The sequence below is a fragment of the Corvus moneduloides genome, chromosome Z (genome assembly GCF_009650955.1).
Source record: "Corvus moneduloides isolate bCorMon1 chromosome Z, bCorMon1.pri, whole genome shotgun sequence".
Taxonomy (NCBI): domain Eukaryota; kingdom Metazoa; phylum Chordata; class Aves; order Passeriformes; family Corvidae; genus Corvus; species Corvus moneduloides.
The window spans coordinates 1,144,020-1,248,554 of record NC_045511.1 but is presented as its reverse complement, the minus strand read 5'-3'; the positions used below and the strand labels follow the sequence as shown (position 1 = coordinate 1,248,554).

At 53.4% G+C, this 104,535-nt stretch overlaps 3 protein-coding genes across 10 annotated transcripts; all 3 read left to right on the top strand.

Annotated features, from left to right (window-relative positions):
• Positions 1-14,627: 14,627 nt before the first annotated feature.
• Positions 14,628-50,459, top strand: ME2 (malic enzyme 2). Its single transcript, XM_032096104.1, has 16 exons — positions 14,628-14,777; positions 21,905-22,031; positions 30,879-31,012; positions 32,389-32,538; positions 35,619-35,694; positions 36,054-36,215; positions 36,750-36,853; positions 37,174-37,283; positions 37,393-37,490; positions 38,476-38,589; positions 38,681-38,795; positions 39,723-39,865; positions 43,311-43,413; positions 44,111-44,181; positions 44,843-44,941; positions 45,293-50,459. The coding sequence occupies exons 2-16, from the start codon at positions 21,924-21,926 to the stop codon at positions 45,440-45,442; spliced, it is 1,737 nt and encodes a 578-aa protein (XP_031951995.1). The 5' UTR covers positions 14,628-14,777; positions 21,905-21,923; the 3' UTR covers positions 45,443-50,459.
• Positions 50,460-51,418: 959 nt separating this feature from the next.
• ELAC1 (elaC ribonuclease Z 1) lies at positions 51,419-58,909 on the top strand. Of its 5 annotated transcripts, none has more exons than XM_032096804.1 (4): positions 51,419-51,460; positions 53,523-53,698; positions 55,068-55,535; positions 56,240-58,909. In XM_032096804.1, exons 2-4 carry the CDS (start codon positions 53,542-53,544, stop codon positions 56,701-56,703), a joined length of 1,089 nt encoding a protein of 362 aa, XP_031952695.1. In that variant the 5' UTR covers positions 51,419-51,460; positions 53,523-53,541; the 3' UTR covers positions 56,704-58,909. The 5 variants fall into 5 exon arrangements, with proteins under 5 accessions (XP_031952695.1, XP_031952693.1, XP_031952691.1 ...); XM_032096802.1 differs by having other exon boundaries at positions 51,424-51,460; positions 53,510-53,698; XM_032096800.1 differs by lacking the exon at positions 51,419-51,460 and adding an exon at positions 52,337-52,552.
• Positions 58,910-63,512: 4,603 nt separating this feature from the next.
• SMAD4 (SMAD family member 4) lies at positions 63,513-92,564 on the top strand. 4 transcript variants are annotated; one of them, XM_032095228.1, is made up of 13 exons: positions 63,521-63,596; positions 71,696-71,897; positions 73,895-74,260; positions 75,173-75,347; positions 75,750-75,779; positions 77,335-77,550; positions 79,249-79,368; positions 79,499-79,609; positions 81,078-81,128; positions 83,331-83,514; positions 84,425-84,593; positions 85,726-85,864; positions 87,935-92,564. In XM_032095228.1, exons 3-13 carry the CDS (start codon positions 74,012-74,014, stop codon positions 88,144-88,146), a joined length of 1,656 nt encoding a protein of 551 aa, XP_031951119.1. In that variant the 5' UTR covers positions 63,521-63,596; positions 71,696-71,897; positions 73,895-74,011; the 3' UTR covers positions 88,147-92,564. The 4 variants fall into 4 exon arrangements, with proteins under 4 accessions (XP_031951120.1, XP_031951119.1, XP_031951121.1 ...); XM_032095229.1 differs by lacking the exon at positions 71,696-71,897 and having other exon boundaries at positions 63,513-63,596; XM_032095230.1 differs by lacking the exon at positions 79,249-79,368 and having other exon boundaries at positions 63,528-63,596.
• The last annotated feature ends 11,971 nt before the right edge of the window (positions 92,565-104,535 follow it).

Sequence of the window (104,535 nt, the reverse complement as noted above, 5' to 3'; positions counted from 1 at the left end):
AGTCAGCAGCTGTTACACCATCACAGAGCTGCACTAACCAGATCCTCAGAGCTTTACCATTGCAGTAATAAAAATACCAGCTTCAGCTGGCTTTTCAAAGGGGCTTTGGGGACATCCCGGGAAGATTTTCCTGGGCAAATCCCACCCAGATCCCAGAGTAAAACCACAACATAGTGTCAGTGAATTTTACAAGTGGACTTTTTGGAGCCTGGACTGCAGATGATCAGTGCTGTCCCTCTGAGCAATTCCACGCCACCATCTACAGCTTTTGAGAGCTTGCAGTGAGAACACTGTACAGTGTGGCATGCAGGCATTTCAGCTCTGAAATGTTCTTTTTTTTCAGCTGGTTCTGAGAGGCATTGGAGAGAACAAATGCTCCATATGGTGTTTGCTTGTGAATTGTTGCCTTTGACGTTCTGAAAGGCAGGGTTAGATTTTAAAGCAGTTCAATATTCGGGCGAATGGAGTTCTCTGAAAGTGCATCTCCACTTTCTGAAGCCACGCTCACCACGGTATTTTAACCTGCCATCTGGGCACTGGTGAAGCTGGTTTATAACAATCATATTGCTAAATTCAGAGTAGGCTTTTTTTTAAATTTAGGAAAAAGAAAAGATTCTGTCTTTAAAAATACAACCTTTTCACGCAGGGTCTCACTCTGTCTGGTCTTGGGTTGTGGCGGGATAAAGTGTACCGAAAGGATCTCGGCATGGTTGCTTTGATTAATGCTGCAGTGAAAATTAGGTGTTTGAGGAAGTTTATATGAATTTTTATGAAGCTTTGTGGAGAATATAGCCAAGGACATCTTTGACAGCACAGGCTGTTGTGAAAAACAGGAGTTAATTCCTGTGTATGCCGGTGTTGCATGAAGTGTTCGTGTGTACCAGAGTACATTGATACAAGTTTCAGCAGCGTGTGACATTCCTGGCAGAAGATGTAAAGGTAAAGGTGCTGCAGGGCGTGGGCTGAGCTCTGCTCCCCCTCTGTGCTCCCATGTCCGAGGGTGAGAGCTGCCCAGAGCCCAGCTGTGGCCACTCAGTGAGGGCTTGGGCACTGCCCTGTCCGCACATCCTGCGAATTCCTGCGTAGGTCACACTGGTGGTGCTGTACATACCTTGGGCAAAACCTGGGGTGATTAAATGAAACTTTGGTAGTCCAGTCTGCAGGATGGAGCAGGTAAAGATAACCAGTGTGTGATCAAAGGTAACAGCTTTCCAGTGCCAGACAGATGGGATATTGGGAAGGAATTGTTCTCTGGGAGGGTGGGCAGGCCCTGGCACAGGGTGCCCAGAGCAGCTGGGGCTGCCCCTGGATCCCTGCCAGTGTCCAAGGCCAGGCTGGAGCACTCTGGGATAGTGGAAGGTGTCCCTGCCCATGGCAGGGGTGGAACAAGGTAAGTTTTAAGGTCCCTTCCCTCCCAAACCGTTCAGTGATCCTATGTTTCCTTCTCTTTCCCCCACTGCCACCTCTCCTGTGCTGCACGCTGACATTCCAGTGCGGGGAGAGCGTTCCCAGGTCAGCCAGCTCCCTGGGAATGCCATGCCTCCCTGTGTGAGCTGTGCGGCTCCGGGATGGAGGGGGCAGTGCCAGGCAGGCTGCTTCTCCACTCTTACTGCAGTAACGACTTAAAATCCTGGGACATTTCTGCTGGTCCGTCTGGCGTTTCAGGAGGGAAGTGGAGGTCAGTGGAACAGCCTGAACTTGGGCAGGTCCCTGGTGAGGGGAGTTTCAGCCCCAGGATGAGTAACCATCTGCCTGTGGACGGGGCCAGGGGTTGGAGCGGGCAGTGTCCCCGTGTTTCCGTGTGCTCAGCCCGCTGCTCTCGGAGCAACAGGGTGGGTTGGTGTTGTATGGGTGGGGTGAAATAGGTGACAGGATGACGACTGAATGAAGAAATACTCCCTTTGAAGTCTGTCCCTGAATCCTGCTGGCCACTGCTGACTGCGCCAGTGCCAGCAGGAGTGTTCAGTGAGAAGCCTCCCATCACACACCTTCAGTGCTGCATCTCCTGGTGGCTCCCCACGTCAGTATCCAGAAGGGACAACATTTCCCCAGTAACCTGAAGTAAGGGAAGAAAATGCTTCCAGCCCGAAGCATTCTTCCTGTGCTCTGCAAAGCCCTGTGCCCACGAGCAGCTGGATGCCGGGAAGCCACCAGTCACCCAGGTAAGTCCTTCCCTGAAACACTCCGCAGTGGTTAGGAGGGGAAAGGTGGAAGGAAATCTGCCACGTGCATGACCTGGGCTCAGCCAGGCACAGCAGAACGTACTCTGTGTGTGCGCATGAACACAACGTGTTCCATGGGCTGAACACCTGCCCGGCCTCCGGATCAGGATTCCGGACTGGGAAGGTTTGTTTCCAACCTCACAGTTCCGTCCTTCCATCTCATCACAAAGCTCAGCCACATCTCCTCACCCTCCTTCACCTGTGGAGATGAGAATTCCTGCATTAGGAGAGCTTCTCTGTGCTGTTGTAGGAATAAAACCCCCAGGAGGGCAGCAGGCCACAAGTGAAATGCGCAGAGGATCCAGGCTGTCCTCATACAAACCATCTGCTTCTCCAGCTTGCTGGAGGGGGTTGGTACTCGAGTTGTTCCATCCCTGAGCAAGAAGCCCACACTTTTATAGGAGTTTGATGCGCTCTGATGTTTGTGGGTGTGCAGCATTCACATCCTACCTACCACAGAAGACTCATCAGTCCCCAAAGCAGTCCGTGCAGGGGGACAGAAGAGCCTCACCTGAGAATGTCTCCTCAGGCTCCAGAGTCAATCCTTCGGCACAGCTGGCTGTGAGGAGGGCTGGGCAAGGCAAGAGGGACACGTGTACTGCTGCTGTGTGTCCACCGTAGGCAAACAGTGCTCAGGGAGGTCCATAAACGAGAGAATCCTCCTGGACACAGTTAAATAGGAATTGGAGGGGGGGACCCCAGATCTTCCTTGTGTAATCCCCTGCAAGTGTCAGCGGTGAAAGGAAGGAAGAAGAAAAGCCTCTCTCTCCAGAGAAGATGGTGTATGATGTTTATTCATGGCAGGCTGAAAAATCTGTCACTGCAGCAAAACAAGGCCTCACATTCGAGTGCTGCTGCCTCTAACTCAGCCTGCTGAGCAGCTCTGTGTCCCACAGCCCTGAGAGCTCATAACTCTCTTCCTACATCCTAAAAGGATGCAGAGAAATCAGCTTTTCTGGCCAAAATTAGCAGCGAATCAGGGGCTCCTGTTACCCATGCATGGCCTGTGCTGTTTCTGAGCCATGTACATCTCATCCCACTGTCTGCTTCCAGAGCTGCACCCCAACACCTCCTGAGTGCCACCGGAGCCTGGGGGAGCTTCTCCACCCTCCCATGACAGCGGGAGAGGCCTGTCTGGGGACAGAGATGTTGCTGGCACGCAGTGGTGTCTCTGCAGAGACCTCGGTGGCAGTTTGTGTGTCAGCCCTTAATCCTCAGCCAGGCTGTGCTGTCCCCCAGTCTCTGATGGACAAACAAACAGGGAACCGAAGGCAACGGTGGCAAAAATGTCAGCCTGTGAGCTGCTGAGCAACAAACTGAAATATTTAATCAGAGAGGCACTGACAGAGGGGCTGAGCAGCAGGAGCCCCGGTGTCTTCCTTTGGCTGTGACTCCTGTGTCCCCAGAGGCACCGACTGACATTTCACACCGGCTGAACTTGGCTCATTAAAAGCCAGACATGGGCAGACCTGTTTGTCATCTCTCCACCGGGCGAGGGGTCTGTTCTCACAGAGCAGGTACTTTATCGCTCCAAATTATGTCCCTGGAACACAGGAGCCGTCAGTAAATGCTAAGCTGTTCCATCCTCTCGTCTGCCACTGGGAGCTGCTCCCCCGGGAGCGATATGGTCTCCCCCTGCGCTGCTGGATCTTCGCATGAGCATCACTGTGCTCACACGCAGCTCCCGTCAGGCAGCCCTGGTGTTCCAGGTGTGTGTGCAGGAGCGAGGCAGAGCTGCTCTGGGACTGGCTCTGCAGCCTGCTCCTCCCTGAGCTCTGCCGAGCTCTGTGTGCTCAGCCTCACCTGTAAAATGGGGGGGGGGGGGGTGTGAAACAAAATGCCTTGAGGCTGGCTGATGAAAAGCGTGAGGTGCGCTCTGGTTTCCTTTCCCAGCTGTGAAGCTTTTATAGAACCGTGGAATGGTTTGGGTGAGAAGGTACCTTTAAAGGTCACCTAGCTCAGGGCGCTGAAGTGACAGTGAGTGGCAGCCTGCAGGGAACCCAGCTCCTGCAGCAGCTGATCCAGGGAACGGCAGACACGGAGCCCACAGGTCCCAGCTGCTCTGGCTCCGCTTCTGGCTGAGGCTCCTGCTGGACCCGCCAAGCTCTCTGCCCAGCAACAACCACAAAAGAGCCAGGATCTGCTCTCTGAGGACGTGGGTAGACAAAAGAGGGTGTGAAGGGAGAAGGAAGCCATGGAAGAAGCGCAGCTGAGTGGAGGATTCAGGGGCGCCCCGCAGGAGCCGGCTTCCATCTGAAGTGTCTGGGGCGCAGAGCTCAGCCAGACAAAGGTCTCCTTTCGGAGGATGCCCTCAAGCCGGGGCTGGTTCTCTGCAAGGCAGCTCTTCCGCAGCCGCTGCCAGGTGGGAACAGTTGTGTTTCCTGCCTAGAACTGATTCCAGAGTCGTGCAGCTCTTGAGGCTGCGAGCCGTCTTAGGCAAGGACAGGCCGCCCTCTGCAGGGAAATTCATCGAAGTTGGGCGCCGCCTTTCCCCATCCAGTGCCCGGATCAAGCTGCACAGATCCACCCCGCAGGGGACCCACACTGATGGCCAGAGCCCTGCTCTCACCTTCCTTCCTCCAGCAGACTCCCATTTTCAGTGCCTGTGATGCACAGAAGGTTTTCAGGAAGGTGCGCCAGCGGTCGGTGATTTGACACCAAGCTTTTCCCCCTGCTGGGAAAAATAATGGGATCACACCTGCTTGGATATGCGTAAGCTGTGAGGAGTGATGCCTTAGGTCTTAACTTTTATACTTTTCAAATCCCGCACTGCCTGGTGTGTAACTCTGAAGTTCCTTGGAGCCTGTTCACTTCTGCTCTCTGGTGCCGGGCAGACATAACAAAGCCTCTCCGGGCTGCTCTTCAAAGACACCCAGACCGTCCTAGGCCCAAAAAGTATAAACCAAAAGCCTCTACAGGGGGGCAAGTGGAGGGGAACTTACATCATTAAACTGAATCTTTAATTGAAGAATTAACCCTGCTATGCAAATGAACCCAACCTATAAAAGTGTGAAGGACCCGTGCCCTGCCGTCCACCTTGGGGTCCATCTGGGCAGTGGCCTCTGGCTCCCCAGGGGGGTACCTTTGAAGGCCTTTCAAATAAATACCTACCTTATTCCCTTACTCCTGTCTAGTGTCTGTTTCTAGGAGGCCTCTTCAGGCATCAGGAGCAGCTGTAGGTCTGGCTTTGCAGGGTGGTTGGTGGTCCCTGCTCCTGTGGAGAAAGCCAGGAGGTGTTTGTCTTGCTGAATTGTGTCTGGCAGGTTTTCTGCAGCAAAGTATTTCAGCACATCGTCATCAGGCAGGTCAGCAAAGCCATTTAAGTCAACTTTGTTGCCTGCGTGTGTGTGGCTATGCGCTTTGTTGGCTTGGGTTGGTATTTTGGCAGCCGATGTTAGAACAGAAAAGGAAATTTTGCTGTTTCTGGAGACCTGAGTCTGCACTGGCCAGGTGTCCTGGGTTGTACCAGTGTGGATGAAAAATACAAGTTCCCCTCTTCAGCTCTGGCAGCACATTCACTGTCGCCCCTGACAGCGATGGCAGAAGGCAGGAACCGCGTTCCTCTCCCCAGGTGGGACTGAGCTGATAGGTGTGCCTGCTAAGCTAAGTGGCTTTTAAAACCCAAGAGGCTCATCATTTGTAACAATATTTAAAAATTTGTGTTGCGAGCTGCTTTTGGTCTTACAGAGAGAAACATATGTTCTCTTGGAGGAGCTCAAAATGAGAAGTTGAAATCTTTCTGAACGGTAACCTGGTGCTGTAGCTCTTGTAACTCCGCATCCCTCATACTTGGGACAGGCACGATGGACAGAGCTGGCTCACACGAGTTTATCAGAAGCTGGAAAAGTGCAGTGTCTTGTTGTTCGGGCCTTTGTGAGCACTTCTGTACAGCGAGTATCCCGAAAGCAGCGCGCACAGCTGCTGTTGCTGCGGGCGTTCTCTGAGGGCTGCGCCCTGCAGGAGCTGTGGGAAGGGCTGAGGCTGAGGAGCAGTCATGGACTGGCTCTCCGGGGCTCAGTCACGCAGGAAATACTCACAGGCTGCGGTGCTGCTCCGGGCCTGGCCACGCCGGGGCCTCGGGGCTGCTGCGGTGGGGGCTGCGGCGGTTCGATGCTGACAGCCCCCAGCTGCTGCTGCTGGCGGTGTCCTGATGAGAGACCTCTTCAGCTGATGCCGGGAGCGGGGAGGAGCATCCCTGGGAGTGCATTAAATGAGAGCATTAAATCACAGCACGGGGTGCCAAGCGTCCCCAAAACGCACCTGAGGACACAAGGGCTTGATATCAGGAGCCTGCGGGTCACCCACCCTCAGCTGAGGTCCTGCGGAGAAAAGGGAGCAGCACATCTTCCTGGAAGCCACTTTGGGGAGCCTGGAGTGGATAATGGTGGTCAGGACCAGACGTGGGGAGGGTAAATTGTTCCCGATAGCTCGGCTGTCTGCTGGCTTTCTTCCTTCAGCACACTGCCTTTAGAGTGTCAGGGCTGTGGCTCCTGCAGCTCTGTCCTGCCACCTTTAATCCTCACGTGCCTTTTGGCGTTGATTCCCTTCAGCCTCAGCCCACCTGATCCCTGCATTGAGGAAAACAAGCTTAAACCAGGAAAGAAAAAAGAAACAAAACATGTTAGCTAAATAGGTCTGGATTTTTAAGAGTCTCAAGTTCCCTTGCTCTCAGAAAAGAGAAAAATCCTCTTTGTGAAGTTGTCGAGAATTAGAGACTTCCTTTCACAACATTGTTGATGAAATCTTGACTGAGCTAGTTTCTCTGTAATTTAAACCACAGAAGAGGTTCTGAAGAGGTGCCAAAGCTTGCTTTTTAGCAGAGGTTTTGTAGCTGGCTCATAACTCCCTATCCAGATGTCTCACAACCCCCTCTCCAGATATGTCAGAACTGAGACATCTGACACTGTCCCAAACCCAGATATCTGTGCATTCTGTAAAGTGATAAAACGCACAGTTGATGTAACTATTTATGGCCTTTACTTCTTGTGTGAGATGTAAAAACTCATTGTGTCACCTGTATTTTCCTACCTGAGTGTTTCTGTGGTTTAATATCAGCCTTTCCTGCAGGAGGAGTTGGATTTTGCGATTCAGCTAGCACCATGTGTCCAGTGAGAGTACATGCAGGGCGAAATGCCGAGGAGTCCAAGCGGGACACAGAGGGAATGCTGTGGGTCAGCAGCTGAGACGCTGCTTTAGCAGAGTCCCATGGATTGCCTTGCCTTCAGCACCACTCAGCACGGGAATGATGACTCAAACAGCACAAGCTGTTTCTCCTTACTGCCAGGATGCAGCTCTGCTTATCAGCTCTCTTCTCACTTTGTAGGAAACTGGGTAGTTTTGCTCTGATTAGGATGACATCCTTCGCTAGGCACAGAAACATCAGGGCTGAGACAACACCACTGCGCTAAGTACAGAAAATGTGTTTGACAGCATTTCAAGCCAGAGCAATCTGAGACCTGTGAAGGTTAATGTGTCTTTTCTGGCAGGTTTCTCTAGTATTTCCGTCGGTTGCTGCCACATGGCGACCAAAGCAGAGTGTTCTCAGCAGAGAGATTGTCCAGCCTGAGGTACCCGTGTGGTTGCCTGGGAGCCCCGGCTGAGAGTGAGGTGTCTGTCAGTTTAAAGGCAGAAACAAGAGTGTGCATAGGCTGATGGGACTCATCTTTTCACCTCTCGGGCTCATTCTGGCTCTGATCAGTCTCTGCAAGGTCCATTCTCATCCTGCAGCACACATGCACAGCCTGTGAGGTGAGAGAGAACAAAAAGCACTGATTTCAAGCTCTTAAACCCGAGTCCAGTGTCACCAAGCCCTGCCGATGGGGTTAGACTCTCTCCCGAGGAGTGTGAGCGATACCTCTTTCCAGCTTAACTGAGGTCAGTGACACTTGTAAACTCATGGTGAATTTAGCGGGTTTGGTGCTTTTTATCGCCGCTCCGGTCGAACAAAGGCTGACAGTCGCAGTTTGGTATCCCGTGAGCGGTCAGGAGAGGGCAGTCCTCCCCCTCCGTGCGTGCTCTGCTGCTGCTCGAGTCTCAGAGACACGGGCGGATGCCGCAGAGCTGCGCGGGCACGGCGGCACCGACCCGGGATGCGGATGGATGCAGCCCCGAATGCCCCTCTCTCCTCCCGTCAGCACAGCACGGGCTCAGCCACTCGAGGCGAAATAAAGAAACACGATGTCAAGGGTGCGGAGGGCAGAGCTGGGTTGCAGCTGGGTGATTTCTGGGAGAAAGATCCCGGTTATGAGGATGGTGCAGGAAACGGTGTGTGTGTGTGTGTGTGTGTGTGTGTGTGCACCAGAGCTGAGAGTGGTGGCACGGCAGATGTAAATAAATAGACCTGGTTTCAATGCAGCAGACACGGCCAGCAGCAGTGGGCAGGAAGGGGGTTGCCGTGATTCCCAGCAGAAATGCAGTTTATTAGGGGATGAAAGCATTAAAATGGCTGCTGCCTCCCCCTGGGAGATCCACTCGGTGTGATACCTGTGGTCTCCACCAGACCAGGATGCTCAGAGCCCCATCCGAGCTGGCCCAGAATGTTTCCAGGGACCATCCCAGGTTTCCAGGCCATCTATCACCTCTCTCTGCAACCTGGCCCAACGTCATTAGAAAATTTGCTACCCTCATTATAATTTACCTCGCTAAATTTACCACCCTCACCATAAAAAGCTTCTTCCTTCTATCTAGTCTGAATATCACCTGGTCAGCCCATCTCAGGTTTTCTCACTGTGTGCCTGGCTGTGCAGGAGTTCAGCAGAGTAGAGCCACGGCATGACCTGAGCTCAAACCGGCCTAAACAGAGACTGCAGATCACAAGAAGAGAAAGTAAAACGTAAATTAAAAAGCAGCAAAAGACCAACCCGATAACCTACAGTGAGAGTCACTGACAAAGGAATTTGTCGGAGCTGAGGAGGGGCTGGCATCCCTGCAGGCCAGGGAGGCTCACAGACACGTTTGGGTGGTGTCCAAGCGGTGCCATCCCCAGTCAGGGCAGAATTAACAGTGCCACAAAGTGCTCCCAGGAGCTGGAGCTTTGCCACCTACACCGTGAGGCACAATCCCGGCCACAGCTCTGGAGAAGCATTCCCCAGCCAATCCCCAGAGACAGAGCGGGAATAAGCACGTTATTCCCAAAACACAGCCTGCGTGTGGACATTGGCTTGGACGGTGAAGCACCAAACAGCACCGGTGTGGGCTGTTCCCATGTGAGCTGGCCTCAGGGTTAGAGACTCTTCTGGATACACGAGTCCAAAAAGACTAAAAGAGAAATTTTACACGGAATTGCTTTAAAGCATAGCATAAAATTACCAGTCAGAAATTGGATGCAAAAAATGGAAACAGTGTGAACATATTTAGCTCTGTTGTTGCTCTAAAGAAGTACAGGGGGCAAGGCTTGTGGAGAGAAGTAATATCTTTCAGTGGAATTGGTGTAATAAAAGACATAATTTTTCTTCCCAAACCTTGCCTCAGGGTAACCATTATCTTTACTGCCTAGTGCCTGCTACAGCCTCATGTAAATGTGAGGAGTCAGTCGGGTCATCTCTCTACATCAGGCTTGGTCTGACCATGTCAGAGTTAACAGAAATAAAGAGCAGCAGGCGAAGAGGCCAGTTCTTATCCAGCTACAGAAACTGCCTTCTGAGGGACGGCTGCTCCTGCTAATCTGTGCTGCAAAAGCTTCTGAGATGAAATAATTATTAAATAAGTGTTTGTTCTGTGTTAGCTGTATACACACAGCGGCGTTATCAGTGTATTTATGGCGGTGACAGTGTAGCACTATGGCAGGAATGAAAGGACAGGTCTAGGCAACTAGAACAGAGATTATTTTTATCTATTTATTTGCATCAAGGATCAGTGATAGAAAAAAACAAGAACACAGGGTCCAGTGCTGGTGACATTACTTTAAGTAAGGTATTTGAAAAACTGAAAATGTTACAGAAAGGAGAGTCACAACTATCTCAAGGATGGGGAACAAAAGCCTTCTGTGTACTTTATCAGGCATAAGTGGTCACAACCAGTATGATTTATCATGAGAAGAACAGAGCAGGAAGGAAGTTCTCTTTAGTAAAAAGACAAAAGCCAAGCAGAAAATGACCAGAAGTCTAGGAAAACTCTAAAGAGAAACAGAACACAGTTTTAGGGTGGTGGAAGTGACTTGAGAAGCCACCTTTATGTGATTTAAGAAAACTACCTTCAAACAGAGATGATTTTTGGGAGATGCAATTTTAATTTAGCACAAACCACTGGCTCCCTCTGGAAAGGAGCTCTGGTAGAATGCAGCGGCCTGTGCACGCAGGAAATAGGGAGTGATCGTGAAACAGTCATCGGCTGCACTGAAAGTTTCTGAATGAATTCTCACCCTGCAGTGGGCGAGCTCTGGCACTTGTGGAGGCTGCTCCAGCGCAGTCAAGAGGGATAGCAGATCGCTGCTGGCTGGCTCCACAGCGACGAGGAACTCCGAGGGCTCGCGGTTGTTCTCTTGGCAACAGCAAGGCAGCAACATTCTGTGTGCCAGAAGAAACTCTTCTGAGCTGAGCACCAAATATGGTGATAAAAGCCCTGGGGAGGAGGGAGAAACAATTGCTCTGCTTGTTCTGTAGCACAGGCAGTGGCATAGAGGCTCACAATGAGAGACATGGAGGGGCTGGAGCGTGTCCAGGGCAGGGAACGGAGCTGGGAAGAGGCTGGAGCCCCAGGAGCGGCTGAGGGAGCTGGGAAAGGGGCTCAGGCTGGAGCAAAGGAGGCTCAGGGGGGACCTTGTGGCTCTGCACAAGTCCCTGACAGGAGGGGGCAGCCGGGGGGGTCGGGCTCTGCTGGCAGGGAACAGGGACAGGAGGAGAGGGAACGGCCTCAGGCTGGGCCAGGGGAGCCTCAGGGTCGATAATGGGGAAAATTCCTTCATGGAAAGGGCTGTCCAGCCCTGGCACAGCTGCCCAGGGCAGGGGTGGAGTCCCCATCCCTTGAGCCGTGTGGTTGTGGCACCTGGGGACATGGGTTGGTGGTGGCCTTGGACATGCGGGGGGAATGGTTGGACTTGAGTGTCTGAGGGCTGTTCCAACCCAAACAATTCTGTGATTCCATGATCCTGCTGCCTCCTGTGCCAGCTGGGGCTGTGTTAGGGCACAAAGCATGGAGGAGGCCTGCTCTCCACAGAACTTGTCCCTTGGGAAAGGTTTGGAGCCTGGATTTGAGAACCAACAAAACTGATACCACGGGGCTGCTGGGAGGGCTCGAAAGCAGTGGGTGCTGTCTGGAAATGACAGCTCCCCCTCCCATCAAAACCCTGCGGGGAGCTTCAGCCCCGCAGCCCTGCCAGATTGCAGCCCCTGGGGTGCAGGTTTTCCTCTGCTGTGACTAATTACGGCGCAGCTTTCCAGACAGCCATTCTTCCACAACAAAGTGTTGCACAGTGTGCTCCAGCAAGGCCTCAGCTGGTCATTAGGTGATACTGGGGAATATCCTCCACCGGTCTGAAGCGACACGGGTTTACAGCAGAAGTGATTTATGCCGTTTGGGTACAAAGCCAGGCGTTTTTAAATGCCTTCAATTTGGGCTATTTTTAGCCTGGCACGATGTCATGACCTTGCAGGTTATTTACGCTATGTCCTTTGTTTATAGGTGCAGAGCAGCATTGTTCAGAAAGGTTTCAAAGCCGCCATGGTCACGCTGACGGGGGGGGAAAGCAGCTGAACGTGCTCTTCATGACAGGCCTCAAAATCATAATTAGGAGAGGAGGTTTTGATTAAGTAGGCTTACATATTTGATACTGTTACTATAGTGACTCCACTTCTTTTAACTGCGCAGTGCTCCTTCATACGTCCAACTATTTAAACCGTGTTCAGTGCCAGCAGAGAGTTAAAATTCTTACTTAATAGAAGGTCCTGTTAAAATAAAAACTTCATTTTTTATCTGCCAGAGGGCAGGGCTAGATGGATTTTGGGAAGGAATTGCTGTCTGAGAGGGTGGGCAGGCCCTGGCACAGGGTGCCCAGAGCAGCTGTGGCTGCCCCTGGATCCCTGGCAGTGTCCAAGGCCAGGCTGGATGGGACTTGGAGCACTCTGGGATAGTGGAAGGTGTCCCTGCCCATGGATGAGCTTTAAGGTCCTTTCCAACCCAAGCCGTTCCAGGATTCTGTGATTAGCAGCCTCGAAGTTTGCAGCATTGGAAAACATCTGAGTTTGGGCTGGGGAGGAGGCGGATGAAGGCTGGGATGGGCTGAGCTGTCAGGATTCACACCCCTGTACTTTCCCTCTCTAAACACTGTGGAGGCTGAGCTGGGGACAGGTATCACTGCTACGGAGGTGAGACCGTGGTTAGGACAAACAGCCTGGTGTTACTGTGAAAAGTGATGGTTTTCCTCTTTTCTTCTGCAGTATTAGTGCTGACCTGCAGAATTATCTGCCTTGATGACTCCTGACAAGCCTTCTGTTTGAGCCCAGGGCTATTCCAGCCCTCCAGGCTCTGTATGGCAGCAGACGAGGCAGGGGTTAGCTCAGCACTGTGGCTCTGCATGTTTTGAGGAGCCCTGTTCCATGCAGGGCATGCAGCACAGTGGCCCTGGCCACTGGCAGCAGCTTCTGTGTCGCTTCAAGGAACTCTGTGTGGAGTGACCCCGTTTCCCTGCCACCGCTCCTTGCTGCCCTCCTCCTGCTTTGCCTTTCGCCCTCAGCCTCCTGCCCAGCGGGATGCCCCTCAGGAGCCACCGTCCCCAACCATCCTGGGTGCCACGCGGCACTCGCAGCCCTGTCCCCTCATGGACCCAGACTCCTTATGGACCCCAACTCCTCACAGCCCCATCCCCTCACAGCCCCAGACTCCTTATGGACCCCATCCCCTCACAGCCCCATCCGCTCACAGCCCCAGACTCCTTATGGACCCCATCCCCTCACAGCCCCATCCCCTCACAGCCCCATCCCCTCACGTTCCCCCATCCCCTCACGTTCCCCATCCCCTCACGTTCCCATCCCCTCACAGCCCCATCCCCTCACGTTCCCCATCCCCTCACGCCCCCGTCCCCTCACGTTCCCCATCCCCTCACGTTCCCGTCCCCTCACAGCCCCATCCCCTCACAGCCCCATCCCCTCACGTTCCCCATCCCCTCACAGCCCCATCCCCTCACGTTCCCCATCCCCTCACAGCCCCATCCCCTCACGCCCCCATCCCCTCACAGCCCCATCCCCTCACGTTCCCCATCCCCTCACAGCCCCATCCCCTCACGTTCCCCATCCCCTCACGTTCCCCATCCCCTCACAGCCCCATCCCCTCACGTTCCCATCCCCTCACGTTCCCCATCCCCTCACGTTCCCCATCCCCTCACGTTCCCCATCCCCTCACAGCCCCATCCCCTCACAGCCCCATCCCCTCACGTTCCCCATCCCCTCACAGCCCCATCCCCTCACGTTCCCCATCCCCTCACAGCCCCATCCCCTCACGCCCCCATCCCCTCACAGCCCCATCCCCTCACGTTCCCCATCCCCTCACAGCCCCATCCCCTCACGTTCCCCATCCCCTCACGTTCCCCATCCCCTCACAGCCCCATCCCCTCACGTTCCCATCCCCTCACGTTCCCCATCCCCTCACGTTCCCCATCCCCTCACGTTCCCCATCCCCTCACAGCCCCATCCCCTCACAGCCCCATCCCCTCACGTTCCCCATCCCCTCACGTTCCCCATCCCCTCACGTTCCCCATCCCCTCACAGCCCCATCCCCTCACGCCCCCATCCCCTCACAGCCCCATCCCCTCACGTTCCCCATCCCCTCACAGCCCCATCCCCTCACGTTCCCCATCCCCTCACAGCCCCATCCCCTCACAGCCCCATCCCCTCACAGCCCCATCCCCTCACAGCCCCATCCCCTCACAGCCCCATCCCCTCACGTTCCCCATCCCCTCACGTTCCCCATCCCCTCACGTTCCCATCCCCTCACAGCCCCATCCCCTCACGTTCCCATCCCCTCACGTTCCCGTCCCCTCACAGCCCCATCCCCTCACAGCCCCATCCCCTCACGTTCCCCATCTCCTCACGTTCCCATCCCCTCACAGCCCCATCCCCTCACGTTCCCATCCCCTCACAGCCCCATCCCCTCACGTTCCCATCCCCTCACAGCCCCATCCCCTCACAGCCCCATCCCCTCACGTTCCCATCCCCTCACAGCCCCATCCCCTCACGTTCCCGTCCCCGCGCATGCCCCAGCCCCGCCCCCCTCCCCGCCCCCAACGCTGATTCGCTGTCGCGCCCTACCTAATTAACATACGGGCGGCCCCGCCCCGCCGCGCCTGTCCCGCTTTCCCCTCTGCGGGGGCGGGATAAAACGTTCATTGGCCAAACGCCGCCGTCGCCTGCGAGCTCTCGTCCCTTCGATTGGCTGTTCGAGCTGTCAGTCACGGCCCACACCCGCCCCCCCCGGGGTGTCCCTCCCCGGCGCCTCGGTGTTGGCTCCATTCAGTGGCGGGTTCTGCAGCGGACGCGGTTCCGGCGGGCGGGTGGGTGCTGCTCTCCCTCACTAGGAACAGGTCCTCGGCCGGCATCGCTCAGCGGGCAGCAGCCGCAGGAGGAGGTAGATCCCGTTCTGGTAACAATTATACGACTGCGGCGGCGCACCACAGGCCTCTATCTCTTTGTAAACCCGTGTCTGCGGGGCATCCTGAGGCGCTGGAGGCCGCCCGGGTGCGGGGAGGGGATGGAGCCCACCTGGGATGCTCCGTGTCCCCGGTCCGGCCCCGCGGGGGGTAGTGCCGAAGCAGCAGCACGGTGGTGCGAGGCCCCGAGGCTCGGCCTGCGGCGGGGGCAGCCCTGGGCCCTGCGGCAGGTGCGGAGGTGCCTGCGAGGAGCCGGGGAAGCAGCCCCGGCTGTGCCTGTGCGTGTTTGCCCCTGTCAGAACGGCGACGAATGGAGCTGCCAGCCCGCCGGGAGCCGCACAAGGCCGCGGGGAGCCCCCCCAGCGGGCTCAGCTGCTGCCGCGGGCCCCCCGCGCCGGGCCCGACCCGCTGTGAACTTCCGAGGCCCTGGAGAGTCAAAGTTGGGAAGGAGCGGAGCGGCTGGCGCGGCCTTGGAGCAGGAAGCGCCGCCCGGTGCTTTAGAGTTAGTGTTTGGGTTTGGCCTCTCGGCTGCTTGTTCAAAGAAGTGGCCGTGGCTGACACGACGCCGTCGCTGGCCCCACGCTCCTCGTGGCCTCGCTGCACCGAAACACGAAAAAATACTAAATGAGTGGTGGTGTCAGAGCAACCCGGGGTGTTGTGTCATGGCAAGTGTCCCATAGTTAATAGCAAAAAAACCAAATCAAACTTACAGCACATTGATAAAGGGTTGATGGAAAAGGACAACTTTGCAGCCAAGCAAGATCAGAACCACCAAATGTTGATTATTTGGTGTCTTTGTGTTGGTGATTCCAAAAAGTAGTGAACATCAAAGGGAGGTTTTATTGTGCCTGTATTTACATATGGGCAAATGAAAGAGCAGGGCAGAATATGCAGCTCTGCAAGTGGCCCGTGTGTGTGCAGCCACCAGTGTCTAATGCCTTATTAGACACGATAAGATCTGTAGAAATTTAGCCCGAGTCTGTATTTTAAAAGAAACTGTGTGTTACAGCCACAGGAGGAAAGTTCTGATAATGCTGTGCGGTGGCTTGTGAGTCAGCAGCTTGAATGCAGGCAAGATTTGGAGCTTTTTCTTCTGCAAGCTGAGGCAGAAGCTGTCAAAGTGCGTGGTAGTGCGCCGTGGTTGAGTGAGTACTAATTGAATGTTCATCTCTACGAGTGGTGCCAGCACCTTCTCTGCAGGAGAAGGAGCACTGGTAGCTCAGGCTGCTTGGATAGTTTCTCACGTTCTCCTGTAATTTAAGTGGGGTATTCCTTTTTTAAGCCCTAACCAGTGCACACCAAGGCTTGTAAGTGATTGGCAGGCTTAGACTTCACCTGGCTGGCACTGAGCTAGCAGCAGCTCCGTTTCCTGTGCTCAGTGCTGAGGTGTTTTCCCAGGAAGAACTCCCATTTGTGAGTGCAGCAGTTGTTGAGAACATCCTTGTCCACCTCTCTACTTGTATCCAGAAAAACCTGTATTTCTGAGCTGAACAGCTCCAACACAAGGGTGTACCAGTTCTCCAGAATAGAGCATGAGTACCTTGCTGCTTATTCCCGCGGTTTCTGAGGGGTTTTCAGGGTAGGGCCTTTGTCCTTACCTTTACCACCAGTAGCCCTCCCAGTTACACGAATGAAAATAAATCAAGAATGTGAATACATCTTCTTGTCAGACTGGGCCAAAAATACTGCTGCTGCAGTTTCCACGGTAAAAGATAATGGACTTTCTGATGCTTAGGAATCAGAATATTTGGGTCAGGTTCATTAAGGGATGAAAATACAGCTCTCTGATGTTGTCTGGTAAGAGCTGCTACAAACCAAGACTCCAGTACCAAACAATTCAGCCCTGCTTTCTGCTTGTGCCGCAAGAAGTCTTCTGTAAATTACAGTAATTCACAAATACTCTTTTTAGGAGGGGATTCTGGAATTATTCTCATTTGAGTTCACCCGAGTGTGCTTTGTTTAGTGAACGTTGCCAGCCTCAAGTGGTGAGCTTACTTACTCTGCTGAAGTGCTCCACACGTACCTTTCCTCCCTGTTGAACTGGCTGCCTCAGAACAAAAGGGAAGAAAAGTAATTTCAATATGCTAAAGATCTGCTTCCAAAACAACCCGCCTGCCTCTGCCAAACACTTCATTAGTAATTTCTCCCCATGACTGTTCCTTTTAATCTTCAGATCTCAAGGTGCCTTAGAAATGTCCTTTAAAGTGGTGGCTCAGGACTTTGCTGGTGGGAACCTGAGACAGTTTTTCCTCTGTTTCCTACTAACTTCCCTCAGCAGTAGCATCTGGTGAGCTCAGGGAGCCAGAGGTGCCAAGCTGCTGTGCAGAACCATGTCCCCCATCCTCGGCTCTCTGCTCCTTCCTGCTGGGATGCTCCTGTTCTAAATGAAAGTGACTCCTTGGCCTGCTGAAGGGCGGTGGGTGCCGGGAAAGCTGCTTTCTTTAGGTGAAAGTCTCGTGGGGAGACACCCTTATAGCTGGTGCTTGCCTAATGTAATAATTTTAGACTGCTTTATCATTACTGAAGTGATGAAGCCAGCTAGTGTGTGCCTGGTTTGTGTCATGCTTGGGTGGGCCAGGCTGGTGCGTTTATTACTGAAAGAAAAAGGGAGTAGAGTGCATGGTGCATGCACACCAGACCTGGGGTAGTGCAGGCTCACTGGCTGGATTGCTGTGGGTGCACAGGAGAAAATGTCTGTTGGCTTAAAACTGGCTGAGGCCTAGAAGATTGGAAACTCTGTGAGGCCTCCGTGGCCTTGAATTAATGATTTCAGCTCATTAATGAAAAAAGCTCCTCCACACACAGGTCAGTTTCTGTACTTGAAAGAAAGGCTGGAACTAATCACTGACACAGGATTCAGGAGGTCTTGGATGCATTTCTGTTTAGCCACCCTTCAGACTGAAGGCAGACTGCAGAGTCATGCAGCACAAGGTGCTGTGACCTGACAGGACACACACCAGCCACGGGTCAGGCAGCCTGGGCACTAATTGAAGCTGGCCTTGCTTTAATTGACTCCGAGCTTCCCGGCTCTCTGACCAGCCTAATCCTGCCTTTCAAGAGTGTGATGAACCTTTCCCTTAAAAGTAACTTTTGCCATTTAACAGATCCATAATTAGAGGAGCAGAACATTTGCTCCCAGATAAGGGCACTTGTGCATATTGGTAATTAGTTTGACCTGGCCAGATGCCTCCTGATAAGGCACAGCAGGGAGCTTAATCCCCTTAAATTGTGACACAGCAAGTCAGAAATTACCAGCTGTATTGGGCTCGGCCTAGAGGTGCTCCAGAGCCTTGTTCAGTTCTCACCATTGTCAAGCACTGAAAGGAGAAGGGAGATCCTGGTTGTGCTGACACATGTTTGGGCAGGAGTTTGTTCCTCATTCAGTTCTGCTGCTTTCTTCCTACTTCCTCCTCACAGGACATTGCACAGCCCCGGTCCTCTGTTTGTGTTTTCACATCACTGCAAGTGCTGCTCTTTCCCTCGGTTCACATCCCTTCCCCGTGGAGCTGCTCCAGGACTGGAGCCCCTCTGCTCTGCAGCCAGCCTGGGACAGCTGGGGGTGTTCAGCTGCACAAGAGAAGGCTCCAGGGAGAGCTCAGAGCCCCTGGCAGGGCCTAAAGGGGCTCCAGGAGAGCTGCAGAGGGACTGGGGACAAGGCATGGAGGGACAGGACACAGGGAATGGCTTCCCAGTGCCAGAGGGCAGGGCTGGATGGGATATTGGGAAGGAATTGCTGTCTGTGAGGGTGGGCAGGCCCTGGCCCAGGGTGCCCAGAGCAGCTGTGGCTGCCCCTGGATCCCTGGCAGTGTCCAAGGCCAGGCTGGACAGGGCTTGGAGCAGCCTGGGACAGTGGAAGGTGTCCCTGCCCATGGCAGGGGTGGGACTGGTGATCTTTGGGATCTCTTTCCACCCACTCTGGGATTCTGTCAGCCTCTACTGCCAAAATTACCTCTCCTTTTTCTTGTGTTTGAACTACCACCCTCTCAAGCCTGGTGTCTCTCCTACAAAACCATCACAAACCATTTTAGCGCCTCCCCAGACAGCAGCAGGATCAGCCCTTTCATCTCCTTGAAACCAGGTGGTGGTTTGGGGACCTTTCTCCCAGACCTGTCCTTGCAGCTCCCCAGCGAATGTGAGCCACAGAGCATGAGGCTTCGTGTCCCTTTGTCCTTCCCCAAAGTCCAAGGGACAAGGCTGGTGGCCAGCAGAGCTGGGGTGGGTCACAGAGGGCCATGGCCACATAGGCAGAGCTCCTGGTACCCTACAGAGCAGTGTGGACAGGGCATGGGGAAGGATTTGTGGCATCAGGTATTTTGGGTTTTGGAGGCAAGTTCTTGCTAAGCCACATTTGAAAGTCTGTGATAGAAGGAGTTGTAGGAGATGTGCAAGATGGGAGAGAGACGGAACAGAAACAAGGAACAACTAGAAGAGCAGAGGAGGGAGAGCTCAGGACTGAGCAACCAGTCAGGCTTTATGCTGGATATAAATTAATTGGGATCATATCTTTTGGATCTAAACACAGGCCTCAGTGGAAAGTGAAACTTGATTCTCACCTTTTATGAATCTGAGATACCTCCGTCAAGAGAATTACTTTAGGTGCTGGTGTGACACCTCAGAGAGGAGCAAGTCTCCTCTCTGACACATCAGAGAAAAAAACAAGATTTGTACCACACCTCTGAAACCTTGCTCTGAAGAAAGCAAGATTTGTACCACACTTTTCCCCTCTGCCTCGTTGATTAGAGTTAATTGATCACGGTAGGGTGAATCTGGGCCACAATCTTGTTTGGTTCTTAAATGCTCGTTAATTGCAACGAAGTAATTTAAATTTAATTAGAGTTAGGTGAGGTGAGGTGTTTGTCCTACTTTTTAATTCCTTATTTGAGGTATTTGCTGGTGACAGATTGAAGCCACCCTGGCACCAGGCTGGTGGGACTGTGGAAAGAGGGTTGCTGTGGCACTGGAATCAGGGACCCTTTTTAGCCTCCCCTGCACAAGGAGGTGGGCCTGCAACCACGTGATGATGGCAAATGAGCAATCAGAACTAAAACCAGTTAAAACTGAGTTTGGTCTTCCTAAAGGCAGCGCAGAATTAATGTGTTTTGCAGCACAGAATTAATTTCCCTTGTCTGATAGTGATTTTCAGTGCCCTGAGTGCTGGCAGACCAGCTGTGCTGACTCCACTGCCAGCAGGTTTGGGGAGGAACGAGCACGTTAAAGGCAACGTTTGTTTGCAGTGCTGGCAGGGCTTCCATGCCTCCCATCCCACTCCACGCAGTAAATTTATGGTCTTTACCCCAAAACAAATAAACACTGGGGTTTTGAGTGGAACTTTTGTCAACTGTAGGCCCAAACAAACAAGTAAAGGCGGAGAGAAAGAGATGCTTCTGAATTCAGAGCAGCTTCCCTCTACGCTTCATGGTGGGTAGAAGAGAAACTCAGGCATAACTGATGATGAAAAATATTAAATGTTTCCATGGTTTTTTAATGCTTGGAAAGATTTTCAAGAAAATCCTGAGACTGTAACTTGTAAGACCAGTCTGCCGTCTTAAAAGCTGATTCCGTGCAAATTTGATTATAGAAAGGTCTTCTGAAGTATTCAGGCCATATTTAAGATAATGAAGTTTTGTTCCTTAATTCAATTTTGTCTCCCATCTGGAAGAAATTAAAAATCCACGCCATGCATCATTTCATTCCTTGAAAACGTCTGATAGCCTGCTTTGGTGTCCTTGCCTGTCTCGGCTGTGGATGTATAGCTGGGACAGGGGGTGGTGGGTACCAGCTGCCATGGATGGACCTGATCCTGGTCCCCTGCTGTCCTCCTGGCCTGTCCCCTCACGGTGTCACCCTACAGACCGTGGTCCCGGGTTGGGTGCTGCTGGGCCTGCTGTTGTCTCTCTGTCTCAGGGAAATAATCTTTGGGAGATGAGTCCGCTACGCATTCCCTGCTGGTCCTGCCTTATGCAAGCGTGTAATAAATGGTAATTTCTTCTCCAAAGAACTTGTGATCAGTAATGGAGTAAAATGGGTTCAAGAGTTGCTGTCACCTGTCAGGATTAGAACTAAGCTTTTGAGTGATACTAACAATTTTTTAAAATTTTTTTAGGGAAACATATCCTTTACTGAAAGCGATATATTCTCTCTGAAAATAACCCTTTTTCTTTTTATTTTTTTTTAAGTTTGGAATTGTAAAAACCTAAGCCTGGAATCCACAGTTTGGTGGAGTTTTTGGCCATTTTAATTCCACATTTTGTTGTAGCACAGTTTTAGCACGCTGATAGACACAGTTTCTCTCCTTTGTGTTGTCCAGGCCATGAGATTTCATTGTAGAAAGCCACCAGAGAACCTCAGTGAGGATCTTGTGGCTGACCTGCCCAGGCTGTTCTGTCCTGGCTGGCCTTTGTGCCGGTCCCAGTTCCATGGGTCACTGTGGACAGCTGGAATTGCTGCTGGCGCTCGTGCTCTGCCGTGATGCTGTAAGGCAATGCCCAGGCAGCGCCCATGATTTGCAGTGCACAGCTCTTCCATAACCTGGAAAACGTACCCGGGAGAGGCTGGGTCACTTCCTCAGCAGTGAGTGAAGGCTTTCTGCTCCTGGCTTCTCCTGTTTCAGCAGGGGAATGAATGCTTTCAGCTGCATCCACATTGTTAGCAAAGGAGACAGTTGTGGGCTGGCTAAGCGTGGTTCACCAGCCAGAGCTATTCACAACTGGTTCCACCCTTGCAGAGGGGCTCCAGGAGCTGCTGGCATCTTTGCCTGCAGAGAGGTGGAGGTGTTCAAAGGGTTTGAAGCTGATGGAAATTGCTGCTGGCGCTCGTGCTCTGCCGTGATGGTGTAAGGCAATACCTGGGCAGCTGCCCGCGCGTCGTGCCGGCTCCCATCGGGATCCCTTCGTGTTCTCTCTGCTGCTGCCCTCTCAGCATTCCAAACCCTGCCTCCTTGTTCCTCCTCCTGGCTGCCACGAGGCAGTTTTGGGCTCTTACTCTGCGGTGTTAAACGGTGCTATGCAGCGTGTACCTTTCTTTTTGCTGCAAACGGCCTGCCGGTGTGGCCATGGGTTCTGCTGGCTCTGAGAGGTGTCTGAGTGTCTCCCTTTGCCTTGCCCAGGTGCACCAGAGAAGGGAGGATGCTGTCCCGACTGCACGTAGCCGCGGCACCCTGCGCGATGGCGCGGCGCAGCATGCACACCAAGGAGAAGGGCAAGCCGCTCATGCTGAACCCACGCACAAACAAGGTGGGTGTGTGTCCTTTTCAGGTGTCTTATCTGCAGCTGCCGATAGTCCAGTGGACCTTGTCCCGGAGCTGAGCCACCTCCGGCCCTGGGACACAGCCAGAAGAGGGTGCAGAGGGTGGTGGAGGCGGGGAGCAGTTCCTGTTGGCTGCCTGGACACCTGCAGCACAGGGGCTCCCAGTGGCACCTTGTGCTTCTGCCCCCCTGTGCTCCCCTGGGCTGCTGTCCTCACGGTCAGTGCTGCTGCTGCTGCCCTGGGCAGAGGAAGGGCTGCTGGCACTGCCTGGTCACGGGCCTGTTATGGGGCTGGCTGAGCCGAAGGAGAGCTTTCGCAGAGACGGGTCTGACCTGACAGCTTGCAGAAGTTAATTCTGAATTCAGTCATGCTGATGATAGAAAGTGTTGGCCTCTCTGTCCTAGTCCTGGCCCATTCCTGGAAGGCTGAGAATTGGGACTGAGCCACATCCCTTAAGAAACATCCCTGTGCAGAGTCTAAAAGAGCATCTAAAAATAAACCTTGACTGGAGCTAACTGGGAGGTAGAGATACCATATTAATTCCATGCACTGAGGCAAACTTAGAGGAAAGTAGCTTTTTTGTTCCCTTTACAAAACTGTTCATATTTCCACAAGCCCATCCTCAACCTCTTTTTTGTTTTTTCCCTGGAGTGGTAGCAGCCTTCAGGACTCTTGAAGCCATTAATGTGTACATTAAAACCAGTAGAAAATCAGATGGGGACTTTTGGTGGCTGATCCAAGATGTGTGATGTGGTCAAGAAAGGTGACAAATCTACCCGTCTGTGACAGGGCATTTCCTGAGCAATGGAGCTATGGGAAACTCGATTCTTTTCCCCTTCCCTTTTTTCCCTGGACAGCAGAGTGCTAGATGCCTCAAACCTGCACAAATCCAGGCTGCTGAGAGAGAGAGAACTGTGGAAGGTAGATACTGGCTGACTGCAAAAGTAAAATTGAGATTGCTGTGTCAGGGAGGGAGGAAAGAGTGAATTGGTGTGATTTGTCAAGATCAGATTATCTCGAGACTTCCTGAGCCCTAAAGACTTTGACATGCCAGTGGAAATTACTTCAACCCCTGTAAGCTTTTCCAAATGCTGATTATGCAACAGTATTCAGAAACGAGAACAATAGGTCATTTCTTACTGTTTTTCTAGTGGTAATATCCTTCCAATTTTTATTTTTTTTAACCCTGGAGTCCTCTGCTGGACTGAGCACAACACAATTTTTGAGGAGTAGGAGGGAGTAGGGAGCTTCTGGTTAATGGCAATTGAGTTTTCAAATCTTTTAATGCCTCCAAGAAGTCATACTTGTGAGAGGGGAAACCCATTCTGCATTGGTTCGTCTCTGCTGTATCAGCCTGTCCTTCCTGCTGATGCCTGTTGGAATGGCTCAGTAAGCTCACTGAGTGATACTGCTTGGTGCTGGACACAGTATCTGTATGGAAGTGCATTTTGGATATTCAGCAGAGAAATAAATGATTTATTAAGCCCACCAAGTACTTTACCCCTTGTGCTTCCCTTGCCCACAGTGCCTCACGTGCATGTATATATATATTATCTATGTACAGGCATAGATAAAGTGTTATCTCTTGCTGGCAGCTTGCTGAGATTATCGTGTTTTACTTGATTACACTTAATTTTTACAGTCCTCTATCAACTCTGCAGAACATTTGGTCTCCCCAATACACGTGTCCCTAAAACAAGAGCTGCAGAAGGTCAGCATCAGGGGCAGACACCAACCCTCACCCTTGTGCAAACTCAGCTGCTGCTCTTTGCCACTGGAGTAGGTTTTTCCCTTACAATTTTTTCCTTTTCTTGCCCACCCTTAGCCTGTCTCTTGCAGGTGGACTCCCCACCTCCAGCAGCTGGTTTGAGGTTTTGTGTTTGAGGGCCACATTTCAAGTGTTCATAGAGGCCGTGAGCTGTCTCAGCCATGCCCTCAGTGCTGCAGCCAAACAGTTGCAGAGTACGGTAATTGTTGCTGGCGTCCTCATCTGCTTAGAGTCTTCTGTGATGTTTGATTTCTGCTCCCTGACAAGGGTTCAGATTGCAGCTAATTGGCTTCAGGACATTCTATTCTGCTGGAGATCCCTGCTGTGCCAAGGCAGCATTTTAAGCTTGCTGGGTGCTTAGAGCACTGTTAGGGCAATCTCGCTGGTTTAGTACTGGCAATTAAATTGTTACTGATATTGTGTAGTGCTTCAGATGGGCCAGGGTTTGTTCTTCCAGCACAGAGCAGGTGGTGCATGAGGACAGGATCCCTGACTTGGTGATGTCTGTTCTGCCACGTGGAGTGCCATCAGAGTGTCCTTATCTCCACTGGAAATACATGACCTGTAATGTTATCTGCGTGTTTGCTTTCTGTGGCTCGCAGAAAATTTGTGACTCTGAGTAATTGGTGACACTTCCTGTATTTTAGTTGGTGATTTTGATTGTGGCATCAATTCTTCTTGTGAAGAAGTGTGTGACTGTATTTTGTACTGTGGATTCCATTGCTCCCTTTCCTGTGACTCTGTTCCTCGGGATTGTCGGGTTATCACAGAATCCCAGAATCCCTGAGGTTGGAGAAGCCCTCCTGGACCATGGAGTCCAGCCTGTCACCCGATCCCCACCTCGTCCCCAGTCCAGAGCACTGAGTGCCACGTCCAGTCCTTCCTTGGACACCTCCAGGGATGGGGGCTCCAACACCTCCCTGGGCAGTTCCAATGCCTGACCACCCTTTCCTTGGGGAAGTTCCTCCTGATGTGCAAAAACTCCCCCTGCAGTGACAGTGCCTCTCAAATTTCCAGCTTCAGCAGGTGTCTTTAGGAGTTATGCCTGCACATGTTTGTGCATTTGTGTGTGCCTGGGCACGTGTGCATGGAAATACATGGTAAATGTTAAAGAAGCCTTCACTAGTGGCGGGTTAATCCCAGACTGATCCTGAGGTCCTTTCCCAGTGTCTTACCTTTCACAGGGGTGGTCATCTTCTCACATGTTGTATTTTGCTCACAGTGTCATCTGTGTTCATTCCCAGCTCTTTCAGCCCAATTTATTTTCATCCGTGGCTTACTGAATACTTCCAGAAATGGTGATAAATTTGCCTTTGTGTAAGGAGAAAGTTTTCTTAACAAACTTGTACGTGGTCTCACCGGCTTTTGGGAAGTACCCTAACAGTACGTTTCCAATTGAGAATAAAAAATAAACGGAAAAAAACCCAACCAAAGTCAAACCTATTTGGACAAAATAAAAGGGATAGGACAAGAGAATGTAAAGAAAGGATTGTATGAGCTTGGAGATGTAAAAGCAGATGCTTCCTTCCACTGCCCTTTCTCACCATGCTGGTTTTGACACATCTCCTTTATTTTAATGCGTTTTAGATTTAGACTGAGCCAGCTGGGTTGAGCAGCCAGGACGTGAAATACGCAGCGCCGGTGTGCCTTCCTGGGGAAAGCAGGATAAACAGGATGTGGAGATGGCATGCACGTGGTGACTGTCTCGTTGCTAAGAAATGCAGAGCTTGAAGCATCGCTAGCATGTTCTGATCAGTCAGGAGGAAAGGTCCTGGAAGGCAGGAAATGGACAGAGACTGTGCTCACACACACCCCCAGCCCACCGCAGTTGTGTGTCCTGCCCGGCTGGTTTGGAGACGGGAGCGGTTCTCAGATGGAGCTTGCACGGCCGCGCACCTGCAGGTTTTATCAGCTTCCCCGAGATCTGCGTGCTTTCAGAAGGAATTAAATTGCAAAGCTGGAGCTGTTTAATCTGTAACCAGGTGCCGAAGGTGGTGGGAGGGTATCAAACCTCATTTCCCTCAGATCAGGTGTTCTGCTCAGGCCCTGTGGGCTGCTGGGGTGGGGGGAGGAGGGGCGCTGCCTTGGGTTTCTTATTGTAGGATTAATGCCCCTGAAGGAGAGCAAGAGCAGCCACGTCTGCTCAGCTGGAAAAACAGCAGTTTGATGAGATGTCCCCGGGGTGCTCAGGGATGCCATTTCAATCATCATGCCCATGATTTGCAGTGCACAGCTCTTCCATAACCTGGAAAACGTACCTGGGAGAGGCTGGGTCACTTCCTCAGCAGTGAGTGAAGGCTTTCTGCTCCTGGCTTCTCCTGTTTCAGCAGGGGAATGAATGCTTTCAGCTGCATCCACATTGTTAGCAAAGGAGACAGTTGTGGGCTGGCTAAGCGTGGTTCACCAGCCAGAGCTATTCACAACTGGTTCCACCCTTGCAGAGGGGCTCCAGGAGCTGCTGGCATCTTTGCCTGCAGAGAGGTGGAGGTGTTCAAAGGGTTTGAAGCTGATGGAGATCCGGGTTGTGTCACAGTGCAGCAGGGAGGGCATTGCTGTGCTGTGTCAGCCACTCCTGACAGGGTATAGGTTGTGCTGCTTCTGGGAGAGTAAAGGTAGAAAACTGGGTTTAAAGATGAAGGGGGAAAGAAATCAGAAGCAATTTTCATATTCTGACCCTGTTCTCATAAACTTTTAATCTCTGGTAGAGATAGCAAAGACACCTTTGATTCTTATGAATGAACTTCATTAATTTGCAGTGGAGGTATCTTGTGCAGTAGTGAACTTTGTGTTTAGCCTGAGGGAGCAAAGTCAAGAGAAGCAGCCCACAGTCCAACATGAAATCTGCTTTATTTTCGAGATGTTTATGGTGCTGCTTCAAAGGCCGTGCTACACTGCTGAATCTGTTCCAGCAATCATTAGGAGTTACATGGAAGCCATTTTTAAATCTTTCGTGAAGCAGAGTAACTCGTTTCCCACACAGTGGCATGTTTGGATATAAACATCTTTGTCAGGAGCCCCAAATGGGGTTTTTGCTGTACCTGAGAGCATTTATGGGTCAGTTAAAAGTATACCCTCATATATATGGCTGCAAGACTTTGCAGGCGGGGAAAACTTATCACCACTACCTACTTGGAAACCTCTCAGAATTACTTAGTGCTGCTATAAAAATCCTGCTTGCAGGATTCAGGCCCCTCCAAGCAAAGCAGGCAGCTAGAATTTGTATATGCTGGTATTTATAGCAGCACTGGCTTTGTGTGATGGAACCCAGTTGCTGCAGGGTCCCAGTGCCAGAGAGTTTGTGGGTTAAAGTTCATGTGGTTCAAGGTGAGCTTGTCTTCACTAAAATACTGTCAACATGTCACTTTACTTGCATTTTTTATTCCCCCTCCCAGCAGAACGTTGGTTTTGTCGCGGTGAGTTTGTCCGTGTTGTGTTAATTAATCCATCTGTGGGCTTTGAAGTGTGCTGAGCTGCCTCCTGGATGTGCTCCCTGCTTTGTCTGGGCTGGCTTGGAGAGACACCTGTTTGTTCTGAGCTGCGAAGAGGATTAAGGAAACTAATCTGAGTGAAAGTCAGCACACAACACTCGGGGAAAGGACACCCAGCCTGCAGGGTCAAGGGAAACCAAAAAGTGATGGCTGCTGCTTAAACCCAGACTGTTACAGTGCTTAAGCACTTAATCCCAGGGAAAACTAGAGGGAATTGGCCCTTAAGTGCCTTTGAGAACATCAGTCCCGGGCTGCGTGGGCTGAGTGCCTCCTGATGTACCGGGGCTGGCTCTGGGAAGGGCGGTGAGTGTGTGATACTGCAGCTCCCAGGCACACCAGCTCAGGGGCAGCCTCCATCCTGGGAGATACTGGGTGGGCAATCCCAAATCCAGATCTAAATCCCAAATCCAAAACAAGCTCATGGTCAAGGATAACAGTAATGAACTGGAATACAGCCAGTGTTAGAAGGACTCAGGTTTTTATCACACTGCTCTGGACTAAACTTGTTCTGTTCCAGTTGGAACAAGGACTGAATTTCTGTGTGAAGGCTGATGTCATTCTGGTTCCTGAGTTAGGCCTAGGCAGAAATCAAAGCCTCTTTTAATGCGGTAAGATGTAATTGTCATGTAAATCGGCAGCTGAAAAAGTACTTAGTGTCACTTAAAAATTCACCGTGTTTGATGTTATTGTAACTGCAGAGACATTGAAACCCCAGGTTGCCTACAGATGGGAAGGAGTGTGAATAAACTGAACAAAGATGGGTCTCTGTTCTGCTTGGAGCTAAGCTCAGGGCTCATGGGCATTATTAGGGGCCCAGGTGGTTTAAGGTCACAGGTTTCACGGTACAGGGAGATCGGGAAAAGCCACGTTCCAGCGTCATGCTCACAGTAGAAATTAGAAAATTGGTAGTCTTTGTTTTTATGGGCTTTGAGACCTTCTGGAGGGGAGGATGTAGGTTTAGCCAGTGAGGTATTTCACTTGGTTTGCAGTAAAATGTCAGTGTAGCCAGTGTGGCACCCCTGAAGGGACTCTGGCCTTCCACAGGCTGTAAACTTTAGTGGCCTTGCTGACCGGAGACTAAACTTCTTTTTTTCTTCTTCTTCCTCTGAACGCTGCAAATATTTCGGCATCGTGTTTGTTTTTGTTGCCGTAGTGCTTAAAGTGACAGCCAACCTGCTGCAAGTGTTCACCAGCTGCACTCGGCCTTGTAGCCCGAGTCCCTTGCGCTGCCGGCACCGCTTGTGTTGGGAAAGGGCTGTTCCCAAAAGGCACGAGCTGCGGGCGGGACGGGGAGGGAGCGGAGAGGAGTTTGTGTGGAATTCCACAGAGAATTCGTATTTCTTGTGAATTGTGCCAAGTGGAGCTAAAGTAGCTCCTTTGCAATATACAAAAAACCTCCATCGTCCAGAGAGTGGTTTTGTGGGTTTTTCTCTCGTGTCAATGCTGTTTACGTGGTTGTGTTCCTCGTGGAAATGTTGGATTACTCAGATCAGTTTTTTGGAAAAAATACCGCTGAAATGGCTAAATTGACTTCTACACACCACAAGAAAAAGAAAAAATCAACCCCTAAAATCCAGCAGCAAGATTAAAAACTTCAAGAATGAACTGTCATCCGAAATTTATTTGTATTTAGTGTTGGAAGAGTAGTGGAGAATAACAATTAGATTGGGAAAGAAAACTGTGGTTTGCAAAAGACTCATGACTACTTGTAGGAAAACTTTACTACCCTAGTAGTAAAAGGTTAAACTGAAATCAGTATTTAGAGTGAAATCTACCATGTGGAAAGTTGGCAGACATGAAAATAAATACAGAGAAAAGCAAATTTATTTTGGGGTTAAGTACTTGGACTTTTCTGCAAGAAGGAAAAACACTGAAGTTTTTTGGGTTTGTTTGGTTTTTTTCTTGCCTTCTAACTCTTCAAGTATTTTATTACTGTAGAGCATAGTGTAGAATCAGTACAGAGAGCAGGTGGACTGCTTAAGTCAGTGTAATCAAAAAAACTGATATTAAATATAATTTAAATAAGGAAAGAGAAAATAATAGTAATTATTTTAATGATGGGATTTTTTCTCTAAGGAGTATTGTTTAGAAACCATTCAAGTCTGATGAATTACATTAGAAGTAGATTCTTAAGTTAGAGATTTTTGTTAATGGCTCTGCTTTCTACAAATACCTGTGAAAAGTCCGTTCTCACATAAGCAGAGGTGAAAATACTTGTATTCTAATCCGAATTGATGTCTTGTTTTCAAGAGGAAAAGTACCGATTCTTTTTTCTTGTAACTTCAGGATCTGGACCTCGGTGACCCTTGTGGTCAGGGTGTTCTGATTCTCTGACCATTTCTGATGGCAGGAGGAATTTGGAGTGTGATTACAAGGCAGAAAGCAAACCTTAGAAAGCTTTCTTAAATCTTTTTTCTTCTAACTTGGCAGTAAGAATCTGAAAGTTGAGAAGCTGTGCTCTTGTTTTTGAGTCGATCTGCCTAAACAAAGGCAGTGCTTGTGAGCAGAGCTGTTGTTCCGTGTCTGCGCCTCCTCCAGAGCCCTGCGACCACCAGAGCTTTCCCTGTCGGATTCCCCTTTTCCTCACAGACTGGTGCTCAGCCTTGGCACAGAAAAGGGATTTCAGCTCCTGTGGTCACAAACGCTGATTTAGTCACGCGCTGAGCCGGCCCCCTTGGATGGCCTGGCGTAAGGGAAGTTCGCGGCGGCTGTTCTGGAAGTGGCAAGCTGAAAGCCGTGTCAGTTGCTGTCGGATGTGGGGTCAGGGTTTGGGGCAGGCTGGCTGTGAACCCGTCCTTGGAGCAGGGAATGTTTTGCAGAGTTACACCAGGAGGTCAGTGCTCCGTGGAGGAGCATGCCAGGCTCCCCCAGCACGTACCTCACAGCAGCTGCTTTGTGTACAAAACCACTCCTGCTGGATGTTATCGTTAAATCATTCAAATCAGTGTGTAAATGACAATAAATTTAAACTCTTGGTGCACCCTCTGTTCACTCTCCGTTTCCCGGATGGAGAAGAATGGGAAGTCTTTGCAGTTTAACTCTTCTAATTTGCTACAAATGAGGCTTTTTGGTAGTAGGCAAAAAGATTAGATCTCTTCCTGAGTGAAAATGAAGTATTTGGGTTGAACTGTGATCTTAAGAAGAGTTAGGGCAATTCAGTACCTTGGGCATCAGGCTGTACTACTGAGAGTGTGTAGGAAAAAGCAGCAAATGGAGCAATTCAGATTAAAATCTGTGGACTGAACGTTGCTGTCTGTGACTGCAGGGACCAGAGCGGGTGGCCCACGTGAAACAACTGGAAAAGCAGCTGTTGTTTCACTTTTAATCTGTTTGCAGAGTTATTCTCCAGTTTTACAGAGGAAGATGAAACCTGGCAAAGGTCACGGCGTCTCAGGAATGTGGGCAGGCTGTGGTCAAAAGGAATACCCACAAACCGTGAGGAAAACCCCAGGAGAGGCGAGCACATCCAAGCCTGCCTGCTGCGGCACCTGGCACGGGGAGAGGGTGCAGTGAAACACGGTTCCCAGAAATGCTGGGGCAAGAACTGATGATCATTGCTGCTCACCTCTCGTTTTCAGGGCATGGCCTTTACATTGCATGAGCGACAAATGCTTGGGCTGCAAGGACTCCTGCCTCCTAAGATAGAGACGCAAGACATCCAAGCCTTGCGCTTCCACAAGAATCTGGCAAAAATGACTGACCCCTTGGAAAAGTAAGCACTGCTCCAGCCGTGTCCTGTCGTGGAAGTGAGAGGGAATATTGGGGATGGAAATAAAATGGAAACGTGAACATACTCCGTGGGGATAACCAAAGTTTCTACCACTTCTGCTGGGGTTTTTCAGTTCTTGGGTGTTATTTTCACTTTGGCACAGGAAACTGCTTTCATCGTGTGGTTAGGTGAGGTTGGGAAGCTTCTTTTTTTTTTTTTTTTTTTTTTTAATATTCTATGGTCATAAAGCAGCAAAAGAGAATGTGTGAAAGTTAGTACCAAAGCTGCAAAGCTGTCTGTAACCTGTAATACATATTTCTGTAATCTGTGAGATGGAGTGGCAGGTTGTTAGAGCACAGGAGGTGGCATTCAGCCCGTTCTATAAAAATGTGTGATAATGAAGGTACATTGAGCCTTTGAGATACCAAAAACAGTGTTTAACATATGCGGTAGTTACTGCTAAAAAGGAACTACGAGAGTGGAATTTTAAGTCTCACAATGTGTATTTTTTTTATGTCTTTTATTATTTAACCCACCGGTTTGGTGAGCTGCAGAGAGTTTTGCTGTGTGTTATTTTTAGAGTGCCGTGTTTTTAGCATCCCGTTACTGTTTTCACATAATCTTTATGTATCTCTGCCTGAAAAAATGCTCAGTCTCCTGCAGGCAAGAGGAGAACTGGGACGGTTTGGGGCTCACTGGACCACATCAAAGCTCTTTTGTTCTCATCAGAACTGAAAGATGGCTCTTAAATCCACATCATGTCACTTGCTGGTCCCAAGCAGTCATGTCATCTGTATTGGCCAAGTGCCCCGTTGCTGTAGCCTGAGGCAAATTGCCCATTCATTATCTTTATGTTGTTGGGTCAGCAGCCCTGAATATGGTCTGGGACACACTAAATTGGTGGATAAATATGCAAAAATTCGGATTTAATCCACATGCCCACATAAGTCCTTCAAAATGGACTTTCTGTTAGGGCTCAGTTTGTTTTACATGTGTGTCGGTGTTGGGATTCACCAGACACTTGCATTTTTGGATGAAAAATGCTTCCACTGATAATTTTGTTGGTAACAGTAACGAGACTCCCAGCTGCATCCTGCAATAAATCCATGGGTTGTCTTTAATCCCATTGTGTGCATTGCCTTGTTAGCATGCACGGTGTGTCACATCCAGTACTTCTATTTCACCTTTTTACTTCTGCTGCTCTCTCTTTCCCCCAACTTCTGTTTAGTGCTCGAAGCCTGACTTGAGGGGGAGTGGGAATTGCATGGGGAAATAATATGAAGCGTGGGTTTTTTTGCTTTCCCTGTTTTCACATTGCTTTAAATAAGCAGAAATGGGAGAGAGTAAGAGGTGTTTTTCCTCGTTTGGATTAATTACAGGTATATCTACATAATGGGGATCCAGGAGAGAAATGAGAAGTTGTTCTACAGGGTGCTGCAGGACGACATTGAGCAGTTAATGCCGATTGTGTACACTCCCACAGTGGGCCTTGCCTGCTCCCAGTACGGACACATCTTCAGGAGACCAAAGTAAGGACAGCAAATACACACAGCTGCTGCTTTTGTTGTCATTCTTGCCATTGTCACTCTGCATTCTTGCCTGAGGTTTGGAAATGGTTCATTTCATCTTCTTTCGGATTCAGCTACACAAGGCTTGTGCCAATTCAGGGCGGAAAAAGTTGGTTAAAATATATCTCAAGGCACAGTTTATATTGAGAAACAAAACACTTGAAAGCAGACATGGTGATGTGTCACGTAAATACCCCAAGTGCAGGGCTTCAACCCCATTCCCAGCTCTTCCTAGACGCCATACAGCTCTGTAATTCCAGGGGGGATTTCCCCAACTCTCAGAGTCCCCTCTGTGGGTCTGAGGATCTGTGTGAGGACAGAGCATTTGGAAGGGAGTGTGGATTGAAAGGGATTTCTGGACATCATCCTGTATCAGTCCCTGTAGGAGAGGGGTGGCTCAGGGTGGGTTCCTGAGGTCTGTGCCCTGGGGTCAGTCTGTGTAGGAGAGGGGTGGCTCAGGGTGGGTTCCTGAGGTGTGTGCCCTGGGGTCAGTCTGTGTAGGAGAGGGGTGGCTCAGGGTGGGTTCCTGAGGTCTGTGCCCTGGGGTCAGTCTGTGTAGGAGAGGGGTGGCTCAGGGAGGGTTCCTGAGGTCTGTGCCCTGGGGTCAGTCTGTGTAGGAGAGGGGTGGCTCAGGGTGGGTTCCTGAGGTCTGTGCCCCAGGGTCAGTCTGTGTAGGAGAGGGGTGGCTCAGGGTGGGTTCCTGAGGTCTGTGCCCTGGGGTCAGTCTGTGTAGGAGAGGGGTGGCTCAGGGTGGGTTCCTGAGGTCTGTGCCCTGGGGTCAGTCTGTGTAGGAGAGGGGTGGCTCAGGGTGGGTTCCTGAGGTCTGTGCCCCAGGGTCAGTCTGTGTAGGAGAGGGGTGGCTCAGGGTGGGTTCCTGAGGTGTGTGCCCTGGGGTCAGTCTGTGTAGGAGAGGGGTGGCTCAGGGTGGGTTCCTGAGGTGTGTGCCCTGGGGTCAGTCTGTGTAGGAGAGGGGTGGCTCAGGGTGGGTTCCTGAGGTCTGTGCCCTGGGGTCAGTCTGTGTAGGAGAGGGGTGGCTCAGGGTGGGTTCCTGAGGTCTGTGCCCCCAGGGTCAGTCCCTGTAGGAGAGGGGTGGCTCAGGGAGGGTTCCTGAGGTGTGTGCCCCCAGGGTCAGTCTGTGTAGGAGAGGGGTGGCTCAGGGAGGGTTCCTGAGGTCTGTGCCCCAGGGTCAGTCTGTGTAGGAGAGGGGTGGCTCAGGGTGGGTTCCTGAGGTGTGTGCCCTGGGGTCAGTCTGTGTAGGAGAGGGGTGGCTCAGGGAGGGTTCCTGAGGTGTGTGCCCTGGGGTCAGTCCCTGTAGCAGAGGGGTGGCTCAGGGTGGGTTCCTGAGGTGTGTGCCCCAGGGTCAGTCTGTGTAGGAGAGGGGTGGCTCAGGGTGGGTTCCTGAGGTCTGTGCCCCAGGGTCAGTCTGTGTAGGAGAGGGGTGGCTCAGGGTGGGTTCCTGAGGTCTGTGCCCTGGGGTCAGTCTGTGTAGGAGAGGGGTGGCTCAGGGTGGGTTCCTGAGGTCTGTGCCCTGGGGTCAGTCTGTGTAGGAGAGGGGTGGCTCAGGGAGGGTTCCTGAGGTCTGTGCCCTGGGGTCAGTCTGTGTAGGAGAGGGGTGGCTCAGGGTGGGTTCCTGAGGTCTGTGCCCTGGGGTCAGTCTGTGTAGGAGAGGGGTGGCTCAGGGTGGGTTCCTGCGGTGTGTGCCCCAGGGTCAGTCTGTGTAGGAGAGGGGTGGCTCAGGGTGGGTTCCTGAGGTCTGTGCCCCAGGGTCAGTCTGTGTAGGAGAGGGGTGGCTCAGGGTGGGTTCCTGAGGTGTGTGCCCTGGGGTCAGTCTGTGTAGGAGAGGGGTGGCTCAGGGTGGGTTCCTGAGGTCTGTGCCCTGGGGTCAGTCTGTGTAGGAGAGGGGTGGCTCAGGGTGGGTTCCTGAGGTCTGTGCCCTGGGGTCAGTCTGTGTAGGAGAGGGGTGGCTCAGGGAGGGTTCCTGAGCTCCCTGCCCAGCAGTGCCTGCCCCCCCTGCAGCCGAGGTGCTGTGGCAGCTCAGGCTGAGCCGTGACCCTGCTCCTGCTGGGGAGCGGGTGGGGAGAGGCTCTGCAGTGCTGGGGAGGTTCTCAGGGTACTCTGCAGAGGGCACAGCCTGATGTGGGGTGCAGGAGCAGAGGGCAGCGGGGTGTGAGGAGGGGTGGGAGCTCAGCAGGTCCTGCTGGTGCAGATGTTCCCCACGTTACAGCTGTGCTGCCAGCAGCCAGCTTTTGGTTACTCTGGCACGGTAAACATGCTTGGCTGGGATCTGGTTTGGGTTCAGCAGTGACTGCAAAACAACTGTTCACGTTACCTGCTCTGTGCTGGGAAACCAGTTCAGACTGGCAGTCATTCCAGCTCATTTCCATGAGGTTCTCACTGCCATTCAGAATGTTCCTCGAGCCGTTTGGGTTGAGGGCTTCAGGCTCTGTGGAGGAAGGGCTGCTCCTTCACCGCCATGAGGATGTGGCTGCTGGGGTAAAGACAGTGAGAAACTCACAGTTTTTCTCCTGATCTGGGGCCACGTAAAAAATGTACTCTTAGTTCTCACATGCTTCCTTCCCCTTCCACATCCTTGTGTGTGTTATAGATCGGTTTGAAAACCATCCTCAGCCTTGCAGGAGCATTTCTTGTCTGTACAAGAAAGAGCAGCATGGACTGGAACTGAGGATGGAACTCAGAACTTCCTTGCTTTCCATGAACCAGCTAAAGCCAAGTTTTTAGGATCACGTTCCCTTCTCATATCCTTACAGGGGAGCAGAAGGGTCCTGTCACGCTGATGGAAACACTACAGGAGTACTAACAGTAGTGCAGGTAGAATAATGAAAAGTACTCTTACTTCAGGTTTTCAAAGTATCCAAGTATGCTTTTTTATTAGACACTGTCCTTTGAGTGGTTTGTGTCAGTGGTTGTAACACTTTGCATTTTAAATTGCCCTGTTTGACATTTAGTTTTACAAAGCCAGGTGAAATGTCTAATTGTCACCCATTAAATCTTTCTGGTTTGCGTCCTTTCTTTTCTTCCAGAGGATTATTTATTTCTATCTCAGACAGAGGCCACATAAGGTCAATCGTGAACAACTGGCCGGAGAACGACGTTAAGGTACTGCCCCTGTGTGATTTAGTTTCTAGTTGTTACTTCCTCTCAGCTGAGCTTTTTAAGATTTATTCATATTTGATGGAAACATAAATATTAAGTAATGCATCCTTGGCTCTTTAGTGACGATGGCAAAAATGCAGCTAATTAAGGTAATGCATATCTTGATGATCAGTGTTTTATCCTAAATATGAGGTTTATACGTTGAGGAAAGTATTCCTTGTAATCTGTGCTTTCTTTGATTGTGCAAACATACCTCAATTTTTGTCTGAGAAAAACCACAACTGGTATTGATTTAATCTTCATAAATTCCAGTGATCGGATATGATTTCACCTGCTTTATTCTTTTTTTTTTTTTCCTTCAGGCTGTTGTTGTCACTGATGGAGAAAGGATTTTGGGTCTTGGAGACCTGGGTGTGTACGGGATGGGGATCCCAGTGGGAAAGCTGTGTTTGTACACAGCCTGTGCAGGGATCCATCCAGATGCCTGCCTGCCCGTGTGCATCGACGTTGGCACCGATAACATGGTGAGTTGCCTCAACTTGGCCCGCCCTGAGTTACCCCTGTAAAAAGGAGTTGGTTTTATTTTTAAAGAATATTCCGTACTACAAGGGAGTATTTTTATTTGAGCACTTCTATTTGAGATAAACCCAAATATTTTATGCAAAGGGTGAATGATTGGGAATTCACCATACGGGGATTTAAAAGCGCCGGTTAATTTGTCCGTGAAAGGGAGGGACAACTCCGGGGAGGAGTTGGGATGCTGGAACACTGCGAGATAGGCAGTCCGTTTTGACCTGACTTTTAAGAAGCTGGAAATGGGAATTAGATTTATTAAAGCAATTTGTTGTTCACAGTATTGATTTGTTCCGTTTTATAAGCAGCCATCACCAGCCCCAAGTGCCAGCTAAAATTACAGAACGTTGACATTGACTGGAGGCTGTTACAGGGGCTGTATAAATGCAGTATCTCTGGTGTGAAATGGGCTCCTGCGAGCTCTGCAGGGCGTGTATTGAGGAAGCGATTCATCCTGCTGCTCTTCCTGGTTTATTCTCTTTCAGACACTCCTAAAAGATCCGTTTTATATGGGGCTGTACCAAAAGAGGGATCGCTCGCAGGTCTACGATGACCTGATAGATGAATTTATGGAAGCCATTACAGACAGGTATGGCACGGAGTGCTCTGCACAGAGCTGCTGGCACGAAACAGCCCTAACACACACTGTCCTTGACGCAGTCCTTTAAGGAATAGGGAAAGGACTGGAAGCTGAGACGAGTGTGTGTGTCTGTCCCCGGAGTGACATCCTCAGTGACCTAGAACATGCTGCTTGTCGTTATCTGTAAATGAGCACGGAGCGGAGACAGAGCTGTTCAGCACTGACGGGCCCGAGGACAGCCTGCTTCCAAAGATAATTGATTTACGTGCAGCATTTGCTGTTTGTCTCTATCTCTGTCCAGTGATGGAAATGTTTGCCATGTTCTGTAGGTATGGCCAGAACACACTGATCCAGTTTGAAGACTTTGGAAACCACAATGCTTTTCGGTTCCTAAGGAAATACAGGGAGAAGTACTGCACCTTCAATGACGATATTCAAGGTATACCCTTTGTTCGTGTTCCTTAATCTCTGTGCAGAAGCTTTGCCCAAAGCCACCATCTGCCCGGTAGATGTGTTCAGCTGCCCTTAGGTTTGCTCTGCTTTCACAGGGACAGCCTCAGTGGCCTTGGCAGGACTGCTGGCAGCACAGAAAGCCACCGGTAAACCACTCACAGACCAGAAAGTGCTGTTCCTTGGGGCGGGAGAGGTGAGTTCTCTGAAGGGCTCGAGAGCAGCAAGAGATACGTAAAATGTGTATTTTCTCATCCTGTGGGACTCGTGGAGATTTGCATTCTCTGAATGCCATTGCATAACTTTTCATATTTCAGGCCAGCTGAAATGCACTAGCAGAAGGGACTCTGTGCTTAAACAGGACTGTGTCAAGGTGTTTCACATTTGCAGGGACTCACACTTTTCATGTTCTTGCATGGCCTTGAAAAAAGCATCAGGGACTTAATTGTGTGTATTTGAAGGGAAACTCACCATGAAATTACCATGTAGCGAGAGCATCTTGTTAATTTTAATAGCACTGGAGAGAGGTACAGGGAGTTTTTCTCAGCAAGGTGATTCAGTCTGCAGCAGGCACCAGTTCCTGGTGCTGCAAATGCCAGGAGCAGCACTGCGCTTCTTGGTACATCAGCACAATTGCTCCTGTGGTGCTGACAAAATAACTCAATTATCTGAAAAGTTCTCCATCTGGGGAAAGGCCCTGATTGCAGTAATTGGCCGGAGCTGCCCTGAGCCCTGCTCTGCATCTCGCTCTGCCTTACTGCTCCTGCCGGGCTCAGCAGCGTGTGCAGGGAGCCAGGGGAGGGGACACGGGGCCAGCCAGCACCTTCCTGCTGTCCCTCTCTCTGCCAGGCCTTCATCTCGGGCAGCAGCGGCAGGTTTGGGGAGCAGAGGGGCACCAGCCCCGGGCTGGTTTCCTGGCAGAAGGGCTGAGCTCTCAGCGGTCGCTGTCGGGTTGGGCTGCGTGGTGTGGCTGCTGGGCTGGCACAAGCGCGGGGCACAGCGCCCAGGAGAGCTGCCCCTCTCGCTCTGCCTGAGGATGTGCTACTCTTGTCCCAGGGAGACATCTGTGTCTCAGAGCAGACTTGCTGAGGGGTTTTTGTGGGGGTCTTGAGCAGTGTGGGGTTTGTGCTGGCAAACCTCTTCCGTGACCTGTTACAAATCCGAGTCCTTCCTTGCACCAGGCCGCCCTGGGAATTGCAAACCTCATCGTTATGGCTATGATGGAAAACGGAGTGTCTGCTGAGGAGGCCTCCAGGAGGATCTGGATGTTTGACAAGCACGGTTTGCTGGTCCAGGTAGGGGTGCACCACGCCTGGGAATCCCACAGCATGGGTGGTCACTGCTTTCCCCGTCCTCTCACAGAAGGAACCGATGTTTTGTCTGCAGGGCCGAGAACAGAAGGTGGATTCCAACCAGGAGCCATTCACACATCAGGCTCCAGAGCACATACCAAAGACTTTTGTAGAGGCAGTGAACATACTTCGGCCTTCAGCTATCATCGGTGAGTGAGGTTATTGTTGTTTCTGTAATTTGGTTATTTGCTGCCTTTAATAGGCTAACGTGGCTCTGGAGGGCTTGGTGACAGTGATCTGCATTTCTGCTGCGGTGAACGAGATGAAAATGTGAGGCCAGTTTTCTACTTGAAAATACACTGAGCTGTGGTGCTCCTTCTGGACCTTGTGTCCTCAGTGACAGAGAGCAGCCACAACCATTCGTGTCTTCTGCTCTGCAGGAGTTCCCTAACTTGAGTTGTTTTGGTATTTTCTGACCTTCTGTCCCCCGGTCACTTTCTCTGGTCAGACCCTGTCAGCACCCCAGCTGGAAGGAGCAGCTCCATGCTGCACATCACCAGCACCTCTTAGGTCACTGACACCTGTCAGTGATTATTTACAGCTGTGGCTATCTGCAGAGAATAAATGGGATTACAGGTATTTCCTGGTATGACTGCAATTTCCTCTGCACATGATCTATCTGGAAAAGAAAAGGGGTGTTTTGGCTGAACACCCTGAAGGTTGTAGCCACTGCACAAATGTGTGCCATAGCTGTGTGTTTGTACGTCTGGGTTTGGGTGTGGTCAGGAGCACCGGTGTCAGGTGTGCATTGCACAGCTAACACCCACCTGGGGTGAATCATCCACCAAGAACCTGGCGTTCCCACTTGCTTAGCCAGGACAGTGTTCTCTGTACACATCAATACCAAAAAAGTAGCGTGAAGTAGGCTTCTGGAACACACTCCATAGACGTTCCTGTGAAAATGGTGAATTTCAGCCAGCCAGGAGCAGTGCCTGGTTTCCATCGCCAGCTGCCAGAGAAGCTTTGCTCTGAGTGGGAGACTTGAGGGCTGACATGAGCTCAGCGTACGGTCGCTGTCACCTGCCCTGAGGCAGCCGAGGATTGATTCTATTTGTGTGTGTTTCCATCTCCTCCAGGAGTTGCAGGAGCAGGGCGTCTCTTCTCCCAGGATGTGCTCAAAGCCATGGCTTCCATCAACGAGCGACCCATAATCTTTGCCCTGAGCAACCCCACGGTGAAGGCTGAGTGCACAGCAGAGGAGGCTTACACGATAACAGAGGTGTGTAAACTCAAGACTGTTGGCTGCTGGGACCATTTGCGAGTGCCTGAGCACAAGAATTCAAATTGTTCTGTTGCTGCTTGGACTCGGTGACATCATAATACAGTTCTTTCTCCCTTCTGGCAAAAGTTAATGGGGGTGATTTGAAAAGAAGCCTTGGTTTTTAGGTAGCAACGTTTTGCAAAACTCAAAATAGCCCAGATCTTGTTTTTAGGAGAACGACCTGCAGTACCGTTACGTGGCTTTGATCAATTAACTGTTTCTCACCGCTCTTGCTAATTGTTTCGTGTTTTAATGAAGCACGTTAGCGTGGCAGTGCAGAGTTAAGTGCAAGCTTCAGGATGCGGTGGCTGTGCAGTCCCTGGAGCGGGCGATGCCCTCGCAGCACGCAGGCCCGTGCCTCGTGCAGGCGCTGCGGGTGCCACCGGCGGTGCCCGGGCAGCGCTGTGCCGCGGGGCAGGGCTGCCCTCTGTCCCCGGCCGCCACAGCTCAGGCTCTGCGCTGCCTCCACCCCGGGACTCAGCCAGGAGCGAGCGCCCCTCGCTCTGCAGCCTCCCCCCGGAGCCGCTGCGCCCTGCCGGGCCCGGAGCTGCGGTCTGGGGCTGTTTTTTCCTTAATAGCTCCGCTGTTAATAGCACATCCAGACCTTGGCTTTGCCTTCAGCGAAGCCAGTCTTTTATCCTTGTGCACAGCTTTTTGTGCAGAGCTGATTGCCTCTGAAGGGAGCCGAGGGGAGGGAGGTGGGGCACGGGGGGACCGTGCAGACGCAGCAGTGGCTGCGAGGCTTTGAACTGGCTGCTGGTGCCTCTCCGTCACGCTGCAGGCTGCAGCTGGTGTGATCTCTGTGCCGGCCACAGGGCCTGCTGCAGACTCCAGGGGTGGCTTCTTTTCTTCTATTTCTCTTTTTTTAATACAGTCCCGAATCAAGTGATTCATCTGTGAAAATGGGTGTGTGGAGACCTTTCCTTGTTTTTTGGTGCAGACTGTGAACGCCTCCCTTGCACCGTCAGTGGGGCTCAGTTCCCAGCAGTACAGCCCCAGCAGTGGCAGTGTCCCCTGGGAGGTGGCACTCCGCTGTCCCCATCTGACACCCAGATTCTCTTCCATGTTCTGGGCCCGTCGGCTCGGGGGAGCTCCTGCCACGGAGATCTGCAGCCCAGAGGGAGCTCTGGAATAGCAGTCTCTGGACAAAGTCTGGATCTTATCTCTTAACAGCGTATCATCTGGGTTAGAAAAGCCCTCCAAGGCCATGGGTCCAATCGTTCCCAGCTCTGCCAAGGCCACCACTGACCTGTGTCCCCAAGTCCCACATCCACACGGCTTTTACACCCCTCCAGGGATGGGCACTCCACCCCTGCCCTGGGCAACCCCTCCAGGGCTGGACAATTCTTCCCATGGAGAAACTGTTCCTGCTGTCCACCCTGAGGCTCCCCTGGCCCAGCCTGAGGCCGTTCCCTCTCCTCCTGTCCCTGTTCCCTGCGAGCAGAGCCCGACCCCCCCGGCTGCCCCCTCCTGTCAGGGACTTGTGCAGAGCCACAAGGTCCCCCCTGAGCCTCCTTTGCTCCAGCCTGAGCCCCTTTCCCAGCTCCCTCAGGAACTCTCCAGCCCCTTCCCAGCTCCCTCAGCCGCTCCTGGGGCTCCAGCCCCTTCCCACCTCTGTCCCCTGCTCTGGACAAACTTTTGAATTAAGATGGTGCAGTATGTCTCAGATACCTTGCATTAACCAGAGCAGTGAGTTGGGCAGTGTTTCAGTGTATGAATTCCAGTATCTTGGATAGAAGGTAAACAAGAGTTAGTCATGCAGCCAAGACTTCAGCTGGCATAAACAGATGTAAGAACTGCTGCCATCTCTAGCTGCAGGAGGCCAGGAGCACAATTAGAGGGGGAATCAGCCTGATTTTTGCTTTGCACCTGTTACAGACTATCAGCAGATGTTGTAAGGCTAGAGGCTGGCTCTGCCCACGGCTGCGTGCTGAGCCCCAAGGAGCTGCACCTCGGGGTGCTTGTCACTGTCGGCAGCAGAAGCAGGACGCTGCTCCCTGGGGTCAGGGGTGGGGGCATCTTCCCTGCAGGAGCTCTGTGAGCACAGCAGTGTTCACAAAGTTTGAGCCCAGTGCAGAGAAGATCTTTGGGGTTTTTTTCTGTGTTGGATCCGTATGTTCCTTTATTCATGATTTTCTGTATTTCTGGTTATTTGTACACATGGGTTATTTGGACAATTAAGCACTGCTGGTCAGTAAATGAGCGGGTGTAGTTTTGTTCCAGTCTTTACTCATACATTTTGAAGTGTTTCTGTCTCTTTAAACTTTCCTGCAGTTCTGCTGTTTGTTGCCATGATGCTCTTCGGCTCTCTGACATGTACTCAGTTGACCCATAGCTTGCCCTTCAAAATATATTTTTCCCTTCAAGATACAGTAACTACTTAGGAAATGGACTCCAGAACCCTGACTGTTCTGTGAGTCCCTGAAAATGTCCAACTCCGCTTGCTTTGTCATGAAACTAACAGAGTTTGTCAGGCCATTAGGGATCAGAGCTGTCACCCCGTGTGTCTCCCGGCCTCGGGAGCAGCGTGATCCTGGCTGGGGTGAAGTCGCAGGCTGCACTAGAGGCAGCAAGGAAACAAAGATACCATCGCAAGCCTTTCGTTCCGTGTTTTTTTCCCACTAGATGGCACCTCTAAGAGGCTTTCGCTGCCCCTGTGTATTCCGTGGGCTTCTGCTGCCTTCTAATTTGCTTTGTCTTTTGGTCCTGTCCTCCGGTGCATCCATTTGCTTTGCTCCCTGCACAAAAAGGCTCTTGCTGTGGCTGTGCCCTGGCATTCAAACACGGTTCCAGAGCCTTCAGCTCCTTCCATAATTTGTTTTCAAACATAGTGGTCCTGGGGAGCCCCAAAGGTTTTAAACTGATCTTCTTAAATCTGTTACTCAAAGGAAAGTCAAGATTTTTTTGCTTTCAGTGGCTTTCCTGCTTGAGAAGAGGGTCATTTATCTAGAGGGTGTGGTTCACACTCAGATACGTTTTAGTATTTTGTGCCAATCAAAGGCGTTTCCAAAGGAAGGGTAAGCAAACCGCATTACTCACTGCTCTCGTAGCTCTCGGCAACAGAGGCCTGATACAGCAGTTCCTCCCTCTGCCTGCCCCCCTCCAGTAAGAAAGTGACCTTTTATTCCCACTTTCATTCCCACTTCTGCTCCGGTCTCCTCTGAAAGGGGCCATTGTCACCCATCTGCAGGGTCCCCGTGGTTCCTGGCCGGCGGCCGTGGTTGCGGTAGCGATTACCGCGCGCGTCCCTCGTTCCGGTGTGAGGAGCTCCTCTGGGTCAGCAACGAGCGATTAAACAAACAGAGCTGTGGGAGCTGCACGGCCCGGCCTGGCTGCTGGTGCCTGGCTCTCGGATTGCTGCTGGCGCTCCAGCAGCAGCCTGATCCGTCCTTCCTTTTGCCAGGGCCGCTGCTTGTTTGCCAGCGGCAGTCCCTTCGAGCTGGTGACTCTGAAGGATGGAAGAACCTTCAAACCAGGCCAAGGAAACAATGCCTACATTTTTCCAGGTAATAAATAAAACTGTCGCTGTTTAATCTCTTTAAGATTGGGCCACCTGCGCCTTTTCTTGGGTCCCTTCGCTGCATGAGGCACAGTTAGTGAGGCAGCACGAAGAGATGTTGCCAGCATTTGGAGCTGAGAACTTGGGTGAAAAGTGAATGATTGAACAGTCAGTTCAGGGTGGATGTTGGGCACGTGCAGCTCCGTGTGCGACACAGAGAGCAAACCCAGCTGGATATTGCTAAGAAAACAGAAGGGTGTTATTAAAGGCTTTGGAAGTTGCTGCACTGTGGGTTCTTCTGCTTGTTTGGGGAGGAAAGGAGAAAATAAATGTTAATATGCACTTGAAGTTATGTTAATAATCCTCGAAGTTAAAAGTTCTTAAAGTTATATCTGCACAATGGGGGTAGAAAAGTAGCACTGGGGATGTTTCTGTGCCTTCCCCTTTCTGCCCTGAGCAGCTAAGCTCCAGCCCCTTCTAAGAGCCAGCTACTATGGCTGCTCCCATGGGAATAGTGTTGTGAGCGTGGAAGGTGATCCTTAAGGTCTCCTCCGACCCGAGCCAGCCTATGACTCTCTCACAGTGTGTGCAGAAAGCTACGGGAAGGTTTTCAAGAGCAATGCTCCTGGTGACTTGCAGCTTCTCGGCAGCAGGCTGCATATTTTAAACTGATGTGGCCCTGATTGGCACTAATTTCCTTGTAGGCGTGGCTCTGGCTGTGATCCTCAGCAGTGTCCGGCACATTAGTGATAAGGTTTTCCTAGAGGCTGCCAAGGTAAGTCTGGGGGCAGAGCAAGCCGTGGCTTCTGACACGACAGGGATGGCTTGATGGGCACTTTTCTCAAATCTTGGTGAAACACAGTGGTTTCCTGTTTGATTTCTGTTGGCTTATCCTTCCACAATGGAAAAACAAAAAAAAAGGTGTTTTGATCAAACAGAGTTGTGACAAGAATCAGGTTCCATTGCAGCTTTGGTTAAGTAGGAAGTGTGTCCCTGTGTAAATTGCTCCCCAGCCTCGTAGCTGTGGCTGCCCCCTGCCCTGCCCTGCCCTGCCTGGGTTCTGTAGCTGCCACTGCAGCCCCCAGCATCCCGTCCCCTCCTGCCTGTCCACCCTGGAGCAGGAGCACCTTCCACACCGGAGTGTCTGGGGATCAGCCACCAGGCACACACGGGCAGTGCTCCTACAGCTTCCACGGCTGTGGGGGGAATTCATCCTCCAAAACCCCGGAGCTCGTTTTGCTAAATGCTTACAGTCACAGCGTGCTGGCTCTCAGCTCCACAGACTGAGAATTTCGGGAGGCTGATTGCCTTACTGCAGTGCTTTGGGAACACTCTGGCACTAAGAGCGCTGCAGCTTGATTCTCTCAGGTGTTCCAGCATGTCATTAGTCACTTTTGGGGCACAGTAAATGAAAAGTGTTTGTTTTTCTAACTCAGGCATTGGCAGAACAGTTGACAGATGAAGAGCTTGCGCAAGGAAGACTTTACCCTCCGCTGTCCAATATCAGGGAAGTTTCTATTTATATTGCTGTCAAGGTGAGTGTGAAACATGAAATTGCACTGTACTAAAAGTGGTTTATGTGTACATTAACCTGCAGCATTGCACGGTATGACCCTTGAACACGAGGTGCTTGGGCACAAAACACCTGGTTCTTTGTGCCTGCAGTAACAGGCGCTTATAAAAACATTCCGTTCTTTGGGTGCTTCAGCTTGGCAGTGGCGATGGGCCGGAACGATGCCCCTTTGGTTCCTAAAGTTAGGTTTTCAGATCCTAGCTAAGCCGTTTGGGGGCTGTAAGGAGGCGCTGGTGTTCCCACCGCTGTTGCGTGAGCGGTGAGCGCTGTGTCGGTGCAGCAGGCGCAGAGCAGTGCTGGTTTCGCTCCCCAGGTGATGGAGTTCCTGTACGCCAACAACATGGCTTTCCACTACCCCGAGCCCGCCAACAAGAACCACTACATCCGCTCCAAGGTCTGGACCTACGAGTACGAGTCCTTCATGCCGGATGTGTACGACTGGCCCGAGTCCAAGGTGCACTGATGCACCGCGGCATCGCACTCCTCAGGCAGTTCCTTCTACTCTGCAGGGATCCCTTTCTCAGACCAACTTCAATAACGATCTTTGACTCCTCTAATTTATTTGCGCTCATTTCATTGCCCTTTCCCTCCCCACCCCCCCCTTATACTCTGTTTTTCACCTGTTTTCTCCCAAGTACCTGACAAACTGTATGGATGGTGGCATCTGCCACAGGGATGAGAGAGCCCTCCAAAATGAATTTAAATAATGACATTGTATTTCTAGCTTAGAGCCAGCACCACACTGAAGAATTCCATTAGGGATATTTTAGCTACATGCGTTTGATGATGAACTATAGCTCTCTAATCACTCTAATCTGCTGATTTCCAGAATGACTTATTTCTGCCTTTAATAATCAGTCTTCTGATTGTCCTAGTGTTGTCACGCTGCATAAGCTGAGACATCGAGGGAGACCACTTGTCAAAAAAAAAAAGTATAAAAAAAGGACAGTTAAAGACAACTTTAAAGGTCTGATGGGCTTTCTCTTTTGTTTAATGCTTAGAGATGCCCATGTCCAGACATCCTTGTGGCGTTGGCTGCTGTTTCCTTGAGGAGCAGCGAGATGTACACTTGTGGAGCCTGCAGCAAAGTTTGCAGTTTTGTTTTCATCACTCCATGAAATCTGTTCTCAGGAAAAATGTGAACTAGTTCAAATTATCCTTGGGAAGCCTGAAAATAATATTAATCACTTAGTAGCTTTTAGAAACAAGGCCACGCTGTTGCAGGAAGAGTTTTACCGGGTAAAGGTAGGACCTGAAGTAATTTATGGAAATCTTTTAGAGATTTTACACAATGGACTGCAAGATGATGTACCAAAGGATTTTTACTTAATTTTTAAATTTTTCGAGATTCCATTTCTTCTACGCCAGGTTGTTTTCTCCCTTGCATCCCCTTGTTCTCATGAAAAGACTCTTGTGTGATGTTTTATGACATTGCTGACTCGAGAGCCCCGAAGTGGACTCACTTCCAACAAGCACCCCGTAGGCAGCTGATGGAGCTGGAACAGAAGTGGTTGTCAGGCAGCTATTTACCCGAGTCTGACTGAACCTTTCCTGTGGTCTCAGTCCCCTGTACTCAGGGGCTCAAAAGATGCAGTGCCTACAACCTCTGTATTGATCTCTCCAACTTACTCCATTTACAGGTCTAGTTTGTCAGCATCCTTGTGTGCAAACAGAAATTTCCAGTTGAGTTTCTCCTTGCCAGGGGTAGTACTGCCCGTTTGCTGCAGACACCGCAGTGTACGTTCCCTCTGATTCCACTGGGACGAGGCTGAAGTGCCCTCCTCACTCTGCAGGGGCAGGCAAGGACACCAGTGATGGCCACAGGCTGTGACTTCCCTGAACGTGGTCTCTGCAGCGAGAACAGCGATATGTCAGGAACAGCAATAAAGATACTGAGCTGTTCCACGGGTCGCTGCATCACGGCAGGGGAAGGACAGCAGTAAATAAATAGATACATAGATGGATGTGCCAGGGCCGTGCTGCAAATGTGAAGCCAAAACCCAAAGAGATAAAGTAAAGCTTGCTCAGGATGTAGCCATGGCAAGCACTGCTCTCCTATCCTCAGTTAGATAGGAAAATGCAGCCTCCACAGAACAGGCCAGGACAGAGCCGGGACAATGGTCTCGGTGCCCCCTTAGGCGCCTACAGCCTCATCTCTGGCTTCAAAATTACATTCATACAAAGAACAGTAAACTTTGGGAAGGCTCTGCCCAAGTGGGAAAGAAGACTGATTATGTAAACACAGAAAACAGTGTCGTGGGGAAAAAACTGTGGTGTTCAAGCTGTGGTAAAGTGTTGTGTGGTGGGGCTCGAAGTGCTGCGCCGCTCGGTCGGGCAGTGTGCACGGACAGGAACTTGCACTTGCAAGTGCATGTACAAAAGACACCAACACACACGTAGGATGTTTTTACAAGGAATGCTTTTTTCATCTATTTTTGCTATGCCTTGTTTTTTTGTATTTAAATTAGTGATCTTACTGGGAAAAAAAAAGGAATTATTTATTCAGTGTATGAATTATCTTTGCCTTTTGAAAATTCAGCTCTATCTGAAGCCTGTTGTGTTGTGCCAGTGGAGTTCTGCATCGTAGGATTCCAGTGTACTGGGAGCACACACTCCCTCCCTTCTGCCAACAGTCCAGTCAGACAGATGAGTAACAAAAACACCCAATGCCCCCATCTCATGTCCCAGCTAAGAGCGATCAGAGGCAGGGGCTCCGTCCCCAGCTCTGGGAAATAGGAAATAAAGATCCACGTCCACCCCTTCAGTGTGATTACTTTATTTTCAGGCAAGGATGGCAGCTGTTGTGTGTAACCAGTGGCCATTGGTAGCACTGAGGAGCAGCTGGAGCTCGGGAAAGCAGCGTGGCTCCTGCTCCGGGCAGGGGTGATCCCGGTTCCCGAAGGGAGCTCCCGCGGGGGGATCCGCCGTGGCTGCCGTCGGGCTGAGGGAAGGTGCCTGTTCTGCGCAGTCCTTTCCCTTCCTGGCACGGGCTCCCTGCCGTCTTTAAGCAGATGCCAAGAGGGATTGTTGGGAGCTGGCGGGCAGCGGCATTTTCCCAAGTAACGTTTCTGTAAATCCCACTGCACGGGCGAGGGCAGAGCGGTGCTCGGCAGCCCCGCGGGCTGCAGCGAGGAGCAGCGCGGCGCTGCGGGGCTGTGCTGGAGCTCAGCAGTCTGTCCCCCGTCTGTCCCATCGCTGCAGCTGGGTGGTGCCGCTCCGACCTGCTCCCTGCCCTCGCTCCTGGGCTTTGTCTGGCCAGGCTCTGTTCACCCGTGTAGCTCGCAGTGTGGACGGGGTGGGATTTTCCTTCTGACGTGCAGCCACTGTTTCCTGTTGGCAGCAGGTAACCTGTCAGCTCTCAAGAGTTTTAAGTCCATTTTCACTCCCCCTTTCATCTTCTCCAGAATTTTTTTTTTTTTTTGGATACGTAGAATTTTAAGATACATAGATTCATGTTCAGTTTTTCTTCAGGTACAATTAATCCTTGAACTAATTACAACTGCTAATCTTGCTGCCTAGTAAGGAACCACAGTTTCCTTTTTCATATTCTACTTAACATGATTTTTTTCTGTTTGCTGGCTTACTCAAAATATTTACTGATCTTTACCTGTACAGAAAATTCTCCCAGACAGTATGCAAAGGGAAACAGGTGTCACCAAGGATGCATTTTGTAATGTTACACAGTGTAAGTTAAAAAAACACATCACCTAAAGCACCACCAGTGTTGCAGCTTGTCACACCGCCCTGGTGACTTGCCCTCCACATGGTATGAAAGACCGTCTTCCATGTCTCCCTGGGGTGTGCAGAACCCTTCTGAGAGGATCAGGAACTTCCACCGAGGTCAGTCTTTCCCAGGATTTGTCCAACGCTTGCCTCCTTAAAACCAACAGGAGCAGGACTGAGCCTCTTGGCAGCAGCCAGTAGAAATGTTTAGGGGATAGTAAAGGTAGCTAATGAAGCACAGCCTTTCTTTATAAAATACGTGTGTTTTTGTTCAAAGATGTTCCAAGGGTTTGTGTGTTCCTGAAGCCTCTGCCCAGGTGCCAACGTGACGTGTAGAAGAAGTCTGTGGAAATGTTGTGTCTGATAGATTTTAACCCCCAGTGTGACCCGTGGCACGAGTTCTCGGTTACGTTTGTGAACAGTGGTGCATCCTCATCTGTTGTGTTTGTTTTCCAAGCCTCAAACAAAGCGGCACTGTACCTGCAGAGTGGTGTGTAACAGGTTTCCTGTGGTAGGTGCGTGTCTTCCTCCTGTACTGTTGTTTCCAGCACGCTGTTTTATGGGGATAAAGTAACTCTGTCACACTCCTCTGGTAGTACCTGCGAAGATGAACCGTACACCTTTTAGTTTCTCCTTAGCAGCCCTCCGTGGTGACTGTTCTGTGGGAGAGTGGGGATCACTGCTGTACAGGTCCAACCCTGTGTTTTAGTTCAGCTGACTCTGGGCCCCAGGCAGCCCAGGCTGTTTTTCACTGGCTCAGGGCTCTCTGGGCTGCAGAGGTGCAGAGCTGAGCCCCTCTGCCAGTCACAGAGAGGTACCTGCAGACTCTCAGAGCAGAGTGTAAGAACGGTTTGGATGCTGTCTCACTGCCTTGAAGAAACCACTGTCATTTCTGGACTCTTTAGGATGATACATACTGCTACCCCATCCCGTAACAGCCACGTGCAGCAGGCAGGGACTGGTGTTACATGGAATGCTGGAGCAAGGAGGAGAGCCAGAGCAAAGCTCTGATTGCACTGGCTTGGCAGCTGAATCTGAGCAAAGCAATTCAGCTGCTGCTGCTGCGGCTGCAGGGACCTCTAACTCTGTGTGGACCTCCCCTGCCCTCCCTACCTGCTCCCAAGAGCCGCAGTGATGTGGTATCAGCACTCTCGGGGCGAGCAGCGAGGACAGCACAGCTCCGAGCCTGCGCTGCCCCGCCGCTTCCCGGCCGCAGCGCTCCGTGGTGATGGCACTGACCCACGGAGCTGGTGGCACCACGGGCTGTGGCTGCAGCTGGAGGAAAGAGTTCTGTCATCAGACATCCTGCTCCTGCTGCGGGAGCCCTGTGCTGGGCACTCGTGTTCCCCAAACACGCCAGGTTGAGCTCAGCTCTCCACGTACCATTGACTTTGGCTCATCCGTCCTTCAAGTAGATCTTTCCTATATAGGAATTTTTATAGGAATAAAAATACTCTTAGGACTGAAGATGGCTGGTTTGTCAACAAAACAGCAAAATAATATTCATTTATTTCTGTCTTACGCATATCTCCCTTACGCAAATCAATGTAAGCCTGCCGGGGCGCTTGTGAGAACAGCTCCAGCCTGATGTGTGCAGGGCTGGCCGTGCCTGGGAGGGTCATTGCTCAGCTGAAACTAAAACTGTATGTAAAATGTGAAATGGTTGGAGTTTCTTCCTACTTTATAATGTTGTAACTCTATTGAAATGTGTGTTCCGGTCTTCTATTTTCTTAGTAAAACGCATTCCCTTTGCCTAAGTCGTGCCTGATGTTCTTTATTCTGAAAAAAAAAAAATGCTTGACCTATCCAGGATTGGAACAAGTCCCTTTGCCAAGGGGCTTTGTAAATGGTTGGATGTGATGATCTTTAAGGTCTTTTCATAGAATCAGGGAATCAGAGGATGGTTTGAGTTGGAAGGGAACCTTAATGACCATCCAGTGCCACCCCCTGCCATGGGCAGGGACACCTTCCACTGTCCCAGGCTGCTCCAAGCCCTGTCCAACCTGGCCTTGGACACTGCCAGGGATCCAGGGGCAGCCACAGCTGCTCTGGGCACCCTGGGCCAGGGCCTGCCCACCCTCCCAGACAGCAATTCCTTCCCAATATCCCATACAGCCCTGCCCTCTGGCACTGGGAAGCCATTCCCTGGCTCCTGTCCCTCCATGCCTTGTCCCCAGTCCCTCTGCAGCTCTCCTGGAGCCCCTTTAGGCCCTGCCAGGGGCTCTGAGCTCTCCCTGGAGCCTTCTCTTGTGCAGCTGAACACCCCCAGCTGTCCCAGGCTGGCTGCAGAGCAGACGGGCTCCAGCCCTGGAGCATCTCGGTGGCCTCCTCTGGACTGGCTGCAGCAGCTCCAGGTCCTTGTGCTGTTGTTCCCCAGGGCTGGGGCAGCTCTGCAGGTGGGGTCTCCCCTGAGCGGGGCAGAGGGGCAGAATCCCCCTGCCCTGCTGCCCACGCTGGGGATCAGCCCAGGGCACGGGGGGTTCAGGTCCAGCTCTCCCCCACAGCACCCCCAGGTCCTTCTCCCAGGGCTGCTCCAGCTGCTCATCCCAGCCTGGATTGATCCCGGGGGTCACCTTGGCCCAAGTGCAGCTCCAGCACTTGGTCTTTTTCGATATAATCAATTCCAAGAAGCAATTTACCCTCCCCTATTTCCCGCACCCGAGAGCCCGGGCCGCGGGGCGGGCTCTGCCCTCACGGCCCCTCCCGCCGCCCGCCCCCGCCCGCCCCTCGCCGGCCTCGCCTGACGCCGCCGGGGGAGGTAGGCCGGGAGCGGGCCGGACCGGGCCGGGAGCGAGCCGGACCGGGCTGGGGCCGGGCCTGGAGCGGGGCTGGGGCCGGGCCTGGAGCAGGGCGGGCCTGGCCGAGCCCCGGTACCCCATCCCCGAGTCCCCGGGCCCCGCTCTGTGTCCCGCATGCCCCGAGCCCGGGCCGGGAAGCGCGGGCGGAGCCGGGGTTGGCTGAGGGGAGGTCGGTCCCGGCAGCGCCTAAAGGGGCTCCAGGAGAGCTGCAGAGGGACTGGGGCCAAGGCCTGGAGGGACAGGACCCAGGGAATGGCTTCCCAGTGCCAGAGGGCAGGGCTGGATGGGATATTGGGAAGGAATTGCTGTCTGTGAGGGTGGGCAGGCCCTGGCCCAGGGTGCCCAGAGCAGCTGTGGCTGCCCCCGGATCCCTGGCAGTGTCCGAGGCCAGGCTGGACAGGGCTTGGAGCAGCCTGGGACAGTGGAAGGTGTCCCTGCCCATGGCAGGGGGTGGAATGTAAGTATTTTCAAGGTTCCTTCCAACCCAAACCATTCAATTCTTGTATGATTCCATGGTTTTACACAAAAGAAAAGGCAAATGCAAATATTTGCATTTGCAAAGTGTTTATTTCCACTTCTGGGGGTGTGATGGACATTAATCATTGCTCCCCCTGAGCCCCCAAGGTCAGGTTGCACCTTGGCGTGCTTCGGAGGACCCTGCAAGCCCACCAGGGAAGAGAGTGCTTCGTTTTAGAATTCCAGAATTGCAGAATCGTTTGGGTTAGAGGGGCCTCAGAGCCCATCCAGTTCCACCCCCTGCCATCAGGGACACCTCCCACTGTCCCAGGCTGCTCCAAGCCCCATCCAGCCTGGCCTTGGACACTGCCAGGGATCCAGGGGCAGCCCCAGCTGCTCTGGGCACCCTGGGCCAGGGCCTGCCCACCCTCACAGGGAAAAAAGAAATGGAAGGTTGTGGAAACTCCTCTAAAAACAAGTAAACGTGAGAAATCTTTTGAAAGATGTTAAGGCACCTGGAGCTTTAAATTCTCCTGAAAACAAGACAGGAACAAATTCTGGGAAGACTTAATGCTGGAGAGAGCACACTCCATGAGGTGAGGGGGCACCGCATGGTTGTCCTCAGGGACATTCTGCTCCTGGCGCAGTTTTCCAGAGGCTGTCTGGCCCCTGCAAACCAGCCAGGCTCCTCATTTAGACATTATCACTGATACATCAACAACTGGGGTACAGATATTTAGGGTGAAACAGGTGTTCCCTGGCCTGTGCCCTCGGGTCACTCCCACCTCTCGTGGTCTCCAAACTTGTTCTGAGGGAAGTGACCCTTCCCTCTCTGCGTTTCTGGGCTGCCCGCTCCCGAAATCCGAGGCTGCTGTTGGAATGTCAGCAGAGACTGGCGACAGTCATTCTGAAAGGGCTCCTGGAGGGAAGGCTCGTGCAGGAAAACTCAACATTTAAACAGAGCTCAGAGGAAATAAATAACAGTGGGACTGGAGATCAGAGCTGTTCCAGCTGGATAGGGCTGTTTTCCCTGGTAATCCACAAAGGCCTTGTGCTTGGGCTGTGTGCTTGCAGTCTTCCACCGACATGAAAAGGAAATCTCTGCTGGTAAATAATGTGTTGTCATACCATGCTCCAGGGAGGTTTTATTTTTATGTTTTAAGGGAAAGGGAGTTTGATCCTCACACTGAACTGTGGAGGATGCCTTCATTTAAAACAAAAAAGTTTGTTGGTTTCCCTGTGTAAAGACATCAAATCACAGAATCTCCTGAGCTGGAAGGGACCCACCAGGATCATCCATTCCAGCCCCTGGCCCTGCACACACACCCCAAAATCCCAGCCTGGGCATCCCTGGCAGCGCTGTCCAAACGCTCCTGGAGCTCTGGCAGCCTCGGGGCCGTGCCCATTCCCTGGGGAGCCTGGGCAGTGCCCAGCACCCTCTGGGGGAAGAGCCTTTCCCTGATCTCCAACCTAAACCTCCCTGGCACCGCTCCAGTCTGTGCTGTCCCTGTCTCAGGGAGCAGAGATCAGCACCTGACGCCCCGCAGCTCCAGATCTCTCTTGCAGGTGCCTTCCCAGCCTCGGGATGTCTCTGGATATCACCTTCCTGGGCACGGGCTCAGCCTACCCCTCCCCAGCCCGGGGAGCGTCGGCGCTGGTGCTGCGCAGGGAAGGGCAGTGCTGGCTCTTCGACTGCGGGGAGGGGACGCAGACACAGCTCATGAGGAGCCACCTCAGAGCAGGTTGGTGCTGTGGGAAGGCGTTTTGGTGAGGGAGGGGGAGAGGTTTCGTGAGGTTAAACGAAGTTCTTTGTCCTCGTTGGAGCACCTCGTGGTGTTTGAATGCGGAGGAACAAGCGCGAGCACCGGAGGGGGCTGCTTTGGGCGGCAGCTGCTGTGTTACAGCACGGATACTGCAACGCTGCTGCTGAACCTGCTCTGCAGCAATCCCTGATTGCCCCTTGGTGGAGAACTGCCTTCCAGAACCAAGCTTCCCTGAGTTAATGTCTCGGGCTTGGCACCACAGAGCAGCTTGGAGCAGGAGCGCTGTGTTGTTCGTCTGGAGGCTGCTCTAAGCGAAACCTGCTGCGAGTCTTCCTGTGGGTAAATGTTTCTTTTCAAGCGGGGCTGTGTGTATTTGGGGTAACTTCCACTTTTTGGCAAGTAAATCAGAAATAAAGCTCACCTCCAGTCACTTCTTTCACAGTCTGCAGTGGCAGGAGCTGACTCTGTCTCCCCAGTAATGAATTGTGAGTTACAAACAGAACAGGATCCTGCTCCTCCAAGCTCTGAAGCTATCAGGGAATTTAATGACAGGTAGATAGACTAATTTCTATGAAATTAACTGATTTTTAATAAATTCATCTTAAAACAAAAGGAGATTCTGTCACTCCTCTGGCTCGGTCCCAGCAGGTGCTGGAGGAAGTGTCTTGCCGTGTGGAAGTGGGAACTCAGCAGAGGAGATGGAGGCAGCTCGGTTAAAGTACACGTGTCTGCAGTGAGAGAAGGTCCTGGGCTCTTCCAACCCAGCAAGGGCAGGGGTGACACAGCTCAGGCACGAAAGGAAGCCCAGCCATTTCCAGTGCAGCTTGTCACTCGTTTCAAACAAACCAGTCAGGAACGGTGGCCTTCTTGCCTCTTAGGAAACTCCGAAATCAAAACTACGTGCTGGTTTGGGGTTTTTTTTAAATTTTGTTCATTTCACGTGGTAGAGTCAAAAGGAGGAGCAACACAAATTCCACATTGTGTTCCTCATTAGTCTGCAGTTTCCCTGTAGGATTTAAGCTCAGAGTCTTCCTAGCACTTCTTTGCATCTCACGTGGCAGATGTCAGCAGCCGGTCCCATTCCGTGCTTGTAGATTACCTGGCTTAGAAGGAACTCAAACTTGCATCTCTGCAGCCTTCTCTTGGCAAATCAAAATAAACCTTGTGTGGAAGGGATGGGGAAAAAACACCTTTTGGGTTGGGATTTGTTTGTTAAACACTGGCTTTATTTTAATTTCCCTCCCTGCTTATTTCAAACATCTTGCCAAACAGTGATCATTTCCAAGTTGTTGCACAGTTTATTTTCGTGTCTTTCCCTGGTTTTATCTTTTCCTGTTCTGATCAACAGCCAGAATTACCAAGATTTTCATAACTCATCTTCACGGCGACCACTTCTTTGGACTTCCTGGGCTGCTGTGCACGCTCAGCCTCCAGAGTAACGCTGACCCCAACAAGCCACCTGTGGATATTTATGGGCCCTTGGGACTACGGAGCTTCCTGTGGAGGAGTCTGGAGCTGTCCCACTCACAGCTCCTCTTTCCCTACACTGTCCACGAGCTCGTCCCTACGCCGGACCAGTGCCCCGCAGAAGAATTCAAGGACTTTTCTGGCTTGGACAGAGACGAGGCAACTCGCCAGGGGCCTCCAGGGAGAGTTCTGCACCTGGATCCAGGAGAAGACTCCTACTTGCTGGTGGAGGATGAGCAGCTGGTTGTGAGAGCGTTCCGCCTCTTCCACCGCATCCCCTCCTTCGGCTTCGTGCTGGAAGAGAAGCCCCGGCCTGGGAGGCTCAACGTGCAGAAACTGAAAGACCTTGGTAACGACTGTGACTTATTTCTCCTCTTTTTACTTCTTTTATGACCACCTTCCTACGAGTTCTAGCAAAGCAGAGCTGCTGTCTCTGCCCGTGGTCTGTTTTAATTCAGTTTTCCATTTTCTGTCAAAGGCATTTTGGGGGCTGACCCCCGTGCAGCACTCTGAGCTGGTGTGACACGGGTGCCAGGTAATACCACAGACCATTTCCATGCTGGGAAGAGCAAACAAGTTCAGGTGCCAAAGTTTAAACAGCTCAGCGTGGCTGTCAGGAAAACAATGGCCAGTGTATTTGTGTCACTTTATTGACTTTAATATGAAGAATATAAGTGGGGGTTTTTTATATAGTTTCCCTCAGCAGCTGTGGCTGCCCCTGGATCCCTGGAAGTGTCCAAGGCCAGGCTGGAATCACCTGGGACAGTGGAAGGTGTCCCTGCCCCATGGATGAGCTTTGAGGTCCCTTCCAACCCAAGCCATCCTAGGATTCTGTGATTTTCTTCAGACACCCGTCCTGCTAGTGTTACAAGCTCTTAATTTGTATGAAAAATGTGAAATACCAATTGATTTTTATATTGAGGTTGTGCTTTTTTTCAGTGAGATAGCTTTATATCTAGCACATCTCAAGTGACGTCCTTCCAAAGCTGACACTCACATAATTATACCATAATTAACATCATACTTACGGGCTCTCCTGCCTTTACCTACCAGGAGTCCAGCCGGGTCCCTTGTATGGGAAACTGAAGAGTGGGACTGCAGTTGTTCTAGAAAATGGAGCAACAATTTCTCCTGCTGACGTCTTGGAAGCGCCCATTCCTGGCAGGAAGATCTGCGTCCTGGGCGACTGCTCGGGGGCGCCGGGGGCCGGCGCGGCGCGGCTGTGCCACGAGGCAGACGTGCTGGTGCACGAGGCCACGCTGGATGACACCCAGCAGGACAAGGCCCGGGAGCACGGGCACAGCACGCCCGCAATGGCTTCGGAATTCGCGCAGCTGTGTGGGGCCAAGAAGCTGGTGTTGACTCACTTCAGCCAGAGGTACAAACCCGCTGGCCAGGGAGGGCAGGGCGACGCGGACGTCACCCTGCTGAAGAGGCAGGCAGAGTCTGCGCTGCGTGGCCAAGAAGTGACGCTGGCTGAGGACTTCATGACAATAGAAATTCCACTGAAAAAGTGATAACAGTGGTGCCAGCGAGCTGTCTGCGGGCACGGGGAGCGGGGCGGCGCTGGAGGGAGCGCTGCTGCTGCTGCTGCTGCTGCTGCTGCTGCTGCTGCTGCTGTCCCAACCAGCTCTGCTCCGTGGAGTGCAGGAGTCGCTGCAAACTGCACCGAGTTGTGCTGCTTTTGTAAAGCAGGAGGAAAGGATGGTCCAGCACCTGGAACCTGGAATGAATTCCTAAGGGACAGACACCCAGCCTGCCCAGAACAAGTGAATTCCTAAGGGACAGACACCCAGCCTGCCCAGAACAAGTGAATTCCCAAGTGACAGACACCCAGCCTGCCCAGAACAAGTGAATTCCCAAGTGATGGACACCCAGCCTGCCCAGAACAAGTGAATTCCCAAGTGACGGACACCCAGCCTGCCCAGAACAAGTGAATTCCCAAGTGATGGACACCCAGCCTGCCCAGAACAAGTGAATTCCCAAGTGACAGACACCCAGCCTGCCCAGAACAAGTGAATTCCCAAGTGATGGACACCCAGCCTGCCCAGAACAAGTGAATTCCCAAGTGACGGACACCCAGCCTGCCCAGAACAAGTGAATTCCCAAGTGATGGACACCCAGCCTGCCCAGAACAAGTGAATTCCCAAGTGACGGACACCCAGCCTGCCCAGAACAAGTGAATTCCCAAGTGATGGACACCCAGCCTGCCCAGAACAAGTGAATTCCTAAGGGACAGACACCCAGCCTGCCCAGAACAAGTGAATTCCTAAGGGACAGACACCCAGCCTGCCCAGAACAAGTGAATTCCCAAGTGACGGACACCCAGCCTGCCCAGAACAAGTGAATTCCTAAGGGACAGACACCCAGCCTGCCCAGAACAAGTGAATTCCCAAGTGACGGACACCCAGCCTGCCCAGAACAAGTGAATTCCTAAGGGACAGACACCCAGCCTGCCCAGAACAAGTGAATTCCTAAGGGACAGACACCCAGCCTGCCCAGAACAAGTGAATTCCCAAGTGACGGACACCCAGCCTGCCCAGAACAAGTGAATTCCTAAGGGACAGACACCCAGCCTGCCCAGAACAAGTGAATTCCCAAGTGATGGACACCCAGCCTGCCCAGAACAAGTGAATTCCCAAGTGATGGACACCCAGCCTGCCCAGAACAAGTGAATTCCCAAGTGACGGACACCCAGCCTGCCCAGAACAAGTGAATTCCCAAGTGACAGACACCCAGCCTGCCCAGAACAAGTGAATTCCCAAGTGACGGACACCCAGCCTGCCCAGAACAAGTGAATTCCTAAGGGACAGACACCCAGCCTGCCCAGAACAAGTGAATTCCCAAGTGATGGACACCCAGCCTGCCCAGAACAAGTGAATTCCCAAGTGATGGACACCCAGCCTGCCCAGAACAAGTGAATTCCCAAGTGACGGACACCCAGCCTGCCCAGAACAAGTGAATTCCCAAGTGATGGACACCCAGCCTGCCCAGAACAAGTGAATTCCTAAGGGACAGACACCCAGCCTGCCCAGAACAAGTGAATTCCCAAGTGACGGACACCCAGCCTGCCCAGAACAAGTGAATTCCCAAGTGACGGACACCCAGCCTGCCCAGAACAAGTGAATTCCCAAGTGACAGACACCCAGCCTGCCCAGAACAAGTGAATTCCCAAGGGACAGACACCCAGCCTGCCCAGAACAAGTGAATTCCCAAGTGACGGACACCCAGCCTGCCCAGAACAAGTGAATTCCCAAGTGACAGACACCCAGCCTGCCCAGAACAAGTGAATTCCCAAGTGACGGACACCCAGCCTGCCCAGAACAAGTGAATTCCCAAGTGACAGACACCCAGCCTGCCCAGAACACAAACAGCCCAAGCCTCCCCAGCCCGGGGCCTTTCCTCGGGCGCAGACTCCTGGGGCACAGCACGGGGTTGTTTGGCTCAATGTGCCCCTCAGGAGGGCTCCTCTGCGTGGCATTTCTGGCGTCTTGCCCGCTAAAAACCTCTGGATAACATCTCTGTCAGACCAGTGCACAGGATTTTGGCACTGTTACTGATTTGTGTGTGAGGGGATGCCAAAATTAATAAAGCATTGGGAGCTCTGCCGAGTGTTTGTAACTGGGGGTGTTGCTGTGCTCAAGGACAGGAGCTCTTCTAATTCTCCACCTGCATGTGAAGTTTTCTCATAAATAAATGGAGTTTTTAGGCTTCCTGTCAGAAGTGAATGACTCTTTAACAACTTGATCCATTCAGAGCTCTAAAGCACAGCACTGAATTTGCATACCCAGTGAAGTTTTGGAGGTATGCTCTGGCAGCCTCTGGCCAGATGGCAAATAGTCTCCCTTAGACTGTTCCTGCAAAAGCATTTTAAAAGATAAATTATCCTGATAGAAGCACATTTGTGTCTGCAGAAATACTCCTATGGGGGAATTTCACCTGCACATACTCAGTCTGTTTCTGCCATGAATTTATTCCTTCAGTTAAGGGATACATAGACCCAGCTTTTATCTCCCGTTCTTCCCACTTCAAACTCGAAGCTGGTGTTTCCCAAATTTTAGCTGGATTTGCTGATCCAAAGTAACACCAGTGGTCTTGAAAAACGTGCCCCAAGTATCCCCTGGGATGTAATCCTGGAAGCTGAAACACTTGGTAGCTGTCTAACCAGCACTGAACACTCTGTCAGGTTTGCGGGCAGCTGCCAGAGCCTGTGCTGGTACTCCTGCAGCTGTAATTCAGCAAAGGCCTCAAAGAAAATCAAAAGGAGTGTGATTCCCCAGTGTCTGGCTAAACGGATCAGGATGAGTTCCACAGGTTATCCCTGTCCTTCAGACAGACTCTGTCTTGCCCGTGTTCATGCTAAATCCAAGCAGAATTACACCAGCGTTAATATTTTTGCTTCAAGTGTGCTGCAGATGCAGAGGGATTCATTGATTTCTTAAAAAAATGGTACTGGGAAGAGTTGCAGGCTTGAAGACATGACTTGTGGAGCAGAAACACGCTGGTCTCTGTTTTCTCCCAGAAATAGTGTGTAAAACAGGCAGAGTATATGGATCATGCAGTAACATGTTCCATCTCCCCACAAGTTGTCTGTCTTTGACAGCAACCGATGGCAGGCGCAGAGACCTTGGTACCACACTCTATTTTGGGTAGCCAGAAGCTGGGCAGACTCCAGCTGTTCTGAGTTTCATACAGGGAAAGAACAACTTTGTTGTCCTGGCCCACGCTGCTGCATCTGTTTCCTCACTGGAACAACCAAAAACTCCTGTTTTTAAGCCCATCCACAGCTGTCACAGGAAATTCAGGGCACAGCTCCAGGCCTTTGATTTAGGGTCCCAATCCTGGGTAAGAAGGGGTCATTTTGGGTAAAGGACAGCGAGAGTATCAAACTGGAGCAACAGCTCAGGTCCTCTCCAAGCACCAGGTCTGTAACTTGCTGCACAATTGACACATTAGTGGATTTTAGTGGAATTTACCCTGTAGGGGCGTGGAGGAGGAAGGGCTCCTTTGCCCCGAACCGAGCAGCAAAGCTGAAGGCTGCGAGGTCTGCGCTCAAGGGCAGATGGCACGCTGCCGGGTTACAGAATGATTGCTTCTGGCTGTGCCAGTGGGTCAGAGGACACTCAGTGCTGGAGCCGTGTAAAATCTCTGTACTTCCAACTCAATGTACTCTAGGGCTTGGAAACAAGTTACGGGTGCCTCTTCTCTAGCAGACCCATGTGTCCTTGCTTACCATGCTCCACTCTCCTAAGTCTGGATCCTAAATTACTTCATAAGTCTGACCGCTAATGAAACCTGAATTAAAGTAATGGGAACGTGTGTGCCAGCAAGGAAAAGCCTGGACCATAAATTGCCTATTTTCTCAATGAGTTTATCTTTCCATTCATCATTTGTTGGTCAGCAGAGTGCAAAATTCCTTTGCATTCAAATGTATCTGCCTGAGAGTTTCATCTGTCAGCAGACAAGGACTCTGCTCTGGTCCTGGAGGGACCATGAGGGAGTTTCAACAAGTTCTGGGTATGTAAAGGAAGATTTTTAAAAAAAATTTTTTTAAGCTTTGAATAACTTATTTTAAACATTCTTCTGCCTTCCTGGAAGAGTTCCTCTAAGTTTAGTTCCATTTTTTGTAGCTGTTACCAGTGGAAGGACTTGTTAAAACTGCAGAAGCAGCATTTTGCGACATGGGAAAGGGGAAGAGGGAGGAAATGAGAACGAGAAGAGTTTTGTAAGAGCAGAGACGCTCCTCGCTGGAAGGATGAGCGCTGATCAGAGGGAGGGAGGGTGAACATCCCCTCTGCTGAGGTCTGCAGGAGATGCTGACAGGGAAGGTCCCTGCAGCACAGGAACAGCCGGCTGCTCCCATCTGGCGCTTCTGTGTTGGGGATGGAGAGCCCGAGCCTGGGTCTGGGTTCTAGATCCAGAATCTGGGAAGGGAAATGTGGCTGTGGATGTTCCAGCCTCTCCCCACAGCCCACGGCGGGACTCTCCAGCTGCCAGTGCCGAATAAACACAGTCCTCGTTGGGAAGCATTTTTATTTTTATTTGTTTTAAACAGACTTTAGAAAGGATTGGCCCTTACCGAATTACGCTCGTCTGTAAGGAAAAGCACGTTAATTGTTCACCTGGGGTGGTTTGGTTCCAGAAACCAGTTTTCTGGTGAGGTGGGAGGACTGGCCCGGGTCTCACGGAGATCAGTGGTTTGGCACACGGTCACCGGGACAGCGTGATGGGTTTGTTATTATCAATAAAAACACCCTGGTTGGCACCTTGAGGTAGAACAAGTCGCAGGAATTTGATGGAAGCGTTTTGGGGAGCAGGGTGGGGACACAGCAAATGCTTTGTGAACCGAGGAACAGACACATCCACAAACACAGAGAGCTGTGCCGGTGCCCACAGTACTTTGGGACACGCAGCTCACACCCTGTCGGATTTAATACGAGTAGTTAACGTTAATTTAGTTAATTTAGTTCAACATTTGTGCTGTGGAGGGGGGTCAGTCACACTGCCCCACAGCCCTGCTGCAGAGTCACCCCACATATTCAGCAAAAATACATTGCATTTTTCAGGGGATAAGGTATTTCAGACACCTTTTTCCATTCTGTTTTGTATTCAAATGGTGGCTCAACACCACAAAGGCAGGAAGATGTAACATTCTGGCTCTAAAATATCTTTTCAGCTGAGTTCCTTCGGGGAATTTGCTTTTGCCGGGTGAGGAGACGTGCAGAGGGAAAGCAGCTGAGCTTGCAGGGCTGTCCTGGGGCTGCTGGGCTCTCAGTTTCTGCAAGTCCAACCCCGTGCCCTGGGCTGATCCCCAGCGTGGGCAGCAGGGCAGGGGGATTCTGCCCCTCTGCCCCGCTCAGGGGAGACCCCACCTGCAGAGCTGCCCCAGCCCTGGGGAACAACAGCACAAGGACCTGGAGCTGCTGCAGCCAGTCCAGAGGAGGCCACCGAGATGCTCCAGGGCTGGAGCCCCTCTGCTCTGCAGCCAGCCTGGGACAGCTGGGGGTGTTCAGCTGCACAAGAGAAGGCTCCAGGGAGAGCTCAGAGCCCCTGGCAGGGCCTAAAGGGGCTCCAGGAGAGCTGCAGAGGGACTGGGGACAAGGCATGGAGGGACAGGACACAGGGAATGGCTTCCCAGTGCCAGAGGGCAGGGCTGGATGGGATCTTGGGAAGGAATTGCTGTCTGTGAGGGTGGGCAGGCCCTGGCACAGGGTGCCCAGAGCAGCTGTGGCTGCCCCTGGATCCCTGGCAGTGTCCAAGGCCAGGCTGGACACTGAGGCTGGGAGCAGCCTGGGACAGTGGAAGGTGTCCCTGCCCATGGCAGGGGGTGGGATGGGATGGGCTTTGAGGTCCCTCCCCACCCAAAGCATCCTACTGTTCTCTGATTAGAGAGTTTGCACTTGTGGGGCTCTGCATTTGTTGGGGTTGTGATCCCATGGCCACACATTTACGGAGTCGCCTTTGTGGCCCTGTGTGTCCCCCCGTGCTGGACTGGGCACCGCGACCCCCTTGTCCTGCTCTGGAACCGCCATTCGGGATGGACCTGGAGCGGCTGGAGCGTGTCCAGGGCAGGGAACGGAGCTGGGAAGGGGCTGGAGCCCCAGGAGCGGCTGAGGGAGCTGGAAAGGGGCTCAGGCTGGAGCAAAGGAGGCTCAGGGGGGACCTTGTGGCTCTGCACAAGTCCCTGACAGGAGGGGGCAGCCGGGGGGGTCGGGCTCTGCTGGCAGGGAACAGGGCCAGGAGGAGAGGGAACGGCCTCAGGCTGGGCCAGGGGAGGCTCAGGTAGGTCACCAGCAGGAATTTCCCCATGGAAAGGGTGGTCAGGCCTTGGCAGGGGCTGCCCAGGGAGGTGTTGGAGTGCCCATCCCTGGAGGTGTCCAAGGAGGCCCGGACGTGGCACTCAGCGCTCTGGGCTGGTGACACGGCGGGGATCGGGACAGGCTGCACTCCGAGGTCTCGCAGGACTTTTCCAGCGTCACCGATCCCGTGATCCATCTGTTGCAGCCGCACTTTCGCATCTGCGCCCGGCGCCGGCCGCTCCCCGCGCTCGCTGGAGCGCTGCCCGCCAACCATAAACACAACGCGCGGTCGCGCCCGCCCGCGCCCCTCTCGCAGCCGCGCAGGCGCCGCGTGACCCGGATGTGGCGCGTGCGCGGCGGCGGCGGCGGCCCGGACGTGTCGGCGGCGGCCGCGACAGCGACAACGACAACAAACGAGCGGCGAGCGGCGGCCACCCGCGGGCAGGAGGCGGCGGGGGCGGCCGGCAGCGGGCGGCCGCTGCCCCCGGCCCCTGCGAGCGCCGCCCCGCCCCGCCCCGCCGCGCCGAGGGGAGGGGGGCGGAGGCCCGGGCCTTCCCCCGCCGCCGCCGCCCCTCACGGCGGCCTCGGGCCGCGCCCGGACGGCGGCCCAGGTAACATCCGCTCCCGGCTCCCGCCCGCCCGCCGCGCTGGGATCCCCTCCCGGGCTCCTTCCCCCGCCCCTTCCCGGCCTCTTTCCCGGTCACTTCCACACCTTCCCGGGCTTCTTCCCCGGCCCCTTTCCGGACTCCTCCCCCCGTCCCTTCCCCTCCTTCCCGGGCTCCCTCCCCACTCCCCCTCTTCTATGCCCCCCGCCCCCGGTCTCATCCCCACCTCCCTCCCGTCCCCTTCCTCACCTCCTCTCTGTCCCCTTCCCACTTCGTCGCTTTTCCTCGGCGAGAAAAAAACAGGAACCCCCCCCTCCCACTACTAAACTTGTTAGTTTGATGTTTTGAACGCTGGGCAGCCGTCCTGTCCCCGGCCGCTTTTCCCCGCTGTCCCATGTCCCGCATGCTGGAAAAGCCCCCCCGGTGGCTTTGTGGGGGCTCTTTAGTCCTCTGGAATCTGCCATCTCGTTTGGAATACAGAGAACGGTGCTGCTAGCGGGTTTCCAGGCGTGGGGCTGCACAAAGGGGTGTTAATTACAGATTATTCCCTCTCTGCTGCGCTCCCTCCCGTGCCCGTCCCTGCGGGTGTGAGTTTGGGGGAGGTTGGTGACTCGTGCAGTTGAGCCTCAGAGGTTTCGCCAGGGATGGGTGTTTGATTTACGGGGTAATCCAGCCGCGGGTTAGGTGTGTCATTAGAGCCCAAACTGAGGTGCTGCACACCGAGTGTTCTCAGACACCGAGGAGGATCGTGGTCTTCCACCACCGCTTCCTGGCTTATCTCGGTCTGGAGTGCCGTGCCGCTGCCGGCGGGCAGGAGCGAGTTCAGGGCTCCCCCGTGCCCTGTTAAGCCGTGGGGCTCCTGTGCTGTGGGTTCTGCCTTCAGCGGTGCGGGCAGCCCCCTGCGAGGACCCCGAGCAGCTGCACGGCCCTGTCAGCTGGACGTGCTCTCCTGCTCCAGCGACATCATAAAGCAGCAGCTCGTCCTTCTGGCTCTCCCCTCACCCTGTGACTGCGAGGAGTTCCTGCTCGCTTTGCATTCATCAGCCTCTCCGGATCTGCTTGTTGCATAAGCACGCATGTTTAATATTGATTCAGGAACTTTATTTCAAAGAGCTGAGGCCCAGGGAGAAGCACCGAGTGCCTGACACTGATTAGAATTCCGTTTTTGAGTAGATAGCTCTTTACATAATGCATTCAGGCTGGGCTGGCACAATGGGAATGTGAGCTTTGAGAGGAATCAACTGATTTGGTGAGAACAAAGGTGCTGTGAGCAGATCCTGGTGAGGAGCTGCCTGTTAAGGTCCTGCTGGGATTTTAGGGCTCTGTTTCTGTTGTCAACCTAGTGAAAAACTGTACTTTTGGTTGGGGCTGGAATTTTCCACGCTTGCTTTGCCCAGAGGTGATTTTTTTTTAAGCTCTAAGGAGCGCAGAGAACATTATCCCCGCGCAGATCAGGATGAAGAGCAGATGTTATCTATCTAACGCACCTATTGCTGGGGTACCGAGCTGACAGAGCGGTGAGAAATCACACCGCTCCTGCGCGGGCAAGGCTTCACTCTTCCTTTAGCTGCTTGCTGTAGCCACAAGCCCTTCCTCTGCGTGCGAGGGTTTGACAAATTGCTAATTGACAGAAGCCTCCCGCGAGAGGATGGGGTCATGCAGGATCCTCCGCGATCGGGTTTGCTCTGCCGTTCCAGACGAGGAATTCCACCACCTTCTGCTCCTGGAGCGTGGTCTCTCCCAGGCTTCTGTCTCCCGCACGCCCCGGTGCTGGGATGAGGAGGGGGCGGCCTCTCGCTGCGTGGGACACGGGGTGAGGTGTCTGGGTCTGAGTGGCAGAGGAGTTCATGTGCTGCAGTGTGCAGGTCTTCCTTCTCTGACCATACAGAAGCCTGTATTGAAAAGAGGAGTTGTTTTCCAGCTGTGTGCTTTGTCAAAAAATAAACATTAGAATCAGGGAAGAAACCTGTAAAACTAAACTTCCTGGGGTTTAAAACACGTGTGCGTAGCCACACCATTAGAGCAGTGTTACCTTTTCCCTCGTGTCCTGCCCCCGTGCACCCAAAGGAAGGTGGGGTTTGGGTGTGGGTTCCTCGCACAGGAGTTAGAACCCTGTCACCGTGCGCAGCAGAAAGGGTTGCTCCCTTCGCAGCGTCGGTCTGTGGCACTCGGGAATTGCTTCTGGAAGGAGCTGGAGCACACAGGTGGGAGCTGAGAGGGGTAACCGTGCTCAGAGCTGCTCCTGGGCAGCCACACCACATCAGCCACAGAGGAGTGGCTGCTCCTCCTTCGCAAACGTGAATTCACGTTAACACAAAACTGCTGCCACTTGGAGTTTTCTTAAAGCTCTTCTCCGTTTCCTTTTATGCTGCCAGGTGTCTTAAATTTCGGTAGCTACTGCCAGTGAGATGAGGAGAATTGATACTGATGATTCAGATACACGCACGAAAATAGTGTTCTGGGGAATGTTAGCTCATACTGCACGGAGCAGTGGGAGTGCGGAGCCTTCCCAGCGCTCCTGCTCTTGCTCTTTAACGCTAATTGTTCTCATGTCTACAAACACTGTTGCTGTTCACCCGTCGGGCAAGGAGATAATAGTCTAATGTGCTGGAAAGTATCTGCAGTTTAATCACTTATTCATATCTTCATCAAATCACGGGCTGCATTTTGTTTTATTGGTTTATGGATTTTCCTTCATCGTGTTTATCATAAAACTTCTGTCCTTGCATTATTAAACAGCAGAACTCTGTAGTAATGTTTTGGTGGTTAAAAGCCATCAAACGTGTACGCTGCTTTTCTGACATCTTGGTGTTCGTCTAATTTTGGAGGCAGCAGCTGATGCAGGAGCCTTTCTTGTCCTTTATTGGTGTGAAATGTTCTAGCAAGATGTCAATTTGCACGCTATTCTAATTAGCCAGTTCGTTAGTGTCGCGTTACTGCCTGGTATCAAAATGCTGGAAATCTGTCTGGGGTGGCTGTTACTCATAACTCACGCTCCCACAGCATCAGTGGCAGCTTTAACCAAGCAATTCTTGTTTTTTCTTGGATACATTTTCTCAAAAACTGCCTTCATAGTTGCAGCTTGGCAATACGGTTTTGTTCTTTCAGGTGTGTTTTGCATTAATTCGTTTCCCTCCTCCCCCGGGTATCTGAGTGCCCAGAGCTGCATCCTGTTCATCCTTCCCGTCGGCATCGTGTGGCACCACTTGGTCTGGCTGTGTTACTCTGTTACCATATCCACCACTTTATTCCCTTTTTTTGCTTGGAGGTTGTTTTTTTGGCGATCACGGTGGTAGCATGGCTCATCGTGAGGGATACTCCGCCCGCAGATTTGCTGCCTGCCTTAGGCCCTTTGCAGTGCGGTGCTGGTGGACGATGGCCAGGTCACGTCAGGGTTTACAGCGTGGGCACGAGCGCAGCGTTGTACCCGGTGGGTGCCGCTGGGCGCGCGGGCTTGCCTTGCCTTCGTCATCCCTGCGTGTGGCACCAGCCCTTACGCAGATTTACGGCAACTAGAAGTGCTCAGGCTGTGTGTTTACGTTGTGTCAGAGAGCATCTTCGCATAACTGCTGCTGGAAAGCCGCGTGGTTGGAAGTAGAGCAGCTCAGTTGGAAGGGACCCACGAGGACCGTGTGCTGATGATCATTTGAAGTGCTCTGAGGTGACACAAGGCTGTCTTCTGAGCAGCTTGGGCCAAAAGATGGCAATTTGCTCTCTGCCTTGCTGCTTAAAGGCTTCCTGAGCCCCAAGCATGCCACAGTAGCATGTGCAAAGCCCTTTTTTCTTTGATTTTGACTTCACAGACTGATTGGATTTCCATCACAAAGGTGTACTGTGTGCGTGCAGTCACAAATCCGTCTTGGATTCCTCTCTCCAGTGTGTCAGTGTGTGCTGTGCATTCCCCTGTTGAGTTTGTCAGCCTTCCACACCAGCACCCTGGACCTGCAGCACCGTGTGTGTATCTAGAACCTCTCTTCTGAGCTGCCCTGCAGGACTGCTGCCCTTTCTCCATCACAAGCTTTCCAGAGGGCCACTGCAGCCCTGGCACCTGCAGGAACTATTTTTCCAGTTGTGCCAAGGCTGCACTATATATTTTAACTTTTTTTTTTTTTTTTTCCCTTAAGCACAGCACTCAGCATCTTAGTTCCTACAGACAAAGAGTTAGTGATCCCTCCTGGTCACAGTCCTTCTCACATAATTTTCCCTGTAAACAGCGAAGTCTCCCTCAAGTCTCAAGTGGTCTCATGTTTGGAAAATACCTAGTTTGCTGTAGGAAGTGAAGGAGTAACATCCATGTGCTAGCACAGTGACATGGAGGGGGTGTTGGCCTTCTGCCTGTACCTTAAAGTAATTATCCAGTGGCGTTTGGACTGTCACATTTTTAGACTGAGTTTCTCGGTGAACCCGATCCCCGCGCAGCTGCGATTGAACAGGGCTGTGTGTGGTGTCAGTGCCGGGCCTGGATTAGCCCTCTTGCTGTGGGACTGCTGATTGCCTGGATCATATTCCTGTGGGTTATGTCCCTGACTTCCAGCTCCATCCATAACTGCCTGGTCTGGCTGTTGTTTTCTTGCTTGGGGTTGATGGTTCTCCCCAAATTGCGAAGTGTGGCTTTTGTGGGAGGCGAGGGGGAAGATAAACCACTTCTGCATGTGAAAAGTATTCATTTAAGGTTGCTTTCAACGTGCAGAGAAGGATGTGAGATTTTTTTAAGGATCTGGATTTGAAACTTCAGAACAAATCTCAACCAGATCGCAGTATTGAAAGTGGGACTTGTTTGGACAAAGGGAGTTTTCAGCTAAGTTTTAAGATTTGCATGCCTGAATGACCAGAGCACTTTGACAGGGGTTTAGTAAGGTTTTGGGGAATTTTAGCAGCCCTTGCCCTTACGCCTCAGAGGAGCTTCTGCACAGCTGTGGTAACATCTTCATAAAAGCAAGGAAATGAAATCTGTGTGGGTTTTTTTTCTAACCATGAAAATCAGAAAAACTTTTATCTCTTTCTAAAACCCCTGTACCTTCTTCAGGCTATGTCTGTGTGTGTCTGCCTCTGTCTGTGTGTCTGCCTGTTGTTTTGTAGAGGAATGTTGAACTGAAAAGTACCTCAGCAACTCGTGGGCCTCAAGTGAGGCCGTCCAAGTGATCCTATCTCTTAAATGCTTAATTTGCTGCCTGAAGAGTTGCTGTGAATGTTTGGAAGCTGTGTTTTTCTTACCCGTGTTTTTTTGGCACGTAAAAGTGCTCGTTCTTAGGCTGTGCTAGCCTATAATACTGTCTTGCTGGTGCAGCTGGGGAGATGCGGGCACACAAGATGGAATACTGAATTTCTGTTCCATAAATGCGTTGTTTATCCCTTTATCTGCGTTTTGTACATTGCCTGGTGTTTTCCAGTTGATCAGGAACACCTTGCATCCCCAGAAGGGAATGCCCTCCTGGAGCTTGTGCGGGAGATGCTGAGTGTGAAACCTTGTCTCTGTTATCTGGTCACACCAGTAAGTTAATCACTGTTTGGAGAGAGAGTGTCCCGGCTGATCCAAAAACACTGGGACAGTCTGGGTCAGTGTGGGGCTTGTTTTGCATTCCTGCCCCTAAGACAAGTATAAGTAGAGTGAGGGCAGTAGCCTGGCAGCTCAGTAGAGCTCCTTCTCCCACCTGGGTAAGTCAACGCTGGATTTGATTTTGGTTCTGTAGGGCAGCATGCTGGTAGAGAAGCTTGCCTTTTTATAATTTGTATTGTTCAGGTAACCATTTCTGGCAGGATTATCCACAGGCATTAAAACGAGGCGTGTGGCACCAGTGCTGTATTTTCAGTTTTAGACAGCTGCTTCGTGTTTTGCGTTTTATTGCCCGGGCTGAAGAGACACATCTCCCTGCAGCCGTGGGGGAGTGGAGTGTGTGCAGGAGTAATGGTGTTTGTTCCTGTCTGCATCTGTCTGGAAGGAGCAGTTTTAGTTAGCAGCCGGCTATGGGTTCTCTGAGATAGAAGTTTGCTGCAGATCGTCAAAGGCGATTTTAATTACCTGCCAATCTAAACTTCTTTTGTCTTTCAGATTTATCTCCCCCTTGGAGGTTCTTGTTCTTGTTCTGATGCTTAGGTTACCTGGAACACCAGTTGTTGTCTGCTTGTTCTGTAATATATATACTCGTTAATTCTTAGTTAATGAAGTCAATTACTTTATGTAGCATGGAATCATAGACTTGTTAGGGTTGGAAAAGACCTTTGAAACCATTGAGTCTGAATATAACCAGGTGCTTCTCTGTAACTTTGCAACTTGCAAGTGTTTTGCATTAGCTCGTCTCTGCTTTTTTAGTGTGTCCTGCTTGCATCCCACTGGAGCAGAAGGGAGAGAAACACCTTTTTGTTTTGCGATGGCTGAGGCTGGAGCCTGTGCTCTCTCCTGCTGCTGCTCTTCTCATGTTCCCTGTCTCCTCCTTCTGCCCCTTTCCCCCAGGGCGCTCTCTCACTCTTTCTGTGTCCTCGAAGTTCCTGCCTAGAAGGAGCTGCGATCTCTGCTGCCTGCGCTCGCCGCTGTGCTCTTCCGTGCCTCCAGGCTGGAGCCGCGGCGTGGGCTCGCTGTGCGCGGGGCTGGCTCTGAGGCTCCCGGCCCACACGGGGCAGGCGTTCAGCGCCCTCGGAAGCGCTGCTGTGGTGCGGAGCACCCGGCCCGCTGTGCCCGGGCTGCATCCTGCCCACCGTGCCGGGCTGCCGCCTGCCGGGCTGCCGCCTGCCCACCGTGCCCGGGCTGCTGCCTGCCCACCGTGCCGGGCTGCATCCTGCCCACCGTGCCCGGGCTGCATCCTGCCCACCGTGCCGGGCTGCATCCTGCCCACCATGCCGGGCTGCATCCTGCCCACCGTGCCCGGGCTGCATCCTGCCCACCGTGCCGGGCTGCATCCTGCCCACCGTGCCCGGGCTGCCGCCTGCCCACCATGCCGGGCTGCATCCTGCCCACCGTGCCGGGCTGCCGCCTGCCGGGCTGCATCCTGCCCACCGTGCCGGGCTGCATCCTGCCCACCGTGCCGGGCTGCATCCTGCCCACCGTGCCCGGGCTGCATCCTGCCCACCGTGCCCGGGCTGCCACCTGCCCACCGTGCCGGGCTGCATCCTGCCCACCGTGCCCGGGCTGCATCCTGCCCACCGTGCCGGGCTGCATCCTGCCCACCGTGCCCGGGCTGCCGCCTGCCCACCGTGCCCGGGCTGCCGCCTGCCCACCGTGCCCGGGCTGCTGCCTGCCCACCGTGCCGGGCTGCATCCTGCCCACCGTGCCGGGCTGCATCCTGCCCACCGTGCCCGGGCTGCATCCTGCCCACCGTGCCGGGCTGCCGCCTGCCCACCGTGCCCGGGCTGCATCCTGCCCACCGTGCCGGGCTGCATCCTGCCCACCGTGCCCGGGCTGCATCCTGCCCACCGTGCCGGGCTGCATCCTGCCCACCGTGCCCGGGCTGCATCCTGCCCACCGTGCCGGGCTGCCGCCTGCCCACCGTGCCCGGGCTGCATCCTGCCCACCGTGCCGGGCTGCATCCTGCCCACCGTGCTGGGCTGCCGCCTGCCCACCGTGCCCGGGCTGCCGCCTGCCCACCGTGCCGGGCTGCATCCTGCCCACCGTGCCGGGCTGCATCCTGCCCACCGTGCCTGGGCTGCTGCCTGCCCACCGTGCGCGGGCTGCATCCTGCCCACCGTGCCGGGCTGCCGCCTGCCCACCGTGCCCGGGCTGCATCCTGCCCACCGTGCCCGGGCTGCATCCTGCCCACCGTGCCGGGCTGCCACCTGCCCACCGTGCCCGGGCTGCCGCCTGCCGGGGCTGCCGCGTCGAAGTGCCCGGCCCGGGGAGTGCCGTGGGCCCGGGGAGTGCCGTGGGCCCGGGGAGTGCCGCTCGGTGCTATTTGCACGCTGGGAGGGAACCTCGTAAGAAGGTGCTAAGGCACCTCTCGAATGTGTGACTGAGTTAAAGATGGGCTCCTCGAGCTATTTCGCGAGAAACTAAATTTGCAGAATTTGAAAACTTGGCTTGCCTGTAAAATACACTGATGGTTCTGGTGCTTCTGGAGAAATGTGCCGCAGCGTTTCTCGGTACTGATGCCCACTGCCCTCACCCCTCTTTGCAGGGCTCCGGGACTGACAGCATTCCTGTCGAGGGGACTCCTGAATTGCCGTGGGTCACGCAGCAGCAGCAGCGTGCAGCAGCACCCAAAACCCTGAACAAGTGGCCCGGCTTTCAGAAGTGCTGAGCAGTCAGAAGCTCCTGTTGAGCACAGTGGCAGCTGAGGGGTGACTCAACATTTCTGAGGATTATTCCACTTAAATAAGGTTTTATTTGCTTGATCTGAATCTTCTGAAAGTCAGCAAACAAAATTCTCATTCATGGTTTTAGGGTTGTAGGAGATAAAGCTGCTTGTCTAATTTAAATAATCTCTTTATTTAAAGCTCTTTTAGCTAATAGCTTTATCAGGGCATTTATTGTGATTACTTATGCATATCTATCTGGGATGCTGTTTTGTATTTAAGGAAAATGATGTTCTATTCTGTTTTAGCTGGCAGGCTTTTACAGATTAGTGTGAGTTGCCATAGAGAATGACTGGCAGGTTAAGCTTGACTTTTGAAAGGGGCTTATAGAATTGAAGCACAAAAAACCCCAGTACTGAGGGAGAAATTTTAATAGCTAGGTAAAATCTGTGATCCCACTCAAACGTAGAGGTAATTGTTTTCCTTTGGGAGGAATTAGGTGCAGAAGCATCCTTACAAAAGAGGAAAAGGCTCAAAAATGGGAGGGAGGGGGAGGGATTTGCAGCATGTATTTTTTCAAGTATACCAAAGCGTGAGGTATTCAAGTTAAAATTGTAGAAAATATCAAATAAGGAAGAGTTTGTTTTGTTTTAAATTTGTGCTGGATTTGCCTAGCAGCATTCATGTTACAGGGAGGGAAGCCGTGCGTTCACACTGTGTGATGCCATAACTTTCTAAATTAACATCCCGCTCTTATTTTTGTGCGACACATTTGTTTCCAATAAATAGCTGCTACTTCAGTGCCTCTAATAACATGGAAAATTCCAGTGCCGTAACAGGTCCTCCACTGAATGTGTTCCTCCTCAGATAATGTGACAGGCTTTTTTTTCCCTGAACTTTTGAAATCAGATATATTTCATTTACGTGGTTGAGAATGACGTGGTAGTTTTCAGAAAGGCTTGTATTTTAAGCTTACTCAGAAAACGTAGTAAAATCACCTCTGTGTATTTGTTGCCAGTGTTTTAAGGCAGTCAGACCCTGCAGAAATGTCTCCGTTGGTGATTACATGAAGCCAGAGCTGCCAGAGGAACCAGAGCAGCTTTTTGGCAACACCAGCCTCTTTCTCTGTGACTGCACAAACCTGCTGCTCTGTGTTCCTGGGCAAAACGAGTTAAAGCGTAGTGATGAGCTCACTGAGAGGCGGGAGGGTCGGGCCAGCTCTCCTGATCTGTGGCTGAGAGAAGCTCCAGGAGGACGAGGCCGGCTGGCTGGAACGGGCCGTGGCCAGGAACTGCTGCGGGCCCCTCGAGAGCAGAGCCTGAGGCCAGGGCTGCAGGGGCTCTCCTGATATCACTTTAGTGTAACTAAGACAGTTCTGTTTGAGACAATTCAGAAGTGCTTTTTTAGTGACTTCAGTCGATTTGTCTTGATCCAGAAGAAGCTGGATCCAAACAAGTAAAGACAAATGTGCCAGTTGAGGTTTTCATATCTAAAGATATACACAATACTAATTTACATAAATGTGTATTAAGTTAATGGCCAGGTACAATTTTTGCCTTTTTAATTAGCAAAGAGAAATAGAATTGGTCAGAGGTCAGAACATAGCTGAACTATTTGAACAGGATTATTAAATGAAGATGACAGATTATTCTGGTGTGTATTCATGCTTATTCACTATTCACATTTTGTTTAAATCAATGCCACTTGATTCCCAGCCAGTATTTTCACTTGTTTACATCCCGCCATTATAAAACATAGGAAATCATTGTTACTGTTCTCCTTTTCCTGATTCATTTAATGATCCCTACCTTTCTATATGTACATACTATGTGTACATATATATAAACTATAATCTTTATTTAAATATTGTTACTAGGGGGAGAATAAATCTTATATCTAAAACTGTGCAAGCAGCCTCTTAAGCATGTTTTAGCTATCATGGGACAAGAAATGCAGTTTTGTCATGTGCTTTTAATAGCCTGCACTTGAAAATAAAAGAAGCACAAAGGCACAGACTTCCTTAGAAACATGATCTGCGATTTGTTAAAAATAAATCTAATGTAGATATTTTTCCCTCCTAGGTTTTACCAAGAGACAGTACATCTAACACTTAACTTGGATCATCTCTTGTTCATCAGCTTGAAAATCATAACAGCCCCCAAAACTGACATTTGATCTGAAAGAAAAAGCTGTGACAAATGGACAATATGTCTATTACTAACACACCAACAAGTAACGATGCTTGTCTGAGCATTGTTCACAGCTTGATGTGCCATCGACAAGGTGGAGAGAGTGAAACTTTTGCAAAACGCGCAATTGAAAGTTTAGTTAAAAAGCTAAAGGAGAAAAAAGATGAATTGGATTCTTTGATTACAGCTATAACCACAAATGGAGCTCATCCTAGCAAGTGTGTTACAATACAGAGAACACTGGATGGGAGGCTTCAGGTTAGTACAAGTGAAAATCAGATGTTTTCCTCCTAGTGAAGCTGGAGCAAAAGTGAGTGACACAGGATCCTAGAGTGTTGAGGAAGAGTAGCTCTTCTCTTGCATCTACCCTCGCCCCCATTTGTAGGCATGTTTTATGGCTGGAGCTCTGGACTGCTGCAGTAGTTTTTTGTTTGGTTTTTTTTTCCAAAAGGAGCAGAAGGCATTGGATCAGCTGTTCTAAATGAGTATGTATGTGTTTGGCAGTAAAAAGCAGGGTCATGTAATAAATTCGGCTGTTTATCCTGGTATTTTCACTACAAGCTTCTGTTAGCTCTGTTGGTCAGAAGTATAAAGGCAGACCTATTCTAAGAAGGTACTCCAAGGAGTCTGCACTGAGGATTTATGTTAGCCTTATATTGTCAGTACTTGGTACCTGTATAGCTTGGGTTGCAATTTCCTTGTTCCAGGCAGATGGCATGTTTGCTGGATAGCTTTCTGTCTACCCTAGAAGCAGGTTTTTTACATTTTTTTTCCCGGTATAATGGACTGGCATTCTTCTGCTTGTCAATTCCCTACAGCGTAGCTTAGCGCCTCGTTCCTCTTCTTCTGGGGCAAAGCTCCTGCACATCCATGGTGGGGAGGGTGACCATACTTAGGACCCTGAGCACAAGTTCTGCTTCTGCCATTTTGTGTCCGGTATTTTTTACTTAAGAATCACGGTGTTGACTTAACTGTGGCAAAACCCTAACAGAAACTTCTTTCTGTTGGGCACAGAACTTGGGTAAACTATACACCACCTTTTTTTTTACATACATTTTGATGCTGGAGAGAGGGTGTGGTGGTGTTTGCCCCCTTCCTTTTTTGCTTCTCACTGTGTGAAATGCAGTGCCTTGCTACTTTCCCAATCAACTTTTGTGTCTGACTTTTTAGGTGGCCGGTCGCAAGGGATTCCCTCATGTGATTTACGCCCGTCTGTGGAGATGGCCTGATCTTCATAAAAATGAACTCAAGCATGTTAAATATTGTCAGTATGCTTTTGACTTAAAATGTGACAGTGTCTGTGTAAATCCTTACCATTATGAGCGTGTAGTATCACCTGGCATCGGTAAGTAGACTCTTGAATTAAAATGGAATGGTGGGAATGGAATGTGAAATGTTTCCCTTTTGAGTGTAGAAAATACAGGCCTGAATTAGAAACATTAACTTTTAGTGATCTCGTTGTAAATTAGGCTGCAAATGCTCTTATCTGTCTTCTTAGTGGAATTATTCTTTTATACCTTTATTCCAGATGTGAAAGGAAAGTTTGTGGCTTTCGTTTGGGCCTTCCTGTTGGCTTTGTACACAGTTCCTGCAGTTGTTGTGCAGTGAGCCTTGTGTTGTGATGCAAGGGGTCTAATAAGCAGAGAATGCAGTGCTGATTTTTAAAGGCTTATAAATGTTTAAACATGTTTTAAGATCTCTGAATATATCCCTCTGCACCCCCCTTTTCTCTTTCTTCTCTTTAAAGATCTCTCAGGACTGACACTACAGAGTTCTGGTGAGTAGTTCTGTTTGCTGCTGCATTTCTGCGGGCTCGAGCTGCGTCAAACCCTTCAGTGCAGGCACAGGTTATTCCTCTGCCTCTCTGGGAGGGCGTGTAAAGAGCAGAGGGAGATGCATTTGCATCTCTGGCTTCGAAAAACCAGCCAAGTACCATATCAGAGGCAGTGGATAAATTCCTGAAGCACAGGCTTCAGCCAAGCTTGTCGCTACATCCTGTTTTCATTGCTTCTTGCTATGTACGAAACCCAACAGAAAAGAAAACCAAAAAACCTCACGGTTCAGTGCTGCTAATTGATAAAAGAGACACCCAAAACTGTGTGCACCTGTATGGTATGCTAATTAATTGAACTGGGAACACTAAATGTGGTTGAATAAGTAGGAGAAGAAGAAAATAGTAAAAATTCTGTAATTAATACGCAGTTGGATAAAGGAGCCTGATATTCTTGCTTTCCCTGGAACTTGAGAGAGATTGGACATGAAATCTCTCATGAACATTATTTCAGGAATCTGAGATTGTACAGCTGGTAACCGCTTTATTTCAAAGCTGAATTTATTGTCCTTCCAGAGGAAATTCACAGAAAAAGAAGTTTGTGTAATCCAGTGATTTTAGCACATTATTAGAAGTATCCAAGCAAAAATGAACTAAACCCACCCCCCCAAACATCGCAACAAACGTAACTTCACAAGCTTTAACCTGTGTGCTCATCTCTGCTCATTGGCATTGTCACCTGTGTCTTCTGGAAAGTGGTCCTTCTGTACAGAATCAAAGCTGATTTTTCATTCTTTAATGAAATTATGTCGTAGTTTGATGCCAGCAGTCCAATACCTCACAAACGTTTCCTTGTCCTGCTCCTGGTCTTGCAGCAGGAAACAGATTTTAACATATTTCAGGCTGCTTTAAAAACGAGCACGGGAGATAATGTAATGCAGGAGTTTTACTTGAACATGCCTAATGGCATACATAGAAATAAATTGTTGTAGTGGCAGCGGTAATTCCCCAGCACTGTGCGTGGAATAGTCTGAATTACTGGCTACGCTGCTGAACATAGAGTAGTTTTCTGTGGGAATGTGGATTTGATGTTCCTAGTCAGTTTGAACAGTAGCTGCTTAAAATTACTCCAGGGATGCATGAAGTTTATGTGCCGTGCTCACAAGTCTGTGTTTTTCATGGGAGCTCTGCGTGTGTTCTGCTTGTAGAAACTGGTTGGTTAGCTGCTGCCTTCGCATACATTCAGCTGCTTGAACAAAACGTGGTTTTCCCTTGTATTAGCCGTGTCCAATCACCCAGTGATGGACCGGGGAGCAAAACGCTGTTGCAGCCTGCTGCTGTGGGGCTCAACTGCTCATTCAATAGCATCAAGCGCAATAAGCAGCTCGCTTTTCCGCCCAGTTACGCCTCCAAGTTTCCTGCTGCTGACCCGCGCCGTTTGTTTGTAGCTTGGAGGAGCGCTTCAGCAGCGTTCGTGTAGTTTCAATCCTGCCCCCAGCACGCTGATGGCAGCGCTTGCTGTGTGTAACCCGTCCCTGTGTAACCCGTGGTGTCCCCGCAGCTCCCTCCAGCATGCTGGTGAAGGACGAGTACGTCCACGACTACGAGGGGCAGCCGTCGCTGTCGTCGGCCGAGGGCCACTCGGTGCAGACCATCCAGCACCCGCCCAGCAACCGGGCCTCCACGGAGCCCTACAGCACCCCGGCCATGCTGGCCCCCACCGAGGCCAGCACCACCAGCACCACCAACTTCCCCAACATTCCCGTGGCTTCCACAAGTAAGATCATCGGGGCTGCTCGACGGGGACGTAGCCGCTGCTCTCTGCCAGGGCGGGTCTGGCGCTGGAGCTGTGCTGCACTGCACTGATAGGAGCGTGGTGGTGATGAGCCAGGCGGCCTCCTGAGCGTTAACTTAAGGTGTTAATTGGGAGCATCACTGCAGCGCTGTGTCCTGGTGACCGTTTTTGTCACTGAGACCGGCGCTCCGCGAGTGTTAGAGCACGGTTCTGTCTGTGCCAAAGACTCAGTGTCACAGTGTTAGAGCAACTGGCTGCTAACACGACATTACGGTTATTGTTTGGTAATCGCTGTTGAAATGGGAGAATTTTATTGTTGTATTGCAGCAGCAAGCAGGACAACAAATGTATATACTGTAAGGTGGCGGTACCAAGAGATTTTCAGGCAATTCTTTATGCTTCCAGTTTTAACTGCACTATTTTTATAACAGTTCGCTGTGCTACCAGAATGACAGCCCTAGTTAATATTTTCCTAAGTCTGTTGGAGTGCTGCCTGGAAGTTTTTGTTACTTTTCTGTGTGTCTGGTACAAGTGTAAGAGTTTGGTGTCCCGGCACCAGAGCCACCCTTCCGTCCAGCAGGGTAGCAAAGCACTGAGAGCGTCCTGCAGCCCACGTGCAGGGAAACCACGGTGTTTGGAGGGGTTGCACATAAAAGATGGGTGAATATCGTTGGTTTTCATTAATGCATTTGAATTATGGCCGCACGGTGTTTTGATAATGTTCGTTAATTTTAGCTGACAACTTTTTGGCTAAAACTAGTGATAGTGTGGCCAAGCTGGAACACAATGTCTTTCTGTCTCCAGCAGAGATAGAAAGGGTATAGGTAGTTAATTGTACTGCCTTTGCACCAGAGTTCATAGTCAGTAACCTTTTCTCACCGGTGCTATAGTTGTTGGAGGCAAGTGGAGATGAAAAAAAAGCTCATTTTTATGTTTATGGATGTTCTCAATGTGTTAAATTCTGCTAGCCACACCAGTTTGAGAGTGCAAGTGTAATTGTGAAACTGTTGATCAGTTTAGTGTTAATGGCTGAGCTGAAGCCTTTCGAAGTCAAATTCTGTTAACCTGTTCTGAAACATCTGTAGTTTTAATCTTAGATAATTCTTGAAGTATTTGTTTGGGAGAAAAACAAAACAAAACAGGGGCTTCCTGAGTCCAGTGTTGTGTGCAGCTCTATTGAAGCAGTGTTTATAAAAATAAAATACTGTTCAGAATGTTTTGGAGGAATGTAAATTTAAGTGAGTGTCCTCCTTAGGAACAGTAGTTACAACACGGTGAAAACAAGCAGTTCACTGGACCTGCTGTTGGCCTGTTTGGATTCACACCAAACCTATTCCAGCCATGTTACCTGGTAGAAGTTGTGACATCTCTTCTTCTTGCCTTTCAAGCTGAAAAAGGAGATGTGACCAGAACAAAAATGTGGTTGATAAAGAGAGTTCTCTGCATACTCTAGTTCCTGAAGTGTTAAGGGTGTCAGAGTCAAAATTACCTGATGCAGAGCATTTTGCCTCAAGTTTCCTACGACACTCTGGCGGGTGGAAAAAAGTACTGAAACCAAACTTGTGGGAACTGTGTATTGCAGTGCCCTTAGTGGGGTGTATTTTCCTACCCAGTAGTGCTGAGCTCTTCTTAATCAAAATTTTGGAACGTTCATGAATAGGTAGTGTGTTCTTTTACCAGGTCAACCTACCAGTATATTGACAGGTAGCCATAGTGATGGACTCTTACAGATTGCGTCAGGGCCTCAGCCAGGAACTCAGCAGAATGGGTTCACAGCTCAGCCAGCTACTTACCATCACAGTGAGTATATACACCTGTGCGCTCTTCTTAGTTTTCTAAAACCAGTTTCCAAATGTTCAGGAGCAATAGAGGACTAGAAGGGAGATGCGGGAGAGCTGCATAGGAACCGGTGTCCCGTTTGTCTTTGCAGACAGTACCACCACCTGGACCGGGAGCCGGACGGCCGCCTACACGCCCACCATCCCGCACCACCAGAACGGCCACCTGCAGCACCACCCGCCCATGCACCCCGGGCACTACTGTAAGCAGGCTCCGCAGCGTCCTTCCCGGCGAGGGGGCTCGGCTGCACTCGCTCTCACCCCCGCGCATGTCCCCGCTGCTGCCTGTGGAGCACCGGGGGCTGCTCTGCTCTGGCAGCTCAGTGGGGGCTCTCCTCTGCTGGAGCAGCAGCCGTCAGAGGCTCGGGCGGCTGCAGGGACGTGTGGTGCACGTCCAGCCACACCTGGCAAAACAGCGTCTGCTTGCTGAGCCTCTCCTCTGAGGCTTGGCAGCCTTGTACTAAGCATTTCCCGTGCTAAAGGAAGCTGATTCACAATCTGGTGTTTGGGTGCTCTTTTCTTTCGAAAGTTGGAAATTCTTGCCCGTTTTTACTTTTTCAAGGCTTTGAAGTCATGCTAAGCTTTGGAAGATGTGCGTCCGTGCGCACTTGACAGTTTAAAAGAACTTGGTGAAACCTTGTGCAGTAAATTGTTGTCAGTTCATGAGTGCGTTAGTACACAAGCTTGAAAATCTTTTTCAGCTGTGAAATAGGACAACAATCTATTATTTTATTATACAGGAGATGGGATGGGGATAAAAAAGTGGGCAAGCTTCTGTTGTAGGGATGTAGCACAGTAAATGCATTATAAGAGTGTAGTGGAAAAAACAGCACCCACACAAATAAAAGATTTCTAAATTTTGTAGCAAAAAGCTAGAACAGTTCTTTATTTTCTAATCGAGTTTTTATTAGAATGTTCCCTATCTTAGAATATATAATATATATTCTATATTAGAATATATAATATGTATTCTAATATAGATCAGCTGTATGCAGCAGGTGTTGCTAGTGGAGGGGGGAGTATACTGTGAATTAACCTTAGAATGACTTTTCAGCCTGTCTCTGTCAATAAAACTGTAGTTTAGACACAGTTACTAAGATTCATTCCTTCATTCTGTTAGGATCCCACTTCATTTGTTGTGTTATTTGTCGGGAATAGCAGGATGTAAAAAGCACTAGTGGTGCTGTAGATACGCTATAAATGCTTTTCAGTGCATGTGTCTTTCCAGAATTAATATTTGTGAGTGGCTGGTGATGCCACATTGAGCTTTTCTTGGCTGCTGCCATTTGTCGCTTGAGGGGGCCGCGTGTTTTGACACCTCCCCACGCTGTGCCTGCTCTGACATCTTGTTGCAAAAGCTGCTGTTACTTATAATCCTATGTTTGAGTCTTTCCTCCCTGTTCTCTGCTGCCTCTGGGGGACCCAGTTCATCAAGGGGGGAGAATAATCTGGTTCCAAGATCGTATTCAGTTTATTGTTCTTCAGAAAACATGTTCTCCGGGGCTTTTTTCCATCTTCAGTGCTTGTTTCTGATGATCCAGTCCACAGCATGCTGGACAACATGTTTTGTGATTGATGAAGCTAACGGAGGGTGGTCTCGCAGGAAAGCAGTTTAGGAAAGAAAACCTTGTTTTTGCTCATGTAAAACAAACTGTGTGTTTTCTTTTAAAGGGCCAGTTCACAATGAACTTGCATTCCAGCCTCCTATATCAAATCATCCTGGTGAGTAAAACCTAACGTGGAACGCAGCCTTGTGGGAGGTGCATGCTGATACTGTGAGGAGGAGAGCAACCTTGTGATAAACCCTGTTTTGAATTTGGGTATCTCTGTGGGAGCAGGGACACGAGCTGTGAACTGAGTTTAGTTCAGATGCCCAGGTCAGGCACTGCAGCCCTGGAAGCAGCCCTGTGCTGGTGTCTGCCCGGGGGTGGGTGGCTCCATCCTCGGCTCTGCGCGCTGCCCGCAGCGGCGCTTCTTGCCTGCCTAGGACACGGTGGAGCTGAGGCCGTGCCAAGCCCCTCTAGCAGCCATAGCCTAGCAGCCAGTGAGCACAGCCAGACACCTTGAAGAGAAGGCCCTGTCCTTCCCGGCGTTGTGGAGCTGGAGTTCTGCTCTGGACCTTTGCGTGGAAGCTGTGCAGGAGTCTCCAGTGCTGTCGCAGTTCAGGGAGCTGAGATGGTCCGCTCCCGCAGCAGCCGCTCTCTCTGTGCAGGTGCAAGGTGATATTTTGTTTTTGACAGCAGTAACACTGTTCCCTGCAGAGCTACATAGTTGAAAAGCCTCAATGTTAAACTTGTTTGTTTTTTGTCCGGTTACTACAGCGGTGTCAGGAATGAAATCGTTGGTAACTGCTGGGTGGACTTAACTGTAGCTGAATTTTATTTCACATTGTTTAGTATCTCTTTCACTTTGTTGATTTCATCCCATTGAGTCCTCGCAGATGGGAGTATTTATTTGAGGATAAAAAACCTGAAAGGAGTCATCTGGGTTTATTCTTTTCTACTGAAATCAGAACGGTTTCCTAAGGCAAGCAGGTGTGCTGCCGGATGCTGCTGTTTGGACTGAGTGAGGGGGAAAGCCCTTCTTCCCCTTGGCTTACCAGGGTGTTGTATTTGGGTCCTGTCCTGTTCTGCTGCTCCCTCTCTGAGTGAGCTGTAGGGCTGGTGGAGTGCCAGGACAAGGGAGAATGGCTTCACAGAGGGCAGGGCTGGATGGGATCTTGGGAAGGAATTGCTGTCTGTGAGGGTGGGCAGGCCCTGGCCCAGGGTGCCCAGAGCAGCTGTGGCTGCCCCTGGATCCCTGGCAGTGTCCAAGGCCAGGCTTGGAGCAGCCTGGGATAGTGGAAGGTGTCTCTGCCCATGGCAGGGCTTGGAATGAGATGAGCTCTAAGGTCCCTTCCAACCCGAACCGTTCTGGGATCCCATGATTCGTTTTGTGCTCCCCAGCCAGCAAGGCCCAGCTGCATTCTCCTCTTGTGGAAATGGCTCCTTGCAGGCAGCAAAGGTGCTGAACTCCCCAGAACCCACAGTGACTGGAGCTTGTGGCGACTTCAGGCTTTGAGGTGTCTAAAGATAGGAACTGTAGCACACAACAGCCAGGAGGTTTGACAGCCCAGCTGCTCCCAGGTGGCACAGAAACAACTGGCACTCGCGTACAAAATCACGGTGTGCTCTGTCAGGTTTCACTGCCCATGTGGGTGTTTGGGTTTCGCTGGAATGCTTTAGGGAGAGTCAGGGTCCTCTTTCCTCAGAAGCTAGATTGTTGCAGTTGCCGTCTTTCCTTTGTAGCCAGTTTTTCTTCTTCAAGTACGTAAGAGATGTTAACAGGGCCTCCTTGCTTTCAGACCATGCCATTTTGTTCTGCTCCCTCAGTTAACACCCCTGTTCTATGCTGCCCCTGACTCTGTGCACAGACAAGATCGCTGTGAGATCTTTGATGTTCTTCTCCCCGGTGTCCTGCTTTCCAAACCCAGTTTTCTCTGCAGGGAGGGTGGAGAGAGCTGCCTTCACCTAGGAAGGGTTACCCTGATATCTCTAGCCAGATCTGCTCCAGAGTTAGTTTGTGCCAGCCTAGCCGTGCATAGGCGTACGTGTTTTACTTGTGTGTGCTGAAGCTGGGACCGTGAATTGTAGGAATGCAGATGGCTTATGAAATCTGACTGGAATTATAAACTGTACACAAACCCGAAAGATCTGAAGTACAAAAACCTCAAGCACTGGCCTGTGCTTGAATGAACACAAGCCCATGTTTGCTGTAGCATGTTGTACTTTTCTGGACTAGCAGACACATCTTTGTCTATCAGAACATGCTTGTGTGAGCGCACACTCTCCTCTGCATGACAAATGCAGATGCAGAATTGATTGTCTGGAATGGTTTTACAGGTTTTTTGTGCCTTTCAGGCAGCTAATTGTACCTGTTATTCAGCTCCAGAGTACTGGTGTTCCATTGCGTACTTTGAAATGGACGTGCAAGTCGGGGAGACGTTTAAGGTCCCTTCCAGCTGTCCCATTGTCACTGTGGATGGGTATGTGGATCCTTCTGGAGGAGACCGGTTCTGCCTGGGCCAGCTGTCCAACGTGCACAGAACAGAAGCCATCGAGAGAGCAAGGTATCCCCAGGCTGCCTGTGGAACTTGACAATATGTTGTGTTCCGTGTGTTGCCTCCCTTTGGAAATGCCAAGCAGGATCTGTTTGTTCCAGTGGCATTATCTCGGGGTGTATCTTTCCGGGCCGCTCCTGCGGTGCGTTCAGAGCTGAGCTCTGTCACAAAGCCCTGCCGGGCTTGGTAGCAGTTGCTTTTCTTTGCTCTCCGGGGCTGTGCCACGGGGACAAAATTAGCAACTCGTGCCATTATGTATGCAGGCTGAGTATTGGCTCTCCACACCACAGTGTGGATGTGAGAGTGGCTGCAGTGCACGGATTTGTCAGAGGAGCAAGGGAAGGCTGGGAGAGAGCTGTTGGGTTTTTGTTCCTTCTCGCCATGCCTATGCTTCCCTTTGAAGTGGAAACACACAGAACTGAAGCAATCTCGCAGCTTTTCTTTTTTCCACCCGTCTTCGAAAGGAGACGGAAGAAAATGATTCCACGTCTCCAGAAATGTCGCACTGTGACAATCAAAGTGTCAGCTCGCTGTGGTGTTGTCCAAACAAGCACACGGTTCTGCGCTAGAACGTGGCTTTGTGGATGTTCCCGAGTGACTCTCTGTGAAAAAGTACTCGTGGGGCTTGATGCTTGGGTCGGAGTGAGCGCGTTTGGTGTCCCAGCTCTGTGCTGGGTGCGGGGGTAGCTAATCAGGTGTCGCTGCTCCCGCCTCCTGTGCTCCCCATAAACCTTTACGCAGCGGCACAGGTGGGTTTGTGCTTCACAGGTCTGTGCATCTGGATACTGACTCACGCCCCAGGTAACAGCGGCGGTTTCAAACCCCTGTGCGAGTGGAGTACGGGCCAGGTGCCCGGGTGCTGGGGAGCTGTGGTGGCTGCCTCGCAGCGCACACAGCCGTGGCTCTGTTCCCTCCCCAGGTTGCACATAGGCAAAGGGGTGCAGCTGGAGTGCAAGGGCGAGGGCGACGTGTGGGTGCGGTGCCTGAGCGACCACGCCGTCTTCGTGCAGAGCTACTACCTGGACAGGGAGGCGGGGCGTGCCCCGGGGGATGCTGTTCACAAGATCTACCCAAGTGCATATATCAAGGTGGGTCTGCTGCTCCCAGGTGAAAATCCTGGGGGAAGCTCTGTGTGTTTGGCTCCAGAAGTGTCGCAGAGGCTATGGAGGCACTGAAGTAAATGGAACTCTGCTTTCAAAAACCCTAACGATTTCCTTTTGTAGGTCACTTAAAAATGACTTCTGAAAACTACTCTAAACCGAAGGTGTCATATGGGTACTATGAAAGTAAATTTTGTACTCCATCACAAACAATGTTGATAGCAGCTCTTTGTGTTTTTAGCCTAACAGGTTTAAATTAACTGCAGCTAAAACTTTTGGCGTAGGTTATGTGTTTCTTTTCTCCGAAAAGAGCAGAGTTGTGAAAGTAAATACAAATGCAGCAGAAGTTTCAGGCATATGTTGAAGTGTCATGAACGTGGAGTGATCCAGAGGTCAGAGAAAGCTGCATGGAAACAATCATTTTGCGGAGGTTCTCACTTGGACGTGCCTCTGACAGACTTTGAACTTAAGCAGGACAAGCCACACTCGTAAAAAGCCAATATTGTATTAAACTGCTTGAGGTTTGCAGTGGTTTGTTTTTTAGCCATCAGTTGTGCAGTGAAGGTGAAGGAAACCCCGCGACCTCTGTGCTTGAGCTTTCCAATATGAGAACAGTTCCTGTGCGTGTGTTAGTGGCAAACAGAGTTTAGTGATCACAAAGATACAAAACGCCACCAGCCTGGAACCTGCAGCCTCAGACCTGTCAGTTATTGGTATTTCTTTCAGATAGACTATCATACTTCAGTGCAGTAAAGTGGGACCTCTTGGCTTTTTTTTTTTATTTATATGCCTATTTTTCTGGAAATCCTGGGATTTAACAAAGAAGCAGGGATTTAACCTGCCTGTAGCACCCTTCAGGCAGCGATCCACACGAGGTGCTGCTTTAGGCAGGTTTCGGTATTGCCAGGGGTGGCAACATCATGAGAAGAATCTCTAAGCATCCACTTTAATGGATTATTTCTGCTAGAAACGAAGCTGGTCGGGGCAGGTTTGCTCCTGCCCAGGCGGGGCGGTGGGAGCCACGTGGGGGGAGCGGAGGCGCGCAGGGGACGGGGCCGGGCGGTTGATCTCTCGCTGGTGCGGGCAGCTGCAAACCGCTCGCTGTGTGGGTGTCCCACAGGTGTTTGACCTGCGCCAGTGCCACCGCCAGATGCAGCAGCAGGCGGCCACCGCCCAGGCCGCCGCCGCCGCCCAGGCCGCCGCCGTGGCCGGCAACATCCCGGGGCCCGGCTCCGTGGGGGGGATCGCCCCAGCCATCAGTGAGTACAGCACAGCCTGACCTCCTTCCTGCCTCCGCTGGCACGGGTGGCCAGCAGCCCTGGCTGACCCCTGCAGCCGGACAGGCGTGGCGCAGCAGCGCGGGCCGGCAGCTGCTCCTTGGCCCGTCCGGCTCGCTCCGCAGTCCCCGGGGAGCGCTGCCCGTGGAGGTGGCTGCTCACGGTCCTGCAGCGCGGCGGAAAGCTCGTGTGTGCGAGGCCAAACAGCGCTCTGGTACTCTGAACAGAGGCACTTCTGGCTGCTCAGAGCTCCGCTTGAAAATGATCGTTGTATCTGAGCTCATAAAATGTTACTCTAAACAACGGGGACTACTGGGCAGCAGAGTCCTTGACTAGGTGTAGGAACACCTACTACTGAGATTCTTGAGGAAGACCGAGGGTGGTTTTTTTCTCCCTCTCTTTTTTTATTATTATTTTTATTATTATTATTATTACTATTATTATTATTATTGGCCCGTGTTTTCTTAGTTCCTAAATTCTGGGCTCTTGAAATTGTTCCAAAGTACTTTTAGAAGCGTAAGTGCTTACATGTCTCAAGGCTGCTTTGTGTGCCATGGGATTCCTTGTGTTGCTGTGTGCCTCTCTTCAGCTGTCCTACGAGTTGTTGAAGGCATTTTGAGGGAGATATTTCACTTTTTATCTTAGCCATCCTTGTGATTTGGGGTTTGCCAGCTGTATTTATCTCTCTGTTCTATAAGCTGGGAGTGGTGTTGTTTGTTAATCCTGCTTCCTGCAGGTGCCCAGTCTGGGTTCTTACATCTGGTAAACCTCAGAAATAAGCATTTTGTGACTGGATTTCCTCAGCATGGTTTACGTGCATTGTATCGTGTAAAGCATTTGGGTTTCATCCCATCTGCTTTGTGCAGGGCTAGGTGGGATATTGGGCAGGAATTGCTGTCTGTGAGGGTGGGCAGGCCCTGGCCCAGGGTGCCCAGAGCAGCTGTGGCTGCCCCTGGATCCCTGGCAGTGTCCAAGACCAGGCTGGATGGGACTTGGAGCAGCCTGGGACAGTGGAAGGTGTCCCTGCCCATGGCAGGGCTGGCACTGGATGGGCTTTGAGGCCCCTCCCAACCCAAACCATTCCCCAGTTCTGGCTACAGACAGTTTTGTATCTCAGCACCCTTTCAAGGCTGCAGAATGCTGGAAGGGAGGAAGTTGCAGGGCACGCAGGTTGAGTGCTGCGCTCATTGCAGCGGGGACGTGGCCGCACGGGCTGGCGCTGGCTGGGCCAGGGGGAGCCACGGGGAGCGGGTGCGGGCTGGCGCTGGCCGGGCGAGCGGGAGCCACGGGGAGCGGGTGCGGGCTGGCGCTGGCCGGGCGAGCGGGAGCCACGGGGAGCGGGTGCTGGCTGGCGCTGGCCGGGCGAGCGGGAGCCACGGGGAGCGGGTGCTCGCTGGCACTGGCCGGGCCAGCGGGAGCCACGGGGAGCGGGTGCGGGCTGGCGCTGGCCGGGCGAGCGGGAGCCACGGGGAGCGGGTGCTGGCTGGCGCTGGCCGGGCCAGCGGGAGCCACGGGGAGCGGGTGCTGGCTGGCGCTGGCCGGGCGAGCGGGAGCCACGGGGAGCGGGTGCTCGCTGGCGCTGGCCGGGCGAGCGGGAGCCACGGGGAGCGGGTGCTCGCTGGCACTGGCCGGGCCAGGGGGAGGCACGGGGAGCGGGTGCTGGCTGGCACTGGCCGGGCCAGGGGGAGGCACGAGGAGCGGGTGCGGGCTGGCGCTGGCCGGGCGAGCGGGAGCCACGGGGAGCGGGTGCGGGCTGGCACTGGCCGGGCGAGCGGGAGCCACGGGGAGCGGGTGCTGGCTGGCACTGGCCGGGCGAGCGGGAGCCACGGGGAGCGGGTGCTGGCTGGCGCTGGCCGGGCGAGCGGGAGCCACGGGGAGCGGGTGCTCACTGGCGCTGGCCGGGCCAGGGGGAGCCACGGGGAGCGGGTGCTCGCTGGCGCTGGCCGGGCGAGCGGGAGCCACGGGGAGCGGGTGCTCGCTGGCACTGGCCGGGCGAGCGGGAGCCACGGGGAGCGGGTGCGGGCTGGCTCACCCGGCCCCTGTCCCGCGCAGGTCTGTCAGCGGCTGCCGGCATCGGCGTGGACGACCTGCGCCGCCTGTGCATTCTCAGGATGAGTTTTGTGAAGGGCTGGGGACCCGACTACCCGAGGCAGAGCATCAAGGAGACGCCGTGCTGGATTGAAATCCACTTGCACCGTGCCCTGCAGCTGCTGGACGAAGTGCTGCACACCATGCCCATCGCAGACCCCCAGCCCCTGGACTGAGACCCTGCTGCTGCTCTGCGGGCCCGGTGTCCTGAGGAGGCTGGATTGTAAAATACAGTTCTGTTTATAACCTGAAGATATATTTTACTTTTGTTCTGCTTAATCTTCTAAAAACAGGTTTTAAAAATGTGTTTGCCGCCTTGCTCTTAGCAGAAAGAATCTGAACATGCAGAATTTGGATTTCAGTTATTTTCAGAACTCAGTAGTCATAATACAGGGCTTAAAGTGGAAGGTAAATGCTTTATAGAGACTTAACAGTATTGGGTTTGTTCCCTTTGAAACTCTCCTTCCCTATTGTGGCATCTTGGTGATCAGCCTCACAGGAGCCTTTTGTATGCAGAATATATATTATATATATATTTATATCTGAAAATTCCTTCTAGTAGTTAAAAACATTTACCTTGTAGCGACTTTAAAATTCCAACTGATTTGTGATATTCTCTTTAGGGAACAGTAGTTAACAGAAGACTTCTTTATTTTGTTGATGGTCGTGTTATGATTTTTCCAGATTAAAATGTAGAAGCTGCCTAAAAGTGAGGGGATGACACATACGTTGTTGGCATTGATCAAAAACTTCACTAGTTTTTAAAAAAAAAAGATATCCTAGATTTTTATTTATATAGCCACGTGAGTTTTAAAACACTAAAGGAAACGGATGCTTTCAGTGCTGGCGCTTGGTTTAACGTGAAATACCCATCCTGCAAAGCTGCCACTGGAATTGCATCATGAGTGCCTGATGGCAGGAACGTATTTTCATGATTACTACTGACTTCTATGATTTTGCTCAAAAAAGAAAAAAACCCCTGTCAGGTGTTACAGATAAATTTGCATGGCTCTTTTTACTTGCATATACCACGGAACGATGTATGGTAACCCATCGGTGTTTAGGGCTCGGTTTTTGTATCTGTTCACCATTTCCACTCAGGGCAAGATGGCAAACCTGTTTTTATACCTCCTGGTTACTTTAGCCCTCTGCCGTCGGTGACTGTATCAATGGGCAATGACCTTGTGTAGAGAATTTGCAGTAGAAGAACATGCACACGTATCGGCTGTACCGCAGGTACAACATGTATGCTTTCTCTCTAGATAGTAGTGCAAATAAAAGGATGGAAACCCTCATTTATAAAAATGCGGTGTGCTCCTAATGTGTAATTCCGCACCTTGAGGCCATCGATCCCGAGCGATGGACCCCTTCCCTCAGCCAGGACAGCAGCAGCCAACCGTGGCAGCAGTTTCTGTTGGTTTAAACCTGCCAGGAAACAAGGCCAGCCTCTCTTGCTTTCACTGCTCCTCCATAAAAGCGTGTCCTGAGGAGATCTGGGTTGGGACGGGGCGTGAGGAGGGAGCAGGAATTCCTTCTGCTGCGGCGCGAGTTCAGGTCGTGCCTCCATAGGAGGCCCTTGGAGCGCTGGCAGCACAGCTGGAGCGCTGAGCAGCAGCAGAAATCCTGGGGAGATCATTCGGGGGCTTTCTGCCGAGTTCCTTGCACGGTTTCAGGAACCTGTAGAAGGCTGTGGCAGTGCTTGGGTGTTGCTTTTCCCCCACGCTGGAATTCCTGCGGAGGCAGCCAGGGGCACTGCTCTGTGCTGGGGGTGGAGCCATGGCCACCAATGGGTCAGTTTTCCAGCATTTTCGTTATTTTCCCTGTTGCCTTCCTCAGGCTGACTTCTAATGAGATCGTTTTTTCTTTCCCCTCAGGTGGCAGCCTCCTGATCTTTGGGAAAGGCAGTGTTTGCTCTTCTCCCAGCCTTTAGCTCTGCAGCTGTTTGGCTTTGCTCTCTCCCTAACGATCCAAGGAGCTGCTCCCTGTTCCTGAGGAACCCTTTTGAGTGGAGGGTTCTGACACATCCTCGGGGCAGCTCGTTAAGCAGCAGCTCGGTTTGATTTGACCCAGAAACCAAAAGCTGAGGGCACTCCCTGCTTGCCAGGCTCCCCTCCGGGTGTCTGCGCCGCGGGGCTCGGGGCGCGCAAACGCTCAGGGGCTGCTGGCCCGGCTGGGGCAGCGCTGGGAGGGGCTGGGCTGGGCTGGGGCTTGTCCCCTGCTCGCCCTGGGAGCTCTGCAGGGTGCTCAGCTGGACGGGTGCTGGTCTGAAACCTGCCCCCCGCGCTGATGTTTTGGTTGTGCCGAGCTTGGACTGAACAGGGAGGGATTGGTCCAGCCTGTTGCTGCTCCTGCTCGTGTTGCAGGATTCACTCGCTGAGGCTAGATCTTTTTGCAGATACTTTGCAGGTCTCCACCTGCAGTGGAGTACATGGATGGCCCAGAACGTTCAGGACGGAACAACAAAGTGGTATCTGATGAGTTTATTACAGGAAATCACTGTGTGCACATCAGGAGGAATCTGAGGCAGTAAAAGAGGAGAAGGCATTCATCTTCTCCACCAAGCAGTTCCCAAAAGGATGCAATTGCAGCTGCTAAAGAAAAATGAGACAATCTTATTCTTAGCTTTTAATATGCTGTTAAATTAACTTCTGTACTTTTATGACAAGGCATAAAAGGCAGCACATAATGGGCTGGAACCCGCTCGGCAGCAGCAGACATTGAGGTTTTGACAGGCTTGCATTTATGTCTGGGAGCTGGAAAAGAGCTGCAGCTCCTTGGCAGCTGTGGTGATCCATCCCCGAGTGCGCTGCAGGCAGGGATGTCAGGGACGCCAGCGCTGTGTCTCCTCAGCTCTGAATCGCTCACATTCAGGTAACCAACAAGTGTTTATTCAGCTTGCAACCCGCTGCTTGCCCCCTGCTCCCGTGTCTGCTCCGCTCCGTCCTTTCCATGGAGCAATTGCCCCCGCCTTCCTCACCCTCAAAAACCCCTTTGTGCTGGACTCTTTGTGATTTCACTCGGTGCGCTGGCGAGCCGGGATTAGCCCCGGAAGGTTTAGATGGCTTTATTCCCGTCATTGTTAGCTGGGAAAGGGAAAGTGAGGGCATTCACAGTGAGCTCATTGGAGATGCAGGAGAGGAAACCTTCCCGCTGGAATGCTTTGGAAGCACTGAATTCCATCCGGAATCCCCTGGAAGGAGACATGACCATTCCTTCCATTGTTTTGGTGAGGGTGCTGCGCTGGGGGCCCTGTAGGGCTGGCCGTGGGATAAACATTTCAGGAGCAGCTCTGGACGCGGCTGCTCTCCGGAGAGGGGCCTGCCCTGCGGTGACCACGCTGTCCCCGGTCACCAGGCAGGGCAGCAGCAGCCTGGAGCCTGAGCCGCCCCTCGGAGCCCTCCCCGCTCGTTGTGAGCGCCCACGGCTCGGGAGGGGCCGCCCGCCCTCTGCCCGGGAACCGCGGCGTTCCTGCTCCAGCCCCGCGGCGTGGCTGCGCTGCCGGACCCTCGGGCACTGCCCACACCCCGGGGTGCTCTCCTGGGAGACACCTCGGGGCTCCTCCCCACGGAATCCGCGCCTTGGGAAGGGCTGTCCCGCTCCAGGGAGCGGCCGGGACTGCCGGTCCCGTCCCTAATGGCACCGGTTGGACTCGGCGGATGGGCTCCTCCTCCGAGTGGATTCAGACTTCACCGGAGGAATCCTCTTTGCTGCCTCCCAGCCCGCCCAGGCGCACGCCAGAGCGGCTGCTCTGGAGCCGCACGGTGCTCTCTGCTCAGGGGCTGTCAGGGCAGGCTTTGAGAGGCCCCCGCCGGTCCCAGCCGCGCCTCCCTGGCTGAGCACCGGTGCTGCTCCGGTGCCTGTCGCAGGCGCCTGGGCTCTTCACCAGCACTGGGCTGGGCCCTCCTGCCCCGATGCAGCTCCTTGGCCCCAGACAGGGAAACTGAACTGGCAGAAAGCACTCCTCCACCATCCTGTAGGAGCTGGGTGCTGAACACCCGCTTCCATTGTATCACCCCAAATCTCTCCTCGATTGTGAGTTTCTGGCACTCATCCCACGGCTGTGACCGTGCTGACCCGGAGCTGCTGCCCGTGGGGCTGCTGAGGTCCCCGAGAGCGACTTTGCTGTGGAGGTGTCACTTGGCGAGGCCCGGTGAGAGCAGAATCACCACCGACAGCGTCCCAGAGGCTTGGCTCTGTTGGCTGCTGCTGCACCTCGTGGGTGGTGCGTCGCTCCCAAATTCGCAGGGCTTGCGCACCAACGCCAGCTGGTGCTCTCCTGCTCCGGTACCCCTTTCTGTCTTTTTGGTGAGGTTTGGTAGCACTACAGAGTTATGATTCAGCTGGATTGAGAGCTGTGTGTACCCATAACCCGAAACTCACCGTGAGGGGGTTTTTGAGCTCAGAAGCCTAGTTTTAAGCATTTCTTTTTTGCAGCCGTTGCCTTTTGATAAGCGGTCAACAGAATTCCCAGTAGTTCCTTTGTAGCTTCCTGTATGTTTTTCATTACACCTAGTTTGTGGATAATATACTGTAGCTAACTTTCCTGAAATTCTGTAACAGAGTATGTTTTTGATTAAAAAAGGTAAAGATTCAACTCCTGGCTTCTTTGTTTCATTCAGCAGAGAGCTTTTACGCCGTTTCTGGGGGGCAGTCAGGGCTGCCAGCTGTGCTGAGGCCAGAGCTTGGGGCCAGGGCTGCAGTTCCAGCGGTCAGTGCTTGGGTGGAACCAGCACGGAGCCCAAAGCCAAGGCCAGTGTCCAGTGTGGGCCTGCAGGTGCCCAGGTGCAGCTGTCCTAACAGTTCTGTGGGGTTTTCCTACTGAAGGAAGCTAATTCTCCTAGGCCACTGGCCAGGCTGTGGTGAGGGAGGGTCAGGGACCAGGATGGGTGTGTGGGTGACATCCCGTGCGTGGCACTGCCCTGCCCCTGCTCTGCAGGTACCAGGTGTAGGACTGTCCCTGAGAAATGGGTAAAACCCCAACCAGCACCGGCTGTGGGGTGCAGGGGCCCAGGAGGAGGCCAGTGGTGCGTTTGTGGTGCCCTGGGCTGACCCCAGTAAGCAGCTGTGTCTCCTGATCACCGGAAGAGGCAGAAGAGCCCTCTGAGCACCAGGCAGGGACGGAATTCCTGCTCTTGGCCGCGCTGTGGCTCGTCTGAGCAGGAGCTCAGAGGGCTGAGTGCCCCTGCTCGGTGTCTGGGCTGTGCCCGGAGCTGTGCCGGGGTCAGGGACCCTGGTGGGGAAGTCACCGCAGCTGCTGAGGTGCCAGGCTGAGAACGGCGACGTTCCCACGTGGTGACATTCCCCCAAAACATCTTCCTGGATCTATGGGAACACCAAACCTTCAGGTTCTCCCACGGGCTCCTGTTTGGTTGCCCGGTCTCTCTGCCTGCTCCGCAACCACCACCTCGAGCCCATTTTAGCTCCCGACCTCTCCAGAAAATCTTCCCTGTTGCTCCCTCCTGGCGCTGCCACTGCCCCTCCTGTGAGCGCTGGCCGGTTGTTGTGGTCAGCACAGACCCCTCCGTCCCTGAGCTGCTGCACGTTCACCCGCCTGCCGCGCCCAGGTGGCTGCGGGCGTGGAACCAGTCCCCGCCACAGAGCTAAATCAGGACCCAGAGGCCTCGGCCCGAGCACAGCTCCTGCCCCGTCATCCCGCGGGAGGAGGGTGGGATTCCCGTTTTTAGGCTGGTTTTCATCTTTCCTGGGCCTGCACACACAGAGACGAGCGGTGTTCGGTCGCGCTGGCGGCGGGCACAGCCCCGGGCAGGGAGAGGCCGCTCGGGCTCGGGGCTGAGCGCAGAGCCGGGGATGAGCTGCCCGGCGCTCCCCGCTGAGCCCGGCCCGGCGGCCAGCTGGCGGGACAGCCCGAGCCCGGGCAAAGCCCCGCTCCCGGCCTCGCCCCAGCCCTGCCGAGGGTCAGCGCGGGGCCCGGACCCCGCCAGGACCCTGCCGGCCTCACTGCCCAGCTGCACGGGGCTGCACTGCCACATGTCACCGGCCCTGAACTGCGACCCCGCCTGAAAGGAGCCGCGGCTGGCGCCGGGGGACACGGGAGGAGCAGATGGCCGGGGAGCCGCGGGGCCCGGGGCTGGACAGCCCTCGAGGGGCAGCTCGGTCCCACGGGCACACCCGGGACTGGAGGGGACGAGTGGGCGCCAGCCTCGGGCAGTGAGCGGCAGACGTTCGAAGTCCTGCAAAAAAATGAAGCGGTTGCTTTGTGGTTTTTGGTGGTTTGAGGTTTTTTAAACATTCTTTTTAGTTTGTTTTTATTCACCTGCAGTTGCACTGCGGCAGAGCCGTGCTGCTCCACAGCAGCTCCTGCGGAGCGGGTGGGGACAGTGTCACACGCCCGGGCGCCCCCGGAGCCTCCATGGGACAGGGGCTGGCGGCTCCTGTGGCTGCCGGGGCTCCCGGACATGGAAGGGCTGGGGACAGCTGCCCCCAGAGCCACTCCGGGCTGACGGGGCTGCAGCTCCACCGCGGCGTCCTGGTGTGGCCACAGCACTGTCCAGGCTCGTGTCTGTGCCTCGTGTCCGGCTCAAGGGGTGCCCTGCCCTGCCTGAGGGCTGGAGACACCCCCGCCGCCCCGCCGCCCCCCGCCCACGCTGCTTCCATTCTCCTTCCCGCGGCGGTGACCCAGGGGCAGATGGTCACTGACCCGGGGGCGGAGGGTCACTGTCCTGGGGAGCCCCGGGGGCTCCCCCAGTGCGGCGGCCGCGGCCCGGCAGGGTTTGGGTCCCCCGGGGCCGCCGGGGCGGGTACCACTCGATGTCCTCAGCGCTCCATCCGCCACCGCGGGAGCGGCGGCTCTGGGGAGCAGAGAGGCCAAAATCCCCCCAGGGCACAGCAGCCCCACGGGCCCGGGCAAGGGACCACGGGGGTGGCGATGTGGGGCCCTGGTGGCTTTGGGAGCAGGAGCATCCTGCGGCTGGCGGGGGCCACATCCTGCTCTAGTCCTGTTCTCCACAGCCACGGGATGCCAGCAGGCGATGGGGACACCCTGGGCAGTTTGGGGTGGTTTTGTTGATTTGAGGAGTTGGGGCGAAGCTCTTTGTGACCGTAATGCAGCCACAGCGACACTGAGCAGCATGGCCGGGCACAGGCTCGAGGGTGACGGGGCCGGGTCCTGGGGTGGCACCGCGGGGGTCGGGATGGGGCTGCCCTGGGTGCAGGGACAGCACCGGGGACACCCGGCACGGCGGTGGCAGAGGAGGGAACGGCTGCTGTGACCTGCGGGACACCGGGCACGGGGTGGCAGGGGCGCGGCACGGGGAGGGGATGCGGCACTGGAGCACCCCCAGGTCCGTGCGGGCTGGTGGAGCAGAGCTGAGGACAGGGGCAGGGAGCACCTCAGGGAATGGGGACAGGAGGAGAGGGAACGGCCCCAAGCTGGGCCACGGGAGGCTCAGGGTGGATACCGGGAAAATTCCTTAATGGAAAGGGCTGTCCAGCCCTGGCACAGCTGCCCAGAGCAGTGGTGGAGTCCCCACCCCTGGAGGGGTTGAAAAACCGCACGTGGGGACATGGGGCAGTGGTGGCCTGGGCAGTGCTGGGGGAATGGTTGGACTCCATGGACTTAGAGGGCTTTTCCAGCTTAAAAGGTTTTGTGATTCTGTCGTTCTCTCTGGGGGCTCCCAGGCCCAGCCACGATCGCCCTGTTCCCCTCCATTTTCTGGATTCATGGGCCCGGTTTCGCTCCCACTCTGACTTAACAGCCGAACGCGAGCACTGCACCCCATCCTCAGCCCCATCCCCATCCCATCCCCATCCCACCCCATCCCATCCCATCCCATCCCATCCCATGGATCCCATCCCCATCCCATCCCATCCCATCCCATCCCCATCCCACCCCATCCCATCCCATCCCATCCCATCCCATGGATCCCATCCCCATCCCATCCCATCCCATCCCATCCCCATCCCATCCCATCCCATCCCCATCCCACCCCATCCCATCCCCATCCCATCCCATCCCATCCCGTCCCCATCCCATCCCCATCCCCATCCCCATCCCATCCCATCCCATCCCATCCCATCCCCATCCCATCCCATCCCATCCCATCCCATCCCATCCCATCCCATCCCATCCCCGTCCCCGTCCCCGTCCCCATCCCATCCCATCCCCATCCCACCCCATCCCATCCCATCCCATGGATCCCATCCCCATCCCCATCCCCATCCCATCCCCATCCCATCCCATCCCATCCCATCCCATCCCCATCCCATCCCATCCCATCCCATCCCATGGATCCCATCCCATCCCATTCCATCCCATCCCATCCCCGTCCCCGTCCCCGTCCCCATCCCATCCCATCCCCATCCCATCTCATCCCCATCCCATCCCATCCCATCCCCATCCCATCCCATCCCATCTCATCCCATCCCATGGATCCCATCCCATCCCATCCCATCCCATCCCATCCCATCCCATCCCATCCCATGGATCCCATCCCATCCCATCCCATCCCATCCCATCCCATCCCCATCCCCATCCCCATCCCCATCCCATCCCATCCCATCCCCATCCCATCCCATCCCATCCCATCCCATCCAATCCCATCCCATGGATCCCATCCCATCCCATCCCATCCCCATCCCCATCCCCATCCCATCCCATCCCATCCCATCCCATCCCCATCCCATCCCAGCCCCAGCCCCAGCCCCATCCCCATCCCATCCCATCCCATCCCATCCCCATCCCATCCCATCCCATCCCATCCCCATCCCATCCCATCCCATCCCATCCCATCCCCATCCCATCCCATCCCCATCCCATCCCATCCCATCCCATCCCATCCCCATCCCATCCCATCCCCATCCCCATCCCATCCCCATCCCCATCCCATCCCATCCCATCCCATCCCATCCCCATCCCATCCCATCCCCATCCCCATCCCATCCCCATCCCATCCCATCCCATCCCATCCCATCCCAGCCCCATCCCCATCCCATCCCATCCCATCCCATCCCATCCCCATCCCATCCCATCCCCATCCCCATCCCATCCCCATCCCATCCCATCCCATCCCCATCCCATCCCATCCCATCCCATCCCATCCAATCCCATCCCATGGATCCCATCCCATCCCATCCCATCCCCATCCCCATCCCCATCCCATCCCATCCCATCCCATCCCATCCCCATCCCATCCCAGCCCCAGCCCCAGCCCCATCCCCATCCCCATCCCATCCCATCCCATCCCATCCCATCCCATCCCATCCCCATCCCATCCCAGCCCCATCCCCATCCCATCCCATCCCATCCCCATCCCATCCCATCCCCATCCCATCCCATCCCCATCCCATCCCATCCCATCCCATCCCATCCCATCCCATCCCATCCCATCCCATCCCATCCCATCCCCATCCCATCCCCATCCCATCCCATCCCATCCCCATCCCCATCCCATCCCATCCCATCCCATCCCATCCCATCCCATCCCCATCCCATCCCATCCCCATCCCATCCCATCCCATCCCATCCCATCCCCATCCCCATCCCATCCCATCCCATCCCATCCCATCCCATCCCATCCCCATCCCATCCCCATCCCATCCCATCCCATCCCCATCCCCATCCCATCCCATCCCATCCCATCCCATCCCATCCCATCCCCATCCCATCCCATCCCCATCCCATCCCATCCCATCCCATCCCATCCCCATCCCATCCCATCCCATCCCATCCCATCCCATCCCATCCCATCCCATCCCATCCCCATCCCATCCCATCCCATTCAATCCCTTCCCTTCGGTGTCTTTGTCCTGCTCCGCTCCCCCAGCCCCTCTGGATGGATTTCCCAGCCTCCATTCAGGCTGGAAAAGCCCCCGGGGCCATCCCTGGGTCCGACCTTTTTCCTGGCCCTGCCGAGCCTCCCACAGACCCACGGAGCCTCGGAGTGTGGGACCTCCTGCAGGCCCTGGGCAGCCCCTCTGCCCAAATTCCCTTTGCTTCCTTCGCAGCCTGCACCCCCACCTCCTTTTGGATGTGTTTGCTTCAAACTTTTCCCAAGCAGGTTTTGGAAATGTGCTGCAACTTCACAAAAAATTGGGCCTGGGCTATTTTGGGGGAAAAACCCAGCAGAACGTGCTCATTTTCAGTTTGTGCCGGTTCTGCTCCTTCCAGGAGCTGTGTCCCGGGCTTCCCCCCGAGCCCCGCTCGCCGCACACGCCGGGCCCGGGGCGGTGCTCGGGGCCGGGGCCGAGCAGGGACCGCTGCCGCCGGCACCGCGGGGTCCCGGCAGCTCCGGAGGGCAGAAGTGCTGCGGGACGGGGACCGGGAGCTGCCCGGGGCAGGGAGCTCCCTCCGGGGCATCACCCAAGGCTCCCCCGCGGGTGTTTGCCCCGAGCTCCGCACCCGTTCCAGCCCCAGATGGGAGCTCACTCCCGACTCTGGGGGTCCCGGTAGCCTCGCCCCGAGGGCAGCACCGCCCTGCCGCCTCTGCCGGACCCACGGGTGCCGCCGGACACGGACCGGGGAGTGCTGGACCCCGCGGGGAGGGAATTTCTGAGCCCCGCTGCTCGCAGGAGGAAACAGCACAAACCCCACGGGGATCCGGCTCCGTTTCTCCGGAGCGCTGCGCTGCCAGCCCCGCTCCGCTCCGGCGGCCCCCGGACCTTTGGTCCCCGCGGGGAGCCGGGAGGGCCCCGGCCCGGGCGCGTCCTCGGGGGCCAGCGACGAGAGCCGGGCCCGGGACGCGCTGCCCCAGCCCCCAGCGCGGACAGAGCGGCATTCCCGGGACGGCATTCCCGGGACGGCATTCCCGGGACGGCATTCCCGGCCCTGCTGCCCCTGGATCCCAGCGAGGAGCCGGGGAGGTTTCCGGGGCGGGGCCGGGCTCCGGGCCGGGCCCGGTGCTGTGCAGGAGAGCGGCCGGGGGGCACCTGGCCGAGGAGAGTCCGGAGCAGCCTCGGCGGAGCCCTCCCGGCCCGGAGCGGCACAGACCCGGCCGGGAAGGGTCTCAGTGCCCCAGGAGCTGAAAGGAAAAGCCTGACTTTAATGGTTCCTTAATACAAAGGCTTTCCCAGGCGGCCTGGCAGCGCGGCGAGCGGCGATGTCTCGTGGCGAGCGCTGCCCTTTCCGTGAGCTGGAATTCCAGGAGGTTTAGTCACCCATCACAAGGGCTCCGGGGCACGGAAACACCAACCGAGGAGCAGCAGAGGTGCCCGTGCCCGGCAGCCCCGGTGCCCCGGCCCTGGGATGGAGGGGCCGGGCGCTGACGGAAAGAGCGCGGGACCTTCTCCCCTGCCCAAGCGGTCCTGCCCGAGCCTCTTCTACAGCCCCGCGTGAGGCAAACATAAAACGCTACAGTCTCCTGACACGGGCACAAAGGTTCTCAGATAGAATCGCTCTCCGTGCCCCCGAGCCGGGATGTGGGGACAGGGCCGCAGGCTGGTGGCTCTGAGGACACGGGAGCTGCGGAGTGAACGCGACCTCCGTGTGCCCGGGGGGGCAGGGGGACCCTAAACAAGGGGTGAAACATCCCCCGTTACACCGACCCCGAAAAACCCGCGGAGCCCGAGCAGGGAGGAAACCCTCACAGCCAGGGAGCAGCACACGCTCACAGTGAGGGAGCAGCACACGCTCACAGTGAGGGAGCAGCACACGCTCACAGTGAGGGAGCAGCACACGCTCACACCCAGGGAGCAGCACACGCTCACAGCCAGGGAGCAGCACACGCTCACAGCCAGGGAGCAGCACACGCTCACAGCCAGGGAGCAGCACACGCTCACAGTGAGGGAGCAGCACACGCTCACAGTGAGGGAGCAGCACACGCTCACACCCAGGGAGCAGCACACGCTCACAGCCAGGGAGCAGCACACGCTCACAGTGAGGGAGCAGCACACGCTCACAGTGAGGGAGCAGCACACGCTCACAGCCAGGGAGCAGTACACGCTCACACCCAGGGAGCAGCACACGCTCACAGCCAGGGAGCAGCACACGCTCACACCCAGGGAGCAGCACACGCTCACAGCCAGGGAGCAGCACACGCTCACAGTGAGGGAGCAGCACACGCTCACAGCCAGGGAGTAGCACACGCTCACAGCCAGGGAGCAGCACACGCTCACAGCCAGGGAGCAGCACACGCTCACACCCAGGGAGCAGCACACGCTCACAGTGAGGGAGCAGCACACGCTCACAGTGAGGGAGCAGCACACACTCACACCCAGGGAGCAGCACACGCTCACAGTGAGGGAGCAGCACACGCTCACAGCCAGGGAGCAGCACACGCTCACAGCCAGGGAGCAGCACACGCTCACAGCCAGGGAGCAGCACACGCTCACAGTGAGGGAGCAGCACACGCTCACAGTGAGGGAGCAGCACACGCTCACAGCCAGGGAGCAGCACACGCTCACACCCAGGGAGCAGCACACGCTCACAGCCAGGGAGCAGCACACGCTCACAGCCAGGGAGCAGCACACGCTCACACCCAGGGAGCAGCACACGCTCACAGTGAGGGAGCAGCACACGCTCACAGTGAGGGAGCAGCACACGCTCACAGTGAGGGAGCAGCACACGCTCACAGCCAGGGAGCAGCACACGCTCACAGTGAGGGAGCGGCACACGCTCACAGTGAGGGAGCAGCACACGCTCACAGCCAGGGAGCAGCACACGCTCACAGCCAGGGAGCAGCACACGCTCACAGCCAGGGAGCAGCACACGCTCACAGTGAGGGAGCAGCACACGCTCACACCCAGGGAGCAGCACACGCTCACAGTGAGGGAGCGGCACACGCTCACAGTGAGGGAGCAGCACACGCTCACAGTGAGGGAGCAGCACACGCTCACACCCAGGGAGCAGCACACGCTCACAGCCAGGGAGCAGCACACGCTCACACCCAGGGAGCAGCACACGCTCACAGTGAGGGAGCGGCACACGCTCACACCCAGGGAGCAGCACACGCTCACAGCCAGGGAGCAGCACACGCTCACAGTGAGGGAGCAGCACACGCTCACAGTGAGGGAGCAGCACACGCTCACAGTGAGGGAGCAGCACACGCTCACAGTGAGGGAGCAGCACACGCTCACAGCCAGGGAGCAGCACACGCTCACAGTGAGGGAGCAGCACACGCTCACAGCCAGGGAGCAGCACACGCTCACAGTGAGGGAGCAGCACACGCTCACAGCCAGGGAGCAGCACACGCTCACAGCCAGGGAGCAGCACACGCTCACAGTGAGGGAGCAGCACACGCTCACAGCCAGGGAGCAGCACACGCTCACAGTGAGGGAGCAGCACACGCTCACAGTGAGGGAGCAGCACACGCTCACAGCCAGGGAGCAGCACACGCTCACACCCAGGGAGCAGCACACGCTCACAGCCAGGGAGCAGCACACGCTCACAGCCAGGGAGCAGCACACGCTCACAGCCAGGGAGCAGCACACGCTCACAGCCAGGGAGCAGCACACGCTCACAGTGAGGGAGCAGCACACGCTCACACCCAGGGAGCAGCACACGCTCACAGTGAGGGAGCGGCACACGCTCACAGTGAGGGAGCAGCACACGCTCACAGTGAGGGAGCAGCACACGCTCACACCCAGGGAGCGGCACACGCTCACACCCAGGGAGCAGCACACGCTCACAGTGAGGGAGCAGCACACGCTCACAGTGAGGGAGCAGCACACGCTCACAGTGAGGGAGCAGCACACGCTCACACCCAGGGAGCAGCACACGCTCACAGTGAGGGAGCAGCACACGCTCACAGTGAGGGAGCAGCACACGCTCACAGTGAGGGAGCAGCACACGCTCACAGCCAGGGAGCAGCACACGCTCACAGTGAGGGAGCAGCACACGCTCACACCCAGGGAGCAGCACACGCTCACACCCAGGGAGCAGCACACGCTCACACCCAGGGAGCAGCACACGCTCACACCCAGGGAGCAGCACACGCTCACAGCCAGGGAGCAGCACACGCTCACAGTGAGGGAGCAGCACACGCTCACAGTGAGGGAGCAGCACACGCTCACACCCAGGGAGCAGCACACGCTCACAGTGAGGGAGCAGCACACGCTCACAGCCAGGGAGCAGCACACGCTCACAGTGAGGGAGCAGCACACGCTCACACCCAGGGAGCAGCACACGCTCACAGCCAGGGAGCAGCACACGCTCACAGCCAGGGAGCAGCACACGCTCACAGCCAGGGAGCAGCACACGCTCACAGTGAGGGAGCAGCACACGCTCACAGCCAGGGAGCAGCACACGCTCACAGCCAGGGAGCAGCACACGCTCACAGCCAGGGAGCAGCACACGCTCACAGTGGAGGGAGCAGCACACGCTCACAGCCAGGGAGCAGCACACCGCTCACAGTGAGGGAGCAGCACCACGCTCACAGCCAGGGAGCAGCACACGCTCACCACCCAGGGAGCAGCACACGCTCACAGCCAGGGAGCAGCACACGCTCACAGTGAGGGAGCAGCACACGCTCACAGTGGGGAGCAGCACACGCTCACAGTGAGGGAGCAGCACACGCTCACAGTGAGGGAGCAGCACACGCTCACAGACCCAGGGAGCAGCACACGCTCACAGCCAGGTGAGCAGCACACGCTCACAGCCAGGGAGCAGCACACGCTCACAGTGAGGGAGCAGCACACGCTCACAGTGAGGGAGCAGCACACGCTCACAGCCAGGGAGGCAGCACACGCTCAACAGTGAGGGAGCAGCACACGCTCACAGTGAGGGAGCAGCACACGCTCACAGTGAGGGAGCAGCACACGCTCACAGTGAGGGAGCAGCACACGCTCACAGCCAGGGAGCAGCACACGCTCACAGTCCAGGGAGCAGCACACGCTCACAGCCAGGGAGCAGCACACGCTCACAGCCAGGGAGCAGCACACGCTCACAGTGAGGGAGCAGCACACGCTCACAGCCAGGGAGCAGCACACGCTCACAGTGAGGGAGCAGCACACGCTCACAGCCAGGGAGCAGCACACGCTCACAGCCAGGGAGCAGCACACGCTCACAGCCAGGGAGCAGCACACGCTCACAGTGAGGGAGCAGCACACAGCTCACAGTGAGGGAGCAGCACACGCTCACAGCCAGGGAGCAGCACACGCTCACAGCCATGGAGCAGCACACGCTCACAGCCAGGGAGCAGCACACGCTCACAGCCAGGGAGCAGCACACGCTCACAGTGAGGGAGCAGCACACGCTCACAGCCAGGGAGCAGCACACCGCTCACAGCCATATGGAGCAGCACCACGCTCACAAGCCAGGGAGCAGCACACGCTCACAGTGCAGGGAGCAGCACACGCTCACAGTGAGGGAGCAGCACACGCTCACAGCCAGGGAGCAGCACACGCTCACAGCCAGGGAGCAGCACACGCTCACAGTGAGGGAGCAGCACACGCTCACAGCCAGGGAGCAGCACACGCTCACAGTGAGGGAGCAGCACACGCTCACAGCGAGGGAGCAGCACACGCTCACAGTGAGGGAGCAGCACACGCTCACAGCCAGGGAGCAGCACACGCTCACAGCCAGGGAGCAGCACACGCTCACAGCCAGGGAGCAGCACACGCTCACAGTGAGGGAGCAGCACACGCTCACAGTGAGGGAGCAGCACACGCTCACAGTGAGGGAGCAGCACACGCTCACAGCCAGGGAGCAGCACACGCTCACACCCAGGGAGCAGCACACGCTCACAGTGAGGGAGCAGCACACGCTCACAGTGAGGGAGCAGCACACGCTCACAGTGAGGGAGCAGCACACGCTCACACCCAGGGAGCAGCACACGCTCACAGTGAGGGAGCAGCACACGCTCACAGTGAGGGAGCAGCACACGCTCACAGTGAGGGAGCAGCACACGCTCACACCCAGGGAGCAGCACACGCTCACACCCAGGGAGCAGCACACGCTCACAGCCAGGGAGCAGCACACGCTCACAGTGAGGGAGCAGCACACGCTCACAGTGAGGGAGCAGCACACGCTCACAGTGAGGGAGCAGCACACGCTCACAGCCAGGGAGCAGCACACGCTCACAGCCAGGGAGCAGCACACGCTCACAGTGAGGGAGCAGCACACGCTCACAGCCAGGGAGCAGCACACGCTCACAGTGAGGGAGCAGCACACGCTCACAGCCAGGGAGCAGCACACGCTCACAGCCAGGGAGCAGCACACGCTCACAGCCAGGGAGCAGCACACGCTCACAGTGAGGGAGCAGCACACGCTCACAGTGAGGGAGCAGCACACGCTCACACCCAGGGAGCAGCACACGCTCACAGCCAGGGAGCAGCACACGCTCACAGTGAGGGAGCAGCACACGCTCACAGCCAGGGAGCAGCACACGCTCACAGTGAGGGAGCAGCACACGCTCACACCCAGGGAGCAGCACACGCTCACACCCAGGGAGCAGCACACGCTCACACCCAGGGAGCAGCACACGCTCACAGCCATGGAGCAGCACACGCTCACACCCAGGGAGCAGCACACGCTCACAGCCAGGGAGCAGCACACGCTCACAGTGAGGGAGCAGCACACGCTCACAGTGAGGGAGCAGCACACGCTCACACCCAGGGAGCAGCACACGCTCACAGCCAGGGAGCAGCACACGCTCACAGTGAGGGAGCAGCAC

Excerpts from the sequence above, each read along its gene's own strand:
- ELAC1 (XM_032096800.1), top strand. The coding sequence starts at position 52,527 with ATGCTGGAGAGAGCACACTCCATGAG. Across the intron at positions 52,553-53,522 it reads GAGAGAGCACACTCCATGAG|GTGCCTTCCCAGCCTCGGGA; the intron begins GTGAGGGGGCAC and ends TCTCTCTTGCAG. Across the intron at positions 55,536-56,239 it reads GCAGAAACTGAAAGACCTTG|GAGTCCAGCCGGGTCCCTTG; the intron begins GTAACGACTGTG and ends TTTACCTACCAG.
- SMAD4 (XM_032095229.1), top strand. The coding sequence starts at position 74,012 with ATGGACAATATGTCTATTACTAACACACCAACAAGTAACGATGCTTGT. Across the intron at positions 74,261-75,172 it reads CACTGGATGGGAGGCTTCAG|GTGGCCGGTCGCAAGGGATT; the intron begins GTTAGTACAAGT and ends CTGACTTTTTAG. Across the intron at positions 75,780-77,334 it reads ACTGACACTACAGAGTTCTG|CTCCCTCCAGCATGCTGGTG; the intron begins GTGAGTAGTTCT and ends GTGTCCCCGCAG.
- ME2 (XM_032096104.1), top strand. The coding sequence starts at position 21,924 with ATGCTGTCCCGACTGCACGTAGCCGCGGCACCCTGCGCGATGGCGCGG. Across the intron at positions 36,854-37,173 it reads ATGGAAGCCATTACAGACAG|GTATGGCCAGAACACACTGA; the intron begins GTATGGCACGGA and ends CATGTTCTGTAG. Across the intron at positions 39,866-43,310 it reads AGGCTTACACGATAACAGAG|GGCCGCTGCTTGTTTGCCAG; the intron begins GTGTGTAAACTC and ends TCCTTTTGCCAG.